We start from the raw sequence: 143513 nt of genomic DNA, 5'->3' as shown, positions 1-143513 counted from the left end.
ACATGATACGATATGCTTGCTCTTGGAAACTGAATTTGCTCAATACATTGCAAAATGAACACACTTGTGATATTCCTGCTTTTTCAATTTAGGCAGCCCATGCTCCCACCGCACAGCGTGTCTTTCAATTCACTATTACCTTAGGGTTCTTTTGCTAGTTGGAAAGCACTAGATTCTAGTCTTTTTTTTTTTTTTTTTTACATTTATGTATTTTTGAGAGACAGAGTGAGAGACAGAGCATGAGAGGGGGAGGGGCAGAGAGAGAAGGAGACACAGAATCTGAAGCAGACTCCAGGCTCTGAGCAAGCATTCAGCGCAGAGCCTGACACGGGGCTCGAACCCATGACCTGTGAGATCATGACCTGAGCCGAAGTAGGACACTTAACCGACTGAGTCACCCAGGTGTCCTGTAGATTCTAGTCTTAGATTTATCTTACAAGCCTGTTCAAAAGAACATTACCTGTAACTACCCAAATGTCCATTACTGGATGAGTGGATGAACAAAATGCAAGAGAGGAGACAGAGAGAGAGAGAGAGAACTGAAATATGCTACAATGTAAATGGACATCTAAAACTTCACACTAAGTCAAAGAAGCCAGACATACAACGTTACATATTATATGATTCCATTCATATGAACCACCCAGAATAAGTAAATCCATAGAGACAGAAAGGAGATAGGTGGTCTTCAGGGATGGGGTGGGGGTGGGTATGGGAGTGATTATTTAATGTGTGTGGGGGGCTTCCTTTTGGGGTGATGAAAATGGTGGTACTTGAAATGGGTGGTGGCTGCAGACATCATGAAGGTACTGATGCCACTGAAATTGTCCACCTAAATGGTCAATTTTAAGTTATGTGAATTTCACCCCGCATGAAAAAGAGAGAGCCTTTTGCCTGTGGCACATCAGGTTCAAATATATTGTGAAGTTTTGCACTCAGCTCCCCTCTCCCAGAGCACGTGGGGATGAGTTGATCAGATGCTTCTTCCAGCGGCTCTAACCTCACAGCAGAGGAGGGAAGCTGGACTCTTGTCAGAGAGCAACTCCTGCGGTGGTCTCTGCATTGCTGTCCGCCCGCCACCTGCTTGCAGTGTATTCAATAAACTTCCATCTCCTTTTCTTTCTCTGTAGGGTGAATTCTTGCACTGCCTGCCCTGCTGGCTTCCACCCGATTGGGTCACCCCACATTTGGTGGTTCCCATCCTATTGGGAGACCCCACATCAGTGCCACCGCCCCCCGCCAACATTTGGTGGACCATGCATGGCGAGCCTTTGCCAGCCGGAGCTCTCACTGGATTCTCCGGGAATTTCTCAGGACTTTCTCTCGTGGACCAACTCTGGTAATTCTTGGCGAACTGATGACCTCCCATGGAAGTGACTCCTCAGTGAGGATCTCAAGCGCCAGGAGGATCCAGAGGGACTGCACTTGCCCAAATGGATGAAGGATTTCACCTTTTCTCTTGGGAGGGATCCTTCCCTTCCTCTCCTTTCTCTCTTTTTAATTTAATCATTATTTATTTTTGAGAGAGAGAGAGAGACAGAATGTGAGCATGGGAGGGCAGAGAGAGAGAGGAGACAGAATCCAAAGCAGGCTCCAGGATCTGAGCTGTCATGTCAGCAGAGTCTGACCTGGGGCTTGAACTCACAAACCACGAGATCATGACCTGAGATGAAGTTGGCTGCTCAACCAACTAAGCCACCCAGGCGTCCCCCTTTCTCTTTTTGAGCTCTTTGGCAGACTAACCCTAGTGCTTCACAGACAACTGAAGATCTCTGGCCAGGGCAGCTCCCTGGTGTGGTCTGAAGGTCTGAGAACAAATAAGTCGGACTGTCCACCCCTGTGTGGGTGAAGGATCCCTTTGTTCTGCTTTCTCATTCTATCCCCCAAGGTCCATTCTACAGGTGGGGGGTGGGAGGGTGCAGGCAGTGGTGACTCTACCCTGGAGAATCTGCACACATTCCAGGCTCTGTTGGGACCCTTTCCTGACACTTTCCTTTCCTGACTCTCAGATGCCTTGTATCTTAATCTTAAAAAAAAAAAAAAAAAAAAAAGAACCCTCATACAAGCTAGACTCCTGTGATGAAGGCAGAAGCTGAGGCACATGAGCAGGAAAGAGAAAGAAAAGAAGCGCAAAGAATCTCGGCCACAAATTCTGCATTTTAGAATCAATGAAAGAGAATCAATGGAAAAGTGCTTACATTTCCACACCGGGAAGAAACAGGCTCTGTAAGAGTCCTAGCTATGGGCACAGATTTAATTTAGTCACAAACCAAACAATTTAAGAGGGGTTATATGTGTGCTGATTCCAAATCAGGTACATGTAGTGCCTAAGACTCTGCAGATGGGAAATCCTAGATACACCCACCAGGAAAAGGGCCGCTGAAGACTTTATCTCTGGATCTGAATTTGCCACTGATTTACTGGATGACCTCGGCATTCATTCATTCATGCATTCAACAAGGAGAACTTGAACACCTATTAAGTGCTAATAAGGACTCTTCTAAGTGCTAGGGGTCTAGCAGTGAACAAGACACACAAAGTGTCTGCTTTCATGGAGCCTAGAGTCTAGTATGGACACAGGCAAATGTGCAAAGAAATATTTGTTGAACCCAAATGACATAATATAGTCAGAATATAGTGAATATAGAATATAATGACAGAATATAGTGTCAAGTAGTGATGATGTGCTATGAAAAAAAAAATAGTAAAGCGGGGTGAGAGACAGTGAGAAGGAAGATCTCCAGTGAGAGGAAACATTGCAGCACAAAGACAATGCAATGAGTAGGCTGTGTAAGCAGAAGGTGTTCTGGGCACAGAGAAGAAGGGGGACAGAGGCCCTGGGACATACCCGTTCCAGGCACGGCCAGGAGGAAGGAGCAGCCAAATGGAGAGGCAGGAAGGCCAAGGCCGCAGTGTGTAGGGCCCCTGCAGGCAACGAGAAAGGTGTGTATTTTCAAGGACCATCTGTGTCATAGTATGTATATCCTTCACTCACTGTATTGCCCAACAATATTCCATTGTACGCACATACCACATTTTACTCATCCATTCCTCTGTTGAATATTTGGGTTTTCTCTACGTTCCGGTTACAACAAATTCAAGCTTTTGTATGGACATAGGTTTTGCTTTCTCTTTGGCCAAACACCTTAGAGTGAAATCACTTGGTCATGTAGTAATTCTGTTTAATCTTTAAAAGACCTGCCAGACTGTTTTGTGAGGTGGCCACCCCATTTCACAATCCCACCAGCAAAAAAAATGAAGGTTCTGATTTCTCCACATCTTTTCGAACACTTATTAGGTGTCTCTTTCATTATAGCTCCTAGTGGGTATAGAGTGGAATCTCATTGTGGTGTGAATTTCCTTTCCCTGATGTCTACTGAGCAGCTTTTCATGAGCATCTTGGCCATTCATACATCTTCTTTGGAGGGATGTCTATATGGATCCTTTGCCCCATTTTTAAATTGTGTTATTTGTCTTTTCATTACCTTTGAGGCTCTTGAAAGCTCCCATTTTTCTACCCAATACAACACACACACAAATCCCTCAAGTTCAGAAATTCTGGATTCTAGAACTAGACTCTGGGGCCAACCCAGGACAGAACTAACAGATGACCTTGGGGAAGAAGAGGTGCAATCTCACCCGGTGCTTATTTCCCTCCTGGCTCACAGTGACACTGGATTTGCCTCATTTTAATAATTAGCTTTAAGGTCCAAAGGGCTTTTGTGCACTTCAAGGAACCTACACTAAATTGCTATTTGTTCTTAAATTTAAAACCATTTTTTTTAAGTTTATTTATTTGGGGGGAGAGAGAGAGAAAGAGAGAGAGAGAGAGAGCACGAGTAGAGAAGGGACTGAATGAGAGAGAGAATTCCAAGAAGGCTCCAAGCTGTCAGCGCAGAGCCTGATGTGTGGCTGAAACCCACGAACCGGGAGATCATGACCTGAGCCGAAACCAAGAATTGGACACTTAACCAACTGAGCCACCCAGGCACCCCTGTTATTTGTTTTTAAACAGTTAATGGTTATCTACATATTCACATTCTGCTTAGGTAACTATTATATCGAAAAGTGGGTTTTACAGATTAGAGTTCCCTAAACATCTTAATGGAGATGAAAATTTAATGAATTAAACTCTTCCAAATGAAAACTTGATGAAAATTATAAGCCAAATTATTATAAGCCAATACATTAATTATTTATTATTTAAAATGTTTTAAACATCTTATTAATCTGACACACATGAATACAATGATTACAAAATATTAAGTATAAACCCTAAAAAAACCTTTTTGCAAAAAAAGAATGCCAATGTCATGGGTCTAAATTTGCTTCTTCATTACCTTTGCTCTTATTCTCTCTTATTCATACTGCTTCCCTGGGGTTCTGGAGGCCTTCCATCGCCTCCCCAGAACCACTCTTGCCTCATCTGCTCTGCTCTGTGCTCTGGGAGACTTGTATAAAATACATCAACAGAGTCCTTCACCCCCGTCTTTGCTTGGGTTTTGTCAGTGAGAGGTATCAGCTCGAGATCTGGGGGTGGGGGCACAGTGGGGTGCGTTCCTTGCCTGAAGGAGTCTCCATGAGTTGGCTGTGTCTCTCAACAGGAAATACCCAGTCACTGATCCCAAGTCTCTGTGGGGTGATGATTCCTCCCTTTCTCCTCCAGGTCTGGACCTAATAAGCTCCCCACACTGGCTTCTTGCTATTGTTTTCTTCCTTGTTGGTTTCCCTTAACCCTGCACACCTCTGTATAAATAATTCCTTTATTCCACCCTCCTCAATTACTCCACTATCGTGTATCATCTCTTTTCTGTTAGGTCCTGGACTCACGGACTGGATTAGTTTTATTTGCTTGACTTGGAGCGTCAGAGTGACCTTTGCTGACCAGGTAGGGTGACCAATACAGATTAAGAGTCGAAGGCTTAGAACCAGGAACAGAAGACTTGCATCTGCCGTCCAGAGGATCCTGTTCAAGTAGAATAGGCTCTTCATCTTTTTTTTAGATAGGTTTTGTCCATGACGTGAGGACCTGCCCAAGTGATTTGGCTCTAACCAGTTTTGCTTTGATTTGTGTGTGTGTGTGTGTGTGTGTGTCCTTAGTCTTACAATTCTTTGAAAAATAATGCTGTTCGGATGTCTCATCTTCAAAGGAGAGCCTGATAGGAGACTATGTCTAATTACAAGAGTGTTTGAGATACAACCAACATAAAGGACATTTTATAATTGTTTTTTATTTTCCCCATGGCACTTATTGCAATCTGTCACGTGATATATTCACATATGCTCATTGTCCACTATATTAGTCAGAGTTCTCTAGAAAAGCAGCACCAAGCAGGTTTATGGTAGGAATTATCTCACGTAATTATGGAGGCTGACAAATCTCTCTGCAAACTGGAGCCCCCGGAGAGCTGATGGTGTAAGTTTCCGTTCAAGTGCAGAGGAAGACCGATGCTGCAGCTCACAGTAAATTCTCTCAAAAATTTTGTTTTATTCAGGTCTCCAGCAGATTAGATGAGTGGCTCCCCTCTCCACGGGGGGGTGGGGGGGGCGGAATCTGCCATCCTCAGTCTACAGAAGAAAATGTTAATCTCTTCGAAAAACACCCTCACAGACACACCCAGAATGATGTTTAACCAAATATCTGAGCACACCCTGTGCCAGTCATGTTGACACACAAAATTAACGATCACGTCTTTTTCCCTTTACTGAAATATAAGTCCCATGAAGCAGGAACTCTGCCATATTCATCCTCTGTTGTATTCCTGGCATTTAGAACCTCACCTGGCACCAAATAGTTGTTGAGTGAGTGAATGAAACTAGCCCATCTGTCACTGAATTGATGAGAAACTTGAGGCCTAGGATGGTGCATGGCCAGTGGGTTCATGGCTAAGTTGGGACTCCATCTCAGAAGGCTGTATCAGTTATCTATTGCTGCATAACAAATAACCCCACACTTACTAGCTCAAAATAACATTTATTATCTCATAGTTTCTGTGGATCAGAATTCAGGCACAGCTTAGCTGGCTTCTCTGTTCAAGGTCTTCCAAGGTGTCACTCAGGGCTACAGTCCACTGGGGAAGAGCCCATTTTTAAGCTCACATGGTTGTTGGAAGAACTCAGTTTCTCTAAAAAAAATTATTTTTAAAGATTTTTATTTATTTATTTACAGAAGGAGAGGGGAAAAAAACACAAATGGGGGAGGGGGAAAGAGAGAGGGAGACGCAGAATCAGAAGCAGGCTCTAGACACCGAGCTCTCAGCACAGAGCCCAGTGTGAGGCTCAAACCCACAAACTGTGAGATCATGACCTGAGCTGAAGGTGGATGTTCAACAAGTTGAGCCACCCAGGCACCCCAAACTCATTCCTTTAGGGTTGTTGGACTGAGGACCTCAAGTCTTTGGTGACTGGAGGCACCTACAGTTCCTTGCCCCGTAGGCCTTTTGGCCTGGCTGCTTCCTTCTTCAATGTGTGTAAGCCAAGAAGGCAACAGAAAGAGTCTCCTAGCAAAACGGAAGTTACCATCATCTGTAACTTAAATACAGAAGCGGTGTCCCTTTAACCTTGTCACATGCTATTGCGTGATAGGTACCATCCATACTCAAGAGGAAGGGGTTACTCAGAGGTGGGAATATCGGGAGATGGGGATCACGGTGGCCTCTTAGCCTGCCTCTCACAGGTGGGTATGAGCGCAGACGCTGGAGCCAGACCACCTAGGTTCAGATCCCGACTCTGTCACTTCTTCCCCGTGTGATCTTAGGTAAGTTACTCAGTCTCTCTCTCTCTCTCTCTCTCTCTCTCTGTTTCACTTTCAACCTTTGAACAATGAAGGCAAATAATAGTAACCGCTTCATAGGATTGTTGTGGGAATTAAATAAACACGTGAAAATAAACATGCTTAGAACTGGGCCTACACCTAGAGATTGCTGAATAGGGCTTGGCTGTTATCCCACTTCATCTGGGCATGGGTGCAATGCGGGTCCCCAAAGAAGGGGGGTGTCATAGCTACCCTGCATTTCCTGGTTGTGTAGAACTGTTGGATCCAATCTAGAATCTGTCCTTATCATGATTTCTCCGGCTCAGAGACTTTACTCTCATTGTTTAGCCTTCTGGGTGTATTTTTGGTCACAAACCAAGGGCTCATAAAATGCTAGCCCACTAGTAGGTGTTCTGATGGGTGGGGAGACAGAGGCACTGCTACGGGGCTGCATGGTCCAGGCAGGGGCAGTGAAGCAGCCAGAAGACAGATGTGAACTTGACTCAGGAAGAAAATCACATGAAGTCTCCATCGGTTGAGACAGAATTTTTTTTTTCCTTTTGGTTTTCAAGGAAGTGGCTTGGCTTGAATTAGAGAACTCAGGATTTGAGACAGCTTGCGGAAGTCTGTGGCTTAGGAAAGGGTGGTATCAAGTTCCCATACAAGGAACTGGCACCTTCTATTCTCACTCCTTCCCATTTTAACCACTAAGAAGGGGTTATACCTGGTCAGCCTTTCATTACGAGGTTAGTTTCCTGTGGCTGCCTAAAGAAATCACAGCAAACTGGGGCGCCGGGGTGGCTCAGTCAGTTGAGTGTCCCACTCTTAATCTCAGCTCAGGTCACGATCTCACGGTTTGTTGGATCAAGCTCCATGTACTTATAGCATGGAGCCTCCGTGGAATTCTCTCTGTCATTCTTTCCCTCTTTCTCAAAATAATTAAAAAACAGTAAAAAAAAAAAAAAGAAATTACAGCAAATCAAGTGGTTTAAAAAGACAGAAACTTATTTTCTCATGGTTCTGGAGTGTAGAAGTCTGAAATCAAGATGTGGCAGGGCTGTGCTCCTTCTAAATGTTCTGAGCAGGATCATTCCTTGCCTCTTCTTAGTTTCTGATGATCGCCCACAATCATTGGCGTTTCTTGGCTTGTAGAATATTGCTCCAGTCTCTGCTTCCATGGTCACATGAGCTTCTTCCCATGTGTGTCCCTTCTTAGAAGGACATCAGGCCAAATAAAAAAAGAATTAAAAAAAAAATGGGGCACCTGGGTGGCTCAGTCCGTTAAGCGTCAGACTTCGGCTCAGGTCATGATCTCACAGTTCGTGGGTTCAAGCCCTGTGTCTGGCTTTGTGCTGACAGCTCAGATCCTGGAGCCTGCTTTGGATTCTGTGTCTCCCTCTCTCTCTGCCCCTTCCCTCATTCATGCTCTGTCTTTCTCAATCTCTCAATAATAAATAAAAGTTAAAAAAAAATTTAAAAAGAGAAGGATATCAGGCAATGTAGTAGAGTCTACCCCAATCTACTATGACCTCGTCTTAAATTAATTGATCATATCTGCCAGACACTATTTTCAAATAAGGCCACATTCTGAGGTTTTGGGTGGACATGAATTTTGGAGGGGCTTTATTCAACCCCCAGCACAGTTGCCCATCATTTTAATATATTCATCTTCACTAGCTACTAATCATTTCTCATTATGGCTCTGAGGTCCTCTGGAATCTAGAGCCATGGACAGTTTATTGTATTCTAATTCTAAGATTCATTCTCTCTCCTGTCCATTATTATTTTTTAATTGATGTGTAGTTGACCTACAGTTATTGTATCAGTTTCAAGTGTTCTGCAATTCTATGCATTATGCTCATCATGATAAGTGTAGTTACCATCTGTCAACATACAATGTTATCACAATGTTATTGACTATATTCTCAGTGCTGTACTTTTCGTCCCCATGACTTACATATTTTATAACTGGAAGACTGTATCTCTTAATCTCCTTCACCTGTTTCAGCCATTCACCCAATCCCCTCCCCTCTGGCAATCATCAGTTTGTTCTCTGTATTTATGATTTTGTTTCTGTTTTTTATTTGTTCATTTGTTTTCCTTTTGGATTCTACATATAAATGGAATCATATTTTATTTGTCTTTCTCTATCTGAATTACTTCACTTAACAGCATACCCTCTAGGTCCATCCATGCTGTCCCAAATGGCAAGATCTCATTCTTTTTTATAGCTTAGTAATATTCCATTGCACAGATATGTACCTCATTTTCTTTATCCATTCATCTATTGATGGACACTTAAGTTGCTTCCATAACTTGGTTATTATAAATAATACTACAATAAACATAGACATACACATATCTTTTCAAATTAGTATTTTTATGTTTTTAAAAAATTCTGAGAGAGAGAGCACATGAGCTGAAGTGATGGGCTGAGGGAGAGAGAGAGATCTCAAGCAGGCTCCATGTGGATCCAGGCTCGGGGCTCGATTCCACAACCCCGAGATCACAAACTGAGCCAAAACCAAGAGTTGGATGCTCAACAGATTGAACCATTTAGGCCCAGTGTTTTCATTTTCTTTGGGTAAATACCCAGTAGTGGAATTTCTGGAATTACCAGATCGTATGGTAATTCTATTTTTAATATTTTGAGGAACCTCCATACTGTTTCCACAGTGGCTGCACCAGTTTGCATTTCTACCAACAATGCACGAGGGTTCCTCTTTCTCCACATCTTCACCAACACTTGTTACTTCTCGTCTTTTTGATACTAGCCAATCTGACAGGTTGTGAGGTGGTATCTCATTGTGGTTTTGATTTGCATTTCTCTCCTGATTAGTGATGTTGAGCATCTTCTCATGTGTTTGTTGGCCATTTGTTTGTCTTCTTTGGAAAAATGCTTATTCAGGTCCTCTGCCCATTTTTTTAAACAAATTTTTTTTAATGTTTTATTTATTTCTAGGAGAGAGAGAGAGAGACAGCGTGAACAGGGGAGGGTCAGAGAGAGAGGGAGTCACAGACTGAAACAGGCCCCAGGCTCTGAGCTGGCAGTCAGCACAGAGCCTGACGCGGGGCTCAAACCCACGAACCGCGAGATCATGACCTAAGCGAAAGTCGGACGCTTAACCGACTAAGCCATCCAGGTGCCCCTCCTCTGCCCATTTTTAATCAGTTATTTATTTTACTGGTGTTGAGTTGTAGAAATCATTTATATATTTTGGATATTAGCCCTCTAGGATTAATTCTTGATTAGGACAAAACTATGGGATAAAGTGAGCCTGTCTATGAGCAAATAACCAGTGACTGTGAATCTTGAGATGGGCCATCTGCAACTCTGCCTCCTCTGAGCATTTAAAATAGCCTTATAGACACGCACCGAGTGACAGTGTCATACCTAAGGCTCCTCAGACATCATAGCATCCAGCTCAAACTGCAATCCAGTTCATCTCTGACTGATCACCTTCATGCTGGAAGGAGACCATCACCTGCTGAGGTGGCTTGTTACCTCTAAGACCAAAGGGATGGACTGATGGTCTTCCTTACAGAAGCTGACGTCTGCCTCCTCAAGCCCAGCTGCACTGTTCTGCCTTCTCATTAATCCTTCACAAGACAGCCGAAGAAAGGTCAGCCCCTGTCATACCTCTGCTTCCTTTAAAAAAATCCCTATTCTGCGACTCTTTCCATTTTTTTTTAACACTTATTCATTTTAGAGGGACAGAGAGAGACAGAGCATGAGCAGGGGAGGAGCAAAGAGAGAGGGAGACACAGAATCTGAAGCAGGTTCCAGGCTCTGAGCTGTCAGCACAGAGCCGGACATGGGGCTCGAACCCACAAACTGCGAGATCATGACCTGAGCCGAAGCCAGACACTTAACCAACTGAGCCACCCAGGTGCCCCAACTGCTACCCTTCCCACAGTGTGTGGCAGGGTTTCACGGTGGTACCAGGACCAAAATATAATTTTCCATCTACAACCTGACAAAAGCCCTGTTCACCTGGTGTCTCTCTCTCTCTCTCTCTCTCTCTCTTTCTTTTTTTGTTCAAATTTTTATTTTGAAACAATTTGAAACTGATAGAGAGAAAAAGAACTCCTTTACATCTTTAACCCAGGTGCACTGGTTAATGTTTCTCTAGAAAAGAGGATGGGTCAATGTCAATGCTCTGGAGGGCTCAGCAGGTGGTCATGTCACCTGCACACGGGATTCAGACAATGTGAGAACAGGTTCCCTAAGCTTTCTAGGAGACACATCATCCACAGTTACCACAGGATGAGTTTGACGTCAAATACATTCCCCAGCTCACTTTCAATTCTTGCTTTCTTTGTGGCACTCAGCCATGAGAAACTTTAATTCAGGGGCACCTTGTGGCTCAGTTGGTTAAGTATCTTGCTCTTGATTTTCGCTCAGGGCATGATCTTGCAGTTTGTGAGTTCGAGCCCCGCACCGGGCTTTGTGTTGACAGCTCAGAGCCTAGAGCCCGCTTTGGATTCTGTGTCTTTCTCTCTCTCTGCCCTTTCCCTGCTCACCCTTGTCTCTGTCTCTCTCAAAAATAAATAAACATTAAAAAAGAAAAAGAAACCTCAATTCAATGAATAACCCCTGGTAAGGATACCTTGTTGGTTTCAGTCTACCACTGATTGTCAATGTCTTGTTGAATATCTCATTTGACACGCCCATTGCTCACCTCGGCTTTGTCTTATCTGCACATTTGAAAGGAATGGCTTCCAGGACGTTTGTTGATGCTTCATGCTGTGTGAAGTCAACAGCTATTTGCTTTGTTGACCACAATTCCTTCTAATTATATTACCGCCTCGGCTATCTTTCCTCTCATTTTCCACATGGTTCTCACTAACACGTCGTTACATGACCTGCTGAAATCCAGATATATAGTATCAATTGTAGTCAATCTATGTTCCAGTCTATGATCCTTGATGGGCACCTGTATTTATGAGTCTTCTTCCAAATAAGGATCTTATCATGAAATGTTTAAAAATGATCTGTGCCTTATTCCCCCTCTGGGAAAGCGCCCTGCATGTATAAGCATACTGTATGCTCTGAAGAATCCAGCAATAATAATACGTTTTCAAACTCATTTTGTTTAACCCAGTGGTTCCCCAATTCCTCAATAATCAATCCCCTTGTTTATTACCATTTTAAGGAACACTAGTGTTCTGAGAGACCTTGTGAAGGAGAAGCTGTAAGACTTCATTAATTCACTGTACAAGTCACCCCATCCGTGGAGAGAAATGAGGCTACGTTGACCGTGTTCAAACCATCCATTCAATAATTCGTCGTAGATATTAACTTTTTTTTTTCCTGGTGAATCAGACTTAGTCTGAATGGTTTATAGTTTCCTGAACCTTGCTTTCCCCCCCCCTCTTTCTGAAAATGTGGTAACTCGTTGTCTGTATCACCTGTGTTGGTAACTGCTCATGCACTATAATCTCCCCAATCTTGTTGACCAAAAGATGGGTCACGTTGCAAGTTCTGTTAGCCTGGGAGGCAGCGTCCAAGTCCAGACACGCCGTCTTTGCCCTGAAGGGCTCTCCGAGGAACTCTTCTTGGTCTCACATTTCTCGCTGTGTATACAGTAGACTCTTCACATGATCTTCCTTCCACGCTTGTGCAAGACCTTCAGGAATCTGAGCTTGCTGAGCATTAAACAATAAGAAGTTGTGTGGCTACACCTGGGCCAGCAGTTACTTTTTCCTACCGTCTGCCTTAGTTCACCTTAGCTACTACAGCTGAGTCCCAGACTGGGTGGCTCCGACAGCAGACGTTTATTTCTCACAGTTCTGGAGGCTGGAAGTCTGGGATAAAGGAGTTGACAGAGTTGGTCGCTCCTGAGGCTTCTCTCCTAGGCTAGCAGATGACCGTCTTCTCGCTGTGTCGTCACGTGGCCCTTTCTTTCTATGGGCACATCATGGCGTGTCTCTCTGTGTCCTAATCTCCTCTCCTAATCTCATAAGGACACCAGGCACATTGCATGGGGACTCCACCCTAATGATCTCATTTTAACTCAGTCACCTCTTTAAACGGCCCATCTCCAAATACAGTCATATTCTGAGATATTGGGGTTTAGAGCTTCAACATAGGAACTTCTGGGTGGACACAATCCAGCTTGTAACACTATGGGTTTTTTTTTTCTTTCCTTCTTTCTTTCTCGTTTTATTCCTTTCTTGAATCATTTGTGCTTGAATCAGACTTCTGTACCCATCCTGCTTAAGTCAGTAGAATCCCAGATCTTGAACTCATCCGTCTTTCTCTCTAAACAGCCGTCTGCTTTCCTAAAGCCGTGAGTGCATGCCCAATTGCTCTGTGTCCCATCCTTCCCTGATGTTAAATCCAACATAACATGTGATGTGGGGCGAGTCCTGGAGTGCCCTGTGTCTCAGCCGCCTCATCTGAATATAAGGGGAGTAAAACGGTGCCATAGCACACGGGGGTGAGGGCTTGAGAGGACTTAGACCAATGCCACACATCAAAGGGAGCCCTTAACATACAATAGCAATTATTTTATTATTATTATTTAAAGTTTATTAATTTTTTAAAAAAAATTTACATCCAAGTTAGTTAACATATAGTGCAATAGTGATTTTGGGAGTAGAATTCAGTGATTCATCCCCTACGTATAACACCCAGTGCTCATCCCAACAAGTGTCGTCCTTAATGCCCCGCACCCATTTAGCCCATCCCCCCACCCAACACCCCACCAGCAGCCCTCTGTCGGTTCTCTGTATGTAAGAGTCTCTTATGGTTTGTCCCCCTCCCTGTTTTTATCTTATTTTTGCTTCCTTTCCCTTCTGTTCATCTGTATTATTATCATTAACAGGCATTGTCATCGTTACGTTCTATTAAAAGCTCAGGCCGTGAAATGTACCATGAGACATAAAATCTGATCAAAAAGAATGCTTTCCAATTATCTTGTGAATATAGGTTCTCATCACTTAACTGATCAATTCAGTCATTAGTTTTTATTTCAGTAAGAAAAGCCCTTAAAAGAATGATACAGAGTAGATGTTATTTGCTGCACTTCCCACATTTAATCCGTAATGATCGCCAACATGGACATCCTTTTTGTCACCTTCCATGTTACAGAGTAGACAGCTGGAGTGGCTCGATGTTAAGTGTCTTGCCAAGGTCGCTCCACTAGTCACAACAAAGTCAGAATTGGAACACGAGCCAGGCTGCTTCCACAGTCAAGGTAATTTCCCTGTGGGTATGAGTTTCCCATGATTGCGGTAACCCATGTGAAACTCCATACAAGGAAACCTCACTTAGAATGGAGTCAGGCGGCAGGCAGGGGGAGCGCTCACGCTCAGCCCTAATCTTCCATTGCAGACACAGCAGGAGAAGCAGTACCTTGCAAGTTGGTATTACTTACTACCCGGACAGGAGGGGGGAGATTTTTCTCCTCCCACCAGCAACAGTACCGCCAATGGATGTCTTCTTTGGAGAAGTGTCTATTCATGTCTTCTGCCCATTTCTTCACTGGATTATTTGTTTTTTGGGTGTTGAGTTTGATAAATTCTTTATGGATTTTGGATACTAACCCTTTATGAGATATGTCATTTGCAAGTATCTTCTCCCATTCCGTACACTGCCTCTTAGTTTTGTTGATTATTTCCTTTGCTTTTTATCTTGATGAGGTCCCGATAGTTCATTGTGGTTTTTGTTTCCCTTGCCTCTGGTGACGTGTCAGGTAAGAAGTTGCTCTGGCCAAGGTCAGAGAAGTTGCTGCGTGTGTTCTCCTCTAGCATTTTGATGGTTTCCTATCTCACAATTAGGTCTTTAATCCATTTTGAATTCATTTTTGTGGATGGTGTAAGAAAGTGGTCCAGTTTCATTCTTTCATGTTATTGTCCAGTTTTCCCAGCCATTTGTTGAAGAGACTTTTTTCCATTGGATATTCTTTCCTGCCATGTTGGAGACTAGTTGACCATATACTTGTGGGTCTCTTTCTGGGTTTTCTACTCTGTTCTTTGACCTATGTGTCTGTTTTTGTGCAAGCACCATACTATCTTGATGACACAGCTTTATAATATAACTTGAAATCCAGAATTGTGATGCCTCCAGTTTTGTTTTCTTTTTCAGGATTGCTTTGGCTGTTTGGGGTCTTTTGTGATTCCATACTAATTTCAGGATTGTTTGCTCTTAACTCTGCAAAAAATGCTGATGGCATTTTGATAGGGATTGATTTTTTAAAAAATTTCTAATGTTTATTTTTGAGAAAGAGAGAGAGATAGAGCATGAGCAGGGGAGGAGTAGAGAGAGAGGGAGACATAGAATCCAAAACAGGCTCCAGGCTCTTAATTATCAGCACGGAGCCCAATCTGGGGCTCAAATTCACGAACCGTGAGATCATGACCTGAGCTGAAGTTGGACGCTTAACTGACTGAGTCACCCAGGCGCCCGGGTGGTTGATTGCTTTGAGTAGTGTAGACATTTTAATAATGTTTGTTCTTCTAATCCATGAGCATGGAATGCTTCTCCATGTCTTTGTGTCCTCTTCAAGTTCTTTCATCAGTGTTCTATAGTTTTCAGAGTACAGATCTTTTACCTCTTTCGTTAGGTTTATTCCTAGGTATCTAATTGTTTTTGGTACAATTGCAAATGGGATCAATGTCTTGATGACCCTTCCTTCCTTCCTTCCTTCCTTCCTTCCTTCCTTCTTTCTTTCTTTCTTTCTTTCTTTCTTTCTTTCTTTCTTTCTTTCTTTCAAGAAAGAAGAGAGGGAGAGAGCACACAGGGGAAGGGCAGAGAGAGGGAGATAGAGAGAATCCCAGGCATTGACAGCAGAGCCAGACGTGGGTTCTTAAACCCACGAAGTGTGAGATCATGCCCTGAACTGAAACCAAGAGCCGATGCTTAACCAACTGAGCCACCCAGATGTCCCTTGATTTCTTTTTCTGCTGCTTGATAATTGGTGTATAGAAATGCAATAAATTTCTGCACATTGATTTTATATCCTGTGACTTTGCTGAATTTGCATATTCTAGCAATTTTTCGGTGGAGTCTTTAAAGTTTTCTACATTGAGTATAATGCTATATGGCAGTTTTATTTATGTATGTATTTTAAAATTTTTAAATGTTTATTTATTTTTGAGAGAGAGAGACAGAGTGTGAGTGGGGGAAGAGCAGAGGGAGAGAGAGACACAGAATCCAAAGCAGGCTCCAGGCTCTGAGCTGTCAGCACAGAGCCCAACAGGGGGCTTGAACCCACGAACTATGAGATAAGGACCTGAGTCGAATTTGGACTCTCAACTGACTGAGCCACCCAGGCGCCCTTCATCTGGCAGTTTTATTTTTAAGGTTAACACAAAGTACTGCAAACTGTGTTGCTTAAAATGATAGAACGTTCTTCCATCACAGCTTCAGAGGCCAAAAGTAAAATCAGTACCACTGAGCCAAAATCAAGATGTTAGCAAGGCTGCACTCCCTCCAGAGGCTCTGGGAGAGTGTTCCTTTCAGTGTCTGGTGGTGCCAGAGATTCCTTGACTTGTGGCCACATCAATCAAGTCAATCTCTGCCTCTGTGGTCACATGGCCTCCTCCTTTTCTGTCTATGCAATCTCTCTCTGCATCTCTTACAAGGACACCTCTAAGGGCATTTAGGGCCATCTATAATAATCCAGGATAAAGTCTTTATCTCAAGATCCTGAACTTAATCCCATCTGCAAAGACTCTTTTTCCAAAAAAAAAGTTCCAGTTCTCAGGTTTCAGGGATTAGGACCTGGATATCTTTGGGGGCGGGGGCGGGATTTTTTAGCCTACCACAGTATCATTCCCATCCTACTGCTTAATTAATTCAATGGAATTAATGCATGATGCTCTTGTGGGCCAAGGGGAGAAACAGCCTCCATCATGGCCCAGTCATGGAAAAGCCAAGCAGTACAGAAATCATAGACCATAGGAAGGTCAGTTGGAAATGTTTTAAACGAAATTAAGGCTGCCACCAAGGCACAGTGGAGAGGGAGAGACCCTACAAATGGAAATTCTAACTCTACAGTAATATGTGCAGATGAAAGAGAGGTGTTGTAAATAAATACTTACCCAGTAAGTTTTTTTGAGCCGCGACTCAAATCTCTAAAGATTCTAAGTGGACACCCAGCCAAAGGCAATTGTTTCCAAGTGCCCAGAACCTTCTAACAAGAATGTTACTAGACTGCAGTGGGCAGAATGAGCCGAGAGTGTTCTGTGAGCTCTTGAGAGGCAGGAAGAACAAAGAGGGGCAAGCCCTTTCCTCTGGGTAGAAGGTGTTTTTTAAGTGGAGACCCAGGAGGAAGCAAAACTATTCACCTGCTATTTTTGCTTCTGGCTTGTCATCAGAGAAACTATGAGGGCAGATGGGACTACGTGCCGGAAGGCAAATCAAAGCCAGAGATGTGTGGGTATAGTAGAGGGGCTGTTGGAATGAGCCTCTGCTACAAGGCTAGAATAGTCTGCAGAGCCAGCCCCTGTGGTAGCTGAGAAATGGCAAGGCTGGTGGGGGAGGGGTGCTGGAAAAGGGCCACAGGAAACCCAGGAAACTGTAGATCAGGGTCTTCACACCATTAAATCCTCTGGTGTGAGGTATAAGGCCAAGCACCCACTTACCATAGGCCAGAGAATAATTCTGAGTTGAGGGAGACCTGCCGAGGGTGGAGACTTTAAGTTGGAAAAGCACCCATGAAATTTATGAAATACTGGTATATTGGGCCGAGACTCACCAGCCAGCCAGTCTTGTCTCTCAGGGTTTATCCTCTGTCCTTTTCAAGGAGAATCAAGAGTGTGTATCTCTTGAACCCACGGAATTCAATTTTGGGGAACTCCCTCCTACTCTTCCCCCCTCCCATGTTTCTGGAAGCCAGACTGGATCCTCTTTTATGCCCCTCCACCCATCACTTTTCCCCTTTGATGCAAATGAGGGCAATGAAGAAACGGAGCCCGTGAAAGCAAACCCTGGCATCCCTGGACCAGCCAAAGGGCGGGCAGCGGAACGTACACAAGGGAAGAGAATAAGTAAGGAAAAATTAAGGAAGCGGTAACAAGGCGTTAGCTTGTTCCACCTGGAGCAGATGCAGGTAAATCCTTACCAAGAAATGTTTCTCCATCTCACAGTGATGTCAAGGTCATTAGTATACGGAGGAAGATAGGCCTCAAAGAACAGAGAACTTTACATCAGCAGAAGTCTCATCAGACATCTGTTAGCACCTGTTAGAAAGAAAACCACAGGCTCCAGATGGTGTCACTTAGGCCAAGTTCCCAAGCTGGGTCTTCATGCCTAATCTAACTGCAGTTTCAGCCTCCCCCAGAAATGTAGTCTTAACTGGTCAGGAATATTTCCATCCGTGCCAAGGAGTCTGCCGCACCGACACGCTCTGTCCACCAAAGGAAGATGAGGTGATCTGCATGATAAGACCTCTTGCTTCTTCCCAGAAGGGAGATTCTTGCCTGGAAAAATCCTGTTCTTCTGCTAATATCTTTCTTGCCCCTCCTCCAAAAAACCTTCCATTTTGTACACCTCCTTGCACTTCCTCTACTTGCCGGATGGGATGCTGCCTGATTCATGAATCGTTTATTTGTTTGTTTATGGAGGCTTCACGCTCAGGGTGGAGCCCAATGTAGAGCCTGAGACCAGGACCCGAGCTGAGATCAAGGGTAGGACACTTAAACGACTGAGCTCCCCAGCTCCCCACCCCCCATGAATCATGTAATAAAGCCTATTTGATCTTTAAAATCTACTCAGTTGAATTTCTGTTATTTGACACAGCTTTGTAGCTCCAAGTGTCGGGGAGACAAAGATGAGGTCAGAATATGGTCCTGCCGCTCTAATAATGAACAGTGGGGACAGACGCTGTGGAAATGTGGCCCAACTAATGGGAGTTCGCTCATTGGGTGAGTTCCAGGTAGAGACTCACCAAGTGAAGTTGTCATGCAAAGGGCATTTTATCTGCAGCACATAAGGATATCGTGGGGGACCACTTCCAAAGCAGTGACTCCCTGAGAAAAGGTGAGTGGGTTTCTTTTATTTAGGGTTAGGACAAATCTTCAGAAAGTGGGGTTTTGTCATCATAGGTAAAAGCAGATACAAGGTTGCACAGGCTTAGAAAACATGTCTGCACTTGCATCCTATGTTATGTTAAAGAAACTTGTGCTCCTTTTGGGTGGAGACTTTTTTTCCTATTCTATTCTATTCTATTCTATTCTATTCTATTCTATTCTATTCTATTCTATTCTATTCTATTCTATTCCATTCCATTCCATTCCATTCCATTCCATTCCATTCCATTCCATTCCATTCCATTTTATTCTATCCTATCCTATCCTATCCTATCCTATCCTAGAGAGAGCACACATGAGAGAGGGAGAGGGTCAGAGGGAGGGAGAGAGAGAATCCCAAGCAGGTTCCATGCTCAGTGTGGAGCCTGACATGGGGCTCGATCCGACGACCCTGGGATCGTTACTTGAACTGAAATCAAGAGTTGGACGCTTAACTGACTGAGCCACCCAGGTGCCCTTTGGGTGGAGATTTTAACATTATAATGAGGTATTGGTAACTGAGACACTCCATGGTCCCCTGGTGCAGGTGTGAGGCAGTGGTCGAGTTCAAAATAGTCTAGGTCTAGGCTCAAAAAAGAGCTCTTCTTTTCCTCCCCTAAAAGATGGGGTTAACATACGTATGAAGAAGAAGAGGGGTCGGCAGGGGTCTTGCTGGTGACAGGTTTAACCTCATTAACCCCATGCGGCATGGCTTCAGAAAGGCTGTTACAAAATACAAAGCTGCTTTGGAAAACAGTCTGCCAGTTCATCAACCAGCTAAACATAAAATGTTCATATGACTCAGCAATTCCGCTCCCAGGCATCTACCGAAACTGAACTGAAAACACGCATCCATGCAAACACCTGTATGCAAATGCTCATAGAAGCTTTATTCATGGGGATAAAAAAAATGGAAGTGGCCTAAATGCTCATCGACTGGTGAATGGATAAACAAAATGGGGTCTGTCCATACAGTGGAATGACCACCAAGCAGGAAATAGCAATAAAAACAAATGAAGTGTGGCGACACACTTTAGAGCTTGGATGACTCTTGGAAACACTATGCTAAGTGAAAAGAAGCCAGTTACAAAGGATCCCATACTGTATGATTCTACTTATATGAAATGTCCAGAATAAGCAAATCCATTGACATGTAAAGTAGATTAGAGGTTGCCAAGGGCCCAGAGGGGAGGGGCTGCTAATGGGTAGGGGACCTCTTTTTGGGGAGGTGAAAATGTTCTGCAGTGGGTGGTGGTGTTGGCTGCCCAACTTTGCGAATACGCTTGAAACATTTGCACTGTACACTTAATGGGTGCATTGTATAGTACTGAATCACATCTCAGGAAAGCTGTTATTATTGTTATTTTTTAAAGTGCTGAGTTTGCAGTACACACAGGATGCTGAGGCAGGACCAGGGGGGAGCCGACTCCCTTGAGGGTTTACGGAGAACTTCCTGTGTTCTTAGCATTGATATTAGTATTGGGTGTCTGTGTGGCTTTCTGGAGGCCCTTCCAGATTGTGATCGGCCACAAACACTTACTCCAGTTTCCAGTAGGAACCACCTGAATATGAGCATTCCCCGGGTTTATTTGGCAAGTGCAAAACGTTGTCATTTTTTTAAGACTGCATGTTTTAGCCATGGGTTCTACATAGAATTTCTGGAAGGCTAGAACAAGAAAGGGAAAGAGCAGTGATTTTTTTTTTTTTTAGATGTCAAAGAGCAGTGATTTTTGTTTAACTTTTCTTCCACAGTATTTGATCCACCCTAATTATAGCTCTGTTTTTGGTGACAGTGAAGATTTGATAGATTAAATGGCGTTTCCGATGTTTGAGTCTCGAGCAAATGCCTAGTGATGATGGTAGTCTGAGGATTCCATCTTGGGAGAAACTCTCGGAGCCAATCTTTGAGGAGAAAACAAACTTGGGGCCACAGCAACACCCTAATTCTCACATCTGCCTCTAAGAACGATCAGCTCATTAAACGTGGGCTGAGAACAGTTGACTGAACACTGATTCTAGAATAGTCCCTGACACTGGGCTTATCTAAATGGCCAAAGAGCTAAATTTTAAAAGCTCATTCTGAAAAATACTCTATTATTGGTCCTTATGCTTAAGGATGGCTTTTAATATTAAAACAGAATTTGCCATGGGGGGCCTGGGTGGTTCAGTTGGTTAAGCATTGTACTTTGTCTCAGGTCATGAGCTCCTAGTTCATGGGTTCGAGCCCTGCATCCGCCTCTGTGCTGACGACTTGGAGCCTGGAGCCTGCTTCTGATTCTGTGTCTCCCTCTCTCTATGCCCCGACCCTACTCATGCTCTGTCTCTCTCTGTCAAAAATAAATAAACACTGAAAAAAAGCAAACAAACAGAGTTTGCTTTTGAGGGTGTGATTCCTAACAACTCTACTGCTTTTGACTAAAATACAGGCTACATTTTAGCAACGAGAAACAAACAGATTAAAAATGGGGATCGGGAAAAAAATGGGTAATGGAACTGAGATGCGGCAAAATTCTGAGTGACTTCAGATGTGCAGCTGGATGTGAAAAACAACTCGGTTTAAAAGTGGGCAGGGTCACCTTACAGAATATAACCCTTTTCTTTCACCTGGAAAATTCTCACTGCTTTTGTTGCGCTCTTTCATGTGTTTTACGGTTTTGTCTTTAAGGTGAGCGGAGTCAGCTCTGTTTAACCTGCCCGTGTCTAGGACTATATCATCTGCATGTGTCATTGAAACATATTCAAGAAGGCTTCAGTTTACGAGTTTTGATTCGCCATTAATTCCATAAATATTGATTAGTACTAGGCTCTGTGATGGGCGCTGGCCCAGAGACAGCGGCAACAGCGCCAGAACCGCCTCCCACATGACCTGTGGTGAGCAGATCAGAAACCGGAAGTGGTGCTGGCGAGGGGCGGGGGTTGGGGGTGGGGCTAAGGTGTCGGTCGTGAAAGTATTTCCCAGAGATGCTCACGACATCCGATGACTCCGGACCTGCCTACAGAAGCTGGGTGTTAAAAGCAAGAGTAACCCCTTCGAAGGCTAGAGACCAGGAAGGCAAAGGGAGTGCAGTTCAGCAGGTACTCACGACCTACAGTTGAAATAACCAAAACACCAAGTAAATTTGAAGATCTAACCGGTTTCATTAAGTGATTCATGAACGTTGCACCATCCCATCTAGCAAGCAAGAGGGTCACTCTGAGGATGTTATAGAAGGAGGGTGGGGGAAGAAAATTAGCAGAAGCCAAGGACTCTTCTGGGCAAGACTTTCTCTTACAGGGGAAAGCAAGGGTTCTTATCAAGCAGATGACCTCATCGTCCTTCGGGGGATGGAGAGGGCCGGTGGCAAACAACTTGGCACTTGATGGAGGAATTCCTGACTGACCAGTTAAGACTTCATTTCTGGGGGAGGTTGAAACTACAATTAGATTACGTATCAAGCCCCAGCTTGGGGACTTGGCCTAAGGGGCGCCATTTTGGGTCTATGGTTTTTCTTCTGAACAGCAGCATAAATGCTCTAAGGGAGCAACGCTTCTCCATCTTGGTTGCACAGTGGAATAACCCAGAGGGGAGCTTTATAAAATAGTGATGCCCACTCCCACTCCAGAGAGCAGGAATTAGTTGGTCAGGGCAAGGCCTGGGTATTGACATTTCTTTAGAAATGTAGTCTTAATTGGTTAGTCAGGAATTCTCCCATCAGGTGCCAAGGAGCCTGCCACCTGACCCTCTCCATCCCCTGAAGGAAGATGAGGTCATTTGCTTGATAAGAACCCTTGCTTTCCTCACCGAGGGAGTTTTCGCTCCCCAGGGGGCCGGGATGGGGAGCCAGAGAGAGGGGAAGCGATGCCTTGAGGCTAAGGGCAGCAGGGTAGCCGCCCCATGAGGAAGTCTAGTGAGTTCCTTTCCCACAAGGCTGGGCTCCCAGAAAGAGATGGCAAGGGGAGGGATGGGAAGTGGGCTGGGCCAGCTTCCCTCAGGGGGCCTTTCAAACAAAAACAGGACACATATTCCTGCCACAATGTCTTAGTGGGGGCCCACAAGATGATCTGCTAAGTCCCCTCTGGTCTCGGAATTTTTGGACATTTTCCTAAGTCCTGGGGTTCTTCCGTCCTTCCTGGCTGCAAACTTTGCAGCCTCCTGCAGCCTGTTGGCCACATCTGCCTCAGGACAGCTGGGCTCCAGAGCCTCCCCCAGGCAGCAGACCACACCCTGACGACCCGCAGGGCTCAGGCCACAACGTTTTCCGCACATCTGGGAGGAACTCTTTGGGTCACAGAGTTTCAGAGGGTCCTGCTGAAGGCTCACCCGCAAAGAATAGTTGAGAAAATAAATCACAAAGCCTGGCCTGCAGTGAGCACTTCATACACGACAACTTTGTCAATATTATTTCTTATTTTAAAAGAAAAGGAGTTTTAAGTACACTTGAAAGGAAGACGCCTCAAATGGTTCCATCGTGGAGAAAAAGAGATTTGAACTTCTGGGGAGAAAAACCTCTAGGAGCCTGAGCCGACAAAAAGCAAGAATGCCAATAAAAAGTAATCAACCAGGGGGCGCCTGGGTGGCTCATTTGGTTCAGCGCCCGACTGTTGATTTTGGCTCAGGTCACGATCTCATGGTTTGTGAGTTCGAGCCCCACCTTGGGCTTTGTGCTGACAGCAAGGAGTCTTCTTGGGACTCTCTCTCTCCCTCGCTCCCTGCCCCTCCCCTGCTCACTCTCTATCTCTCTCTCTCTCAAAATAAAGAAATAAAACATAGAGAGAAAAAAAAGAAGGGAGTCAACTGGACAGTTAGCTAGGACTGGGCTTGGTTGCCCAAGGTCGATGCCTGTGTCCGCAGGGTGTGGTGTGGATGCGGCGCAGATGTGGTGTAGACGTGGCGTGAATGCCCATTAGCCCTGCTTGCTTTCCTGGGGCTCCACAAGAAAGCCCAGAAGGCTCTTCAGGGACCCCGGCTCAGCCCGTCCCACTGCTCCCCAGTGTGAACCCCTCAAATTGTAGGGTGTGGTGCTCCCTGTTTCTCCCAGGTTTGGGGGCCACCTCTCCCTACAGGCAGGCAGCAGCCCCTCCAGGAAGGCCCCCGGCAACATCCTCCCTGTCAAGCTGCGGAGAAAGCAGACGGGAAAGTACTGGGACAGAGCCATCAATAAGATTAAAGCAGCAAAACAAACGTGAAAATGCCTCCACCGATTTATTATTATTTTTTCTGAGACAAAGACCCATCACCAGCTCATTTTGAGAAAATTCTGTGTACTTTGAACATATGTGGAAATCGAATACTTGTTGGAAGGATGGCTGTTTGTAAGTATTTGTATATTTATTACAATTTTCCCCAACTACTTATTGCGAAAACTTTTAAACCGATAGGGAAAGTTGAATGTCTCGATACCCTGCATTCTGTTAACACTTTGTCACATTTACTTCCTCTCTTTCTCTCTACACACACACACACACATACACACACACTTTTTTGGGTGCACTTATTTATTTTATTTTATTTTTTAAAATAGTTTATTGTCAAGTAGGTTTCCATATAACCAGTGCTCATTCCCCACAAGTGCCCATCTCCATGCCCATCACCCCCCTCCCCCTCCCCCGCCCATCAGCCCTCAGTTTGTTCTCAGCATTCAAGAGTCTCTCATGGTTTGCCTCCCTCCCTCTCCCCAACTATTTTTCCCCTTCTTCTTCCCCACGATCCTCCGTTAAGTTCCTCCTAATCCTCCTATACATGCAAACATATGGTATCTGTCCGTCTCTGCCTGACTTATTTCGCTCAGCATAACATCTTCAAGTTCCATCCATGTTGCTACACATGGCCAGATTTCATTCTTTCTCATTGCCATGTAGTATTCCATTGTATAGATAAACCACATCTTCTTGATCCATTCATCAGTTGATGGACACTTAGGCTCTTTCCATGTTTTGGTTACTGTAGAGAGTGCTGCTATGAACATTGGGGTCCATGTGCCCCTATGCATCAGCACTCCTGTATCCCTTGGGTAAATTCCTAGCACACACTTTTTATTTTTAACATTTATTTATTTATTTGGAGAGAGAGCACATGTACGAGCAGGGGAGGGCCAGTGAGAGAGGGAGAGAGAGAGAATGTCAAGCAGGCTCCTCACTAGCCTGACACAGGGCTTGAACTTACAAACCAGAGATCATGATCTGAGCTGAAATCAAGAGTTGGATGCTTAACTGACTGAGTCATCCAGACGCCTCCCCCCATCCTCTAACTTTTACATTTCAATTATTATATTTTGCGTTCTAGAGGTCTATTTGCACAAAGTCCTCCCCCCACCACTCAAATCTATTTGGCCATTTCTCAGTTTGTAGTAGATTATAATTATTGCTCCCAATTCTCTCCCTTCCTTGTAAGAACACTATATATTCCTGCTTGTTGCTATATGACTCGCAATTCTTCCCTGGGGAGGAGTACTTCCCCAGTCTGTTGACCTTGGCTTTGGTTATGTCTTTTGATCAAAGGGATATGGACAGAAGTGACATGCTCCATGTCCAACCAAAACCTCTAAGAACTGTTGTAAGGGTTGACATTTATTTCTCCATTTAGCACAGTCATCAGCCTAGACCCTAGAATGAAGTCATTAAGATTAGAACAGACTCACAATTGACCTCTGGCCACACATAAAATGAGTGAGAAACAAGTCTTTGCTCTTAAAAGTCAGATGAGATTTGGGATTCATGTGTTACCACAGCAAAGCTGAATGGTCCAGCCTCTTGTGCATCCCAAATATTATCAATGCCCTCTTACTTGTTTTTAACTATTCTGGAATATTCCCTGCTATATATTCTCTGTTTATATGATGTCCTGAAGCCTTTGTGGGTCTGGCTTAATTGCTTGCTGTTCCTTCTGGCTCTTGCTCATGATACTTTCCTTTTGGGTTTCGCTATTTCTAAGTTAGCCCTGAAATTTTACTTGACCATCCAGATAATGTGATTTGGGGCTGTAAACCTTTGGTTTGAGATGATAACTTTTCAGGAAAGATATATTTTGCCCCTTCACTCAGAAAACACAACCAAGACCAAAAAGGTTCTTTTGTAATTCCTTGTAGGAGTGTGTGGTAGGCTGAATGATAACCCCCAAAGATGCCAGGTCTGACACCTGTGAATGTGGCTTTTTTTGGAAATAGGGTGTTTGTAGAGGTGCTTAAATTAAGGTCCTTGAGATGGGGAAATTATCCTGGATTATTTGCATGGGGCTTGAATGCAAACACAAGTGTTCTCATAAGAGAGAGGCAGAGGGGGACGTCTGGGTGGCTCAGTTGGTTAAGTGTCCACTCTTGGTTTTGGCTCAGGCCATGATCTCATGGTTCTGTGAGTTCGAGCCCCACTTTAGGCTCTGCGCTGCTGGTGAGAAGCCTGTTTGGGATTCTCTCTCTGTCCCTCCCCTACTCTCTCTCTCTCAAAATAAATAAACTTAAAACAAGAGGGGAGGAGTGAGGAAGACACCCACAGAAGGGGAGAAGTTCATGTGAACACGGAGGCAGAGACTGGAGTAAGGCTGCCACGAACCAACGGTCACTGGCATTTGCAAGAAGAAGGAATGGATTGTCCCCCAAAACTCTGAAGACTTTTCAACACCTTGAGTTCCGCCTAGTGATACTAATTTTGAGTGTTTGACCTCCGGAGCTATGAGAGAATGTGTTTTCATTAAGTCACTGAGTTTGTGGTACTTTGTCAGGGCAACCCCAGGAAACCAACATGCATTGCGTTGGGATTCATTTATTCCTAGTCACCCTTACACAGAAGGGCTGGCTCTCTGGGATTTCAGATTTAGGGGGAGGGTTCCTTTAAACTCTACCCTGAGCAAGCCCTGATCTTTGTCTTCTGTCCCCTGAGCCTTTGTGAGGGGCTGATACCTATAGGGTTTGTCAAATGTCCTCAAAGGGAAAGGTGGCACTGGGCCACTTTGGTGGGTTTTGGTCTCTGAATATTCCTTCCTTGAAACATTTTTAAAAAACATTACATCCAGGGGCACGTAGGTGGCGCAGTTGGTCAAGTGTCTGACTCTTGATTTCGGCTCAGTTCATCATCTCACAGTTCATGAGTTCAAGCTCTGTGCTGGCAGCTCGAAGCCTGCTTGGGATTCTCTCTTCCTCTCTCTCTGCCCCTCCCACGCTCTCTCCTGCCCTCTCTCTAAAATAATCTTTAAAGGAATTAAAAAAATAAACAAAATATATTAAAAATACCTATTACATCCAGCATTTCAGTTGATTTCATCTGAGGGTCAGGGACATTGGTTCATCAGCCATATTGCAGGAAATGGAAGTCTAAATGGGCTATTCCTTATCACCAAGGTTGCCAAAGGATAGTTATGTCCCCTATTTACTATTGCAGAGACGTGAGCCGATTGCATCATTAAAGAGATGGTCAAGAGATAAACGGAGTGCTAGGGGGATGGGCACTATGTGGGAGGGCTTTTCAGCACCAACCAAATATCCATCAGCAGTGGGGGTGGGGCGTGTGCGTAGGGTGAGAGGAGCAGACAACAGTGCGTTTCTCAGAGTGCTTAGAGTCCTCAGTCACAGAGATGCCTCGGGTTCCACCCCCACCTCACAAAATACCGGGGAGGGGGTGCCTTCGCCAGCAGCATGGGGCAGAGGCTCCCCTATCAGCTCCTGGCCCAGAAGGACCCATGCTTTGCTCTCCTTTCCTCTTCCCTCCCTGTGTCTCTCTCCCATTCTAGGTAGGAGTCTGGTTAGGGGGCCCTGACCCCAGCTAGCCAATCTTGGGCTTCAGCTCCTTCCCTTGAAGCCCTTCAGGACCTCCCACCTCTAAAGAGAAACTGTTATGTCAGTCCCCTCTGCTGGGAAACCAGGCAGAGATACCTCATTCTCGCCTTCCTCCTGCGCCTGCTCGGTGCATTTTTGGGACTGGGAAATCCGCATCCACTCCATTTCACTCTTGGAGGCCCATTCAGGGTTTTAGAGGCAAACATTAGAAACCTATTCTGGCTGATACAAGAAGAAAAGGAGTTTCTCAATATGATCAGAGGAGCTCACAGAGTCTCCGGAAGACTTGGGGGAAATAGACTTAGTGGGGACCCAGGCAGAAACAGTGTCCAAAGCAGACGCAGTCTGATGGGCACGTTGCTGCTGCTGGTGGTGAGTTCCCCTGGCCGCCGGCTACTTCTCCCAGGATCCTTACCTCCTGCTGCCGCCCATTTTCTAAGTCAAAGCTGGGCTGGAGCCTGGCTTGTGTGCCTGTAGCCCAGTGGTGAGGGAACTAGGAATTTGGAGCGCCAAGCAGAGAGGAAGGGTTCACATTTCCAAGGTGAGGGAGAGTCACGTACCAGGTGGGCATAAAAGTGCAAGTGTCCAAAGCAAGGGAGGGTGCGCAGTGGGGTGTCCCATTTCTTCTCTCCTGAGCCAGATGCCTCCACACGTGCAGAACTTGGAAGCCCCCCCCCCCCCCAACCCGTGGATGTGTCAGGATGAAGGACTCAACTGGGGAAGAGAATCAGTGTCTCCCCTGTCATGAGACTCGCCCCACACCAGAGGAAGGTCTTTGGGGGCACTGAGAACTGATAATATGGTGGTGGCTCCTTCACAATGCTATTGAAAACAATGAAAAAAGACTGACATATAAAATGAGTGCAAGGAAGGTCAACAATCCTCTGATCTTCCTCTGCCTCCCCATTCCCACCCACATCCATGATGTTTCATTTTAAAAATGTCAAGTTATTTGAAGAAGTGTTTTTCTTATCTTTGTGACCTTCAATGCATCTGTTTATTGGGCAGTCTGGCATGGAGGAAGGGACATTTGTTGCTGACCTAAGTTTGTGGAGTTAAAGTCATACCCAGCTACCATTTCCTGAGTACCTACTATGTGTGGGCATCGGGAGCAGTACTTTTTATGGGGGATGACTAATCCTTAGATCTTTTTAAAAAATTATTTATTCTTGAGAGAGAAAGAGAGAGAGAGAAGGGGAGGGGCAAAGAGAGAGGGGGAACAGAGGATCTGAAGCAGGCTCTGGACCCTGATAGCAGACAGCCTGATGCGGGGCTCGAACTCACGAATCGTGAGATCATGACCTGAGCCAAGGTCAGACGCTCAACCGACTGAGCCGCCCAGGAGCACCCCTTAGGTCTTTTCATCTCCACATACGGATGAGGAAACTGAGGGGTCACAGGTGAGAGGGTGCCTGAGGTAGAATTTAAAGCTTCCTAGACTGATAGCTCCCAGATGCTATTAGACCCTCACCTGGTGTGGCGCCTGGGTGACAGGAGGAAGGGACTAAGGAATACCTGTCAAATGAATGGACACCAAAAATGGCAGATGAGAGCCTCATTCAAAATCTGATGACTGCCCAAATGTAGTAACATTAATGCACACAGAAAAATAGAGAATAAAACTTTAATAGAGAACCAGCATTATATACAACATCTACAGTAGAAAAATAAATCCAGGCCAAGTATCCCTGAGAATCCGGAGTTTGCTGACCACTTTTGAGTTGAGGCTGTTTTTTGGATCAGTCTATTGACAGTCTGGTTGGATTTTACAGCACCTGTTTTTATTCCTCATTTTAAATATCTTTGTTTCTTATAATTAAAACGTATTCTGTATATTAGTGAGCGTAAGAGGCTGGAAATTATACTCCCAGTGGTCAACATTTTTTTTTCTTTTTTTAAAGTCATTAAAGCCTGTATAAAGCAGCAAATTCCCAACATGGAGTTATTTTTGCCAAGTGAGTCTTTAAAATGCAGCCTTTTGGTTGTTATGTGTTGTCTCGGAATCTTTGAGATCCAGATTTGGGGTTTGCCCAGGTGGTTTCCCGCTCTGTTTACCCTCAGACGCAGGTGAGAGAACCAGGGGGGTGCTGTACTCAGCTGGGCGCACTTCCTCCTCAGGGAGCAGCCCGGAGAGTCCCTGCCCGGACAGGGTCCCCAGGGTACAGCCATCACCAGGATTCTGCGTGTTGCTTCCGGAGACTTGTGTAATGACACTCAGTTTGTCAAAGACTTCATTCTCATCAGAGGGCGGGAAGGAGAAAAACAAAAGCGTATTCTGATGAGGGTGGCCCAAAAACTGCAGGAGGGAAAAAAAAAAGCCAGTTAATGATCAAATTTTCCCTTTTCTTTTTCTGGGCTTACATAGATTTTATATAGAACTCCTGGCTGGAGAATGCGAGTTTAAAGGATGTGAAAATTACAGAGTGAGAGTTCCTCAAAAAAATTAATAATAGAATCACTATATGATGCAGCAATTTCACTTCTGAATACATACCCAGAAGAACGGAAAGCAGGGTCTTAAAGAAATATCTGTATACCCATGTTCACAGCAATGTCATTCACGGGAGCCAGGGGTAGAAGCAGCCCAAGTGCCCGTCAATGGTGGAACGGATAAGAGGCGCTCTATCCATACACTGGAAAATTGTTCAGCCTTTAACAGGAATGTGTTTCTGACACATGCTACGTGGTTGAACCCGGAGGACATGATGGTCGGTGGAAGAGGCCAGGCACAAAAGGACAAATGTTGTATGGTTCTGCTTATGTGAGCTCTCTAGAATAGTCAAGATCATGGACAGAAAGCAGGATGGGGGTGCCAGGGGCTGGGGAGGGGGGCTGGGGAGTTCTTGCTTAATAGGGGTAGCGTTTCTGTTTGGGATCATGAAAAAGTTCTGGTGATGGACGGTGGTGATGGCTGTCCAACAATGTGACCCAGTGTGAATGTACTTAACACCACTGAACTCTGAACTTAAAAATGGTCAAGATGGCAAATTGAGCTGGGGAGGGTGAGAGAGCGAGAGAGAGGGAGAAGGACAGGGAAGGAGAAGGAGGGAGAGAGAGGGAGAGAGAGAGAGAGGGAGAGAGAGAGAGAGAGGGAGAGAGGAGACAGAGAGAGAGAGAGAGGGAGAGAGAGAGGGAGGGAGGAGACAGAGAGAGAGGGAGGGAGAGAGAGAGGGAGGGAGAGAGATGGAGGGAGAGAGAGAGGGAGGGAGAGAGATGGAGGGAGAGAGAGGGAGGGGGAGAGAGGGAGGGAGAGAGAGAGGAGAGAGAGAGGAGAGAGAAGGGGGGAGAGGTGGGGGGGAGAGGCGGGGGGGGAGGGAGAGAGAGAGAGAGAGAGAAAGAGAGAGAAAATCCCAAGCAGGCTCGCAGAACCTGACTCGGGTCTTGAACTCACAAACCGTGAGATTGTGGCCTGAGCCAAAACTAAGAGTTGGCCGCTTAACCGACTGAGCCACCCAGGTGCCGCTGATGGTTCTTTTAAACTGGGAGGGAGATTTTTAGACCGATCATGACGATGTGGCACTAACACAGCCTGAGTGTCATTTTCTCTAGGAAGCAGGATGTCGCAGGCACAGGATGAATGTGTCTTAGAATAATGAACAGAATCTCCCATTCATCTTCAGGTTGAGTTAGGGGCTCTCTTTGGCACTTACCAGTACCTGATGTGCCCCTAGCCCTCAGCCCTCAGCCCTGAACTGCCTGGCAGCCACAACCTGCATGTGGCTTCTGACCACCTGAAATGTGGCAAATCAACATGTGCTGTGAGAAATGCCTTATTTTGAAGACTCTATGAAAAAAGAATGCGAATATTTCCAAAGTTAAAAAGAATACTGGTTGTATGTTGAAGTGATATTTTGTAAATACCGGGTTACATAAATATATTGTCAATGTTAATTTCATCTGCCCTTTTTTATTTAAGGGAAAAAAACCCCAACAAAGAGGCTACTTGTCAATTTCAAATACACATGCCTTGTGCTGTTTCTATCTAGCACATTTAACGCACATGGCCTTGTTTTTTTGTCTCTTTTAGGGGATGGGGCTAGTTACGGGCAGGAACCCTAGTCTAACCATCTGGGTCTTTCCCGCCCTTTGAACGATGAAAGGTGTTTTCTACAATATCTGCCAACTTCACGTTTGCCATTTTTCCTCTTGGTAGGTCCACCGATGCTCTTCAGAATGAGGTGGAGACGGTCTCGAAGCTCTGCAGTTTCCCTCTCCCGGCCACTGTTTACTTGCGGCTTCACTTCTGACAGTCTGCTCCCTTCTTAATGTGATATCCACACACACTCAACCCTCTGATGGGGCTTGGTTCAATGCCACAGGATTTCCACCTCCCACCGGACAGCAGGGAGGGGACGGGCGAGAGGAATTACATCCAGATCTCAACTGCGCAAAGGAAGACACCGTGGGGAGTAACTTCCCCAAACTCTCGGATCCAGTGGGTTTGTAAGAATGGACTAGGACCCCTCTTGATTCTCCTGGGAAAGGGGACATGGAAAAACAGATGGAGATGTGCTGGATCTCAGGAGAGCAAGGGTCAGGCTGGTGTCCAGGTGGGACACGTCCAGAAACTCAACAGATGAACCTCCCTATGGCTCCAACTCAAAGTCCCCGTCCCCGCTAAGTCTCCCAAAACCCAGATTGTTCCCTGGGCCACGGTCAGCGAACCTTTACATCACGCGCCAGGCTGGAGCCTCTCACGATGCAATGATCCCACTCTTCGCAGTTTCCTGGTGCTTCCTCCGTGCTCCCCACTCTGGCCCCCTTCTCCAGCCCCCGTGCCCACATTCCTCAGCCATTCCAGGGGCTGCCTCTGCAGGCCGGGGGGGAAAGTCTTCTAGTCTTGGAGCAGAGGCTCCTCCCAACAGCTCTGGCTTTGATTTGCCCTGCGGCACGGGCTCCAGCTGTCCTTTCCTGTCCGGCCAGTCTCTGTGATGACAAGCCAGAAGCAAAAACAGCAGGTGAATAGTCTTGCTTCCTCCTGGGTCTCCAAACACCTTCTGCCCAGAACAAAGGGCCTGCTGCCCCTCTTTGTTCTTCCTGCTTCTCAGGAGCTCACAGACGCCTCTTGGCTCTTTCTGGCCGCTGTAGTCTTGGTTGACACTCTTGACAGAAGGTTCTAACTGCTCGGAAACTCTTGCCTGTGGTCAGGTGTCTCACCTTCCCTTCACCACGGATGCTGTGTGGCCCAGACCAGCCCTCACGGACCTTGTTCCACAGCTTCTGGAAACACTGAGGCTGGCCTGGCTCATGGCAGAGTCCAGAAGCTGCCCTATACAGAAGCGCAGGGGACCCCAGGGACTCTGTCCTTCCCCGGGGCAGTTGCTACCAACTGACTGGGTGGTGTGGGGACAAGGCCTGACACCAGCTATCACGATGAAACGGTAACAGGACCAGAAGAGAAAGACGGGGCAAGGCCTTGGTAACACACAAGCGTCTCAGGGCTCGGGAAACTCACTGCGTGAACATTCAGGGAGCCGCCATATCGGCGAACCTTTAGGGGGCCCCTGGAGGAGGACCCGCCGGACGCCCTCTCTAAAGTGAAGGACCAATGATGGTATCTCACCTCTCCCGCTGCTCAGAACTCGCATTCTTGCTGAGTGAGCCTCTGTGGGTCTGGGGGTGGCACGTTCCACACCAAGGAACACAACTCCAGTGGGTTTGTAGAGCGACACGGGCAGCTGCCGAGGGCAGGAGAGGGCCCCGCAGGAGGTACGCACTATGGGGCAAGCTGCCCTGGCACATCTCATGACTGGCTGAGGCAGGGGCATGAAGGCCTGGCGTCATCTACCAATGACGACGTGGTGACTGAACCCAATGATACGAAGTGCGTGTGGCCTGGCCGATCCGTGGGGGCCTGCGGTGGGCGGCCACGCCGGGTGGAGTGCACGGCAGGCCCTAAGAGGAGAATCACCATGCAGATGACAGCAACTCTGGGACCAGGCCAGGCCACCTGCAGCAGAGAGTTATGCCCTGGTGGTAAAACAGCTCCGGTACATCACAGGAACCCAGTAGAGTCACAGCCTCTACTGTGGCCAGAAGTGAGGTCCAAGGGTGCACGTGCACGGACCCCAGTCTCCCACGCCGCCCACCCCTGCCACGCCAGCGTGTCTGCCTCTGTCCACACGAGCTGAAGGAGGAGGAAAAAGCCAACCGTGGTCCACAGGGGGGCTGGCGTGGCACGTGGGCACAAACCCAAAGCAGCCCATGGTAGCACTACAGCCCGAAGCGGGGGGCCCTGCATGGCCGTGGAGAGGGGAAAGCCCTCCACCGTGCAGAGCGGCGGGCCGGGGATCTGGTCATTCCCTTGTGGTGAAAGAAAAGTGGCCCCAGGACCAGGCTCCCTGTGGCCTCACAGGCAGAGGCTAATGGCTAGGCTGGTGGTCAGGGAGGGTCAGGGGTGAGGAAGTCTGGGGGAGAGGCGTGTGAATGGACCAGGGGAGCGGCTCCAAGGCTCTCCGTGTCATACAAGGACTCCGAGGCCACCACGGGACCCCGTGCCAATGGAGCCACCACTCTGTCAGACGTCAGCAGCGCTGACCCAGGCCCTGTCGGACAGGATGGCAAATCGTTCCTCAGACAAGTGTCAACGAAAGTCAAGTGCTTTGCCGCCCCTTCCGATGTCACTACCACAGAATGTGACCTGATTTGGAGATGGGGTCTTTACAGGGGTTATCAAGTTAGAAAGGCCTCCTTAGGGCGGGCCTCTAATCCATACGACCGGGGTCTTTATAAGAAGAGCAAACGTGGACACGAGCACACACGTGAAGGACGCCATGGGACGATGAGGGCAGAGGTTGGGGGACGATGCATCTACCAGCGAAGGGATGGTAAAGATGGCCGGAAACCACCAGAAGCCAGAGCAGAGCTGGGAACAGACTCCCTCATAGCCTCAGAAGGAAGCTACCGGTCACACCTCTGGCTCCCACAACTGAGAGACAATAAACTTCCATTGTATAAGCCACGTGGTCTGTGGGACGTTGTGACGGAAGCCCCGGCAAGTTAATATGGCCCCACCTGGTATCATGTTAGACCGGGGGCCCACTGATGGCAAGAGAGGCTGGAGTGGGCATGTGTCTAAGGGACCCACCAGTGACACCACACAGAGCACCACCCAGCAGCGGCCAGCTTGGCGGGCCAGCGGACTTTGACCAGCTGAAGGTGCAGGTGACGAGCCAGTTAGGAAACGGTGCCCTGCGAGAGCGGGTATCAACCCTTGGCACCCAGAGTGCGCCCAGAAGCAAGGGCTGTTACGTGACGCTGCGTCTTCAACAGACAGAGTACAAGAGGTCAGGAACCAAGGGGGAGAGACCGCCGTGGCCGCACTTACCCTCACTCCCTGGGCCCACCTACGGTGCTCAATCAATTTTAGGCTCTTGTGAGTCTGGAGCAGGGTCAGCAAACTATGGTGAAGCCCAGGAATTCAGAATGGTTTCGGGGGGTGCCTGGGTGGTCAGTCAGCTAAGCATCGAACTCTTGATTTCAGTTTGGGTCATGATCTCACGGTTTGCGAGTTCTGACCCCATACTGGGCTCTGGGCTGAAAGCATGGAGCCTGCTTGGGGTTCTTTCTCTCTCTCTCTCTCTCCCTCTCTCTCTGCCCCTTCCCTGCTTGTGTGTGTGTGTGCTCTCTCTCAAAAATAAATAAACATTAAAAAAAAAAAAAAAGAATGGTTTAAAAGTTTTAAACAACTACATGTAAGTGGTTATATAAATACCCGCATAATATCTTGATTTTGCCTCCTGGCCTACAAGGCCTGAAGTATTTGCTTATCTAGTTCTTAAGGAAGTTTGCCGACCTTTGGTCTAGAGGGCTCTCACAGGGGGAGCCTTTTTACCAGGGGCCACAGGAGGAGAGTCCTGTAACCTCTTCATGCAGGAGCCCAGCTGGCACAGGAACGAGTCACCAGATGTCTCAGGGTGTCCCCTGTGCAGTTTTTTTTTTTTTTTAATGCTTATTTATTTTTGAGAGAGACAGAGTGCGAGCAGGGGAGGGGCAGGGAGACAGGGAGACACAGAATCCGAAGCAGGCTCCAGCGATCAGCACAGAGCCTGACGCAGGGCTCGAACCCACGAACCGTGAGCCAAAGTCGGACGCTTAGCTGACTGAGCCACCCGGGCGCCCCATCCCCTGTGCAGTTCTACTGGCTGACTGTGAGTCATCAGCTGTCTCAGGGTGTCCCCTGTGCTGTTCTGATGGCAGGTGGACAAGCACAGTGGCCCAAGCCTGAGGCTCCCCAAGACTAGAGACTTGTAATTTCTCGGGGCTGAGGGCCTGGGGCGTGCAACGTGATGAGTGGCAATCATGGCAGGGGAGCGGGGAGCAGGGCCAACAGGGGGCAGCAGAGCCATGAGACCACGTCACCCGTGCTCCTGAGACGGGCCCCAGCAGTGGTGCTGGCACTGGCTCCGCTAACCTTCCTCCTGTAACTTCTCCCAGGAAGAGAGTGACTCAAACCCTGGAGGTGCCACTCCGGTGGGTCCCTGGGGTATAAGGGGTGAACTGCAGTGGACGCTGAGGTGTATTCCCCAGGTCTCCTTCTGGAAGGAGACCCTTGCTGCCCTGGCCATCAGGAACACCGCTGGCGGGTGTCTCACGGCTGAGTGCCCCCCTGACGACTTGGGGCTTCAGGCAGGGAACGTCGCAGAAGGAACGGCGTCCAGCTTGGAGGGAGGGCTTGGCCTCCTCCCCGTGGGCTGTTCCGTGACCACAGACTTCCCTGAAGTGGTGTCATTCTCCGGGACAGCCCACTGCATGGGATTAGCCGGCCCTGACTTAAAAGGAGGTCCCCTTCGGGGCACCTGGGTGGCTCAGTCGGTTAAGCGTCTGACTCCTGATCTCGGCTCGAGTCGCGATCTTATGGTTCGAGAGTCCGAGCCTCACGTCGGGCTCTGCGCTGACAGCACACAGCCTGCTAGGATTCTCTGTGTCCCTCTCTCTGCCCCTCCCCTGCTTGCTATCTCAAAAATAAACATTAAAAAGAGAAAAAGGAGGTCCCTTCCAATCAGGCCGCCTCGCAGGCCTACCTCTTTCAGGTGCTGAGGCAGACAGGTCCCAGGGGAGAAGGCGCGCTTGGTCTTCTTGTACAGGCACCACAGCAGGGAACAGCAGCCGAGGAGCAGGAAGGCCACACACACGGAGGCAGCCAGGACGACGGCCACAGTCCAGGACGGGGCGGCCTCTGCGGGGACGGGACAGCGGGCTACGTTACCTGCTGCTCAAGGACGCACGGGTCACGTGACCGCGACACCATTCCACCGCCACAGTCTGGCAGAGACCTCCGAGAACAGGGCCGGCCGCTCATCTCGGGTGGGGTGAGGAGGCGGTGCCACGGGAAACCTGCTCAAGAGTCCAGGCGTCTCCAGCAGGCGTCACCCCTTCCTATGGGTTTCCCAGGTCTGGTTTCCAGCAGGACTGCGGACACGCACGGGAAGAACCCTGAGCGGTGGGCCTGCCCGTTCTGGAGACACCTCATCTGCCTTGACACAGAAAATGGGGCTCCCTGGGGTGCTCTGTACTGAGAACAGCAAAAGGTCTTGGCGTGACGTCTCCATCCAAGTCTCTGCGCCCAGAGACGCGCCCGAACTCCAGCGGGTCTCCTAGCGGCCGGAGGCCAGGCTGCAGGGCCGGCCCAGCGCCTGCCTTGGGTTTCTGTCTGGGGAAGCTCAAGGCTGCCAACGCCCGGCCTTCTTTTCTGAGAGCCTTCACCATAAAAGCTTAGGACTGTGAGTCCTTCCTCTGCCCCTCCGAGATGCGTGTGTATCTCCTACAACCCAGGGGTGTCTTTCGCAAGGACCTGCGAGCCATTCCTCTAAACTGCAGCCATCACGAAGGAGGGTCGCTGTTCCCCAGCCTCAGAAGGAAGGGAGGAGCTGACCCGTTAATGGCAGTTAGCAAAAGACACTGATGGCCTAACTGCATTGACACCGATCGACCCTCTCACCTGCGTTTTGTAATTTTTCTCTCCCTGATTCTCTCTTCTCTTCCCCTCCCTTGTTTTCTTTAAAATTTTTTTTAAATGTTTATTTTTTGAGAGAGAGAGTGTGTGAGCAGGGGAGGGGGAGAGAGAAAGGGAGACACAGAACCCAAAGCAGGCTCCAGGCTCTGAGCTGTCATCATAGAGCTCGAGGGGGGCTCGAACCCAGGAACCGTGAGATCATGACCTGAGCTGAAGTCCGACTGAACCACCCAGGTGCCTCCCTCCTTGTTTTCCTTAAAATGACCAAGTAGCTCCAGGCGCCTGGGTGACTCAGTCAGTTGACCGTTTGACCTTTGATTTAGACTCAGGTCACGATCTCACGGTTTGTGAGTTCGAACCCCGCATTCAGCTCTATGCTGACATCATGAAGCCTGCTTGCAATTCTCTCTCTCTGCCCTTCCCCTGATCACTCTCTCTCAAAAACAAACAAAAAAGATCAAACAAAGAAACAAAACACCCCAGCCCAGGCAGCTCTCTCTCTCCTGCAGTCCTCACTGAATACCAGCTTTATCTCTGACCTGGGTATTTGTAGTCCGGCTCCCTTCATTCAGCACCAGGAACCTTCTCCTATCACCTGGCACCACCTACCCACCCAGTGCCCAATGCCTGGCAATTGGCACCACCCTGCAATCAAACCCAAAGCATCCGGTGCTGAGAGGAAAGCAGGTGAGCCCTGCCCTTCAAGAGCAAGCCATTTCATTTATTTATTTTTATTTTTTAAGGTTTTTTGGTTTATTTATTCTTGAGAGAAAGAGAGAGACAGAGCGCAAGCAGGAGAGGGGAAGAAAGAGAGGGAGACACAGAATCTGAAGCAGGCTCCAGGCTCTGAGCTATCAGTACAGAGCCCAAGGCTTGGCTTGAACTCATAAACTGTGAGATCATAACCTGAGCTGAAGTCGGATGCTTAACCCACTGAGTCACCCAGGCACCCCAAGAGCAAGTCATTTTAAAGGGAGTCATTTTATTTGTTGAGAATATGTCAATTCCTGCTTGCAGGGGGCAGTCCCAAGCACGTGGGAGCCTCACCGGCTGCTACCCACCCCCCAGCCCCAGCACTTAGCAGCACGCGGCCCACAGGCCACATCAGATTATCTGCCCCCATGTGGTGTCTGCAGGGGGCACAGGGGCGGGCGAGCCTGCCTTCCTCCCTCGTCTCCCTGTGTTTTCATGCAGGACAGTGGCCTCATCCACTTTCCAGCCTGAAGAGAACTCCTCCCAGAATCCCCTGTGAATTCTTAACTTCATTTGCTAGAATCGCAGGGTGGTGCCGTCTAGCCCACAGCTGCAGCACTCACACAAGCGCTTTCTCGGTGGCTGCAGGGTGGCGTGGTGAGCGAGCCGGCCGGGGCGGTCCCCTGGGGGAGGACCTCGCCCAACAACAGAAGGCCCACCTGGGATCTTAGGGAAGCCTCAGGCTCCCCATCGTCCATCTGTCTCTCCACCCGGCAGTTCTCTGTGTGGCGCGGGGCCAGATCGCTCACTGAACATGGACTGAACACGGTGGGTCTCGCCCCCAGACCCTGTGCCGTCAATGACACTTTGCTTAGCGCCCCTGAGGGCAGCACCTGGGCTCCTTGCGATCCAGCCAGGATGTGCCGGCATCTTATTTAAGGATGGTCCATGAACACACCTGGTTGGTGGTGACAAAATTCAAAGGATGCTGTTGTGACTCACCCGGAGCGAGAAGGGGTAAGGACAGGTCACTGCTTTACACGGGCTGAGTTAGGAGGATCTGTGAGTCAAAGCTCTCTGCTCTCTGACCTGCCTCAGGTCCACCTGACCATGGGGTCTGGCAGGCCGACTACCTTTCTGTATGTTACCTGCAGGGAAGTCATGCCTGCGCTTGCTCCGGAATTCATCCGTAGGCAGTAAATTACAGGAAAGTTAACCTGCTCCGTCCCTGGTCATTCACTGGCTGAGTGACTGTGGGCAAGTTCCCTCACCTCTCCGAACCTTGATTTTCCAGTCTGTAAAAGGGGCAGAGCCCAAAGCTCTCATTAAAAATCTGTTGTGAGGTTTAAAAGAGAAAACTGTTTTGGGGCACCTGGGTGGCTCAGTCACTTAAGCATCTGACTTCGGCCCAGGTCATGATCTTGCGGTTCATAAGTTTGAGCCCCACATCGAGCTCACTGCTGTCAGTGGCAGAACCCGCTTCGGATCCTCTGTCCCCCTCTCTCTGCCCTACCCACCCCTGCTTGCACTCTAACCTTCTCTCTCAAAAATAAACATTAAAAAAAAGAGATAACTGTGTTTAAACAAATCTAAGATGATGCTGGGCAAAAGCAGGTTTTCAGTGGGTTATACTTTTATAAAATGTTTGGACTCAGTTTGTGGGTAATCATTTATAGTCACAAAATATTTTAAATATTTCTCTTGGTCAATTCGTAGGACTCACACAGTGTCTCGTGACATAAACCCTTAGGAACACTTGACAATGTGATTTTAAAAACGTCAATAGTGTAACCGTAATACCTCCTGTATTAAGGCCTCGCTTTGTGCCAGGCACTGTTCGAGTCCCTGAAGCCCCGCGTGTGATGGCGCCACGGAGCTCTCCTTGCAGATGAGATGGTGGAGGCACAGGGCAGTCAGGGACTCGGCCCACGGCCCCTGTCACGTTAGTGGGGGAAGGACGGGACACCAGGTGATCCCGAAATGTACTCAAGGTTTGGGGAAAGCACATGACAGGCGTTCAGAGCAAAGGATGATCCCCAGAGCAGGGATTCTAGTGATTCAAGCAGGATGGGGGCTCCCAAGGTACAGAATTCTGATTCAAGTAAAAATGATTCAAGAGAGGAATAAAATGAGAAAAAGAATCAAGAAGGTCTGTAGAAATAACGCATAGCCTAGAAAATAACTCGTAGCTCACGGACAGGAGGCTTTTATTATTGAAAGGCACTGAGGAGAGGCTCAGCCAGCTCAGACCATGGAAGCAGGGACACAGCCAGGTGGACTTGGGCATTGACCTTGGGCCTACAGATGCGAGGCACTGGACTGGGGGCTAGAGAAAACGAGAGTGGCAGAGAATGCCCTCCAGGGAGACAGCAAGACTTTCATTCTCTCTGTGGCTCTGCAGCCCTGAGAAAACTTGCTAACACAATCACAGAAGACTTTTGGATGACAACGCAAAGATCATGTACCTGGAAGATGTGAAAGAATCTTGGATTCAGGCAGGGGGCACCTGGGTGGCTCAGTCGGTTGAGCAGCCAACTCTTGATTTTGGTTCAGGTCATGATCTCATGGTTCGTGAGTTCGAGCCCCACATCGGGCTCAGTGCTCACAGCTCGGAGCCTGCTTCAGATTCTCTGTCTCCCTCTTTCCTACCCTTCCTCACTTGTGCGCACGCTCTGTGTCTCTCAAAAACAAACAAATGTTGGGGCGCCTGGGCGGCTCAGCCGGTTAAGCATCCGACTTCAGCTCAGGTCATGATTTCACAGTTTTTGGGCTCAAGCCCCGTGTCGGGCTCTGTGCTGACTGCCAGCTCAGAGCCTGGAGCCTGTTTCAGATTCTGTGTCTCCCTCTCTCTCTGACCCTCCCCTGCTCATGCTGTATCTCCCTCTCTCTCAGAAATAAAGAAAACATTAAAAAATAAATAAACGTTAAAAAAATTTTTTTAAAGAATTCTGAATCCAGGGGCGCCTGGGTGGCCTAGTCGGTTAAGCGTCCGACTTTCACTTAGGTCATGATCTCGTGGTTCATGGGTTCGAGCCCCGCGTCGGGCTCTGTGCTGACTGCCAGCTCAGAGCCTGGAGCCTGTTTCGGTCTGTGACTCCCTCTCTCTCTGACCCTCCCCTGCTCACGCTGTCTCTCTCTCTCTCTCCTAGAAATAAATAAAACATTTAAAAAAAAAAAAAAGAATTCTGAATCCAGGCAAACAATTTGTGCATTTACAAAACAAAGAGAACAACAACAATAATAAGATTCAAGAAACTATAGGCCAGCAGGCTTGATGCCGGATCTCCAGAAAAAAGTAACAAGCATTCCGGAATGGGAAATTAAGTGGTTAATTACCAAACACTTAAAAAGGATAAGGATGATAACTGAAAACAACATTAGGGCACCAAGAAGCAATTAGCTCAAAATGGCCTTTCCTTTTTTGGGCAGGGTGATTTGTTGGAAAAGTACGGCATATGATGGGCTAGTTTTTCCCAGGCTCTGTTCCTTGGAATGCTAATCCTCAAAAAAAAAAAAAGGTGGTGAAAGGTCAAATATGCTAAAAGTCCTAATAGACAGGGGTGACTTTTCTGAGAGGGCAAGGCAGCGCCCCATCGCTTCTAAGCACACCTGATTACAGGGCTCTTGTTCTGAGAAACACCCACTAATAGTCCTAGAACACAGTTGAGGCAGCTCGGCCGTGAGGCCTGGGGGTCCGTTTCAGCTGGTTATTTACCAGTTTATCACAATGACCTCATGGACAAAAAAAAAAGGGGGGGGCGCCTGGGTGGCTTAGTCGGTTAAGCGTCCGACTTTCGCTTAGGTCATGATCTCGCGGTTCGTGGGTTCGAGCCCCACGTCGGGCTCTGTGCTGACTGCCAGCTCAGAGCCTGGAGCCTATTTCGGAGTCTGTGCCTCCCTCTCTCTCTGACCCTCCCCTGCTCACGCTGTCTCTCTCTTTCTCCTAGAAATAAATAAAAATATAAAAACAAAACAAAACAAAAAACCCAAAGCAGCTTATAGAATAGACCGCTCTTTCCCAACAGCTCAGTGATCAGCAAGCAAGCAGTTAAGCGGTTTCATGGAAGGTGTATCCCGGGTCCACCAACAGTGCGAGCAACACGTGGGTAAAGAAGTTCTTTCTGGCAAATTAGAGGAGACAAGGCAAAATTGGGCGAGAAATATGCTCAGTGACAAAAAGCAACGCTCAGGAACTGGATGAGCAGAGATGATGAATCAATGAGATGGTCGCATTGCAGGGAACTCTTTCCGACTCTCCTTTGGATTTCTGTAGCCCTCAGACCAGTGTCTCGCTTCCAGGAGGGCCTCAGTAAATGAAAACGGCCAGGAGTGGACCTGCCTGTATTCATTCATCCTTCTGTGATCTGAGCAGGCTGAGCTTCTCCTCGATGTCTTTGAATAATAAAAAGGGCTGCCGTTTGGTGCAGATATGCATGACCCCGAATGCAATGTGTCTGCATATGAATGATCACAAAGTCCAGGCCCATGGGACTCTCTCCTCTCCTTCTCTTCCTCTTTCCCAATCTCTCTCTCTCTCTCTCTTTTTTTTTAATAAACAGGGAGCTTGGAGGCACTGTGAGGGGCTGTGTTGACATCCTGGTAGCCAAGACAAGTAGCCCTTGCCAGAGACAGTGATAAAAGTCTCCAAATTCCCCCTCATGTGTCTGAAGGGACTGGAGGCGCACAGCCTGGGAAGGGAGGGCACCTGGGGGGTCAGGCTTGACCTTGGGTGGTCTTGGGGGGCTGATGAGACTCGCAGCAGGAGGCCTGAGGGCACAGGATGGACACGGTGCTGGTGGGCACCAAGGGGCAGAGCCCAGTGTGCATCCATCCCTTCGGTCTAAGAGAGAACGAGCTGCCTCAGAAGGTGGTGGTCTCCCCCCAGCAGGAAGCCGATCAGGCAGGGCTGACCTGGGTTGCAGTTTGAGGTGGACGCCTTCCTGTCTAAGGAACTTTCCAATGCTAACGCTCGGGGGGCGTCTGTAAAGCTATTTCAGAGGCTCAGAGGAGGCAGATTTACAGATGGTGATTCTCAAGACTCACCGTCATTGGTCGTTGGCTCACAGACGGGCTCGCTCCATTCCCCAGTTTTGTTCCGATCCGGAAGAAACCCTCGAACTTGAACACAGTAAGTTGTCCATGGCTCAAGATCTCGGAGGACCTCAAAGTCATATTGACAAGTCATCAGCCACTAGGAATGAAGACAAAAATAAAAAAAACCATGTCTTCGTAGTGAAAGGACGCCAGCTTTTTTTCCTCCCCTATTTACCAGTTCTGATCTTTACTTTGGGCTCAGAACAAGAAGATGAAGGAAGCAGGTGTTCCTCCCAGTTCACGTCAGGGACCCGAGAGCATTGTTAAGGCATGGGGAAAGCATTGACTGCGGTGCTGATTCCTGATGAACCACTTCATTCCTGAGTTCTCTAGTTTAAATGCCACCTAAACCATCCGACTCCTTTTTAAAAAAGAATTAAGCTGTATGGGCTGAATGCGTGTAACCCACACATTCATGTGCTGAAGTGCTAAGCTTTAGTACCTTGGAAAGTGACTTAGTTGGAGACAGGGTCTTTCCAGAGGTAATTCAGTTAAAAAGCGCTCATTAGGATGGGCCCTAATCCAATATGACCAGCGTCCTTATAACGAGAGGAAATTTGGACAAGGATGTGCACATGTCACGTAAGGATGGGTTGCTACTTCTACAGGAGAAGGACCCGAAGCTAGCCAGCAATCCGGAAGCTGGGAGAGTGGCACGGAACAGATTCTACCTCCGTGCCCTCAGTCTACCACTGCCGACACCTTGACCTCAGATGTCTGGCCTCCAGAACCTTGAGACAACAGCTTCCTGTTTAATCTGTGGTACGTCGGTCCCAGGATGGATGACACCCGTCATTTACAGGAAGACTCCATGTGGTTTTCCTTCTAAGTCAAGAGCAGATTTCGGACCCTGGCTGCCCACATTCTCCTTGGGCTCGCTTCTCTACCTGAGCCCCTGGGCTGCTCTCGTCCAGTGGCGCCTTCCTCCCCAGCAGGGCACACGTCACAGCCTGCCTCTGGTGGGACACCCCCGGCCCAGCCTAGTTTGAATAAAAAATATCATAATTGATATATTCCTGAATTTGGGAAACCAAGTCAGTTTCCGGCAAAATAGAGGAAACAGAAAGAGCACCTGCCCCCCCCCGCCCCCACGTTTCCATCACGGTTATCATTTCTGGATAGAAGGGTCCTACTTAAAATGTGTTACACGAATAGGAACTTCAACAGAAAGTGAGCACAGGCTCGTCTTTTACTTTAGTGACTGGTTATTTTTCTGTTACGGTTGGGTTTGTCGAAAACCTGTCTCTATTCCTTTATTGTACGAGAAAGCTAAGCTCATTGAGGACAAGAACCGGATTATACCACTGACGACACGAAGAATACGGTGTAACTTCCAATAATTAAAAATTTAAGGAAAAAACCCCGGTTTTCATTTCTAGAAATCCCGTACCCCTAAAACCTTACAGTGCTATTTTTTTCAAAGACTAAACTCGGGGCTGACTCACAGCAGCAGGCAGGGAAGGGCAGACTGGGAGGGGCCTGCTCAAGTCCCCTCTGCCCGCTTTTTCCAGTTGTCTTTCACACCTGGGCAACTTCGCATGTTATCTGCCCGCTCTCTCCAGGAAAAAATAGAATTTCCCGAAGCCTTTCATGCGATTAGTTTGGGGATCTAACGTGGTGCCTTCTAACACTGCGTTCTAGAAGGGAACCATATTGTCTTATTCCTTGCAGGCTGCTGTAACAGGACAGGTGACTTATAAACAAGAAACACTTATTTCTCACAGTTCTCGAGGCTGAGGAGTCCCAGGTCTGGTGTCTGGGTAGGGCTGCTTCCCGATTCACGGCCAGCCACCTGCACGCTGAGTCTCACATTTCAGTGGGGGAGGGGGTGGGGAGGGGGGGAGCTCTCCGAGGTCTCTTTTACAAGGGCGTGAGTCCCATGCCTCCTAAAGACTCTGCCTCCTAATGCCTTCACTTTGGGGGTTAGGTTTCAACCCAGGAGTCTGGTGGGGGACACAAACACTGAGTCTACAGCCTGTATAAACCAGTAATGGCGACATGGCAGACACCAGTGAGGGAGGAAGTGGGGAGCAGGCGGCCTCTCTGACACTGGGCATGTCACACCAAAGGCTTCCACGCACTAGGCAGAAATGACAAGACAAATGTGCAACCAGATGCCTATTCTGCGGGCACATCCTGGATAAGAAGCTAAAGACAAACAGGGTGTTGCATTTCATGCTTGGTGTGGGCGGCACTCAGGCACAACAGCTGTGGAAATTGATCCTTGATAAACATGTGCTAAGTCCTGTATTATCTTTGCATCCCAGAGCCTAACAGACACACTGGCACTTGATGAGCGGCTATAAAACTCTATAAAACTCATTATTCCGGAGGGGCTTGGGTGGTTCCCTCGGTTAAGCGCCCAAATCTTGGTTTTGGCTCAGGATGTGATCTCCCAGTTGGTAGGATCGAGCCCTACACTGGGCTCTGTGCTGATAGCACGGAGCCTGCTTGGGATTCTCTCTCTCTCTCTCTCTCTCTCTCTCTCTCTCTCTCTCTGCTGCTCCCTTGTTTGTGTATGCTTCTTTTTTTTTTTTTTCTTCTTTCTCTCTCAAAATAAATAACCTTAAAAAAATACCCCTTATTATTCTGTATTGCTTTCTAGGCACACATTTCTTGGGGTCTTGACTATAAGCAAAATCATCTATTCTGCGAAGAAGGCTAATATCCTGCATCATTTAATGGAGCACTTTTTGGGGGGAAAATTAACTTGAGATCTTGGGGAACTGAGCAGTATGTACCTATAAATTTAATTACACAATTCCTAAAACAATACACATAGGTGATTCTTTCCTCCTAAACCCTTGAGAGTTAAGTGATAGAAGCAACATTTAGTATAGAGGAGATAATATACCCGTAACATAACTTATATGACATAAACGTAAGTCAGTTTAGAACCACAGATGGCATTCAGCTTGGAAGCACTAAGTACAAGGATAAAACCTGACCAAGGATGCATGAAAATAGCCTTAACAGGTCGACTGAAGGGGAAGGGAACACTATGTATCGATCATATACATTGTTCAGGTAATGGGACAAGTTTATTTTTCATCATGTCATTAAACTCCCCCGAGTCCTGTGAAGGAGGTTATTAGTCCCACTGTATTAATGACGTGGATTATCATGCCCATTCTGCAGACAGACACGAAGGAGCTGAGGTACAGAATGTGACTGGAGTCACAATGGCAGGAGCAATATCCAATGAGGTCAAACTCCTAGCTCATTTTTTTTTAATGTTTATTTTAATTTTGAGAGAGAGAGAGCACACAAACAGGGGTGGGGCAGAGAGAGAGAGGAGGAGACACAGAATCCAAAGCAGGCTCCAGGCTCTGATCTGAGCTGTCAGCACAGAGCCCAATGTAGGGCTCGAACCCACAAACTATGAGATCATGACCTGAGCTGAAGTTGGACGTTTAACTGACTGAGCCCCCCAGGTGCCCCATCCTAGCTCATGTTTTTAAAGGAACCATCCCCTGGAGAGGAGGAGAGTGACGGGGAAAAGTGGGGTCGGATGGATAAAATGTGACACTCTTCATCCAGCATCCAGGGGTGCAGCTGCCATGACCACGCACTTGACTGCTCTGTGGTGTACATGGAACACAGGGGTTCATACCATGGAACAGCAGTTATGCAGCATGTCACCTGACTCAGCTGACCCCAGATTGTGCCAGGTGACTGCGGAGTCAGCTCTACCTATCTTTTCCTGCAACTTCCCTTCAGGGAGAGAAGGCTTGCTCTCACGGTGCTAGGACCCGGCAGCGTCACACATTTCCCTTGGGGCCTGAGAGGCATGAGCAGATTCTAGGCATCCTTCAGACTGGGAAGCTTCTGGCATTCAGAGGACCTGGCTTTAAACCCTCTGGACCATAAGGTGCTACCACTTTGCAAGACCTGGACCGAAGGGCCTCCTAGTCCCCTTTCTCCATAGTCATGGCCTTAGACTAACACTAGGCAAAGAGGGGAGCCTACATCTGAAATGCATATGATTTGCTGAGCTTACCTTTTCATCAGAGCCATTTTTCCAATACTGCACATTATAAGCCCATGAGTTATAAATATTCCTCATGGTCCATGTTTCAGGTTCATTCTCAATTTTGGGGGCTAAGAAACGCATATGTAAAGAATTGGCAAGTGCTTCTACTTGCATTCCAGGTGGTCCAATCATGGCTAGGTAAGAGAACAAAGCAAAATGACAGTCAAAAATCACATTTAAAAACGTAAACACTGGGGTACCTGGGTGGCTTAGTCGGTTAAGCCTTTGACTTCAGCTCAGGTCATGATCTCACGCTTCGTGAGTTCAAGCCCTGCATCGGGCTCTGTGCTCACAGCTCACAGCCTAGAGCCTTCTTCGGGTTCTGTGTTTCCATCTCTCTCTGCCCCTCCCTCCCCTGCTCATGCTCTGTCTCTCTCAAAAATAAATAAACGTTAAAAAAAAAATAAAAATGTAAACATCTATTTTTCATAGCCGTGCAGACCAATGGTCGACTGAAGGACTCTGCTCTTGGATGTAAGATTGCTGTGACATTGACTGGAGTGCCCAAGGAGGGCAGTTGGAGTTTGTTTCTTAAAAAAATCTGATAGCCTTTTGTTTTATTAAACCAAGTTTAGTCCATTTATGTTTATTGAGATTTCTGATAGATTTGTAACTATCCCAACTATATCGTTTTCTGTAAAGACTTTCTGTCATTGTTTGTTCCTCTCCTCTTTTTTTCTTTCTGATGGGTTGAATTTTCTTTATTTCCTTTGCTGGGCTGAAGGCTACTATTTTTAGTGCCTAACATACATAATTGATCATATACATTTTCCAACAAAGTCTGAGCTGTTCTTGCCTAAATACTCTTTTACTGAACATTCACGTGGCCAGTCCCTGCACTTCCTTTGGGTCTTGGTTCAAATGTCACCGCCTCAGAGAGACTATCTTTTACCACCCTACGTAACTAGCAGCTCCCAACTCATTCTGCCCCAGTGCCTTGCTTTATTTTCTTGAGAGCCACATTCAGATCTGTTATAAAATATGTATCTATTTATTATCTGTCTTCCCTCATTAGAGTGTATGCTCCGCGAGGGCAGGGATTTTGTCTTGTTAACTGTTATAGCTTCTGCACTAAGAATGTGCCTGACACCTAGTAGGTGCCCAAAACCAACTGTACAATGAGTCATAAATGTCTCTGAGTGACTGTGCTATTTGAGTCACATCCTGTATTTTTCTCTGGCTGCTCTTACTTCTTTTGAGGCTGTTAGTGGGCCTGCTTCCAGCATTATACTCTTGTTTTTAATCTGCTGGTAGCTGAAAACCAGATAAGAACATTTATTAGATTTTTTTTTTCAAAGCAAAATGTATAAATGGATTCGATGTGACATCGTACAGCACCTTCCTGTCATATAAACTTCAAGAGGCAAATACCCAGAGCAGGGCAGTTGTTGCTAAGAGCATGGACCTAGCAGCCTGGTGCTCAATCCTTGCTGGGCCACTCCTTACTTGCATGACCTTTGGGCAAGCTGCTCAGCTACTGTGTGTCTGTTTCTGAAGGGAATTTCCACAGATGGGTCCCCAAATAGGAAGTGGAACCAGTCAGGACCCGGTCAGTCACATAGTAATTATAGGAGCAGAAGCCTATACTATATTTTGAAAACATGACTACTCTTAAGCTGCTTGTTATTTTTTTTCAAGTTTATTTATTTATTTTGAGAGAGAGAGAGAGAGAGAGAGAGATGAGTAAGGAAGAGACTGAGAAGGGAGAGAGAGAATCCCAAGCAGGGCTCCATGCTGTCAGCACGAGCCCAATTCGGGGCTCAGTCTCACAGACCGCGAGATCATGACCTGAGCTGAAATCAAGAGGTGGCCACTTAACCGACCGAGCCACCCAGGCGCCCCAAGCTGCTTGTATTTCTTAATGTTTATTTTTCACAACTTTTATAAGGATGGCCTTTAGAAGAGATAATGTAACTTTGATAAGTTCTGACTCCAGAACCAAAGAGTTCTGTGGTGCAAGCGTGGGACAGAACCGGGGAAGAGCGGAAGGGTATCCTAGCTGCATTCTTCACCAGGGAGGGTGAAGTTGTGGGAGCCCCGGGGGCCCAGAGCGGGGAGCAGAATCAAGACCCCGCCCCGCATGGAGACAATCCTTCTAATGCTTTCTCTCCAGCTACTCCCTGGAAGACTGAACTTGAGTCTCATTAGTGACGGTGCCTGTCACCCCTTACCCTCTTACTCTCTCAATTGCTGTAAGGTGGTTTAATTAGTTTTCAGTTCCTGATGTTCCAATTCTTCATCTCGTGACCTCTGGTGAGTCCCCACGACCCCCCACATCTAACCTGGGAACATTCTTTATGATGCTTACCAGCCAGCCTGACTCAGCGTACCAGACATTCACCGAATCCGTTGCTCTGTCCTTCACTCCGGGCAAGCCGGCTGTCTGCATCTGGTCAGCCTGTCTCCACACCTGCCTTGAATAACCTTTATTCTTCTGCCGGTCACGTCACATTTCCTTACACCCGAACTCCGGACTGACCTCCTCCCAGAAAATTTACTACATCCATCCTTCCAGTTCTTCTCCTTAACAACACTGGCCTCAACTCCTTCTTTACCCACAAGCCTTCACGTTCTTAGATTTATATTTAATTATCGTATTAAGTTTGTGACTAGCCCTTCCTGTCTCTCTCACAAACCTCTTTACAACCATAGCCCTTCTGATATTCCCGAAGCTCCCTGTGCAAGGCCACGCACTTTGTGGGAGCTCAAAGAATCCTTGCCGGTGAGCTACCCCACGGGGAAAAAAAAAAAAAAAGAAACCCCAGGGCCTGATGACGGCATTATAACGAAATGGAAAACAAAGTGACTTACTGTCATCCACAGGACAGAAGGTGATGTTCACCCAGTCGGAGTGCTCATCTGCAAACTCAGCCCTGACTCTCAACGTGTGATCGCCATACTTGGAAAGATTTGAGAAATCACATTCCGTCAAGGCAGTACTTATGCACATATCTTGGAATTTCTTATAACTGTAAAATCAGAAAATCATGAAAGTTCTCACTCCGGTCTCTCTGAGGCTGCCTGGTAGTTTATTAATCCCCGCTACCAAAGGATACTGGAAGATATTGTGAGAAAAATAAACCAAATTCTGAATCATCCGTCTTGATGCAACATTTATGCGAGTGTTTCCCAAACTGTACTGCATGGGACTTGTGTGATCCTTGAGATATCATAAGTTGTTTCAAAAATAATCTGTCTCATAATCAAACAATCTGGGGCAGAAACTGGGTTAAACGTAAAGAGACGTTTGTCTTCAGAACACAACTTCTCAGTGACCTTCATATCTTAATGAGCACGTGCCTCTCCAAACTAGGTTGAGTGTTCAATACGTTTGATCAAGAAAGCTTCCCTCCTTGATTATGTAGGACAGTTTGTGAATACTGATATACACAGAGTGGCCAGGATAAGTATATTACAGCAATTTCAAACAATGTCCTATAAATGACTAATGGTTGCGAATACTCTGGAAAAACTATAAAACAGTTCATTTTTATATAGATGTGTTTTTTTTTTAATATTTTTATTTATTTCTAGGAGAGAGAGAGAGAGACAGCGTGAGCAGGGGAGGGTCAGAGAGAGAGGGAGACAAAGACTGAAACAGCCTCCAGGCTCTGAGCTGGCAGTCAGCACAGAGCCGGACGCGGGGCTCGAACCCACGAACCGCGAGATCACGACCTAAGCGAAAGTCGGACGCTTAACCGACTAAGCCACCCAGGTGCCCCTATATAGATGTGTCTTAAATAATTTGTTTAAAACAGAGCTCGAGCCCCAGCACCCATCACTGAAGGGAGGGTGGCAGAAACGTGAAGTCAAGACGGAAAACAACGTCTGGGAAAAGTGACCAGGTGTGTGTAACTTGACCTCACAACAGCCTGAGCAGGTTGAATCAGCTTCACCTGACCCAAGGAAACCCAGGCTCCTGGCTTGCAAAAAGTGAGGATTTGAACCAGTCTGACTAGTTTCCCAGTGGACCAGTGGGCCTCCCTCAGTCTTGGTCTCAAAGCCAATCTGGCTGTCCTTGGAGGTGACAATGATGGTTGATGATGATAAGAAATAATAACAGCCCACTTGTCAATCCACGGCAGGCTCCAGGCCCCAAGCCATCAGCACAGAGCCCGACGCAGGGTTCGAACTCATGAACTGCGAGATCACACCTTGAGCCTAACTCGAACGCTTAACTGACTGAGCCACCAGGTGCCCCTCTCTTATTTTATAGATGAGGCACGGGATGGAGGACCTAAGAAACTCACCCCATGGAACTCAGATCTGTTTGACTTCAGAGCTCACAGTCTTAGGCACCACACCACACCTCGCCATATTCTTGGCGATGCCCAGAACAATTTCTTGCTAAAAGTAGGTAGGGATCATTGGGATCGTACTATCCTACAATCTGCTCTTTTCACTTAATATACCACAAACCTTTTGTTAATCGACATCCCACCATTTGGAAACTCCCAGGGTCACTGCATTAAGGGGCCTTTCTCACATGTGGCCACTTCCTTCACTTAAACTAATGCATCGGGACGCCTGGCTGGCTCAATCAGTTAAGCATCTGACTCCTGATTTCAGCTCAGGTCACGATCTCACGGTCTATGAGCTGGAGCCCTACATCGGGCTCCGCACTGACAGCTTGGAGACCCCTTCAGATTCTCCTTCTCTCCCTCTCTCTCTCTGCCTTTCCTTTCTTCATGCTATCTCTCCCCACCCCCTCAAAATAAATATATAAACTTTTAAAAATATTGAAAAAATAAACTAATGCATCAACTGGCTGGAACACGAGGTATTTCAAAAGTTGTTCCGTAACAATTTTCTTCTTCACAGGCCATTTTATTGCAGTTAAAGATACTTTTCTGGGACACCTGGGTGGCTCAGTTGGTTAAGCGTCCGACTTCGGCTCAGGTCACTCTCTCACAGTTCGCGAGTTCAAGCCCCACGTCAGGCTCTGTGCTGACATCTCAGAGCCTGGAGCCTTCTTCAGATTCTGTGTCTCCCTCTCTCCCTCTGCCCCTCCCCTACCTGTACTCTCTCTTTCTCTCCCTCAAAATAAATAAGCATTAAAAAAGTAAAAAAAAAAAAAATTTTCTTCCTGTTAAATAGGTAATATGACCCATTCCCCATAATTACATCTAGTTTTCAAAGATGATTCCATATTTGAATCACCAACACATCCTCTGAAAGCGCCTCTCCTCTGGTCACCCCCCCACCCAGTGCACACATATTAAGAGAGTCTGTGCTATCTAACCTCTCAGGTTATGTTCAGACACGCCTTTCACAAGCCACGCAACAGTAATCAGATTTTTCAGGATCAAATCTCTTCCCAAGGGCACCCCCAGCACCTGTTGTGTCTTCCTCAGCACATCCCATGCTCAGTCTACACTTCCATGCTATGGACACGTGGAACCCAGGGACTGACCCCTGGTTACTGGGAAGCCACTGGGAACTCGCACCTAAAAGAGAAACATCTAAACCAAACACCTCTATCACAAAGACACAGAATGGAATGCCAAAGAATAAACGCGAGGGGAGAGGGAGGTTGATTTTCCACAGTGAAATCTCTAGAGCCGTCATGACTACAGAACAGACATGAAATTATCACACCAATCAGTGGGAGACAATACCCAGCAGGGAAAAAGGAGTCACAGAATGACCCTTCCTAAATCCCTGAGAAAACGGACACAGCTGAACTACGTACGGACTGGAGGTCAGAGGAAAGTGCCGTACCAGCAGTACAGCTGCCGACCTTGACGGCAGTACCGCGGTGATGTCAAGGATTATCTTTGCTCTCAGGAAGTTCAGAGTGAAAGATTAAGGGGCAAAAGGGCATGATGTAGGACGGGGGTGGGGGTGGGGGGGAAATCTTCAAGGAAGGAGAGCCTTAAACGGTGAATCTGGATGTAAGCTATTTGGAAGTCTTTTGTTATTGAACTTGAAATCTTAAAATGTTCTGTTAGGGGCGCCTGGGTGGTTCAGTCGGTTAAGCAGCCGACTTCGGCTCAGGTCATGATCTCACAGTTTGTGGGTTCGAGCCCTGCGTCGGGCTCTGTGCTGACAGCCAGCTCAGAGCCTGGAGCCTGTTTTGGATTCTGTGTCTCCCTCTCTCTCTCTGACCCTCCCCTGCTCATGCTCTCTCTCTCTCTCAGAAATAAATTAAAAAAAAAAAAAAAGTTCTGTTAGCCGAGAATTACTTGGAATTAAAAAGCTACCAAACAAATAAAGACTATTTTATTTATCTCCCTACTTCTCTGGCCTGACAGGCCTGGGGTATGTCTGCAAACCAGAGCCGGATGAGAAGTGTGGGATTAATGGGATCTGGGACCCGTGTCCCCTCCTGCTTTATGCAAGGTATGGTCTATCTCCGTAAGATTCTGAGTCACACTGGAGACAGGTGTGTCGGCTCATCACCCTTTGGCCTCCCGCTGTTGTTTGCACTTGACTTAAAAGGTGCGTCACTTGTGGTCCGCCCTGCAGTGCGGTGCGTGAAGGCGGGCTGCCGAGGGAGGGCTGGCTGGGCAGGTGTTGGGAAGTCAGAGCGCCACCGAGATAATTGCCTTGGTGACACCCACCCTTTCTCCGTAACCCTCGGTGCTGTTTCCAAGGCCAGAGCTTTTTTTTTTTTTTTTTAATATTTTTATTTATTTCTAGGAGAGAGAGAGAGAGATAGCGTGAGCAGGGAAGGGTCAGAGAGAGAGGGAGATACAGACTCTGAAATAGGCTCCAGGCTCTGAGCTGGCAGTCAGCACAGAGCTCGACGCAGGGCTCGAACCCACGAACAGCGAGATCATGATTTCAGCGAAAGTCGGACGCTCAACCGACTCAGCCACCCAGGCACCCCCGAGGCCAGAGCTTTTAATGGCCAGTAGCTGGCTTACCTTCGATTTTGGGACACGGCCACAGAGTAACTGAGCACGCACTACGCAAATTATCTGCACCCCCTAGCACTGGGGGGTTCTGATATAATCTGTTGGGGGGGTTGGGCGGTAAGATGGCCGGGGCCTTCCTGTTCTGCGTACCTCACTTTTCCTGGGGGGCTTTGCTTGCAAATTGTTGACTTTTAGCAATACTACTCTAATAACTGGAGATGCTATCAGTGACATTTTTCTCTCAAAAAACATCAATCGTGACAAACCTGACATATTTGCATTGCAACAGGTGGCACTATGGCCAGTGACATCCAAAGCCACATGATAGAAGGTTGGCATCTCCCCGTGGCCCTGCGATTGTCAAGCTATGGATCAACATGACAAGAAAAAGTAAAAAAGACTTTACTTGTCCTTTTTCAGAGAACAGAACTTTCACTAAGAATTTCCCGGACAGATGGGGCGCCTGGGTGGCTTAGTCGGTTAAGCGTCCGACTTTCGCTTAGGTCATGATCTCACGGTTCGTGGGTTCGAGCCCTGTGTCGGGCTCTGTGCTGACTGCCAGCTCAAGAGCCTGGAGCCTGTTTCAGAGACTGTGACTCCCTCTCTCTCTGATCCTCCCCTGCTCACGCTGTCTCTCTCTCTCTCCTAGAAATAAATAAAACATTAAAAAAAAAAAAAAAAAGAATTTCCCGGACAGAAAGAAGGGCAGCCGGGAGGCTCCCTGTGGGAGGTCATGGTCGCCAGTGACAGCAGTAAGACTCTCTCCAGCGGTCGGGACCGGTGAGCAGCTCAGGGCCTTCCTGCCCAAGAACATCCTAGACTCACCTTTGGTACTGAGCTGTGAAAGTCAGATTCCCTTTGGGAAAAGCAGGCACCTCCCACTGTAGAACGTTCTTGAAATTCACTGACTTCATTCGGACGTTTTCAGGAGGTGGCACCATTCCTAAGGCTGTAAAAATAAAAGGAAAATGTTTGCAGCTTTGTTCCTCCAAAGAGTTGCACAAGTAAATGACCATACTCCAACACTCAGGTCTGCCTTATAGCTCCACGTCTTCCAAGGGGCTCACAGGTGAGGGAAGAAGAGACACACTGTTAGCTGTGCTGGAGAGTCTGGATTTTATCTGGGAAGTTGAGGGCGGTGGTGGTGGTGGTGGTGGGAAGTGGGGCAGAGAGTGAGAGTGAAAAGGGGCTTTTGGATTGGGTGGTGGGATTCAGATATATTTCCAGAGGTACACACTGGAGACTTTCTGATGCATTTGGTGTGGAGACATTAATATTCATTCTTGGCTTAAGCACCTGATGCCCTAAATGGGGCTGGAGAGCAAGGACATCAAGAGTCCCAATTTAGCTGCCTTAGGTTTGAGATGCTGGATACATTCAAGCAGGGATGGCCACCAGGAGGAAGCAGTCTGGGGCACAGTGGAGAGATCTGGGCTAGAGACAGAAATCATTTCTAGGGGTGCCTGGGTGGCTCAGCCGGCTGAGAGGCCACCCTTGATCATGATCCCTGGGTCGTGGGATTGGGGTCCGCACTGCGGGTGGAGCCTACTTAAGATTCTCTCCCTCTCTCTTGCTCTGCCCCTCTCCACCCTACCCCTCAAAAAAAATAAAGAAGCCATTTTTAAACTTTTAATGCAAACTATTAAACATACACAAAAGCAGAGGGAAAGGTATGATAAACCACCGACGGCCCATCACACTTCTGGTGCCAACGCGTTTGCATCACAGGCACGTAGCTGGTACCGAATGCCAGGCTTCTGCTGGTATCCCCGACCGGGACAGTGTGGGGCAGGGGGGTGGAAGGGCTGGCTAAGAACTCGACCATACAGGGATCCGGCAGAGGTGGAGGATCCTAGGTTGGAAACAGCCTGAGAGGTAGGAGGAGAACCGGGAGAGTGGGGTTTCCAGGAAGGCCGGCGATGAGTTCATCAGAAAGGAAGGAGGCGTCCATAGTTGTCTCAACCCGGGCAAGAAATGTACAGGAGGGCAGACGAGGTTTCGGTGGATTCAAAACTCAGAAGCCACACAGCTGTGGAGGTGAGGGGGAGAGCTCAGGTGCGGGGGGTGCTGAGGACTGAATGGGAGGCCCTGGCGTCCGCACCGGGCACTCGGTCACTTCCAGGGAGCCTACGGGGTCCGCTCAGGGTTGGCCCCGGGGCCGCCGCTGCCCGCGGTGTAGCCCGGCCTCAGGTTCCCCAGCGCGCGTCGGACGCGCGGCGGCCCGTAGCCCCGGAGGACCAGCCCGCGCCCCGGAGACCGCCCGGCGCCCCCTCCCCGCGGACCCCTCACCTGACACCAGGAGGCAGCCGCCCAGCCAGCTCCGCAGGCCCCGCGCCATGGCCGCGCCGGGAGCCGGGAGGGCGTCCGAGGGGGGGCCCGCGGCAGCCGCCGGGCCAGCGCCCCGCAGCGCCCGCGAGTCGAGTCCTCCCCCGCCCGGCCGCGGCTGCTTCCGGGGACTGGCGGGGCGGGGCCATCCTAGGCCCCGCCCCCGCCCAGGTCTCCGCCCCCCGCCGGGTCCCTGCTCACCCAAGCGCCGGGGGCACAGGGATGTATTGGATGGGGGGGGCGGGGGGGGATTGGCCATGTGAGACGCGGAGGGAAGGGGCCTTGCTTGCCCCAACGGGTGGGCGGAAAACACGGGTAGTAAAATGCTTCCAAAACAGTACGTTCAGTACCTCGATTAGGGGGGACACCCCGCAGACATTAAATGCGTGCTTTTCCAAGTTAGATAAGTAGCTTACAACTCCCACCTAGAGGTTGGTGCTATCTGGGGTTAGGGATGGTAGTGGGTTTTCTTGACACCATTCATATTCCCCAAGTTTTCTCCAGTGAAAACTGCTTCCGAGGTTTCTCTAGAGCCCCCTTTCCCTGCAAATAAGCTGATTTTAAAGCACTCTGTTAGCAAAGACATTTTTTTTTCTAAAATTTTTAATGTTTTATTTATTTCTGAGAGAGAGAGAGAGAGACAGCATGAGTAAGGGAGGGTCAGAGAGAGAGGGAGACACAGAATGGGAAACAGGCTCCAGGCTCTGCGCTGGCTGTCAGCACAGAGCCCCATGCGGGTCTCAAACCCACGGAACAGTGAGGTCATGACCTGAGCTGAAGTCAGATGCCCAACCAATTGAGCCACCCAGGCGCCCCAGCAGACAGTTTGAAAGGGTCTACTTTACACAGAACCAAGTTATTTATTGGGCAAAAACTTGTTTCTCTCGCAAGATTGCTGAGAGAGGTTTAATTTCCTCTTTAAAGGTTTGGGCAGTGGTGAGATTGGAAAATCCAGAGGAGGGTAAAGTACTGGGTGATGTAAGGCACTGCTTGACGCGGGACGCTGGAATGATCCACCAGGGTCCCGCTGGAACGCTCCCGTGGCCCCTACAGGCCACCACACATAGAGGAACTTTGGTGCAACCCTAGAGATGCCAGCAGAGCCACAAATCAGCTGTGTATTTACCCCCTCTAAAGAGAAATAACTCTGAAGGTATTACCAAGTTTGTATTAAAAAGTATTTATTATCCTTCACCAACTTGTGACAATTATACAAAATTGAGACACACACACATACGTTAACACAGCTGTAAAAAGTTTATCCCCAAAGATCGCTCTGGAAGTCTTTGAAAACATGATAGATCCTTTAAGAGGGTGGAGAAATGGATACCTTCCATGATAACGTTCCTTTCCTATGTTATTTCATTAGGTTATTAAATAACCCCTTCCCCTCTCACATCCCTCTCCTTTGAGTTACTTTTGTTTTTGAGAGAGAGAGAGAGAGAACACATGAAAGAAGGGGAGGGGCAGAGAGAGAGGGAGAGAGAATTCTAAGCAGGCTCCCTGGCCAGCAATGGAGCCGGACACCGGGCTCTATCCCCCAAAACAGGAGATGATGACCTGAGCCAAAATCAAGAGTCAGGCGCTTAACTGATCAGGCTCCCCTCTGAGTTACTTTTGAACAGTTATAAAAATAATCTTTTCAAAGTCCTTGAACTAGAACTTATAATTACTGCTTGCCCCCTTTTGAATGGAGCTAACAGATCTGAGAAGCCTGCTCTTGGGGTGAGCAGAGTGAGATAGGAGATCTCGCACGATTCACTGGCCCTGGGGGCCACTCAGGGTTGCAGCCCCTTCACCGGAGTCTTCAATTCCTATGTATTTTCTAAATTTTATTTTAGTGTTTATTTATTTTTGAGAGAGAGAATGAGAATGAACAGGGGAAGGGCAGAGAGAGAAAGGGAGACACAGAATCCGAGGCAGGCTCTAGGCTCTGAGTTGTCAGCACAGAGCCCAATGTGGGCGGGATCATGACCCGAGCCAAAGTCCAACGTCCAACGTCCAATCTGAGCCACCCCAGGCACCCCAATTCCTGTGTATTTTCTAGTATTTCTCCTAGTACCACAAGATCTTGGAGATTACCTAGTCCAATCTCCTTATTTCCTAAATGAAGAAACTGAGGCTCAGAGAGGCTAAGCAAAGTACCTGTGGTCACACAGTGAAATAGCAGCAGAGTCAGACCTCTGAGTCCTAGTTCTTTTTTAAAAAAATTTTTTAATGTTTTATTTATTTTTGAGAGACAGCATGAGCAGGGGAGGGTCAGCGAGAGAGGCAGACACAGAATCCAAAGACAGGCTTCAGGCTCTGAGCTGTCAGCACAGAGAGCCTGACGTGGGACTCGAACCCACGAACCGTGACGTCATGACCTGAGCCGAAGTCGGACACTTAACCAACTGAGCCACCCAGGCGCCCCTGAGTCCTAGTTCTTGTACTGTTTGCTACATGACATTCTAGAACTCCCCTTCCCCTGCCCCTCCTCCCCAGCGCCCCCATCCACAGGAATTGTGGTCACACATAGGACAGCTGGAATCAGCACACGCAGCTCTTCTTAAATTGATAATTAAGACCTCCAGGGATTTTCTACCTTATTTCCTCTGAGGACCTTGTAACAATTTTGCATTTGTTCTCTCGCTTTTTTTTTCTTTAACCTTAAAATTTGGCACTGAGATTCTATCCCTCTCCCTCATGCAAAGGATTCCGATTAGTCATCTGCCTGACAATAGACTTATTTCTGTGTCCGAATTTGTCTTCCTCATTCAAACTGAGGAGGGCTGGACAAGCAGCCAAGTTGAATTCTCTGAGTGTAGGTGACAGGATTCGACATCAAGGAGGAGCCCAAGACTAGGCTCTACCTTCCCCACTTCCGACTTGGAACCTGTGCTTGTTTCTTTGTGGGTCCCCTTTCTTTCCTTCTGGGGGCCTTCCCTTCCTGCCGGCCCCTTCCTTAAGCCTGCTGGACTCACCATTGCTGACTGTTGCTGCTATGAACCTTGCTGAGTGTCTTCCTTTACACTCTCCGCTCCCACCCTGGCTAATGCCATTAACTTGCAGGGTCCTGGACCACCCAGGAAAGCCGCAGGGGACCCTGCTCCTTACTCTGGGAGACGGGATGCAGAAACATTATAAATGTGGAGGGTGAAGGGAACGGACAGGGCTCTTTCCCTTCAAAGTGCATCACTTGGGACATGTAAACAATACACTGCAGAGGACAGGAGGGTCCCATGTGGCCATCCTGGGAATCCGCATGGATGACGTCACCAGGGATCACCAAGCCGACTGCAGTCTCCAGCACCTTCCCTCTAAGAGAGCTGGCTGGGCTGGCCCAGAAGGGGCCGAGGATGGTACACGGAGGGAGAACTCTGGAAGTACTCATCCTCAGTCCACGTTAATGAACTATTCTTGGGTTCATCTCATTATATAACCATCCCCGATGTCCGCATCTGACTCGGAACCGTCACTTTCGTTAGAAAGGGCATCTTCAGGCCACGGGCACTCTGCAGAGGGGCTGGCGAAGGGTGGCTGTGTCCCTTCCCCACTGGCCGCCAGAAAGCTTACTTCCGTTTCACCTGAATCCTCTAGGTTGGCGGTCTCTTCTAGTAAAGGAGGTAACGTCGGGGGGACTTCTGAGTCTTCATCGAGGACCCTCACAAACACAGAGTTTAAATTTACGTTGAAGGTAATTTTGTCCCCAGGCTCCTCGGTGGGGCTGCTGTCATCCTCGGTGAAGGGGTCCTGCAGCAGCCTCCCTCCTCCCTCGTAGGGCCCCCTTGAGCAGCATTCCGGCCACCCGGGGCTGGGCACAGCTGCCATCAGGGGCTCGGTGGTGTCAGCCTCAGGTTCGGACTGATCAGGGTCCTCGGCGTCCGACTTGGTGCTGTCTTCCAAGGTGGCCGAGGAGGCGGAGGCCAGACCCAGAAGCCTGCCTGTCAGTCCATGCATAGTATAACCACCTCCGCTTGCTGGACGGGCCGCTTCGTCATTGCTGTCGCTCTCATCGTCGTAATTATAATCCCACACTTTCTTCTTCCTGTTAATGTGAATCACCTCCACGAAAGCCACTGTTTCCAAGGGTGGCTTCTGGAGAAATTCCCAGGCTGACAGGTTATGAAAATTCTTAAAAGAGAGAGAGAGAGAGAGAGAGAGAATATCAATTCTGAGTGTTTGTCTTTTATTTTTGACATAATAAAACTCCATGAGATTACGTGTTCAGTGATGAGGATGAGCATGGTGATGTCCAACGGCAACCACAACAATAGCTAAGTTTCCTAGGGTTTCCTATCTGCTGGGCACTGGTCTTTGTGCTCTACTCGCCTTATCATTCATTTTACCCTCGCGGCCATGTGGTGAGGCAGGCTTACTGTTCTTATCCCCATTTCACAGATGAGAAGATGAGGCAGAGAGGTTAAGACGCTTGCCCAAGGTGCATGAACAGGGAGTGGCCGAAGGCTGCCTACAGCAGGGACTGTGTTCCGGCTTCCACTCCCTCCTATTGGGCTCCCCTCACTGCTTCTGGCCTCTCAGGGGAATCTGTCCATTTAGATTCTGGATTGCCAGGATGTTCCTAAGGGGTGTCAGGGAACTGTGGGGGAGGAGAGACTCTAGAGAGCCGATTGCATCCGGGTCACAGCCCCCTGGACTGGAGGACCTTAAAGCGTCAGGAGGGTTAGAAGAATGGCAAGACCAGAGTGCACTCTATTCGAGCTCTTGGAAGAAGGCACCACCAAGACACAGCTGCGCAGGGAGCTGTGGAGAACACTAGGCAGGCGGAGTCTTGCCCTGTTGCTGGGTTCTAGCTCAAGGTTAACTACAGTGGGGCGAATGGCGAGGAGGTGGTCAAGAGGCTCCTTTCATAGACCTGGAATCGTCATCAACATCATCTTCCTCTCTATTCTACACCTACTCGGGCTGCCCAATTTGGCAAACCCGCTCTTCCCCTACTCTACCCGACCCAGGCTTGGGGAGAATTTTTCTACTGGGTTGTTCATCTTTTTTTCTTATTGATTCAGAGGAGCTCTTTATACAGTCTGGATGCTAATTCTTTTTTTTTTTTTTTTTTTTATTTATTTCTAGGAGAGAGAGAGAGAGACAGCGTGAGCAGGGGAGGGTCAGAGAGAGAGGGAGTCACAGACTGAAACAGGCTCCAGNGAGAGGGAGTCACAGACTGAAACAGGCTCCAGGCTCTGAGCTGGCAGTCAGCACAGAGCCCGACGCGGGGCTCGAACCCACGAACCGTGAGATCATGACCTAAGCGAAAGTCGGACGCTTAACCGACTAAGCCACCCAGGCGCCCCTGTCTGGATGCTAATTCTTTTTCGATTATTTATGTTACATATATTTTCCCCTAGCCTGTGGTTTATTATTTTACTCTCTTTGTGATGACATTCGATGAAAAGAATTTCTTCATTTTAATGTAAGAAAAGGTATCGATGTTGCTCCTTTATGGTTTCTGCTTTTTTGTGTCTGAGAGAATCTTCCGTACCCCAAGGTTAAATAGAATCTTCTATGGTGCCTTTCACACGACAGTCTTTAATATAGCTGGAACTGATATTTGTGTGTGGTGTGAGGTAGAGATCCAATTGCATTTTCTCCCATATAGATACATTTATTGACGAGCCAATCCTGTCCCCATGGCAATATCTACTCATCATTAATCACATTCCTGTAGGTGTGGGTCTGTTTCTGGGCTCCCTATTTGACCAAATCTTTGTTAATGTCTTTCAATAAGACGTTTTCTCCACAAATGAGCTATAACATCCTATATTAGACTTATTCTTTAATGTTTTAAAAATATTTTTTTATTATGGGGCGCCCGGGTGGCTCAGTTGGTTAAGCGTCTGACTTCGGCTCAGGTCGTGATCTCAGGTTTTTGAGTTCAAGCCCCGAGTCCGGCTCTGAAGCAGAGCCTGGAGCCTGCTTCAAATTCTGTGTCTCCTTCTCTCTCTGCTCCTCCCACGCTCACACTCTTTCTCTCAAAAATTATAAATGAAGATTAAAAAATTTTTTGGAAAATTTTTATTACTATCAAAGTGGTATTAAAAAAAAACCTGTATGATTCTACTGAACTGTATGATTTCAAGTTCAAAACCAGATAAAACTAATCCATGCTGTTAGTAATCAGGATAGTGGTTACCCTTGGTGGGGCTTAGTTACCGGAAGGGGGCAGGAGAAGGACTTCCGGGGGGGCTGGTTATGTTCTTTTTCTTGATTTAGGCATGAATTACATGGGTGCATTGAGTTTGTGAAACTTCACAGAGCTCTACGCTACGGCTTGTACACTTACTTAATTTCTTGGATGTTGAAAAGCAGCTTCCTGTTTATTTTCTACGTATTGCGAGTATATAAAAATGCAAGCGTTTTTCATATTGATTGTTTTGTAGGTAACAACTTTGCTAACCTTATTAATCCTAATGATCCATCTCTAGATTCATGTGAAGTTTTTACTTTTCCAGTCACATCCTCTATAAATGATCACTGTCTCTACCCTTACTCCCCAGACATTTTTGTTTGTTTTGTTCCCTACCAGCACCTAGAACATGTAAACACATGATAGGTACTCAGTAAATATTTGTTAAATGCAAAAAAAAAAAAAAGAAAGGAACAAGAAAAGAAAGAAAAGAAAACTTTAACATCTGTTCTTGATTAAACACATATACACACAAATACACAAGGCCTAGAGTGTTCTGTGTTGCCATTCCTAGAGTTTTTATTTAAACACAGAGCAGCAATTTTTAATGGAGAAGTACTACAAAGACACAAAATAACATCACTTCTTCTCAGTACTCGGGGTCATGCGTCTTTAGGGCCAGGAGGAACGCCTGTGAGACCTGGGGAGGGATTAGTAATCAGTGTAGGTAAGTCAGGCAGAGAAACTATGTAGGAGGGAGTGGGTGTGGTGATAAAGGCCTTTATATCTCCAGGCTACAGTGAGACATACTGGAGTCGAGTTTGTCTAAGAACTCAAGGCCAAAGGAATAAATACTTGGTAGACAGGAAGCAGTGGATTAAGGCCGAGATAAGGCCGCATCTGACTGCTACCATAAAAGACTGAAAGATGCGTTACAGTGAAGGATCAAAACTCCATTTCTCGAAAGACAAGGATCACTGTGTGGATGAAACCCAACACAGAGTCATCTAAGGCAGGGCCAAAAGCCTGCTGGGTTCAAATACGAACTGTAATTAAAATCCCCCGAAGACAAAGAAAAACACCAAGAAAAAGAAGAGTACAATTTTATCAACGGGCAGAGGAGTATCTAAATGTGCGGCTGGTTAAAAAATGAGAAGAAAAAGATGAAATGAGTTTAGAGAAAAAGAAGATACTTCTGAATGAAAACTGATAAAACGAATACAGAAAGACAGCGATGGGAGAGAGAAATGACAAATGATTTTTGTACCCAAACTACCCAAAGTAGTTGAGTCAAAAGACATGAGGTTTTAGAAGTAAGATCAATACCCAGGCCTGTCTGGGCAAAAAGCACCTGCCTTAGGAAGCACAGGGGAAAAAACGAGGACCAGCAAAGTGTCTGGTTTCACTAATAATTAAAGCAACACAAACGAGAGCCACTAGGGGTGACCGTCACACGCGTGATAAATATACAAAGGTAGTAAAAATGACTAATCAATGTCATCAGAGCTTTGGAGAATTGTACACACTTACGTGCTGGTACCGGCATTATAAATTAATTCTTTACCTTTAAAAAAAAATTTTTTTTAAACTGCTTATTTATTTTTGAGAGACAGACAGAGTGTGAGTGGGAGAGGAGCCGAGAGAGAGGGAAACCCAGAATCCGAAGCAGGCTCCAGACCCTGAGCTGTCAGCACAGAGCCCAACGCAGGGCTCGAACTCAGGAACCGTGAGATCATGACCTAAGCCGAAGTTGGACACTTAACTGACTGAGCCACCCAGGCGCCCCCACCTTAGTATTTTTAGTAAATGTTTTTTTCTTCTGTGAAAATATTTAAGAATATAATAAAAATTCTTAAGTTATAAAATAAAGATAGAAATTTAAAAAAAACTACATACCAAAACTTTGGGGAACTCATTTCTTAAGCATATATAACCAACCCGTTTCAGTATTATTATGGCACTTATGAAGACAGCTGCTATTAAAAACATCGTAATGATTCCTCCTATTTTGGCAGATTCTGATGGCTCTGTTGATGAAAAATGAAATGACTTTATTTCGAAACAAATTCAATGAATTATCGCAGATGAGGGGAATGAGATATCAAAGAGCAAACTTTGGAAAAATGATTGTCAAAGACAAAAGAATCGAAGTAAATCCAAGTATACCTAGTTTTAAATGATAAAAATGCCAGATTTAATTTTTAGAAGTGAAAATTCTTCCAGTTTAGAATGATGTTCTATCACTGCACTTACCCCGTACAGGAGCCATCAGCCACATGGGACTACTTAAATTTAAATCATCAAAATTGAAAAAAAACCAAACAAAACAAAACCTCACTTTCCCATTCGTACTAGCCATATCTCAAAGGCTCAATACCCACCTGTTAGTATGGTTAAAAAGAAAACTCAAGGCCCCAAAAGGAGTCCTTTTAAGCCCGGCCCACATCACCAAACTTAGTCATTTTGGAATTTCCCACTCAGCACAATGAGGTAATCCACCTAATAGAATAAGACTCTTCGGTCCCTCACAGGGAGGTGACCTCACCTGAAAATAATCCTATTTTTCGTTTGACTTCTTGTTTTGCCTTTACAAACATTTTTCTTTCTGAAGCCCGTTGGGGCTCCTTTCTGCTTCCTAGATGGGATGCTGCCCAATGCACAAATCGTTCAATGAAGCTAATTAGACCTTCCAAATGGACTCAGTTGAAAGTCTGTTATTCAACAGTAGACATGGCAAGCAGAAAGAAGTGGAAAAGGCAAGTTTGTCTGAAAAACAACAACTGGGTCATTCGCAGGCTGGACTCTGGCCACGCCAGGGCTCTGCAGAGCCCACTTCTGCCCTACTCAGTGCCCCTTTCTTGTCAAAAGTCCAACCTTCTGACTGCAAGTACCTTTATAAATTTTGTTTTTCTTTCTCTCTATTGCATCGTAAGCTCTGCATGGTCAGGAAGTGTTAGTTCTATTTGTTTTGTTCCCTGTCGTATCCCCAGCGTCTATAAGAGAATCCAGCAGACAGTGGGTTCTCAATAAATATTTGTCAAATGGATGGGCACAGCTTTCCCTCAGGGCCTTAGCGAAAGAGCCAACGGGGTAATTTTGGACTCGACCAAAGGGGAGACATTTCTGTCGATCTCTGGACTGAACTCCCCCCATGCAAGTCATGCCTGTGCTCACCGCAGAGTCTGGGGAAGATCACACTGGTCCCAAGTTATTTTTCAAGACCTCTCCGCCGTCTCCCACCATCCTAACCTGTCTGGTTCCCAAGTTGGCCTAGCTGAAGTTAGTTCCCATGGCAAGTCTGGACAGTCAGGAAGTCCACATTATGTGAACCTCCTTGGTTCCTGAGTTTCAGACAGTAAGAATTGAGACCTCAAATATTCGGATAGTGAGGGATGCCTGTTCTTTAACTGTCAAGGGCCATGATATAAGAAGAGAGGTTGACTTCATGCGCAAAATGATGTGTTTACACCGAGTGAAGATGAAACGATGTGACAACATGCAATTATTGCACGACTATTTCTTAGCAGGGGAAACAGGAAAGGCAGGGCAAAAACTGAGTCATCACAGCGCATGTCAGCCTCCAAAGAACACGTGCCTTTGGTCAGTCTTGACATTCATCTTCCAAGTGGGGACTGAGTTTTAGCAAACCCTCGTCTGTCAGGTCATATTTCTAATTTGAGTTTTTATTGGTGATATTGTGATTTACGATAAAAAAAAAATCTATCGTTGGTCTCTGTCCCCACTTCCTGCAGGGTATGGAGTTCATTTCCTCAGTGATGAGAGCAAAGAAAATGAAAGGGGTGTCTTGTTCATAACCAAGCCCTTTCAAGCACACTTGAGTTTATGCTAATGAGGTGACTTTTGGAAAGTTCCTAAGGATACTGGCTGGTTGCCAGGGGAACCGGCACATGACTAGAACTTTCAGTCTCACCCCTGGACCTCTGGGGACCACAGAGGGGCTGGAGGGTGAATTAACTGCCAGTGGCAAAGGATTTAATTGGTCCTGCCTTTGTAATGAAGTGTGCATAAAATCTCCAGAGGACAGCTTCTGGGTTGGGCAACTGGGCGAACGCTGAGCTCCCTGCCCTCCCCTCATACCTTGCCACATGGAGCTTTCCACCTATGCTGTTCCTGGGTTGTGCCCTTTTATAATAAACCAGGAATCCAGGAAAGACACGGTTTTCCTGAGTTCTGTGAGCCATTCTAGCAAATTATCAAACCCGAGGAGGGGGCTGTGAGAATCTCTGATTTATAGCCAGTCGGTCTGACACCCGCTGACGACTTTGACCTGCAATTGGCATTTAGGTGGGGGAGGGGCAGTCCTGTGGAACTGAGCCCCTAACTCCAGGTAGGAGCATCAGACTTGAGTTAAATTGTAGGACACTGAGTTGGTGTGGGCGAATTGCGTGGGAGGGGGGAAACCCCCTCACACAGGGAAGTACAGAAGTGTTCTGTGAGTAGAAGGGGAAATAGCTCTCCATTCAGTTGGTTTGCAATTTCGTTTGTCTATAAGATCATGGTATAATAATGATAATGATAATAAAAAATAGTAATGACAATAATAAAAATACAATAATAATAATAATAAAAATCTGGTCTTTGCCCCTGGTTCTTGGCACAGACCATCAAAAACCCTTAGAATTTCCTCAGTGATAGGAGTGTCTTTTAGGGACCATATCTGAGTTTACGCTAATGAGGTGACTCAAGGGAGGGCGCTGGATGGGGGGGAGCTGGTCACCAGAAAACCCAGCCTGGTGTTTAGAGTGGGAACTTCTGGCCCCTGACCTTTGGGGGTGGGTGGGTGAGGGGCTGGAGAAAGAGTTCAATCACTACTGGATGATGATTTCATTAATCCTGCCTACGTAACAAAACCCAGTATAAACTCTAGACAGCAAGGCTGGGGGAGATTCCGGGTCCGGGAACACCCGGATGTATGGGCAGAGTGGTGCACCCTGACTCCATGGGAACAGAAGCTCCCGGGACCCCCCCAGACTGTGCCTCTTCATCTGGCAGTTCACTGTATTCTTGTGATAAAACAGTAATCCTGGGGCACCTGGGTGGCTCTCAGTCAGTTAAGCGTCAGACCGGCTCAGGTTATGATCTCACGGCTTGTGAGTTCAAGCCCTGCATCAGGCTGTCTGCTGTCAACGTGGAGCCTGCTTGGGATTCTCTCTCTCTCTCTCTCTCTCTCTCTCTCTCTCTCCCCCCCTCCCCCCATGCTCTCTCTCTCTTTCTCCCCTTTCCCGTGCTCGCTCTCTCTTTCTCTCAAAAATAAACATTAAAAAAAATTAAGGGCACCTGGGTGGCTCAGTCAGTTAAGCCTCTGACTTCAGCTCACATCACAATCTCAAGGTTTGTGAGTTCAAGCCTCCTTTGGGCTGACAGCTCAGAGCCAGGAGCCTGCTTCAGATTCTGTGTCTCCCCCTCTCTCTGCTCACGCTGGGTCTCTCTTTCTCTCAAAAATAAATACACATTAAAACAACAAAAAAAAGTAATCCTAAGATAGTGCTTCCTGAGTTCCATGAATCCTGGTGAGTTATTAAATGTGAGGGGAGATCGTGGGACCCTCTGAATTTGTAGCCAGATTGCAGAGATGTGTGGATGGTCATACTGGCAGCTGGCACCTGAAGAGGGGACAGTCTCGAGGGACGGAGCCCCTAAACCTGCAGGGCCTACTCACTCCAGAGAGTGTCAGAAATGAACTGAATCACTGGACACCCGGTTGGCGTTGGAGAATTGGTATTAGGACACAAACATGTACATTTGTTTGGGGTTCACATTTTTGTAAGAGCTTCAGGCATAAGGAATTTGTATGCAAGTTTAGGTTGGCCCACACCTAACTGACACTACAATAATGATTTAAGCTAACGCCTTTTTCCTTGAAAGATACTTTAAAGGAGATACTTTTTCCTTTAAAATCACTCTGTGCATCGTTCGACCCTACGTAACGCTGGAGAGTAGAATCGCACTAAGCATCCCCACAAGCCAGGCGGCAGGCACTGGGGGGTGTAGTTCCTCTTAGTCCACAAAGAAGCCATACCGTTACAGCTGCTTCCTTCTGTCGCCAACCCCCCCCCCCCCCCCCCCCCCCCCCCCCCCCCCCCCCCCCGCATTTTGTCAGTACTCTGGGAAATCAGACCATTAAAGAAACTCTCGTCGGGGCTGGGAAATTCAGAAAGGCTCCTTTGGTGGAGATGTTCACGTTTGGCAAAACGATTAGGGACTGTGTTACTTCCCAGGCAAGTCATCAGCAGTGAATGTCCCTAAGCCTGACTGTTCTCATTGCAGATTTCTCCACTCGGAGGAAGGTTCGGGGACTGTGCTATTGACTGTTCTGATGCCTCTGTAACAAAAGGACTTTTGAGTCTTCATCGGGGACTATGTCATACACACTGGTCGGGTTCCCTTCCATCTACAAGCTACAGCCAACCTTCCTGCAAGCTGGCACGCCAGGGAGCCCCACCCAGCCTCCGCAGTTTGACCCTCTTGACACCTCTGCATGCAACTCGTCCCTTGCCTCCTCCAGCAGCTGGCTTGAATAATGGCCAAACCCGGGGCACCCAGAACTGAATTTAATCCCGACTCCCCGAGCTAAAAGCGTTTGCACTTCAGGAGGATTTGACTGGACAAAGGTAGATACCTGATTGTCCCTCTGGTGACTTCGCCGCATCGCAGCGACTGACCAATAGAGAGCATCTCTGATGTGATTTTACGGGAAGGAGTAGCTTAGGGCTCCATGACTTTCAGATTCTGTTCTTTAGCTAGGTTTTCCCTCCGCATAAAAGCAAAATATGAACTTTAAAAAACTTATACCTGTATCCCGTCCAGGTTGAAGGAAGGTACATTTTACTGGAGATCTATTTATTCCTCCCATATCTCTAGACTTAAAATAAACAGATACACAGTAGTTTGTATTTGGAATTAACTTGTCGATGACGTAAGTGAAATTTCCACTGATGTTTCCATTTAGCTTGGGGTAGTGCTGAAAAAGGAAGCAAAAAATCAGGAACACTTTGAGTGAGAATTTCATTTGGAGCCAGACCCGATGAGTCCCCTGGGGGATTTGTTTTCATATCTTAAATGGGGATAGAAAGATCTTAGGCTTGAAAAGAAAAAGAAGTTATTTGGGGCCAGCAATTTAGCACAAAGCTAGATGTACATGGGTACCATCACGTTTTTAAACCATGAAATCTAGTCTAGCAATGGAATTTTATAATGAGTAGAAAAAGTTTCAATGAGGAATAGAAGTTTGCATGATGTTGGGGCGCCTGGGGGGCTCAGTTGGTTAAAGCATTGAGGGATCTGCACTGAGCATGGAGTCTCTTTGAGATTCTCTCTCTCTCTCTCTCTCTCTCTCCCTCTGCCCCTCTCTCCCACGTGTGCTCTCTCTCTTTCTCAGCTAAATAAAATGAAACAAAAAAGAAAACGAAAAAAGTTTCCATGATGTCATTTTTATAAGATTATTTGGTCTTGCATTAAGATAATCTTGCAAAAACAAGAAAATAAAAATAAGGTTATCTTTTTTCATTAATGAGATGTGTCTCCCCTTCAGAAAGTACCTTCACACATATTAATGAATGTGATTACGAAAACAGTCCGCAAAGTTGAAATTATTCCCGTTCTCCAGATGAGGAAACCCCCACTCAGAGGGGTTAGGTAACGTTCGAAGGCCACACAGCTTGGTTGCGGCAGAACTGCGGCTAAAGTCTAATTCCTCATCTTCTCCCTTTGGACACCTTGCCTCTTCTGTTCCCAAGGAGTTCTGTTCCATTTTGGAATTAAAGAGATGATACGAAGTTTCTTTCAAGAAAAACAACTTCTGCATCACGTTTTCTAGTTTTCAAAATACTAGCAGTTCTATGAATCAGGATTTCCAGCTGTTCACATACTACCTTCTGTAATAATGTTTTTCTGTAAATTTCTGCTTGGAAGAAGGAAGCATTAAAAAGAAAAGAAAAGAAAAATCCCTAATAAGCTAAACTCTCACACATCGCCAATAAGCAACGACGGAGAAAAAGGGGACAGAAGTGGAAACAGTATCGTGGAGGGAGGGCTCTCACCTCCAAGAGAAACAGCCAATAGCAGCGGGGAGTCAGACTATCTGGGTTTCACACCTGGTGCTGTGGTTGTGTGATCTTGGTGAAGTCGGCCATACTTGCTTCCTGTTTCACCAAGCAAACAGAAGCTCGCCTGAGTGTCCTGCCTCCCCTACTTGCCTTGGATGCACAGTCCCTGCTCTGTGCCAAGGCCAACTCCTTCTTGTGCGCATGAGATTCCGTCCATCCTCGTTTCCTCAAGCACAATGGCTCCAGCAATCCTTTGGAGCATCCCATATGCATAAGAACGTGCTGTAACTTCTCCCATTTTATTTTATTTTATTTTGAGAGAGAGAGAGAATCTTAAGTAGGCTCCTCACCCAGTGCGGGGCCCAATATGGCGCTCAAACTCATGACTGTGAGATCATAACCTGGGCCGATATCAAGAGTCGGACACTCAACCAACTGAGCCACCCAGGCGCACCATAACTTCTTCCATTTTATTTTATTTTTTAATTTTTTAAAAAAAATATTTTTATTTATTTCTAGGAGAGAGAGAGAGAGAGAGAGCATGAGCAGGGGAGGGTCAGAGAGAGAGGGAGTCACAGACTGAAACAGGCTCCAGGCTCTGAGCTNGGAGTCACAGACTGAAACAGGCTCCAGGCTCTGAGCTGGCAGTCAGCACAGAGCCCGACGGGGGGCTCGAACCCACGAACCGCGAGATCATGACCTAAGCGAAAGTCGGACGCTTAACTGACTAAGCCACCCAGGCACCCCAACTTGTTTCATTTTAAAATGTCCCTCCCATGGGGCACCCGGGTTGGTTGGCAACTCAGTTGGTTAAGTGTCTGACTCTTGATCTCGGCTCAGGTCATGATCTCATGGTTCATGATCCAGCCCCGAGTCAGGTTTTGTGTGCTGATAGCGTGGAGCCTGCTTGGGATTCTCTCTTTCCCTTGCTCTCTGCCTCTCCCTTGTTCTCTCTCTTTCTCTCTCTCTCTCAAAATGAAATAAACTTAAAAATAAAATAAAATCTCTCTCTCTCTTGACCCCACTTACTCCTATAGCCACCACAGAGTATCTCTCCTCTTTACAGAAAAGCTCCTTAGAAGGATTAGTTCTCCTCACTGTCTCCAATTTCTCTCTTCTCTTTCTGGAATCCACTCTTACTAGGTCCTCACCCCATCACTCCACTGAAATCACTCTTATCAAGGTCACCAGGCCTTCCATGCTGCTAAATCCAATACTCAACCCATAGTCCTCACCTAACATGTCCCATTGATAGCATTTGATCCAGTAGATCACTTTCTCCTTCTGGAACTTTCTTCTCTCAGCAACCAGGACATCGCTTTCACCTAGTTCTCTTCCTACCATGCTGGTTGCTCCTTCCCAGGCTCTCTCTTTTTTTTTTTAGGATGTTATTTTTAAGTAACCTCCACACTCAACGTGGGGGTTGAAGTCACGACCCCGAGATCAAGAGTTGTATGCTCTACCGACCGAGCCAGCCAGGCAACCCTCTAGTCTCGTTTACTGTTTCCTCATTTCCTAGATCTCTATATTCTGGGCTTCTGGGGCTCTGACTTTGGACGTCTTCTCTTCCCTCTGCATATCCACTTCCAGGTGATCTCACCTTGTCTCAAGGGATCAATACACACCGAGAAGCCAACAATTCCCCGGGACGTCTCTCCAGTGAGGGGCTCTCCCTTGAGCTCCAGACTCAGAGCGTCCAACTCCTGCTCAGTATCTCCTCCTGGATGCCTTATAGGTGCCTCAAACTTAACATATCTAGATCCAAGCTGCTGATATCCAACCATCCACCTCTTCCATCTGTAATCTTCCCCATTTAAATTAAAAAAAAATTTTTTTTAAATTTAGTTTTGAGAGAGAAAGAGACAGAGTGTGCCCCTCCCGAGAGGGGCAGAGGGAGAAGACACAGATCCAAAGCAGGCGCCAGGCTTTGAGCTGTCAGCACAGAACCCGACTCGGAGCTTGAACTCATGAACCGCGAGATCATGACCTGAGCTGAAGTTGGACACTCAACCGAGCCACGCAGGTGCCTCTGTAATCTTCTCCATTTTAATTAATGGAAACTCCATCTTTCCAGATGCTCTTGGCTCTTTCTTCACCACATGGCACATCCAATCCATCCAAAAATACAGTCAGCTCCACTTGCCAGATATATGCAGAATTTAACCACTTCTCATTACTGCCAAGTGGTCCAAGCCACCACCATCTGTCACCTGCATGACACCAGTAGCCTCTTCTTTTTTTCTTGCTAATTTAATCTAAAGATTACTTTTCTTTAATGAAGAAGATGCATATGAACCATCATTTTCCTCTTAAGGTATTGTCAATATCCTAATAATCATAGCTCTCTTATTTTAGAAATAATCATCTCAAACAGAGTTTGCAACCCATGGGTTGACTACAAATTAGATGTGACTGGATTATGATATTTAAAGAGATTTGATGCAGTCTCTGAGCTACATAAGTTTCTTTTTTCCCTTTGTTATCTTTGTTTCCTTTTCCTAATCAAAGGATTAGGGTGTTGATTATACCCAGGTAGATATTACAGCAAAAATTATAATTATATAATTTGCTATTTCTTACTAAGTAATTACCATCTCCACAGCCTCTTAACTGGTCTCCCAACTTCTACCTTTGGCTCCTATGGTTTATTCTCAATACACCAGCCAGGATGCACTGTTAAAACCTCAGGTCCTCTAGCAGCTTCCTGATACTTCAAAGCCTCGGACCCTCGAAGCCCAAAAAGATTGAGACCCACCGCCTCGCTGACCTCGCCTCCTTCTTTTCTCCTGTCTCGGTTAATCCATTCCGGCTCCCTGCCATGGTTCTTGAATCTACTGGGTCCATTCCAGCCTCAGGACCTCTGCTCCCTGTGCCCTTTGCCTGAAATGCCCCTGCCCCTTATGGGCTGGTACTTGCAAGAGTTTATAATTGGCCAAGGGCTATGCACATGGAAGCTGCTGTGCCAGCCAGGGCCCACTTCCACTCATTCCGGCATTCTGGAATTTCGCTCCAGTGTGCTGAAGCTAGCCTGTTCCCTTCGTCCACACCACATTCCTTTCTCGGTCCTGTGTGTCCCTTGATGTCGTGCATGTGACTTATTCTTTGGAAGAAGACAACACTACTAGGCTAAGTCAACATATTTCCACAATGAATGAACTATGGAGACTTCTTTCTTAACGTCACGGATTCAGACCCTTTAGGCTTCATTGCTCAAATCATTACACGTCTTTTTTCTTTTTAAGAAGACAGTCAAATACATTCACTGTCAGCTCAGAACTGTTTTAGCCACTTACCTTCTTCACAATCTTCCCTGACTGTTCTTCGATGACGAGAGGTAGGTAAAACTGTAAGATTTCCCCATCGAGTATCTTGGGAATGACGGGTGGAAATTTCACTATGACATTGATGTGGTCCGTAAAGCCAACAATATCAAACTCCGGCGTTTCCAAAGACACTGTTTAGAAAACGAAATCGGAATCAAACCCCAGTGATGTCAGCCAACGACTGCATAACAGTAACAATCCCATGGCTGTAATACACCCTGACTTCTCGACAACCACTTTGTCTTTAACCTGCTTATGGTCCTAGTTGAGGCATGGGTTGTGTTTGTTTTTTACTGGTGAAACGCTGACGACAAAAAAGTGACGTGATTCACTCAAAATGACCACAAGTCATGGGGGACGGACTCCAGGATGGAAGTCAGTACTTTCTGGATTTTCAGATTGTCTTCCAAACATAAAAGTAAAAATGACTTCTTACCATATTATAATAACGATACCCCACTGTTGCAGAAATATCAGGAAACACAGGAGGCAATTGTCCTTGAATGTGGTTAGTCATTTTTTGTCTACAGTAGATCAGTGTAAACATATATACACACGTATACAAACTGAACTAGTGTGTATATACACGTACACATATCTCACTTAAAATTAAGTCATTCTTACCTACAATTTTGCATGGTATATATTTCACTTAACTCATTTCAAAAGCATACTAATGCATATTTATCTACATCAAGGGGTGGAAAATGGACCTATGGCCTGGATTTTTGAACTACTATGAACAGTCTGCCAGTTCATAGTAGTTCTTATTTTTCAAAGGGTTGGAGGGCACGTGGGTGGCTTCGTTGCTTAAGCCTCTGACTCTTGATTTCAGCTCAGGTCATGATCTCATGATTCTTGAGTTTGGGAGCCCTGCATCTGGCTCCATGCTGACAGCATGGAGCCTACTTGGGATTCTCTCTCTCTCCCTTTCTCTCTTTCCCTCCCCGTTTGCTCTCTCTCTCTCTCTCAAAATAAATAAATAAACTTTAAAAACATAAAAGGGTTGTAAAACAACTGAAGAAGGGTAGGTGACATGGTGCATGATATGTGGCCCATAAAGTCTAAAGTATTTCTTCTCTGGCCTTTACAGAAAGTTGGCTGACCCTGGATCTTCATTATAACTTTTTATGGTTGATTCTATTCCACTAAGTGTCTGGCTTTACTATCATTTAACTGATTTGCTGTTTTGAACATTTAGATTGTCTCTACATTTTCTTTTCTTTCTTTAAAAAAGTTTGTGTTAAAGTATATTTATTTTTGAGAGAGAGACAGAGTGGGAGAAGGGAAGGGGCAGAGAGAGAGAGGGAGACACAGAATCCGAAGCAGGCTCCAGGCTCCACGCTGTCAGCACAGAGCTCGATGTGGGGATTGAGCCCAGAACCGTGAGATCGTGACCTGAGCCGACCTTGGATGCTTAACTGACTGGGCCACCCAGGTGCCCCTGTCTCTACATTTTCTGAATAGAACCGCTGTGCCAATGAGCATTCTTGGAGCTAAATCATTACATTTGTCCATAACTGTGTCTTTGGGACAAAGTATTAAGGAGGAATTCTAGATTAGAGCAGGGGCACGTTAAGGTTTTAATACATCCTGCTACATATTTTCAGAAAGATGGTGCCAAAGTACACTCCGTGCATTTCCTCTAAACCTGGTGGTTTACATATGTTTAACATTTACCATTTTGAGTCTTGAAAAATGACATCGCATTCTTACTTTACTATATTTCCTGTAACAGTCTGAACACCATGATCTGTAATTTGCGCTTTTCTTTCTTTTCTTTTCTGGATACACATAAACATACACACACAAACATACACACACACATCCAGTGACTGGTAAGCATCTGAGTTGTCTGCGACAGTGGGACTCGGTTATCGTCACTTTGCTAAGCATGTATGTTGAACGCGCATCCACACAGCCTTTAACAGGAGTGGAAACCGAATCTCTTGGAAACAGATTGAAAATTAGGACGTAGAAGAAGTGCTGGAGTCTGGCTGAGGGCCACCGGCAACCGCCCTGGGAGCTGTTTAACACAAGTGCCACACGGAGCCGACTCCAGCTGCAGGGAAAGAAGGAGAGGCAGGCCCACTCTTGGGCTCCAGTCTCCTCCAAGTCTGTGCCCCGGGTGCACACATGCCTTGGGACTGACATAGACAAGAACTACTGGGTTCTGATCTGGGGGAGCGGGGACAGTATAAAGGAAAACATTGGCCCAAAGAGTTGGGACAGCTCAGGTACAGGCCTTCTGGACCTCACAACCTACTTCCTGTCAGGTTGTGCAATGAACAAACCAACCATTGCTGCCGGAATTGCCTGCCTTAGACAGGCAGTGAGGAATCGTCTGCAAAGTACAGATTATCGTCCCATTTTTTGGATAAGAAAACTAAGGCTCAGGGAAGCAAACATTTTATAGTTCCAGAGCTAGGAAGTGGCAAGGCCAGCCGGTGAACGTAGCCCTGAGTTTCAGACCCCTCTGCAGACCTGCCTATGTCACGGCAAAGCAAATAATGATGACCTTGATAATGATGATGATGAAAATGAGAAGCAGAGACGAACTCACCATGTGCTCCCAGGAAGAAATCACTGATACAGCTGACCACCATTTTGTTTCCTCTGAATCCATCAACTTTGGGGATGTATGTCTCAGACAGGACTTCCCATTCATCAGTGAGGTCACAAAATGACGCTGTGATATTTGAACAGTGCTCAACAATCTTCATATCATCTGGTTTACTTTGAAAGGGAGAGAAATGAGAAAAGGCAAACTTTAGCATTTATGTGATGGAGAATCCCATGCCCAACTTCCTTAACTCTTTATGGCTCTGCTCAAGAATCACTGTATCAAGTCACCTGCCCTAACCACCTTATTTAAAATGGAACACCTTGGGGCACCTGGGTGGCTCAATCGGTTAAGCATTCGACTTCTGCTCAGGTCATGATCTCACAGTTCATGGGTTCAAGCCCCGTGTCCGGCTCTGTGCTGACAGCTTGGAGCCCGGAGCCTGCTTCTGATTCTGTGTCTCCCTCTCTCTCTGCTCCTCCCCTGCTTATGCTCTCTCTCTCTCAAAAATAAATAAACATTAAATAAAATAAAATAAAGTAAAGTAAAATATTTTTAAAATAAAATAAAATGGAATACCATCGGGCACCTGGATAGCTCAGTCAGTTGAGTATCTGACTTCTGGTTTCAGCTCAACTCATAATCTCATAGTTCGTGAGTCTGAGCCCTGCATCAGGCTCTGCACTGATGGCACTGAGCCTGCTTGCGATTCTCTCTCTCTCCTCTCTCTGCCCTTCCCCAGCTTGTGCTTGCTCACTCTCTCAAAAATAAATAAACTTAAAAAAAAAAAAAAGGAACACCTTACCCCATCATGTCCACCCTCTCTCTCTTAATCCCTCTTGCTCATCTTTATGTTTCTGCATTCCATTTACCACCACCTACTACATTATATCTTTATTTGCTTTTTTGATATGTCTGCCTACTTTCAGAATGCCTGCTCTAGGGTCCAGGAAGTCAAGGGCTTTGGTTCAGGGTAGGCCCCTGGCAATGTAGTAGGTGCTCAGTAAATATCTGCTGGATGAAAGAATGAGCAAATCTTATACTTTCATGGCAGAGCCCCAGACCTCCCTGCCCTTACGGGACCCTCATGAGTGGCCTCCCTGAGACATACTCTCTCTCCAGCTGAGGATCACACCGTTCAGGCCTAAGTCAGCTTGTTCTGTATGGGGATGACACAGATGTCTGATTTCTTGAGCCTCAGAAAGGTAAGTAGGTGATACGTGTGACCACCTAACGCAGAGAGAAACTAAGACTTTGGCAGAGAAACTCACGAGAGGCCTCCCGTGGGTCAGTCAGGGGTAGTAACAGCTCTTATTAGCCACATAAACAGCAAACAATAGAGCGCAGCTACTAGATCAAAGTAACAACTTATAAGGGTGATGTCAGTCGGTGGAAAAACAGAGGCATAGAAGTTTCTATCCATTAAGTCATTACTCTCTGCAGCAACCTCTAAGCAGGACGCTGAGCTCAGAGAAGCTGAACTCTGTGCCTGAAGGTCACGGCTGATTAGTGATCAAGCCAGACCTCAGATCTGAGCCTCTCCTGGTCTGGGCCAGGCAGCTCTCTGATGTGCCACACGCCTCCCTGAGCAAAGAAAAGTAAATAGGACATAGCATGGTCACCAGATCTTTGGACTCCCAACCTCAGAAAACAGGGTTTTTAAACATTCAGACTTCCTGAGTCAGAGAAATAATTATGGAAACCACACACGGTATTTATTTTGCTTTCATGAGGCTCTGACCTGTAGAAATGGTTATAAATACAACTTTTGTTAGAAATAGTTTTGGATTGTTAAAGTATTCAGCTTAATTAAAAACAGACTTGTGTCTTGTTCTTGGACTTTTAAAGCTCTGAACACAAAACAGAGAGAGAAGGGGACAGAAGCTTCATCACAAGTAAGATTACGACTCTTCTCCACTCCCCAATTAGTAACAAGATAATATACTTAGCAAGAAAAAAATAAAACGTCAAACCAACCTCATGATGGTATACCACAACGTATAGTGAGTCGGTGCAATCGAATGGTTTTTTAATTCCCATGATAAGATTAGCCGGAAATTGGGAAATGTCACCTTTAAAGTGCAAGATTCATCAGACGAATCTAAAGGAAGCAGAAGGAAAAAAACAAGACTGAAATCTGGAACCCAGGGTGTTGCTTAGCTAGTCTCTGTCCTTCTGTCCCTTGGGATTTGGAGCCCACGCTCCCAGCACAGAAACCCCGGGGGCCTGGGGAACACAGGAAGGAGATGGTTCTGGTGGGCACGAGGAATGAAGGAATACAACTAACTGACGCACAACAAACTATGAGGGCGGGCAAGCTTAGGATACAGGAACTCGGCCCTGTGAAAACAGAATTCGGGCTCACGCTAATGATCAGGGACTCTCAGTGGCTTACTGAATCAAAATGATCTATGTCATTCTGTCCTGGGCCACCTCATTCTCTCAACTCCACTCTAAGTCCTTCTGCAGTGCTCGAAACAGCCCAGCCCTTTGCCTGCCTTCCCTCCACTGCACTTATGCCCTAGTCATGGCAGGAAGGGACAGATAATGTATGCCCAGACTGGCCCTTTCCAGGCATTTAATCTGGGCGGCAATGCTGAAATAGGTGCTCTTAACAGACCCATTCTACAGATTGTGAAACTGAGAAGTTGGCTTATACAGTATTACGCAGCTGGGAAGAGGCAGCGGCAAATGAGACAGACTCTGAAGCTATACCTGTGGGGCACCTGGGTGGTTCAGTCGGTTAAGTGCCCAACTTTGGCTCAGGTCAAGATCTCACAGTTTGTGAGTTCGAGCCCCACATCGGGCTCTCTGCTGACAGTGACCGCTTTGGATCCTCTGTCCCTCCTCACCCTCTCACCCACCTCCACTCCCGCCTGTATACTCTCTGTCTCTCAAAAATAAATAAAAACATTAAAAAAATTTAAAGCTATAGTTGTCAAATCCTGTTCAAATGCAAGTCTCTCTTTCTCTCTCTCTTTTTCTTTTCCCCCCAAAATTCACTTTTTGTGATTCTCGAAGCTTCCTGTACTTAGAACCTAGGACAGACCTTTGCTTCTTGACTGCAAACTCCTCATCCCCTGTGCTCATCACAAGGTTGGACATATAGTTAAAGCATAGTGAGATTATGGGGACAGATTTATATATGTAGGCAAGGTGTTTAGTTTAAAAAAAGTTATTTTCCTTTACCTGGCACCAGAAAACGGGTGTAGGAATGCAAATTAAAGGGAAATCATTTCTGGATTGTTTTTTGTTTGACCTAGTCTTTATCTCCTCAATCCTAGATTAAGAGTTTTTAAATGGAAAATTCCTTTAAAGGATTTTATTTTTAAGTAAACTATACACCCAACACGGGGCTCAAACTCACAACCCTGAGATCCAGAGTCACACGCTCTACTGACTGAGCTAGCCAGGACCCCTGAAAATTCTTTCAAAGAGTTTTAAAATGATCTCTGGTGTGGGGCACCTGGGCGGCTCAGTCCGTTAAGTGTCCGACTCTTGATATCGGCTCAGGTCATGATCTCCTGGGTCGTGATCTCATGATTCCTGGGTTTGAGCCCTGAGTGGGGCTCTGCGCTCACAGGGTGGAGCCTGCTTGGGATTCTCTCTCTCTCTCCCTCTCTTTCTGCCCCTCCCCTGCTCACAGGCACACACACACTCTTTCTCTCAAAATAAATGAATAGACATTAAAAAAATAGTCTTTGGTATTAATATTTTATAAGAGTTTTGAGAGACAAATGTGAAAATGTGGCTACTTTTGGCTTCTTTGACAGAGAAAAGAAGAGTATTTGAGAAAACCTGAGAGAAAGGATTCAGACAAAAATGGGCAACAGATCTGGCATCAGAAATCAAACTCCCTGCATTTTAGATTTCTCTAAATGGTCACCCCACCCAGTGGTCACCCCAATCCTCTGTCCCTGACACAAAACTCAGCCAAGCCAAGAAAAATCTCTTACCAGGCCACGCAGATACCACACCAACCATGAGGCTGACATACACTAGGAAGAAGAAAAAAAATTAGACAAGCAAAAATACTCGCTCCAGGCTCAAGTTGTAATTATGGCTCTGCGTCTGGCATTCTTTTATACACTTGGCATTCTTTTATACACTTGGCATTCTTTTGTACACTTGGCATTCTTTTGTATACTTGGCCTAACGTTGGACTGAGACGTCCTTGTGTTAAAAAAAAAAAAAAAAAAGTTCAAGTACAGGGTTCTTAGAGGGTATCGGCAGCACATGGTCCAAGGCTTTCAACCTGAGTGAATCCAGCATAAGATCTGTTTGGGAGTTGATGCTGATACCAGGGCTGGTTGCTTTAGAGAATGTCCCGAGAAGCATTTGCCTGTCTGGAAAAAGTCTCAGAATATGAATACACATGCATGTTGCTCTCTAAGAAACTTTAAAGGTAAAGGTATTTGCTAGGGGTGGCGCAGGGGGTGTAGGAAGAAAACTGATGGGAATTGGGGACCCTCATTTGTTTTCCGGATGGCCCGGTGACTTGGGAGGGGAGGACGTGCAGGCATTTTTAGTACGCGGAGGCCAAGGAGGTGACGGACCCCTGGTGACGGTGGTGATGGTGCCTGGGCGGTCCTGCGCAGGGGAGAAGTGTCCCGCTCACGGATCCCCTACCTATGAGCTATGGAACAGATGATGCGGCGATATGGAAACAGAATCAAAAGGAAGGTAGAGAAAAAGTGGGCCAGGACTTCAGAAGAAAAAAAATCAATAATAAACGAAGCCAAGAAGCCAAAGTTCAGGGATGACTTTTCAGTCTGGTGACACGGTAAGAGATACGGGGTTTGGCCTCTTTGTAAGCATGGGAGTAGAGTGATTGACTCCTCCCTGGATTAGAAGGAGAGTATTAAGAGAAATTACTCTTCAGATTGCTTACGAGGATATTCTCCATCACTGTGGAGCCGCGCGTCATTCTTAGTTGTTTGTTTTCCTAAAATTAATAGTTGGACAGAAACTCATAATAAATCCAGAGCATCAATCGGCATAGGTTTCCTGTCTACATTCCATTTGGCCCTTGGCATTGGACGGGCCCCTCATCAGGGAAAGCCATTTGCTTCCTCCACCAGGGGATCTGGGTGGGGGTGACTTTGCTAGTTTGCTCCTAAGAGCACTGTGACAAAAGTGACACTTACCCATGGGATACAAATTACGTGGTCTAATCCAGGAAGTATTCTGGCTCCAAAGCATCTTTGTTATTAAGTCTTTTCTTTACTTTCACATCTGAAAGGAAAGCATTATCAGGTGATCCAGATGCTAAAGTGTTTACTTAAATTACAAAGATAACAAAGGACAAACACAGGACAATGAGGCAGGAACAGGAATTTTCTCATTCCAAGTTTCCTCTGCCTTCCCGGGAGCTGGGCCTGGGGAGCTGGGCCTGGGGCCAGTTCTTATCTAGTCCACCCCAGGCCCAGCTCGCATCTAGTCCGGAAGAAGTTTTCAATTTAACTTTTGAACAGAACAGGCGACAGAGTTATTTGTTTCCAAAAATACACAAAAGCAAATAGCCTAAGGTCTTGATTCCTTCAGAAAAGGACTTTTACTCATTTTTTGCTGAGTCCTTCACAACATCTTTACGCATAGGCAAAACCAAATATATATTATTTCTCCTCCTTTTTCAAAAATATTTATTTTTGAAAGAGAGAGAAACAGAGCGCGAGAAGAGGAGGGGCAGAGAGAGAGGGAGACACAGAATCTGAGGCAGGCTCTAGGCTCTGAGTTGTCAGACAGAGAGAGCGAGCAGGAGAGGGGCAGAGAAAGAAGGAGAGAGAATCCCAAGCAGGTTCCAGGCTCTCAGCACGAAGCCTGATGTGGGGCTCGAACTCACGAACCCTGAGATCCTGAGCTAAGTGGAAATCAAGATTCGGATGCTTAACCAATGGAGCCACCCAGATGTCCTATTCATGCTGGATTTAAAAAAAAAAAAAAGGTGTTTTTTTTTAATGCATTAGTTTCTGAGTTGTAGGTTTTCAGATTTAAAGGTATTTCCTTTCTTGGCATCTGCATTTTGAGTCCTAGTGAGTAAGTTTTCTCACTCCAAGGTGAGAAATTCGTTGCAAATTTTACAGAGACCCCCTGGAGCTTGTTCCTTCTCTGCCTCAGGGCTTTTGTCTCCATCCAAGCAACTGGGGCCTATAGATTCTGGGTGTTCTGTCCCCCCAACACTGTGGCAGCATCAAGCCCCAAGCTGAAACTGACAAAGGACCACAAACGGCAGACTTGAGTTCAGGCTCAAAACAAATGAAACAATCCTCTTGACCGTGAGAGTAACAGGTGCCATCCAGGGTATTCTCCTAGAGGAGTCGAAGGGCTCCCAGGTCAAAACTGTCATCCCTAGGGGCACCCGGGTGGCTCAGTCAGTTAAGCGTCCGACTTCAGCTCAGGTCATGATCTCACAGTTCGTGGGTTCAAGCCCCGCATCGGGCTCTGTGCTGACAGCTCAGAGCCTGGAGCCTGCTTCAGATTTTGTGTCTCCCTCTCTCTCTGACCCTCCTCTGCTCATGCTGTCGTCTCTCTCTCTCTCTCAAAAATAAATAAAACATTAAAAAAATTTTAAAAACCAACAACCTGTCATTCCTGCTACAGACTCCGCCACCCCTGAGCTATCCAGGCTCCTCTGCTTACAACCCATCCCACAATACTGCACCCACTTAGAATATCTACAGAGATCTTTGAGACACGTGACATCATCTCCCACCATTACTCCCCAAGGAGGGCCTGCATGGTTGTAGACATTCCCTAGATGCTGATTGCGGCTAGAGTGTAGAATGCCACATGGGGTGTGACTCCCTTACCCTTGAACATCTACCTTGTGGCCTCTCAACCCTCTGTCTTTTCCTGACTGTACATCTTCACATTTGTTCTACATCTATAGAACAATTATAAGTCCCTCACCCCCTGGGGACCAGGGGACGTCTCCTCCCCTTTGTTCCTGATGACCCACACTCTACTTCCAACCCCATGACTAGTAACTAGATTCCTGCTTGCTTGGAAAATCTAATTTCCTGCTTGGCGTCCTGCCTGGTGTTGTTAATGAGGCTCCTTAAAACTCTCCCTGACTACAAATCAGCCTGCCTAAAGCAAAGCTGCTGTTACTAGTAAGGGCTGGCTTCGCTCTTCCCCAACCTCCGCGCTGGGGTCCCGCCCGAAGAAGGGTTCTACCTCAGTTTACTGCTGGCCTATGGCTGTCTTGACATTCTTAACAAATTTATCTTTGAACTTGTGTTTTGGTAGTGAAGGCTGCTGGACACACGGCGAGCTTGTGGCCACATGGGGGGGCGTGAGCATCTAGGGCGGTCTTGATCAGGTACCTAGCATGTCCGGGGGCAGAGGTTTAAAGACCCTTGGGCATGGCCAGTGAGCTGTGGGTTGAAATAGCAGGTCCTGGAGGCGAGATGCAGGGCTGGACTTCCCCGGAGCCCACCCCAGGCTGGAGTGCAAGGCGGCGAGCAGGAGAGCGACCCTGGCATCCTGCAGGCCCAAGTGCACGTGCACCCAGAGCCGCAAGGGGCAGAGTGGCATCGGGCACCTGTGAGGAGCCGCACTGGCCCCGACGGCAGCCCAGGAAACGCTGCTTGGGCTGTGTGCCCGGAGGGGACCTCTCTTCCCTTGGCCGCCCTCCTTGGTTTGGCTTCAGTTTGCTTCTCCTGGCTAGTTCGAGGCACCTCTCAACATGCGCTATGAGACGCCAATTATGTAATTCGGTGACTCCCACACGAATTTAAGGCACTTCCATCTGCATTTAGAGCTGTGCGTTTGCACAGTAAAGCAGAAAGGTTGAAACTCCTGCTAATAGTTTCAAATTTCTTTCTTTTTTTTACTCAGGACATTTCAAAGGCAAATATCAAAGTGATCAGCTGAGAGACAGACAGTGGAAGAAAGGAAAAAGCTTTATATTTTAATGCCTTCAGTGATACTTCTTGCTTTTTAAACATGTGGGCCCTGCATTTTTATTTTGCTCTGGCCCCTGCAAATACTGTGGCCAGCCCTGTCTGTAGCTCACTGTCACCTAACAGGGCATCAGGCACACACGGTAGGTTGAATTCAAGGCTGTCATCAGCCTTTCTGGGTTTCCCTGGAGTCACTGTCCCAAACGAGCTCTGGGTGTCGCTCACCGGGAGCGACCCTCGCCTCTGATCTGTCAACAAACACAGCTGATTTCCAGGGCCCTGCACGAATGCACACCACAGGGTGAAGTGATCCTTCTCTGAATTCTAACTCCTCCTTAAGCAGACAGACAGACAGACAATCCCTCACGGCACTTGCGGTCTCTAGTCTCCTGGTGGAGGACATAACAGTCTCTTCTTCTATCTGGCCTGATGCCTGGCGTATCATTGGTTGTCAGGGAGTCAGTCATGAATGAACTGGATTCAGAAATACTACACAAACACAATTACATAATTTTTTCCTGGAAATTAGAAAAAAAAAGCATAAAGAAGAAAGTAACAATCATCGTTACTTCTACCAATCAGGATCAACCGCTGTTAGCATCTTGGCATGTTTGTTGGTTTCCAGTCTCTTTTTCAAAGGTCTTTCTTGTTTCTGTGAAACTTTGTGTGCTCATTAAAAAAAATTAAAAATACTGGATGAAAGTGCAAATTCCAGCATCCAGATATTTCCATCATTAACATGAGGTGAACATAATCCCAGAGATCTTTCTATGCGTGTGTGCGTGTGTGTGCACACACACACGTACACACACACACACCACTTTTGTCTAACTTTAATTGTACATGGAACAAAACTGAAGGGAAGACCAAAGAGACTGTTGACATTTAAATTATTTTTATCTATAAGAAAGAGTAACTTCCTAAAATATTCCTCTAATGTTTAGGGAAAAAAAAGGTTATGGAAGACATTAGGAAGTTACATGTTCCCAGCACCACTTACTATTTAAAAAAATTATTTTAAACCTTTATTCATTTTCGAGAGAGATAAAGAGGATGAGCAAGGGAGGGGCAGAGAGAGGAAGGCACAGAATCTGAACCGGTCCAGGCTCTGACCTGTCAGCACAGAGCCCGATTCAGGGCTTGAATTCACAAACCGTGAGATCATGACCTGAACTGAAGTCAGATGCTTAACCGACTGAGCCACTCAGGCGCCCTGGCACTGTTTACTATTAAACCATATTTATTGATCCATGCTTTCAAAGATGAGAACCTTACTACACTCCTTTTTCCTCTCATCTCCCTCCCCTATTTCCTTAATATTATTATTATTGCTTTATTGTTTTTTGTGCCTGGATTTATAGAGCAATCACATTTTTTTCCTACCTACAACTTCCAAAGATATCTGGTACTCATCTACACTTAGATAAATACTCACCAACAGTCCTTTTGAGTGTGAGATCTCTACACCTGGGGTCTTTATTTTGATTTATCCATTAACTTGCCATTTGCTGGATTTTTCTAATCCAGTAATTTTTTCCCCCAAAGAGCTCACTGGGTCTTGAATTCCCTCTGCTCTTTCATATTTGAGAGGGCCTGCCTATTGACTTTTACCTCGAGTGACATTTAAGCTGGACAAAATACCCTCTTGGGAACACTGTCCTCCCCTTAAAACATTTCTCTGAGAACCATCATGTTCTAGAATTTAGCACTAGAATGTCTGAGGCCAGCTTGCTTTGGCTTGCCCCTCTTTTATCTCCTTTTTCTTCCGGGATTCCTAAAACCTTTTTCTTTTAAAAAAAAAAAAATTATTTATTTATTAAAATTTTTTTTCTTTTAATGTTTACTTATTATTGAGACAGAGAGAAACAGAGCATGAGTGGAGGTGGGGCAAAGAGAGAGGGAGACACAGAATCCAAGCAGGCTCCAGGCTCTGAGCTGTCAGTACAGAGCCTGACATGGAGCTCGAACCCACAATCCGTGAGATCATGACCTGAGCCAAAGTCGGATGCTTAACTGACTGAGCCACCCAGGTGCCCCTAAAAAACTTTAAATCACCAAAGGTATCTTGGTGCTCAGCATTCCCATACGAATATTTGGAAAATGGCAATTTCCTGAAACATGTTCCTTTGGCCTCCAGGCCGTTTTTCTTCAAGAAAATTTCTTTATCTTACTTTTATTTGCATTTTCTGTCCCATGTGTTGCTTTCTGGATGACAGGGATCCCAATTATGCTAATGCTTGACTGTGCTTTCTTTATTTCCACATGAGATTCTTCCTAATTGACTTGATCTTTTTTTTCTGTTCATTTGCATTCATTGGGCTTAAATCAAACCTTCCCTCTGTTAAAAATGTCTTTATTTTCAAAAGTATCCTCTTTTTTATGTCTTCTGCAGTTATGTTTCAAGGGTGCTCAAATTATCTTGTCTGCAATCTCCCTCTCCATCACAATTTAAAATATCCCAACCTTTGAGTTTATTTTATTGAAGTCGTATTTTTACCAAGTTGTAGACTATAAGGCTAATGTAAAAATTTTTCTACTAGTCTGGCAGTAATATTTTTTAGTAGGACTCCTTGCAAGCTGTATGGTCGTTTTTTTTCCCTTTCTTTTTCTTCGCCTGCCACTCCCAGCTTCTGTCCACCTTACTGGTGCTTAGATGGCTTTGTCATCCATCACCGTGATAGAGTGGAGTGAAATCTTAACCTCCTTGCCTTCCACACCAGATTCCAGGTTGTTCTGTAAAGCCTGGGCAGTTTCTGGAGCCCCAAGGCCTGACGCTGGGATGGGGGAGCTCAGTGAAGGGAGAGACAGGTGACAGGAACCCTACGCCCAGCTTTCTCCTGGAAGATTTTGTCTGTGTGCAGGTGTTCAATGCCTCTAGTGGGGAGGTGAGGTAGGGCCAGCCACTCCTACCTACTCCGGGGGTAGGGCCTCTACCCTCGGAGTGATTCAGCTTCTGGTGCTGGCTTTCTCCCCGCCTCCCTCCTCCAGCTGACTTTCCCCATCTCACTGCCTCTGACTGCTGCCCCTTTGTCCGAACGCCCTGTTTTCTTCTTTCCTGTTATTAGAGAGCCTTTTTAAGATGGTTGTTCACTTACCAGAAAAGTTTCTGGTGGATGGGCACACTTAAGTTTAAAAAAAAATTTTTTTTTAAAACTCATAATTAGAATGAGAATAATGCTTAAGAGTATCTCTCCTATGCACCCTGGCTTATGCGGAAACTAAGTGGCCTCATTTTACTGCTGGCTCCAGAGACCATGTTCAACTGCTCTCAACTACTCCCCATTCTACATTTCTCTCTCTCTGTCTCTGTCTTTTTCTCTTCTTTCGACTTCTCAGGACTGTTATTAAAGCCCACCTGTTCTCCCAAGGAACTACTGTTCTCTTATTCTTCCTGGATCCCACGCCAATCAATTTCATTCTCGGAAGGAATGAAGTGACCGCAGGGAAAGTACTGTCAGGCTCTGCTTTGCTCCAATTACCTTTTACAGATTATAAAACATGCATTTCTTTCCGACATCCAAACATCTCCGAAATCAGAATGCACATTTTTTTTTCTTACTTGGTTACATAAAAGTGCATCTCATACTCAGTAGCATTTGGTTTTGGTAAAATAGGGTGACTGGTAGTCAAGAATATATAGGCCGCTGATTCTTTAATAGATCGAAGGTTGATCAATGTAACGGGAAAATGACTTCAATAAGGCTCTGTGTGCAAGCAGGAGGGATGAGATATATTTTAATAAAAGTTTCATTTCTAGGGGTGCCTGGGTGGTTAAGCCCAATCTCGGCTCAGGTCATGATCTCATGGTTGGTGAGTTCAAGCCCCATGTGGGGCTCTGTGCCGACAGCTAGGAGCCTGGAGCCTGCTTTGGATTCTGTGTGTCTCTCTCTCTGCCCCTCCCCCACGTGTGTGTGTGTGTGTGTGTGTGTGTGTGTGTGTGTGTGTTATCTCAAAAGAAGCAGACTTTTTTTTTTAAAGTTTCGTTTCTAAGACTACTTCTGGGGCTGCGATTCTTCTAAAATGTTTTTAGATAACCTAACAGGAACCAAATTTCAGGCAGATTTCACCTGTTAAATAAACACATGAGGAAATTGGGAGGAAACACAGCTAAGACTAACAGAGTCATGCAGGTTTCTGATCATTTAAGATGGAAAACCAGCTCGTACACTATAGAACTTAAACGTTCAAGCCATTTCCTGGACAAACGGGTCAAACCTTATCAACATGCCCATATTCCTAGGAAAGTTTAAAAGATGTTTTCTTTAGACCAGATTTTGGTGTGGCTTCCCTTTCCACCCCTCTGCTCCCCAAATCTGAACGGTACGTGGGAGGAGGGGCGGGTGCTTAGGAAGCTCGCCTTGGTGTAGGGCAGGGGGGCGGCCTGAGGGTCTTAGCCCCCAAGGGTCGGTCAGTAGGTCGCCTAGGGAGCGTGGACGCCCTCCAGGGCCCCGGAGCCCGCCTCGCACCTCCCGGCCGGCTTGTCCGGCTCGGATCTGAGCCTCTGGCACGTTATACTAGCTTCTAAGACCACTTGCCAAACTAAAGCAAGGACATCAAACAAATAGTAAAAGAAAAAAAAAATGAGGCGGGGTATCGAGAGTTTCTCAACAACGCCGCCGATAACCTCCCGAGTGTGTTGATGAACCCAACTCCAAACGCAACGAACTGGCCGTCTCCGGGTTGAACTCCAGCATCAATTCGCACCGGGCTCCCCCTCTCCCCGGCCCCCGGAGCGGGGCGCTCCTCGGTCTCCCCGCCCTCTCCTCCCTCCCACCTTGCAAGCGGTGAGTCTGGAAGGGCGCGGGCCTCGCCAGCCCCCGTCGCCCCTCGGTGACCCTCGCCCGCTAGGCCGCAAAGGCTGGTTAATTCCAGGTGTTCCCTTGGGGGGTGCGGTGGGGGGGGGAGGGCGGATCTCGAGGCCCGAGCGGGTAACCCCGTAGTGCAAGGCCGAATGGATCTTGAGGCGTGTGACCCTCGCACTTCACAACGGCTCCCATTCCGCAGCCGCAAGTGCCAGGGTGTCCCGGGCATCGGTGGGAAAGTGGGGCGCAGGGCCGCGGGCAAAGAAAGGGGGTCCCGGGGGGGGCGAGGAACAAAGGACGCGGGAGACAGCAGCCTGGGCCTGGCACCAGCGCGGCGGCGGCAGGAGGCGGAGGCGGGGAGCTGGGCGGGAGGAGGAGGAGTCCAGGGCAGGCGAGAAGCGTGCGGGGGATTCCGGGAAGCGGCTGCAGGGCGGCGGCGTTTGCCGGGGGGTCAGGCGCACCGGCGGCCCCCATCCCCCGACCCCGCCAGCCCGTTTACCTCGCCTGGGTCGCCTCGCCGCTCCCCGAAGGGGGGCCAGCCTCGGAGCCACCCCCTGCAATTGGCGCGCCCGCACCTCCGGATCGGGCTCGGGAGCCCCGCGGCCCCGATGCGCGCTGCGGGCGGCCCGGGCGGCAGCGACCGCGGGCGCCGGCGGGCCGAGCGGGGCGGGAGGCTGCCCGCAGACTCCGCAGCGGGAGGACACCGGGTCGACCCGCGGGACTTCCTTCCCGCGGGGCGGCGAGCGTGCCGGCTGTGGGTGCGCGCGCCGAGCGCCGGCCTCCGGGCAGCCGGGGGAGGTCGGGCGCGCGGGCCGGGGGCGGAGCCCGGGATCGGCCCCTCGCCTGACGTCCTCTGAGTCGCCTCCTACCACTCCCCCAGCACCCTCCCCTCGTGAGCGGCGTGGGGCCGGGGGGAAGGGGTCTGGGCGTTTTGTTTACTGAGGAAAGGGGCTAGAACACTGATCGGCTATTGGAACAAAGCCTCGCCAGCACCTTTTATTTACTCCATAAAAATCGAATGAATGAATGAATGAATGAATGAGTGAATGGGTTCTCTCCTGACTCTCCCACTCACCAGTTCTATAAGCCACTCCGATCACAATGCTCCAATCAGTAAGACGGGGATAAAAAATAACCACCATCGAGTTGCAAAGGCTTGATGTGGTTCCAGGTTGGGGCAGGCCTTGACCAATATTGTAACTTCACTTCCCTCCTTCTCTGTGAGTCTTCCCCCTTGTGCTCCTGTTTTCCCGGCCCCCCGCGGACCAAAGTGCTCAGGGTAGGAGGAGAGGAAAGAGAGAGAGTTCCTCATTCTTTTGCTTATCTGTGGTTTATATTGTCAGTTTTCAAAATAAAATACGAGGTGCCTTTCAGAAAATGTATGTATATTTGAAAAGCTACTAATACGGAAATGTCAAAAATCCTCTTGAACGAGAAGGAAAAGAAATACAGGGACCCCTTGAGTTCTTCTAATTGGATGCGCAATGAGAAGCATTTCGGCTTTCTGGCTTCTGAGAACAGGGGGAGAAGGATGTTTCCTAGTTTTTGTAGCTGAAAAAGGGGACATTTGCACCCATTCAGCTAACTGATATTTGCTGATCCTTCCCCCTATAGTAGACACCGAGGTGATCCATCTGCTTCTTCCCTGACCCTCAGTCTTCAAGAGGATGAGAATTGTCACCAGCCCCATAAGACCTGAAGGGAACTCGTCACCGGGTCTGGGTCCCCACAAAAGACATTTAACATTGGAAATATTTTCAGTAGCAGTTTTTTTAAAAAATATTTTTATTTATTTCTAGGAGACAGAGAGAGAGAGAGACAGCGTGAGCAGGGGAGGGTCAGAGAGAGAGAGAGTCACAGACTGAAGCAGGCTCCAGGCTCTGAGCTGGCAGTCAGCACAGAGCCCGACGCGGGGCTCGAACCCACGAACCGCGAGATCATGACCTAAGTGAAAGTCGGACGCTTAACCGACTAAGCCACCCAGGCGCCCCTCAGTAGCAGTTTTAGAGAGGCTTCAGAAATAGTCCCTGACAGTGGAGGAAAGACAATACAAAACTCCCCACGCGGTATACATCCTTTTATAAGGACATAATTATGACTATAAATCCACCCACAAATAGAAAAACAACAAATAGAAATGTATAAAAATGTCAATTGATTAGTTGCAGACTGGGTGACTCGAGGTGATTTTTAGGTTCTTCTTTTCACTTTCTAAATTTCTAAATAAATATTTTTACTTACATAATCAAGAAAAAGATTTTATTAAAAATTTTTAATGTTTATTTTATTATTTTTGAGAGAGAGAGACAGAGCATGAGCAAGGAAGAGGCAGAGAGCAAGAGTGAGACAGAGTCTGAAGCAGGCTCCAGGCTCTGGGCTGTCAGCACAGGCCCGGATGCAGGGCTCAAATCCACAAACTGTGAGATCATGACTTGAACCTAAGTTGGACACATAACCGACTGAGCCACCCAGGAAACAGATTTTAAAAAACAAACACAGCCTGTTCCAATATGTAAAGTGCTTAGAAACTGTCACTCCACATCTCACAAGAGAAAAGCTGAGCTGACTGGAAATCTCTTCTTAGATTAGGTAGTGAATGGAGAGAATGGAGAGAATCAGCGTGCAGGGAGTAGGAGTTAAACTGCACTTGACTCCTGCTGTTTCTGAGTTGTAGCCTTTACAATAAGCCAGCAATGGTAAGGAACTCACTTGGGTGAGTTCTGTGAGTCAGTATGGCAAATTATCAGACCTGACGGAGTGGACATGGAAACCCCTGACTCTGTAGTCAAGTCAGAGAGAAGCGTGGGTGATCCGGAAACCCCAAACCTGTGACTGATCACCTGAAGTGAGGGCAGTCTTACGGACCTGAGCTTTACACCTGTGAAGTCTGATGCTAATTCTGAGTACTTAGTGTTGTCATTGAACTGAATTCTAGGACACCAGCTGGTGTTAGAGCTGGTTGGTGTCAGGAGGAAAAATACATTTTCAGGTTCTAATGGAGAAGTGGACAACAAGAAAGAACAGATGAGTAATGTCAGTAGACAGGTGAAAATTCTAAGAAAGAATCAAAAGGAAATGCCAGAAACTTAAACAAAACAAAACAAAACACTGTAACAGAAGTGAAGAATACTTTTGATGGACTTAACAGTAGACTGGACACAGCCAAGGAAAGAATCAGTGAGTGTGAAGATATGTGGATAGAAACTTCCCAAACCAGGGGCGCCTGGGTGACTCAGTCAGTTAAGTGTCCAACTCTGGATTGTGGTTCAGGTTGTGATCTCACGGTTCCTAAGTTTGAACCCTGCATCAAGCTCTGTACTGACAGCTTGGGATTTTCTCTGTCTCCTTCTCTCTGCCCCTCCCCCTGCTCATGCGCGCTCTCTCTCACTCTCTCTCTCTTTCTCTTTCTTTCTCAAAATAAATAAATAAATAAATAAATAAGACTTTAAAAAAATTAGAAACTTCCCAAACTAAAAAGTAAAACTCAATAGATAAATAAGAAGGAAGAGAATGTCCAAGAACTATGGAATAACTACAAAGGCATCACATACGTAGTAGGAATATCAGAAAGAGAAGAAAGAGAGAGAAAAGAGTAGAAGTATTTGAAATGATAATGGCTGAGAATTTTCTAAAATTAGTGACAGACACCAAATCATAGACCTAGGAAGCTCGGAGAAGACTAAGAATAAATACCGAAAAATCTACTTGTTGGCATTTCATATTCAAACTATAGGAAACCAAAGACAAAAAGAAAACCTTGAAAGAATCCAGAGGAAGGAAACATCTTACCGTACAGAGGAGCAAGGCTAAGAATTTCATCTTTTTTTTCTTCAGAAACGGCAAGCAAGAAGAGAGTGATGTAAAATAAAATACTCCCCCAGCAACATGAAATTCTATATCCAGCAAAAACATCCTTCAAACAATAAAGGAGAAATAAAGATTTTCTCAGGCAAACAAAAATGGAAGGGTTTTGTTGCCAGTATACCTGCTTTGCAAGGAATGTTAAAATAAATTCTTCAGAAAGAAAAAAAAATAATTAGGTTAGAAACTTTTCCTACATAAAAATGGAAAGACAGCTAGAGAAGGAATAAAGCGAAGTAAAATAAAATATTTTATTTTTCTTGTTCTAAATTGATCTAACCAGAGCATTGAATTGGGTGATTATAGCTTATGGATAAATGAAATGTGTAATAATAAATTTATAAGGGATGGAGAGGAGGAATTGGGAACATATTGTGGATAGGTACCTGCACTACTCATGCAGTGGTGTAGTGTTACCTTAAAGTGGATTTAGATTAGTTGTAAGTGTATATTGAAAAACTCTATCACTGATGATACGTTAAAAAGAAGTATAACAGATCTGCTAACGAAGGAAAGAGAAGGGAATCATATAAATCTAGTTAAACCTAGAGGAGGCAGAAGAGAGTAAAAGATTAAAGGGGCTCCTGGGTGGCTCAGTTGGTTAAGCATCCAACTCTTGGTTTCTCCCCAGGTCATGATCTCACAGTTTTGTGGTTTCGAGCCCTGTGTCTAGCTTTGCACTGGCAGTGAGGAGCCTGCTTGGGATTCTCTCTCTCTCTGCCACTCCCCTGCTCATACTGTCTCTCTCTCAAAAATAAATAAATAAACTTAAAATTTAAAAAAGTAGATAAAAAAGGAAAGAACAAGTATAATGAACAGAAAGCAGCTACAAATATGGTAGACTTTTATCCAACTATATGAATAATAACCTTAAGTGTGAATGATCTAAAAATGCCAATTAAAAGACAGAGACTGACAGAGGGTATAAAAAAATAAGACCCAACGACATGTTATCTGCAAGAAATCTACTTTAAATATAAGGCACAGATGGATGAAATGCAAAGAGATGGGGAAATAGATGACATGCTAACATTAATCAAAGGAAAGCTGGAGTAGCTATGTCAATTTCAGAGTAACAGATTTCTGAACAAAGAAAATTATCAGGGATAAATAGGGCATTACACGATGATAAAGGGATCAATTCTTCAAGAAAGCGTAACAATCTTTAAGGAGTGGACGTCTAACAACAAAGTGTTAAAATATGTGAGGCAAAATTTGATAGAATGACAATGAGAAATAGATGAGGCTTCACGATCCCTTTATCAGTAATTGACAGACCCAGTAAGCATAGAGTTGAGCTGACCAACACCACGAATCAACTGGCTCTAACTGACATTTTTAGAATATTTCATCTAAAACAGCAGACTGTAACATTATTCTTTATGTCACATGGAACATTTGCCAAAATAGACCATGTTCAGGGCTGTAAAATACACCTTAACAAATCTGAAAAAAATAGAAATCACACAAAGCATGCTGTCAGGTCACAGTGGAATTAAACCAGAAATCACTAATAGGAAGATAACTAGATAACCTTCAAATATATGAAGGGTAAACAACACCCTTCTAAATAACAAATGGGCCAAAGAAGAAGTCTTAGAAGAAATTAGAAAACATTTGGACTAAATGAAAGTGAAAATACAACTTATCGAAATTTGTGGGAAATACTGTAAGTAGTGCTTAGAGGAAGATTTATAGCATTAAATACATACATTAAAAAAGACAAAGGATATGGGGCGCCTGGGTGGCTTAGTCGGTTAAGCGTCCGACTTTCGCTTAAGTCATGATCTCGCGGTTCGTGGGTTCGAGCCCCGTGTCGGGCTCTGTGCTGACTACCAGCTCAGAGCCTGGAGCCTGTTTCACAGTCTGTGTCTCCCTCTCTCTCTGACCCTCCCCTGCTCACGCTGTCTCTCTCTCTCTCCTAGAAATAAATAAAAATATTTAAAAAAAAAAAAAAGACAAAGGATATTAAATCAATAAGCTTCCACCTTAGGAAACTAGAGAAAGAAGAAAAGAACGAGCCACTATGGGGACAAAAATCAATGAAATTGAAAACAGGAAATCAATAGAGGAAATCAACACAACCAAAGGTTCCTTGAAAAGATAAAGGGGCGCCTGGGTGGCTCAGTCAGTTAAGCATCCAACTTTGGCTCAGGTCATGATCTCACGGATTGTGGGTTCGAGCCCCGCATCTGGCTCTGTGTTGACAGCTTAGAGCCTGAAGCCTGCTTCGGAGGATTCTGTATCTCCCTCTCTCTCTGCCCCTCCCCTGCTCGAGCTCTGTCTCTGCCTCTCAAAAATGATCTCATGGTTTGTCGGTTCGAGCCCTGCATTGGGCTTGCACTCTCTCTCTCTCAGATAAAAAAGAAAAAAAAACCATTAAAAATTTTTAAAAAGAACATAACTTAAAAATTTTTTAAAAACCCAATGTATTTAAAAAAAAAAAGGCACAGTACCACTTACATTGTCACCCCCAAAGTAAAATACTTTTATAAGCCTAACAAAATATGTAGAAGATGTATATAAGGAAAACTATAGAATTGTGAAGTCAGAAATTTAAAAAAATATAAATAAAGAGATTTCTATATTCACAGGTAAGAAGAATCTATATTGTTAAAATGTTAGTTCTTCCCAACTGGATTTGCATTCAGTGCAATCTCAATCAAAATGTCAGCAGATTGTTTTGTGGATATCAAGAAAATGATTCTCAAGTTTATGTGCAAAAGCAAAAGACCCAGATAGCCTACTCATGGCTGAAAAACAAAGTCGGAAGACTGAAGCTAGCTGACTTCAAGACATACCATAAACTACAATAATCAAGACAGTGTGATATTGGTGAAAGAACAGACAACTAGATCAATGAAACAGAATAAAGAGTCCAGAGAAAGACCTACACAAATACAGTCACTTAATCTTTGCCAAAGCTGCAGAGACAGTTCAATGGAGAAAGGATAGGCTATCCAACAGATAGTACGGAAACAGCTCAATATACAACAAACAAACAAACAAACAGAAACAAAAAAAAGAAAAAGAAAGAAAAAAGAAAAGAAAAAAGAAGCTAAATATAGACCTTACACTTTTCACAAAAATTAACTTAAAGTAGATCATAGACCTATATATGTGAAATGTAAAACTCTAAAACTTTTATAAGATAACATAGGAGAAAATTAGAGGACCCTAGGATTGGCAATGAATTTTAGATACAACACCAAAGAGACAATCTACAAAAGAAAAAGTTGGTAAGTTGGGCTTCATTCAAATTAAAAACTTCTGCTCTGTGAAAGACACTATTAAGATCATGAAAAGACCAGGTGCAGGCTGGGAGTAAATATTTGCAAAATTTATCTAATAAAGGACTTGTATTCAAATGTACAAAGAACTCTTAAAACATGATAATAAGAAAACAACCAAATTAAAAGGCAGGCAAAAGATCTGAACACACACCTCACCAAAAAGATATGAAGATGACAAGTAAGCATATAAAATTCTCAAAATCATATGTTATCAATGAATTGCAAATTAAGACAACAATGAGGTACCACTATACACCTATTAGAATGGTGAAAATTCGAAACACTAGCGACATGGAATGCTGGTATGGATGTGGAGGAGTAGAAAGAGTCATTCCTTGTTTGGTGGAAATGCGACATAGTAGAATCACTTTGGAAGATAGTTTGGGAGTTCTTACAAAGCTAAACATACTCTTACATCATATAATCCAGCAAACACGAACTTACTACGAGAGTTGAAATCTTGTATTCACACAATAATCTACAACAGCTTTATTCTGGAAGCAACCAAGATTTCCTTCTACAAGTTAATGTATTAACAAACTGTGGCACATCCATACAATTAAATATTATTCAGTAATAAAATGAAATAAATTATCAAGACAGAAAGTTATGGAAGGATCTAAATTTTAAAAAAATGTCGGTCTGGAAAAGCTATGTGCTATATGATTCCAATGCCCTGACATTCTGGAAAAGGCAAAACTATAGACACAGCAAAAGATCAGTGGTTTCTAGCATTTTGGTATGAAGAGGGTAGAGAAGAAAAAGTGGATTGCAGGGAGTTTTGGGGGTGCTGTAACTAACCTATGTGATACTGTAATGGTGGCTATATGGCATACATTTGTCAAACCCCATAGAATTGGGGAACACAGAGTGAATCCCAATGTAAGCTATAATTTAGTTATAGTTTAGTTAATAATAATGTTTCAATACTGGCTCATCAATTGTAACAGATGTATCACATTAATGCAAGATGTTAACAGAAAGGGAAACTATATGGAGCAGAAGGGTTATATGGGAAATCTCTGTACCATATGCTCCATTTTTCTGTAAATAAAGTCTACTGCATTCTAAAAAATGCACATTTGTTTATGCCTCAGAAATAGACCTTGGGCCCCCACCCATGTCAAGTATTGTTGTGTGTTTTGGAGATAGCACAGTATATGACACAGCCCAAGTTCTGTTCTCTGGTGAGGTTTATATAACTAGTGGGTGGGAATGGAGGTGCAGACACAGACCATAGGCAAACAATATAATTTCAGAGTGACATGAAGACAAAGCATCAGGTGGTAAGCTGGAGGGTGCCTGGGGCAGCTACTTGGGACAAGCTGGTCTGGGAAGGGCCCTCCTCAGCTAAGAACATCTGGAATGAGACCTGAACAACGGGAAGTCTGAGATCTAGAGCTCCTAGAGGGCCAGGCTGGAAGAAGAGCTAAGTCTAAAAGCCCCTGGAGCAGGAGCCAGCCGAAGAAGGAAAGGGAAGAACCAGTCTAGTGTAGGACCATATCAAGGGCTGGAGTAATGGGCTGGCTACTGGATTCATGAATTGACATGGGAAAGACTGGGAGAAAAATGGTGTAAGGGTAGAGGATGGAAACTTAACATTCTGTTTTGTCGTGTTAAGTTTGAGAGGCCTACTGATGCTAAGGCAGAGAGTCCTGAAGTTGCCAGGTGGGACAGAGCAAGACAGGGGCCATGCTGGCGAGCGATGGCGGAGCTGTGGAAACCCATCGAGGGGAGAAGGGGGGCATCCATGAGAGCAACCTTGTGTGAAGCATGCCGAGACTGAGGGTTGTATCCACACTGGAGTAGGGGGCAGGGTGAGGCGCCAAAGGGGTGAGAAAGGAATTCTCATGGGGACAGCCTAGGTGGGTTGAGGAGGGCATTCATGCTGAGAAAGGGGTGGCAGGGGGGATTAGAGCTTGGTTACATACAGAGGGGATCAGTCATACTATAAATCTATTAAGGTTAATAGGAGCTAAGGTTCTGTTGGAGCAAGAAGTTATAAGTATTGAGAGGGACAGACTAGAAGCAATTCTGTGGTGTTGGATTGAATTGGAGGTGCTGATGTGAACTCATGGTTTTCCCTAGATGGATAGATAGATCCATATAAAGATAGATATAGATATAAAATATAATATATACAATAGAATATATATAAAATATTTATAATATATATAAGAGATCATATATACAATACAGATATAAATGTGTACATGTGAATCTAAATATTTACATGTAATATGTGTGTGGCTATATATTTTCATATATAATATATATAATTATAATATATATGTGTATTTCCCTAACTCTGCCCTCTGAGGCATAAATGCATGCATGTATGTGTATTCTGCGCCCTCCCCTCCCCCCAGCTCTGCCCTCTGAGGACCTGGTGACATTCCAGTAGTGATAGACATATATCGTTCCTAGATCTTTGATTTGAAATATAATTACCCAGTAAAACAAACTGGTTCCTTAGAGATTGCAGGGTAGGGGCAGGGAAACCACGAGGCAGGTCTAGAACACCTTATGCAGGAAAGCAAGGGTGCTCTCAAAGAATGATGGGGCATGCCAAAAGGAGTGGCCCAGGGGCACCCGGGTGGCTTAGTCGGTTAAGTGTCCGACTTTCGCTCAGGTCATGATCCCGTGGTTCGTGGGTTCGAGTCCCGCGTCGGGCTCTGTGCTGACTGCCAGCTCGGAGCCTGGAGCCTGTTTCAGTCTGTGACTCCCTCTCTCTCTGACCCTCCCCTGCTTACGCTGTCTCTCTCTCTGCTAGAAATAAATAAAACATTAAAAAAAAAAAAAAAGGAGTGGCCCAAACAAGGACAATAGGAGTATCAAAATATACAATGCAAGTAATGGATTATAACCCACTGAATGAAAAGGGACATCATGAGTCCACACTGGTAGTTTCCTTGTTTTGTATTGAATAAATTGAAAGTTTAATGAAGAGTAGGATATTTACGTAGTTTCAAAGCATCTCCCCACAAAAGTACTTATTAATTACAAAGGTAAAAAGACTAACTTTACAGCGGCCAACGTTGGCAGAGTTCATTTTAAATTTTTGTTATGTTTTATTTATTTCTGAGAGAGAGAGAGAGCATGAGCAAGAGAGGGTCAGAGAGAGAGGGAGATACAGGCTCTGAAACAGGCTCCAGGCTCTGAGCTAGCTGTCAGCACAGAGCCCGATGCGGGGCTCAAACCTACAGAACAGCGAGATCATGACCTGGGCGGAAGTTGGACTCTTCACTGATTGAGCCACCCAGGCTCATTTAATCAGATGTTCATTTTAATCAGATGATGTAATTGAACACCATCAATGTTGGGACAGCAGTGCATACAGCTCAATAGGGAGCAATGGGAAGAAGACCACAGGACCACATCTGTGACGTTCCTGCCAAAGTTGTATAACCAAATATAGTGAGATTCTAGAAGATAATTGGCCAGTAGTCTTCCAGAGTCATGAAGGTCAAGGTCATGAAGATCAAAGTCTAAGGAAACCTTAAAGACTGAAGGAGATTAAAAAGACATGACAACTAAAAGCAATTTGTGACTGAAATGGATCCTTTTACTGAGAGGACATGACTGATGACCCTTGAAGGAAGAGTCTGGGGATTAGATGATATTAACTCATCAGTGTTAATTTCCTTATTGTGAATGTTGTATTGTAGTTATGTGGAAGATTGTCCTTGCTCGTAGGAAGTAAACATGAAAGTATTTAGGGGTGATGGGGCACCAGGAAATGACTCAGAAAAAAAGTTCTTTGTATCACAGTTCAACTTTTCTGTAAGTCTGTGATTGTTTAAAAGTAAAAATGTATTGAAGACACACAAAGAAGGTAGTGAGATATACGGTTTTTGGCTTCAGTGGAAAGGTATTGGCTAGAATTACAAATTTGCACATTATCAGCATAGAGCTGGGATGTTAAATCATCAGATGTGTTGGGTTACCTAGAGAATAGATGGAGGAGAGGGCTGAGGACTGGCCCTGAGTCTCGCCAATGTCTGACACTCAGGAGATAAATGAGGCAAGGGAACTGCCATGCATGGTCAGTTGGATGGTAGAAAAGCCAAGAGATTGGGTGTCACGGAAGTAGAGGGAAGAGAATTTCTCAGTCAGCTCTCTTGAACGTGACTGATAGATTGAGCAAGATGAAGAAGTGATCATTGGGCTTTGTAAACTCAGAGGCTGCCAGGAACCTCCTGATAAGAGCTATCTGAGTTGGAGTCCAGTCAGAGTGTGGCAGGCTGAAGAATGGTCCCCCGCAACCCAAAGACATCCATCTTTTGATCTCCAGAATCTCTGACTATGTGGCCTTAGAGAGTAAAAAGGATTTTGCAGATGTGATTAAGGATCTTGAGATGGACAGATTATCCTGGATTATTTGCATGAGCCCAAGGTGATCACAAGATCCACAAAAGAGATGCAGGAGGCTCAGAATCAGAAGAGAAAGACTTAAGTACAGAGGGAGGTGCCAGACATTGGTAAATGCTACACTGCTGTCTTTGAGACAGAGGGTAGTGCATGTAGGTGGCCTTCAGAAGCTAGAAAAGTCAAGGACATGGATTTTCTGCTACAGTCCAGAAGGAAGGGAGCTCTGTCCTTGATTTTAGACCTTTTGACCTCCCAAGCAGTAAACTAATACATTTATGTTGTGTTAAACCACTAAGATAATTTCTTCTTGCAGCAACAGGAAACTGAGAGAGGATATATATATCTAGAAAGAGATATAGGGTTGGGAACAAACATGGAAGGTAAGAAAGCAGCTATGAAAAAGTTTTGGTGGAAAGTGAGCAGAGAAATGAGGTGGGAGCCAGAGTGGCCCATGGGGACAAAGGTGAATAGTTTTATTTTTACTCTTCAAAATGACTACATTTATTTTTTAGAGCAACTTTAGATTCACAGAGCAATTGAGTGGAAAGTGGAGCCTCCCCATATGACTCCTTCCCAGAGTTTCCCCTGTTAACATCTCGCATTAGGGAGGTACATTTGTTACAATGGAGCTGTATTGATACGTGATTATCAACTGAAGTCCACCCTTTACATTAAGGTTCACTCTTAGTGTTACACATTCATGAGTTTTGTCAAATGAATAAAGACATGTTTCCACCATTGCAGCATCTAGCAGAGTATGACGCCCTGTCCTCCATGTGTTCACCCTTCTTTATCTCCTCTTGAACTTTGGCAACTATTACTCTTTTTACTGTCTCCACAATTTTGCTTTATCCATATGACATATAGTTGGAATCATCCAGCACATAGCCCTTTCATACTGGCTTCTTTCCTTTAAAAATTTTTTTAAGTTTATTTATTTATTTTGAGAGAGAGAGAGAGTGCAGGGGAGGGGTGGAGAGAGGGAGAGGGAGGATCCCAAGAATGCTCTGACAGAGCCCCACGTGGGGCTTGAACTCATGAACCTTGATATCATGACCCTGAGCTGAAACCAAGAGTCAGATGCTTAACCGACTGAGCCATCCAGGCAGCCAGGCTTCTTTCTCTTGACAGTTTTCTCTAAGTTTTCTCTGTTTCTTTTGGTGGCTTGATAGCTCCTTTCTTTTTAGTGCCAAATAATATTCCATTGTAGGCATGGAGCACAGTTTGTTCATCCATTCACCTATCGAAGGACTTCTTAGTTGCTTCCAAGTTTCGGCAATTAAGAATAAAGCCTCTGTAAACATCTGTGTGCAGGTTTTTGTGTGGCCATGTTTAAACTCATTTGGGTATGTATCAAGGAGTGCAATTGCCAGGTCATATTTTAAGAGTGTGTTTAGTTTTGTAAGAAACTGCCAAACTGTCTTCCAAAGTAGGTGTACCAATATTGCATTCCTGCCAGCAGTGAATGAAGGCTCCGTGTCCTAGTGAGCATTTGGTGGTGTCAGTTTTTGAATTTTTGTCATTCCGATAGGTGTGTAGTGGTATCTTGCTGTTGTTTTAAGGGCTGGGTATTTTTTTCTTTAAGTTTCTTATTAAAATTCCAGTTGGCTAACATAGAGTGTGATGTTAGTTTCAGGTACACAATGTAGTGATTCAACACTTCCACACAGCCCCCCGTGCTCACCATAACAAGTGCCGTTCTTGATCCCCATCACTTATTTCACCCATCCCCACCCCCACTCCCTGTCTCTCTGGTAAAAGGGTGGGAGATTACCAGGTATGTTCATAATCTATTGAGGATGATCCTATAGAGTGACCTATTGATAATGGGAAAACGAGGAGATAGAGGCAAGAGTGAAGTTGTTCGGATGGGAGGGGAATCCAGAACACGGAAGGGGCTGGGTTTGGGTAGAAGCAGGGAACTTTTGTCTTTGGCAACTGTACAAAGGAAGGCAGAAAGAGTGGGTAGATTTAACAGCAGAAGGTAAGAGTGTATCTGACAGCTTCTGCTCTCTGCAGGAAGTATGTGGCAAATTTTTCTGGTGATGAGGTGAACAGAAAGGGGCTTGAAGGAGCAGAGAAGGAACATTCTAGATGTGAAATACCCTTGTAGATCAAAGTCTTCATGATGGGAGGCAACCCAGTGAAGGCATTTCTCTGGGCTGGACAGAGTACTAGTGAATTTGATCCTTCCCTTCATAAATCCAGACTCCTAGACCTTTCAAATCTTCCAGGTATCAATGGAGAGAAAGCCAAATCAGGAGCCTGGAGAACAGAATCTGGTCTCAACTGTGGCATGAACAATGTCATCAGTCAAGTTTACTTCTGAGGTGAAATGTTCAGCTCTAGCTTCTTCTTGGAAGCTCCTGGCTCAGGTTGTAGATGGCTGTGGATGGCTGTAGATGGCTGTAGATGGCTGTGCCCATTCTTTTTTTTTTTTTTTTTTAATATTTTTATTTATTTCTAGGAGAGAGAGAGAGAGAGACAGTATGAGCAGGGGAGGGTCAGAGAGAGAGGGAGACACAGACTCTGAAACAGGCTCCAGGCTCGGAGCTGGCAGTCAGCACAGAGCCCGACATGGGGCTCGAACCCACGAAACGCGAGATCATGACCTAAGCGAAAGTCGAACGCTTAACCGACTAAGCCACCCAGGTGCCCCTGGCTGTGCCCATTCTAAGCCATGAGCTCTTTCTCAAACTTGCACGTGTGAGGATGTTGTGGGTCAATTCCCCCATCCTCAATCCCCTGAGTCTTGAACCATAGTCCAACCGCACCGAGTTTCTCTCTCTCTCTGCAGCTGTCTTCCGTGACCCAGGCAGGTGGAAGGAAATGAGCCATGACTGCTTCTTCCGGCTCAGTTGCAAAATGCCTCTGATAATAGTTCAGGGTGTTGCAGCCTTGGCATTTTGGCATGTTCTGGCCCTGTGTGACAACAAGGCCCTGCCTCTGTCACACCCAACCTCAACTCAGAAACTAAGCCATATACACATGACCTTCATCCCCCTCTCTGATTCTCAGAATTAGTCATTTCCTTCCTCTTCAACTCTCTTCTTAGGTTAGCATCATTCTCTAGGAACTGGCTCTGTTCATGCACTCATCCTACTAGGGTCGTTATGAGTAAGGCATCAGGGTCCTGATCTGACCCTGACAATCCTATGGAGCCCAGATCATCCCCCAAGATTTCTTGAGAAATGGGTGTCACCGGGGCTTGAAGGGAAAGGAAAAAGGGGCTTGAAGGGTAACGAGATCTGAGACAACTTTCTTATCCAAAACATGCTGATTGGCCAAGTGATTCCTAAAGTCTCTTGAGCCAATACATGGCGATGAGTTTGTTTTGCCTATATGTTATTGAATCTTATCTAGTGACTTACTGTGGAAATGTGGATTCATTTTTTAAAATCTCTAAACCACACTGTTTTCTCATGTATCTTGACTTTCCCAGTGTTGCTGTCAATGCAGAGCTTGATGCAGGGCTCTGTCTCACAAATGGTGAGATCATGACTGGAGCTGAAATCACGAGTCGGGGGCAAGAGCCTATCAAACTGCCTTGACTGGATACTAGGTCCTGGTAAATGTTGGGGAGCAACAGTGTCTCTGAGTTATGGCAGCATTCCAACTCCCCTGATCTCACTGGAGAGGATTTAGTCAATGTCCCCCAGAGTGAAAGCTATAAGGAACTCTAAGGTGAATGCTATGGAGCCCTCATGATGGCATCAGTGCCCTTATAAGGAAGAGTCCCACTGGGTACCAATTGGCCAGCACATTGATCTTGGACTTCAAGCCTACACAGCCATGAGAAATAAACACCTGTTGTCTCAGCCATCGAGTCTAGGGTCTTTTATAGCAGCCCAAGCAGACTGAGGCAGTATGGTTTTAATACAACCGAGTTTTCTGGGCTTGTCACTGCTGTGTAAATAGACGGTATTCTGTTTTATTCCAAATGTTACCACCAGTTCTTCATTCTAGAAAAATTATATACCAGTAACAACACTCCTGGTAGCTGAGTCAACGACAGATCATGCCTATATCAGACCATGTGGCAGATGTGGCCTTCATGGTGAGTCTGGAGCAAAAAATCATCACAGCCCAATTTACAGATTAGCAGATTCACTCTTCACTAGTGAAGGTGAGACCGGAGGGGCAGAGTGCAGGGCCGAGGCTCCTGTGGTAGCTCAGATGAGTTGGGGCCCTGGACCAGGACATCTATGGCAGGAATGGGTCAGAAACGTGTGAGAAGATGAATAAGTAGGACTCGGTGCTAGGCTGGCTGTGTGGAGTTAGAGTCATATAAGGAGTCAGGGCAAATTCCCAGGATCAGATGAAGCTTCGATTAGATAGTGGTACCATTTTCCAAGATGGTATGTGTGATAGATGATTTCCTCTGTCAACTTGGCTAGGCCATGGTACCTGGGTTTTGGCAAAATGCCAGTCTAGATGTTTTTATGAAGGTACCTGTTAGATGTGATCAGCGTCTACATCAGTAGACTTTGAGTAAAGCTGCTCACCCTCCGTACTGTGGGTGGGCCTTGTCCAGTCATTTGAAGGTGGTAAGAAAAGAGACTGAGGTGCCTTGAGGAAGAAGTTGTGCCTCCAGACTGCCTCCAGACTTAAGCTGCAACAACAACTCTTCCCTAGATTTCCTGCTTGCCGGCCTCCACAATCTATTGAACTAGTTCCTTAAAATAAATCTGTCTCTCTCTGCATATCCCATTGGCTCTGTTTCTCTGGACAGCCCTGCCAATATAGTATATCTCAAGGCAGGAGCAGACGTTGGGGGATGGAGGAAATGGGGAGCTCAGTTTGGGGCACAGAGAGTTCTAGATAACAAGGGTTTCGAGTGGCTAGTTGGTACTATGCACCCAGGGTGAAGAAAGTTTAGTGCAGGGGAGGATTTGGAGACCAGCGGTGCACAATTTAGTAACAGCCCCTTGACATATAGGGGACAGTGGGGGGAAATGAGCCTGCAGATGAGACAGAAAAGGAGCAGGCAGGGGGTGACAGAAAAACTACAGCTTCTAAGGGAAAAGGTTCATGAAGGAAGTGGTTGACAGTGTCAAAGAGTGCCAAAAGGCCAGGAAATTTAAATGACAGCAGTGGCGGGTGACTCGGTGGAATGCAGGTTTTGTGCAATGGAGAGTATGAAAGCCAGGTGGCCATCGGTGGCCTGAGGACCGAGACTCAGATTGTAGAGGACTTGTTTGCAACAGCTTTTGCTAGGGAAGTGTGGGAGGAGGCAGTGCTGCTGCTGGAAGGGGTTTGGGGAAGAGCCGGCTTGCTTCATTTCCTCCCCTGCCCCTCCCCCCTCCTCATGGAGAGCGTTGGGTGCGTTTAAATGCTGGGGCCCAGGAGCCTGCCCACTGGGGAGGAGAGGAAATAGAAAACGGGTAAGAGAGTTCAAGGTCTGAGTGGGGGAGAGTGGTATCCGATCACTGCAAATATTTTCATACAAGGCTTTTCTAACAAATGGGAATTTCTACTTAGATTTTGGAAGTTTTCCAGGGTGGTGAGTTTGCCGTAAAGAAATAAATCACTACCTCTTTGGTGCTATCTGGAACCCAACTGCTTCCCCAGCCACTGAGGGAACATACACACTTTTTTTTTTAATGTTTATTTATTTTTGAGGGGGGGGAAGGGCAGAGAGAGATAGGGAGACAGAGGATCCAAAGTGGGCTCTGTACTGACAGCAGAGAGCCTGATGTGGGGTTTGAACTCAAGAACCGTGAGATCATGACCTGAGCTGAGATCAAAAGACGGAGGCTTAACCAACTGAGCCACCCAGGGGTCCCTCCTGCTGTAATTCTTAATAATGCCTTTTATTCTCAAAGATATGCTGCTTTAGACAATAAATTATATATGGTTATTCTAATCTTATATGATAGTAATATTGTTATATACAAACTGTCTCTTGGCTAGCATTTGCCTGGTATGTCTTTTCCATGTTTTTACTTTCAATTTTTGTATGGTCTTACGTTGCAAATGTATTCAGATATTACAAGACAGCATACATCTTGATTTTTTCCCCACTCAGCCATCAATCTATATCTTTCAGTTGGTGCATTTTGTTAATTACATTTATTGCAGTTATTGCTATATTTGGAACATTTCTGATGTCTTAGGCAGGGCCGGGACTAGTGTGAGGCAAGTGTGCTTCCCAGGCACAAAATTCAAGGAGGCACTCACTCGGGATCAGACAGGTTCAAGGTCAGCACTTGACAGCGAGTGCTTCTTTAAACTTTGTGCCCTGGGAACCAATCTACTCCCAGTTCGGCTCTTAATTTATTACTCATTTTGTCCCACTTTCGGAATGTTTTTAAATATTAGAATTTGTTTCCTCCCTCAGATAAGACAAATACTAAGCACACTCTCATAGATCTTGGTGCCCTCCATTCCCAACACCATCTATCTTACTGATACTTAGAGCAGCACTGTCCAGTATAGCAGCCACTCGGTACATGTGGCTTCTGAGCATTTGAATTGACACATGCTCTGAGTGTGAAATATATACTGGAATTTGAAGAGTTAGAATGTGACAAGGTAAAGGATCTCATGAACAGTTTTTAAAAATTAATTATATGTTAAGGGCGCCTGGATGGCTCAGTTGGTCATGCATCTGACTTAGGCTCAGGTCATGATCTCACAGTTCATGGGTTCGAGCCCTGCATCAGGTGCTGTGCTGACAGCTCAAAGCCTGGAGCTTGCTTCTAGTTCTGTGTCTCCCTCTCTCTCTGCCTCTCCCCCGCTCATGCTCTGTCTCTCAAAAATAAATAAATGTTAAAAAAATTAAAAATTACTTGTGTATTGAAATTATATTATTTTGACATAATGGGTTCAATAGATACATAATTAAAATTGATTTCACCTGTTTCTAATTTTTTACTGTGGTTTCAGTTGAAAATGACCTATGTGGCTCCCATATGGCATTTCTGTTGGACAGTGTTGATCTAGACTTTATTTTCTTTATTTATTTTTTAATTTTTTTTAATGTTTTTATTTCTAGGAGAGAGAGAGAGACAGCATGAGCAGGGGAGGGTCAGAGAGAGAGGGAGTCACAGACTGAAACAGGCTCCAGGCTCTGAGCTGGCAGTCAGCACAGAGCCCGACGCGGGGCCTGAACCCACGAACCGCGAGATTATGACCGAAGCGAAAGTCGGATGCTTAACCGACTAAGCCACCCAGGTGCCCCAATCTAGACTTTAATTGCGGGTAATTATAAACATGTTTTTTCTTGTTCTTAGGCTAAGACAATAACTGACTTTTCTAAGGTATTTGGTCACTTTTATTTCTATGTTTCTTGCAACAACTTCTTGATTTGTTTCTTATACAAGTGTTGATATCTTGTATAACTGAGAGCATTTATTTCATGCCCTGATATTAAATGCCTGTTTGGCTGGATATATATTTCTACATTCTAAGATCATTTCTTTTAGTACTTTTTTAAGTATTGAAATGTATGCTCCATTGTCTTCACGCATCTGCGGTGCTCTAGGGCAATCTGGTGTCCATTTGATTTTTTTTCTTTTATATAAAATGCTTTATGCCTCTAGAAGTTTTCAGAAGTTTCTTTGTCATATTTTATTTTATTTTATTTTATTTTTTTTTTGAACATAAAATGTCTATTTTTTTTTTTTTTTACAAATAGTTTATTGTCAAATTAGTTTCTACATAACACTCAGTGCTCATCCCCAAAGTGCCCTCCTTCATGCCCATCCCCCCCTCCCCCCCACATCCATCAGTCCTCAGTTTTTGTCAGCATTCAAGAGTCTCTCATGGTTTGCCTCTCTCCCTTTCCCCCACCATTTCCGCCCTTCTTCTCCCCCTTGGTCCTCCGTCAAGTTCCTCCTAATCCTCCTATACGTGCAAACATATGGTATTTGTCCTTCTCTGCCTGACTTATTTCGCTCAGCATAACACCCTCAAGGTCCATCCATGTTGCTACACATGGCCAGATTTCATTGTTTCTCATTGCCATGTAGTATTCCATGGTATAGATAAACCACATCTTCTTGATCCATTCATCTGTTGATGGACACTTAGGCTCTTTCCATGTTTTAGCTATTGTGGAGAGTGCTGCTATGAACATTGGGGTACATGTGCTCCTATGCCTCAGCATTTCTGTATCCCTTGGGTAAATTCCTAGCAGTGCTATTGCTGGGTCATAAGGGAGTTCTATTGTTAGTTTCCTGAGGAACCTCCACACTGTTTTCCAGAGGGGCTGTACCAGTTTACATTCCCACCAACAGTGTAGGAGGGTGCCCGTTTCTCCACATCCTCGCCAGCATCTAGAGTTCTCTGATTTGCTCATTTTAGCCACTCTGACTGGCGTGAGGTGGTATCTCAGTGTGGTTTTGATTTGTATTTCCCTGATGAGGAGGGATGCTGAGCATCGTTTCATGTGTCTGTTGGCCATCTGGATGTCCTCTTTGGAGAAGTGTCTGTTCATGTCTTCTGCCCATTTCTTCACTGGGTTGTTTGTTTTTCGGGCGTGTAGTTTGGTGAGTTCCTTATAGATTCTGGATATTAACCCTTTATCTGATATGTCATTTGCAACTATCTTTTCCCATTCCGTTGGTTGCCTATTAATTTTCTGGGTTGTTTCCTTGGCTGTGCAGAAGCTTTTAATCTTGATGAGGTCCCAACAGTTTATTTTTGCTCTTGATTCCCTTGCTTTTGGGGATGTGTCAAGTAAGAAGTTGCTGCGGTGGAGGTCAAGGAGGTTGTTTCCTGCTTTCTCCTCTAGGGTGTTGATAGTTTCCTGTCTCACGTTCAGGTCCTTTATCCATTTTGAGTTGATTTTTGTGCATGGTGTGAGAAAATGATCTAGTTTCATTCTTCTGCATGTTGCTGTCCAGTTCTCCCAACACCATCTGTTAAAAAGGCTGTCTTTTTTCCATCGGATATTCTTTCCTGCTTTGTCAAAGATCAGTTGGCTGTATACTTTTGGGTCCACTTCTGAGTTCTCAATTCTGTTCCATTGGTCTATGGGTCTGTTTTTGTGCCAATATTTTATTTTATTTTTAAAAAAATATTTATTTATTCATTTTTAGGGATGGGCAGAGAGAGAGGGAAGCAGAGAATCCTAAGCAGGCTCTAAGCTGTCAGCACAGAGCCAGATGCGGGGCTCAAGCTCACAAACCATGAGATCATGACCTGAGCCAAAATCAAGAGTCGGATGCTCAACTGACCAAGCCACCCAGGCGCCCTAGAGTTGCATATTTTAAAATGTATGCATGTATTTATTTATAAAGAGAGAGAGAACCAGTTGGGGAGGGACAGAGGGGGTTAGGGAGAGAGAATCCAAAGCAGATTCTGTGCTGACAGCAGAGAGCCTGATGTGGGGCTCGAACTTATGAACCATGTGATAGTGACCTGAGCTGAAGTCGGATGCTTACCAACTGAGCCACCCAAGCGCCCCTTAAAATGTTATTCTTTCTATTAAATCTCAACTCTTGGTGCTTTTTAGAAATATAATTAATATACAGGGTTATATTCATTCAGGTATACAATATAATGATTTAACAATTCTATACTTAGTGCTCATCATGATTAGTGTACTCTTAATTCCTTTTATCTATTTCACCCATCCTGGCATGCATTTCCCCTCTGGCAATCACCAGCTTTTTTCTCTATTTTTAAGTTTTGTTTTGTATTGTGTTTTCCTTTCTCCCCTTTTTTCTTTGTTTCTTAAATTGAGCATATGAGTGGGATCACGTGGTATTTTGTCTTTCCCTATCTATTTCACTTAGCATTATACCCCCCTAGGTCCATCCATGTTGCTACAAATGGCGAGAGGTCATTCCTTTTTGTAGCTGAGTAATATTCTATTATATATCACATATATGATTTATCTATTCATCTATCAATGGACACGGGTTGGTTTCATATTTTGATTGTAAATAATGCTGCAGTGAACATAGGGTTGCATATAGCTTTTCAAATTAGTGTTTTTGTTTTCTTTGGGCAAATACCCAATAGTGGAATTACTGGATCATATGGTAGTTCTAGTTTTAATATTTTGAGGAACCTTCATACTGTTTTCTTCAGTGGCTACATCAGTTTGCATTTCTACCAACAATGCACAAGGGTTCCTTTTTCTTCACATCCTCACCAACACTGTTATGTTATGTCTTATCTTTTTTATTTTAGCCATTATGCCAGGTGTGAGGTGATATTTCATTATGGTTTTGATTTACATTCCCCTGATGATGAGTGATTTTGAGCATCGTTTCATGTGTCTGTTGGCCATTTGTCTGTGCTCTTTGGAAAAATGCCTATTCAGGTCCTCTGGCCATTTTTTAATTGGATTATATATATTTTTGGTGTTGGGTTGTATAAATTCTTTATATATTTTGGATATTAACCCCTTGGATATCTCATTTTCAAATATCTTCTCCCATTCAGTAGGGTGTCTAGTTGTTTTGTTGATGGTTTCCTTCACTGTGCAAAAGCTTTTTATTTTGGTATAATCCCAATAGTTTAGTTTTGCTTTTGTTTCCATGCCTCAGGAGACATATCTATAAAAATATTTCTGTGGCTGATGTCTAAGAAATTGCTGACTATGGGGTGACTGGGTGGCTCCGTTGAGTCACGTTGAGTCCGTTGAGCGTCCAACTTCAGCTCAGGTCATGATCTTGTGGTTCATGAGTTCGATCCCCGCTTCAGGCTCTGTGCTGACAGCTCAGAGCCTAGAGGCTGCTTTGGTTTCTGTGTCTCCCTCTCTCTCTGCCCCTCCCCTACTCGTGCTCTGTCTCTGTCTCTCAAGAATAAATAAATGTTAAAAAAATCTAAAAAAAGAGAGAAATTACTGCCTATGTTTTCTTTTATGAGTTTTATGATTTAAGTCTTTAATTCCCTTTGAGTTTATTTTTGTGTCTGGTATAAGAAAGTGGTCCAGTTTCACTCTTTTGCATGCAGCTGTCCAGTTCTCCCAATACAATTTGTGGAAAAGACTCATTTTCCCATTGCAAATTCTTGCTTTCTCTGCTGTAGATTCGTTGACCATGTAAGAATCAGTTGATTTCAGGGGGCTGTATTCTATTCCATTGAGCTATGTGTTTATTTTTGCATCAGTACCATACAGTTTTGAGGACTTTGTAGTATATCTTGAAATCGGGGATTATGATTCCTCCATGTTTATTCTTCTTTCTCAATATTGCTTTGGCAAAAAAATCAGGGTTTTTTTTTTGGGTGGTTTCATACAAATTTTAGGATTGTTCTAGTTCTGGGAAAAATATTGTTCATATTTTGATAGGGATTGCATTGAATCTGGAGATTGGGGGTAGCAAAACAGTTTTGGTTCTCCCAATCCATGAACATGGGATATTTTTCCATTTGTTTGTGTTCAATTTCTTTCATCAGTGTTTTATAGTTTTCAAAGTACAGGCCTTTCACCTCCTTGGGTAAGTTTATTCCTAGGTATTTTATTCTTTTTGGTGCAGTTGTAAATGGAATTATTTTCTTAATTTGTCTTTCTGCCACTTCATTATTAGTGTAAATAATTGCAACGGATTTATGTATATTAATTTTGTATCCTATAATTTTATTGAATTCATTTATTAGCTCTGGTAGTTTTTGGTGGAGTCTTTAGGGGTTTCTAAATATAGTATCATGTCATCTGCAAATAGTGAAAAGTTTTACTTATTTCGCATCAGGATGCCTTTTATTTCTTTTTCTTGTCTGATTGCTCTGGATAGGACTTCTAGTACTGTGTTGAATAGAAGTGGTGAGAGTGGAAATCCCTGTCACGCTCTTGAGTTTAGAGGAAAAGCTCTCCATGTTTTCACCATTGAGAATGATGTTAGCTGTGGGTTTTTGATAAATGGCTTTTAATGATGGTTACCTGTTTTATTATAAAGTGCCTAGGTGTGATTCGCTCCCTTTTTTCCTCTTTCTCATTAAGTAGACTCTTTCATCTCAGATATTTCATTTTAAAAAAATTTTTAAATTAGGAAATCTAGTGCCATTATTCCTTCATTTCTTCCTTTTCACTTTATTCTTCTGCTTTTCTGAGTTTCATTATTGGGATATTAGTACTTACACATAAATCATCATATTTCTTTGCTTTCTTCTAACGTTTTCTAATTTCTTTTTTTGCTCCTTCTTTTAAAGAAGTTACTCAGGCTGGATTTCCAATTCACCAACTTGTTCTTGAATTGCATCCAGTCTACTATTCACTTCCATCAATGTGTTCTTTACTTCAACTGTTTATGTATTTTCATTTCCTGGGCTCAGTTCCTTTTTTATGTTGTATTATTATTGTTTCAATTCCCCTTCTTTATTTCTTTTTTTTCTTTTAAAGATTTTTAAAGTTTATTTCTTTATTTTGAGAGAGAGAGAGAGAGAGAGTGGGGGAGGGGCAGAGAGAGAGGGAGAGACAGAGAGAAAGAGAATCCCAAGCAGGCCCCATTCTGTCAGCCCAGAGCACAATGAGGGGCTCAGTCTCATCAATTGTGAGATCATGACCTGAGCCAAAGTGAAGAGTGAGACGCTTAACCGACTGAGTCACCCAGGCGCCCCTCTTCTATTTCTTCATGGCTTATCAGGCTAATTTTAACATCTTGGACTTACACGTCATTTCTGCTTCTGCTGGACTCTGCAACCCAGTTTTTGTTGTTATTTCCTTGCTTGTTTGTTTTGAAAATGGTTATGCTTCTCTAATGCTTTTTACTATTTTGACCTGTGAGTTCACTTTCCATGGTGGGGCCGCAGGGCACCCGTGTCTCTCTCAGACAATACCTATGAAGGCTGGACTCTAGGCTATCACTGTCCCAGGGTGATAGGTGGGGAGAGGCCAGTCCCTGCAGTCACTCCATACTCAGCAAGACAAACTCCTCAGGTTAGCTCTCCAACCTTTGCCCTAGGGAGAAACAGTGTAGGAAGAGTTTTAGATTGTGATTCCTTTGGCATGGAGGTTTGAAAAGGGAGCTGTCAAGAGACAGGAATCAACTGTGTGTGTGTGTGTGTGTGTGTGTGTGCATGTCCCCACTTGTTTTTCTTAACTCCTCACAAGCACAGAACTGCTGAGATGCTTGGATTTTTCTCCTGGGGACGACTGGTCCCCAGGTCTGGGTTAGCATGGGTCTAGGGGAAGTCGCTGTTTGCCCCTGACATTGGCTGGGGAGGAACAAGCAAGGAGCCCATGGTTTCTGTTCTGTATCTGAGCCTGTCCATAGGCAGCCTACCAACTCCTGCCTCTGGCCAAAGGCCCCCCATCCCCATCCTTTCACAACTATGTTCCCTCAGGGCTTTCTCATAATTTTATCAGTTTTCTCCTGGGTTTATCTTGGGAACATCGGCACTCTTGCTGAGTCAGCATCTGGAACGAGAACTGGAATCCACATATTGGCTATGTCCTGAGTGTCTGCTCTGCTACGCACTGCACGGGGAGCCGCAGGACCCTCACTGAAGGAGGCTGGCTTGTTCCTCATCCCACAGAGCTGCTCCCAGAGCAGCAAAGAAAGACATTCAATAAAGAACGGCACAACCAAGTAATTCAGAACAATTATGATCAGTTCTGGAAAGGGACAGACTACGAACCATGAGAATGTATGGGGGTGCTCATCTTAGGGAAGGCCTCCTGGAAGATGTGACATTTGAGCCGACACTAGGATACTAGGGAAATAGCATTAGCCACTGCGGGCAGGGGGGAGGGAGGGGGGAGAAAAAAGAAGGAGCATTTGTTAAGGTGGGGGTATCTTAGGTTGTTGGGTTGTTTTTTTTTTTTGGCTTGTGTGATTAAAATTTAAATTAACTGCTTGTGTAATTATGGAGTAAAGATTTGATTAACAGAATAAAATGTTCTTTGTTACAAAATAGGGATTAGAGGGGCTCCTGGGTGGCTCAGTCACTTGAGTGTCTGACTTTGGCTCAGGTCATGATCTCAGGGTTCTTGAGTCTGAGCCCTGTGTCGGGCTCTGTGCTGACAGCTCAGAGCCTGGAGCCTGCTTCGGATTCTGTGTCTCCCTCTCTCTCTGCCCCTCCTCTGCTCGTGTGCGCACGCACTCTCTCTCTCTCTCAAAAATAAATAATAAAGCATTAAAAAGACTTAAAAAGTAGTGACTAGATAGTTTATTTATTTCATGATTAGAAGCAGTAACTTCTTAATTGACAAGTGAAAAAATGTTTCCTGTCACCAAAATTGGTATTTTAAGTGATACAAGAGTTACCATAGTAGCTAGCATGCAGGGCGCCATGAAGGGCTGGCAGCAGGCAGCTCAGGTAACGCAACATGGGAGAGAGAGGCTGGAGACGCAGGTAGGGTCTGCCTCACCTGTGCTGGTGACGCTTTGGGGCCACATCCTGAGAGGGAAGCCATCGGCCACTTGGAGGGGGAGCGTGGGAGGCCGGGAGCTGCTGTTTTAGAAGATGACTCCGGTTGCTAAGGACGCGGACGCGGAAACAGAGGAGGCCACCGCACAGTCCTGGCAGAGAGAACGCGGGTCGGGGTGGATGCTGGCTGTGGGCGCGGACAGGTGTAGGTGGGTTCTGCGGATCCTCGGGAGCTGCGTTAGCGCATGGTGAGTGGATTGGGTGGAGAAGGCCAGATGGGGATCCCAGGGTGTGAGGAAGGTCATCCTGGAGGAAATGCAACTTTGAGGGGAAGATGTGGAATTGACTTTAGGGGCGCTTGGGTGGCTCAGTCAGTTAAGCATCGACTTCGGCTCAGGTCACCATCTCTCCTCTGTGAGTTTGAGCCCCAGGTGGGCAGGGCTCCGTGCTGAGAGCTCAGAGCTTGGAGCCTGCTTCCGATTCTGTGTCTCCCTCTCTCTCTGCCCCTCCCCCACTTGCACTCTGTCTCTCTCTCAAAAATAAACATAAGAAAAGAAAAAAGGAGTTGACTTTGGTCATATTGCCTTTGATATGCCGTTAGACACACACACCACTCAGCACACAGCCATACTCCCCCAGCTCACTAAACATACACATATACACCTACACCCCGCACCACATACACATGCCCACACCCCCCCACTCACTACATATACACACACACCCACACCCTCAGCACTCAATACACACACACATCCCACACACGCATCGCTCACTAATATACACATACCACTCACTACACACCCACACTACTCACTCACACACACACACTCACACACACACACACACCACACCACCACCACTCACTGCACAGCCCCCCCCCACATTCACCACTCATTGTACATACACCCCCCCGACACCGTTGACCACGTACATACACATGCACACACATACCCATATCATGTGGCGTGTGTGTGTCTAAAAGAAACACCAGAGCTCGGGGGAGAGTTCTGGCTGGGGAGTCGTTGACCTGCGGACAGTGACTGAATCCATGGGTTGGATGTGGCTGCGGTGCTTCTTGGGAAGAGGGGTGAGTGGTGGACTTGCGGGTGGACAATTCTTTGGTAATATTGCCTTCTGTTTGGCTTCTGGCCCCCCGCCCACCAAATGCTGCTAACGCAGCCTCCGCTCCATCACCAGTCTCTCCTCACACATTTCCCACGCCACCTCCCCATGATAGCTTGTTGCTCAGATAGAATATACAGAACAAAAAGAGAAAAGGACCTTGGACAGAATGTGCACATTGAGGTTTTGTAGAGGAAGAGGAGCCGGTGAAGGGAGCTGAAAGGTGGCCAGAAAGATGAAAGAAATACCCAGAGTGTGTGGTGTCAGGGGGAAGCTGAGAGAAGCGAGTGCTTCTAGAAGAAGAGGGAAAGAGATTGTACTGAATGCTGTCAAGGTGTCAAGCAGAGAACCGAAGCCTGTCTGTTGGGTTTTAGAGCCTGGAGATCAGTGAGGATCTTAGCAATGCTGGGTCAGAGGATTGTGGGCCAGAGGTGCAGGCCGGGGGGGTGGGGTGGAGAAGTGAGGGGTGGGAACAGCAAGGGGTCTCTGTGTGCATTTCTCTGCGTGTGCTCATGCATATGTCCATATGATATGGCTCCACATTCCGGATTTCTCTAGCGTAGCACCGTTTAAGAAATGTCATTCTTTCTCACAAAGATAATTCACAAAAAACACACTTAGGTGAGGGGCGCCTGGGTGGCTTAGTCGGTTAAGCGTCCGACTTTCGCTTAGGTCATGATCTCTCGGTTCGTTGGTTCGAGCCCCGCGTCTGGCTCTGTGCTGACTGCCAGCTCAGAGCCTGGAGCCTGTTTCAGAGTCTGTCACTCCCTCTCTCTCTGACCCTCCCCTGCTCACGCTGTCTCTCTCTCTCCTAGAAATAAATAAAAATATTAAAAAAAAAACACACACACTTAGGTGGACTCTAACTTTGTAATTTTCATATAAGTCAGAAAAATTATCAAATTAAGACTCCTTGTCATGGTTTTTAGTTGAGAAAGTGTTGTTTTTTTCTTTTATTTTTAAGACACAAATCCAACTAGTGCTGACCAGTCCAGTAATGCTGCTATTTCTCCAGAAACTACTAATGCACCGGGGACCGAGCTGCAACTTTGTGGGAAATTCCTGATGTGGTTTCCCACACATTTTGAGCACTGGCTCATGGCTGGCAGCAGCATCTGAGTGGAAAAGCAAAGAATGATCTTGGCCTGAGGTTTCTGAGGTGACTTGTAAGAGGGTGAGTCATTCCAGAACGGGAGGCCCCTTCCTCCCTGGGCCTCTGGAAGCAGGGAGAGAAGGATTGAACATTCATGAGGAAAAAAAGTTGGCCAAGGGAGGAAACGGCTCAGCTCTCACTGAGTCATCAGCTGGCAGAGTCAGGCACTATCTGTGGGTGCGGGATCTTTTCTGTATTTTTCAGTCTGGAGTTTCTTGAGTTGCTCCATTATGTAGATTTCTGTGTCTGAGTCACTGGACATGATTGATTTTCTCTGCCCTGCATTTACAGGTTTGCTTATTTAATGGCTGGTTTGAAGTGAAAGTTACACACAATGCACGCTTGCGCACGTACACACACACACCAAATAAGTCAGTACTTATCCTTACCAAGTGCTCTGCCTATTCTATTCTATTCTGTTCTTTCTATTCTATTCTATTCTATTCTACTCTACTCTATTCCGTTCTATTCTTTCTATTCTATTTCATTCTTTCTATTCTATTGTATTCTATTCTTTCTTTTCCAATCTTTCCATTCTACTCGTTCTTTCTATTCTATTCTGTTCTTTCTATTCTATTCTATTTTTTCTATTCTATTTTATTCTTTCCACTCTATTCTATTCTTTCTACTTTATTCTTTCTATTCTGTTCCATTCTTCCTAATCCATTCCATTCCATTCCTTCTTTCTCTTTAATGCTGTATGAGACTCACTAAAGTGATTTCATGACCCACCAATATGCTCCAATCTGCAGTTGGGAAAACACTGATTTGGAGGGAGGCACAGGAAACCCAAGGCCACTGTAAGCAGAAGGGTGATTCAAAACTAAATCTTCTTAGGGTCAGATTAGCCGTGCAGTGAGGGGCCCTTTCCTTCTGGCTGCCCTGGTGGGCTGCGAGGCCCTGCACCCCCACATTCCTACATGGGGATGTGGCCGTGTGTCTGAGCCGCAGCCCAGGCTGGGGTGACGCCTGTGCCCAGAGCACACCCTCCCTGTGGCCTGCGCTTCTTTGAAGCCCTGTTTCACAGCAGCCTGGGGGCCCCCTGTGCCTCCCTCTAAGCCAGTGTCTTCCAAAGTGCAGCGTGGGACTTACTTGTGGGTCATGAAATCACTTAAGTGAGTCTCAGGTAGCCTTAGGAGACATGGAATGAAATGGAATAGAAGAAAAAAAGTAGAATAGAAAATAGCACAGCACATAGTACATAATAATGATAAATCATGGCTTGTTTCAAGTGTGTGTATTGCATATGGTGTGTGTGTGTGTGTGTGTGTGTAGTGTGTGTATGTATGTGTAGTGAATAATATTGGTGTGTGTTTATGTGTGGTGTAGTGAGTATTGTGTGTAGTGAATGGTGTGTATGGTGTGTGTGTGTATATGTGTATGGTATGTGTGGCATAGTATGTGTGTGGTGGATGGTGTGTGTAGTATGTGGTATATGTGTGGTATGTGTGTGTATGTAGTATGTGTATGCATGTGGTGTGTGGTGTGTGTGTGTGTGTGTGTGTGTGTGTGGTGTGGGTATACTGGGTTGTACTCAGACGTGGCTTTATCCCAGGGCTAATAAAGCTTGAATCTCGGGGCCGCCAGCTGCTTGCAAAGCCCTGCCCCTATTTTGGTATTTGTAATGCTGTATCGTGTTATTTTTCTTTTTTTAAAAAAATGTTTATTTGTTATTGAGACAGAGAGAAATGCAGCACGAGTGGGGGAGGGGCAGAGAGAGAGGGAGACACAGAATCCGAAGCAGGCTCCAGGCTCTGAGCGGTCAGCACAGAGCCCTACATGGGGCTGGAACCTATGAACTGTGAGATCATGACCTGAGTCAAAGTCGGCCACTCAACCAACTGAGCCACCCAGGCGCCCCAATCGTGTTATTTTTCTTAAAGACGAAGATGGTTGTGGTGCCACTTTGCTCCCTGTGGATCACAGGCAAACATGACAAGTACAAAACCCCACGCTCTCACTCACTTTCCACACGGCAGCCAGCACCATTTTGCTAAAATGCAGACGCCAGCCCTCTGCTCCCTTGCTGGAGGCTTGGGGCTCCCATCATCCCCAGAACGAAATGCAGACTCCTCCGTGGGGCCAGTGGGACCTGTTCTTGCCCCTGCTTCCTGCTCCAGTCTTTGGGCCACTCCTCATCCCGCTCTCTGCCCTGCTGGGCTAGGCTAAATTAGTGTCCGCCCTTGACCTGTTTTCCCTCCTCCCTGTGGGAGTGTGCATGCAAATGCTGTTCCCTGTCCCCCAAAGACTCACCAACTTCCTCTTTCCTGGCTACTCCTTCCCTTCTTGGACTCTGCTTAGCTGTCCCTTCCGCCAGGAAGCATTCTGCTCCCCAAATGTGGGCCAGGTGATGCCCCTGCAATGCCCACAGCACCCTGCACTTCCGCCATCCGAGCACTATGAGGCGCTGAGGGTTTGCTTGCCCTGGTCTGCTCTCCTGGCTCATGGCGCGCCCACCACGCAGCCTCCTGCATCTCCTCCTCCATGCTGGCGCTGCTGCCTGCCCCCTACGTACTGAGTCATGTGCTCACGCCAACCCCGAGGGGCAGGGTTAGCACCTTCCCCCATTTTATAGGTGAGAAAACAGGCCTAGAGAGGACAAGCGACTTGCTCAAAGTCACCTAGTAAGTGTGAATCCAGGATTCTAACTTTGGGGTCTGGCTCCAGAGCCCTCTCTGTGACCATGTTGTGGAAGGCATTCAGTTAGAATAGCTTAAATTGATTGTTAAGAAAACAGAAAACAGAAAAGATATCGGCCACTCAAGGATGCTTTTGTTCATCCTTGAGACAGCCCTTCAGATTGGGTAGACCACATGTGAAGACTGTTGGGTGCGATATGTGGTGATTCTAGGGGCCAGTTAGCCTGACCCTTCAAGACATCTCTAACTGCCCTTGTCCGGCTCTGAGGCTCCAAGTCAGGGGTGTATTAGAGTAGGGTCTGTGCCTGGGGAGCAGGGAGCACTTCGCGGTCAGACTACTGCTGTCCAACTGAAGGACCGACCCGCATACCAGGCCCAGGAGGTTTCCCTGTGCAACTCCAGGCTGGCCAAGAAGCAGAACTGTTCCAGCCTTGAGTGTATGAAGCTGCAGGGAGAGAAGGGGAGGAGAGAGTTTTTTGTTTCCAAGACAGAGGAGAGAGTTTTTGAGACTGGATTTGCCAATGCCTGGGGTAGCTTTTATTATCATGGCCTCATCTGCAACTTCCCATCCCATGCTCAGGGACCTGATGTGGCCTCTGTAGGTGGCGGCCAGCCACCCTGCTTGTGTCCTGGCCTCACTGACTTCCTTCTGTGTCTTTAGATATGTGAACGTGCACAACTTTCCCTAGAGGTGCCTGCGTCTGCGTTGCTCAGATTGACAGAAAGCAACCACTGATGTGTGCCAATATGGCGGCCGACAAAGACTTTTCAACGATGTGTTTTCCATCATGGGAGTTAAAAACTATATAGGTGAGTGAACGTTTAGAAAACCATGGAGAAACACTTCAAAATATATAGCTTTTTAAAAGTTAATAAAGTTGAAAACGGTGGCTGTGATGAAGGGGGCTTAAGGCAAGCTGAGGACAAAGTACTAACGAACAACCCCGCCCCCGCTCCCCCCCCCCCAACAATGGGATCTGTGTGACATTCCTCAGGCACTCCTGGCAGTCGAAGAACAAAGGAAAGTGGAAAACAAATGTTAACAGGACAGAAGTCTCCATTAGTTTACAAATGTCTTTGTAAATTACAAGAAAAAAAAAAGATCTCTTATGAATAGCCTAATCTCCAGAAACCTACATACTCAGTTTCCTGGAGACCCACCATTACCTCTCCCCCCACCCCCCACCCCCGCAATCCCCCATAGTGAGTGGGGGAAAAAGACCAGAAGGAACTGGCAAGTAAAATTAAATTTCTTTATAACCTGCATCCCATTGACAGATACTTGAGGCAAATACAGAGTAGAACATTTCTCCAGGAACTCCCTACTATCTTTTTGTTGTTGTTGCTATTTATTTTTTGAAAGAGAGAGAACAGGGAGGGGCAGAGGGAGAGAGAGAAAGAGAATCCCAAGCAGGCCTTGCACTGTCAGTGCAGAGCCTGATGTGGGGCTAAACACACACTGTGAGATCAGGACCTGAGCCCAAATCGAGGGTGGGATGCTTAACAGACTGAGCCACCCAAGCGCCCCTCCCTACTGTCTCGATGCCACCTTACTTGAGGGAAAACAACCTTAGTTTTCTAAGAATTCTTTCCTGGCCATCAGTTCCAGGCCCCCCCCCCCCCCCACTCCAAAACCCCATCAGCTATTACAGGCTGAATTGTATCCCCTCGCAAATCCATACGTTGAACCCCTAACCCCCAGTATCTCACAATGTGACTGTAATTGACATAGGGCCTTAAAGAGATAATTAAGGTAAAATGAAGCAATTAGGATGGGTCCCAATCCAAAATGACCGGCATCCTTATAAGAAGAGGAAGTTGGGACAGGACACACCGAGGGCGGCTCAGGTGAGATAGAGAGAAGGTGGCCATCTGCAAGCCAAGGAGAGAGGCCTCAGAAGGAATCAACCCTGCTGACACCTGATTTCAGACTTCTGGCTTCCAAACGGTGAGAGACAGTATGTTTCCAGTTCCCATTGTTTAAGCCTCCGAGTCTGTGGCACTTGGTTATGGCGGTCCTAATACAGCGGCCATCTTGTGTTTTGTAGCAACTTTTATGCTAGGACATGGCTCCCTCTGCTGGGTCTTCATGTTACAGGCCAAATGCCCTGAAAACAATGAATTTCCTGTTCCCATGGCACAGAATTAAAAATATACAGCAACTGCTGTGCCAAGCAGGGGAGGCTGGGCTGTGAGGAAGGGGTGGGAGGTCGTGGGGGAGGGGCTGCTTGGCCCAATGGGAGACATAACTGTGCTGGGCAGCAGGCTGAAGATCCCCTCGTAATAATATAAATATAGTTTCTTAATGCCTCCTTATATAACTGCAGATTTTTTTAAACATTTTTTTTAATGTTTTATTTATTTCTAGGAGAGAGAGAGAGAGAGACAGCATGAGCAGGGGAGGGTCAAAGAGAGAGGGAGTCGCAGACTGAAACAGGGTCCAGGCTCTGAGCTGGCAGTCAGCACAGAGCCCTATGCGGGGCTCGAGCCCACGAACTGCGAGATCATGACCTAACGAAGGTCGGACGCTTAACCGACTAAGCCACCCAGGTGCCCCTATAACTGCAGATCTTTAGGGGTCCCTGGGCGGCTCAGTTGGTTGATCCTCTGACTCTTGATTTCGGCTCAGGTCACGATCTCATAGTTTGCGAGTTTGATGCCCACTTTGGGCTCTGTGCTGACAGTATGGAGCCTACTTGGGATTCTATCCCTTCCTCCCTCTGTGTCCCTCCCCCGTGCACTCTCTCTCTCTCTCTCAAAAATAAATGAATAAACTTAAAAAAAAAAAAAAAGACCCTAAAGATCTTTAACCTAGTCTGGTGCTCCCGGAAATAGTCCACAAGCAAGTACCCTTTTGTAAGCAGGAAATCACTGTCCTGTTGTGTTTGTGGTTATTCAACACACATCCTTTGTAAATTGGATTAATGTTATTTATTTTTATTTTTTAAACATTAAAAAAACATTTATGTTATTTTTGAGAGAGAGAGAGAGAGAGAGAGAGAGTGACAGCGTGAGCAGGGGAGGGACAGAGAGAGAGAGGGAGGCACAGAATCCTAAGTAGGCTCCAGGCTCTGAGCTGTCAGCACAGAGCCCGACATGCGGCTTGAACTCACAGACTACGAGATCATGACCTGAGCTAAGTTGGATGCTTTAACCCCTTAAGCTTAACTGACTGAGCCACCCAGGGGGCCAATCAAATTAATGCTATTAACCACACTCTCTATGTTGTGGACCAAGTCTAATGTACTGCAGTTAAGATGTCAGGCTTTCCATCTTTCTTGGCCTGTGAAACAGAAGCCATTGACACATCTTGGGATCCAAAAAGCTCTCTCAAGATTGGGAAAATCAGCGGCTAAGATTGTGCTTGGTGCACCTAGGAGGTACCCCAATAAACGTTTTCCGAATGAGTCAAAGGTGATCAGATACCATGAAATGAAAACACTGGCAGCCGTGTATTCCAAACCTGGGGAGTCCCTCGACTGTTCTAGATGGCCTCTATGGCGTGAGATTTTTCTTCTCTTGTCCAGTCTGGGGAAGCACGTTTTTGTAACGTGCACAAAATGTGTGTCTTATGGATGCAAGTGAGAAAAGTAGGGGTGCAAGCACAGAAGACCCTGGCACATTCTGCCTTAGCTTCCATAAGCTGCTAAGAGGACCCAGCCCGATAGAGGACCCAGCATGTGATACAGGGACTGTCCTGACATGTCGAGGCTACACGCAGCTGGGGGTGGGGTCAAGCCATTCCCTTTAGAAGGATAAGGCAGCTTCTTATGACTCCTACATTGAACCTTCCATTCATTTCATCATGCACGTCTTCCGAAGCATTTGCTGAGTTGTATCGCCCATGTCTGGCATGCACGGGGCTTCCGGCAGTGAGCACGGGGGACACATACCCTCCTCCCTAGGAGCTTACGCAGTCACCAGAGAAAGACAATTCCACAAGCGCTGTGATTGTGATGAGGCTATTTAAGGTGGAGTACGGGGTGATGTGAGAATGGAAAATGAGCACGTTCAGCTGGGAGAGGCCGGGAAGGCTGACCTGAGTCAGCCAACTGTAACGTGAGACTTGTGGTGTGTAGCATTTCAGGAAGACCCAACAGCCCAAGTAAATGCCCAAGGAACCATGCACCAGTGGAACAGGGCGGGTGGGGGGTGGCGGTGCATGGGGGCTCAGGTGCAGCCTGGCATTCCCATGAAGGCATCGTTTTCACGCCACGCCCACAGCTGGGCAGCCCTGGCTCAAAGGATACATCCTTCCTTCCCTTGCCCAAGTGGCCTTATGGGCTGGCAGGTCTTGAAGCCCGGTTCATTTGAGGAACTGAAAGACCTAAAGCCTCTTTGCCAGTCACCAGTTGGTGCCCATTGATACCTGTCCTTCCTCCTCTTCACCCGCTACAAGTACTAGTCTCTCCATTCAGGTACAACCAGTTTCCATCCATTGATTTCACCCTTCTGGGAGATGTCATTGCTTCTCTGTTGGCCTAGCCTCCTGCAGATTAGTTATTGTGAAAAGGAGGCAGGGGTCATTGAAGGTGGGTGGAAAGAAAGAGAAGAGAAGGCTAGCGGGATGAGAAACCTGGATGGCATGGACGGTTGACAATGGATCGTGAATCTAGAATCACTACTGGGTCTGGAGACGGGTCTCACCAGGCTTCAGCCGGGATTAGCTAAGCCGCTGCTCCCGTTCTTGAGGCTCGCTGTACAGTACGTTTTCCAGGAACGCATGCTGTGTAGACATTTCTGCTTTTCTGTTCCTGTTCATGATCGGTGGTTGCCTCTGTGGAGTGACCACCAGCCCTGAGCCAGGCTGGCTTCCTCCTTCTTAGCCTTGGCTTCTGAGACAGTAGGGAATGAACACTGCCAATTCCAGTTCCATGCACAAACTGGGAAGCCAAGGTCAAGCGTTTCTTTCTCAACTTCTAATTAAGCTGCAACTACTTGGTCATCACTCAACCCTGAGAAACACAATTTTCTGAACATGAGAAGATACTGTACTTAAAACTGAAAAATTCCTCGCTTATACAATATATCATTTTTTCATTTTCTGGCATCTGCCTTGTGGTTCAGAGGTCAGATCTTAACTTTTCCTTCCCCAAAGGGTCAAGCCAACTCCTTTTTTTTTTTTTAATGATTTTATTTATTTCTAGGAGAGAGAGAGAGAGACAGCGTGAGGAGGGGAGGGTCAGAGAGAGAGGGAGTCACAGACTGAAACAGGCTCCAGGCTCTGAGCTGGCAGTCAGCACAGAGCCCGACGCGGGGCTCGAACCCACGAACCGCAAGATCATGACCTAAGCGAAAGTCGGACGCTTAACCGACTAAGCCACCCAGGCGCCCCGGGTCAAGCCAACTCTGGTGTCTTCATCCATCTGGGTCTTTTCTGACTTCTACCCAGAATCCAAAATTCATAGACATTCCCTCCTATCCCTCCTGTAGCCAGGCTCTTTCCTTTAGGCTCCATCCTAAAATAACTGAGCTGTCATCTCAAGGACGTCTGATTCCCCCAGCTAATATCATTCCTCTTTTCTTCACGGAGACCATATTCTTTCCCTTAGTGCATCACAAATATTTATGTGCCCAGTATGCTGTTTAGTGGGCCCTACAAAGACTAGAAAATCGATCTTGCCAAGTACAATCATGTAGGCATATGGGAACATAGGGAAGTGTGAGATACGCAGCCCCGAGCACCGTGGCATGGAGCAGTGGCTCTCCACCTCTTTCCTCAGTGATGCCCAGGGCACCTACTTCCAGATATGATGCATTCCCTGGGCTAGCACTTTCTCTGTGCCTTTGCCCAGCCCAGAAAACCCATGGAATCTAGGGGGGTGATGGGATGTTATCCATGGGACAATCTTAAATGTTCTCTACTCTATTTCTCCGAAGTGTCATCATTTCAAAATGGTGATACTTAGTAGCAAATTATTATATCACACCTTCTAGGGACCTCACTCAACAGCGGTTTGGGTCACTGTAGTTGAGGGTGGCTGGCAAAGGTAGGGCCAGTTTCTGCATATGCCTCGCACTTGAAAGAAAGAAATCACGTGCTCAAACTGCCTTGGCTTCCAGTCTGCTGGTTGCAATGGGTCAGAAAACACTGTGCTGAGATATGAGCTCTTGAAAAGGGGCATGTTGACTGAGGTTCATCCCTACACAGGAGGGCTGTGTGAAAACATGTGTGTCTGCATATTCAAGCTTGCAGGCAAGAGCCTTCATTCTGGGCCTCTCTGACTCTCAATTTCCTTGTGTTGAAATATGTGGATCTTAATTCCTGTCTTGGCAAAGGCTATTGTGGGAATTTAATAAAAATACTTCTGTGAGATCCCTCAGCACTGTGTTGGCTTTGAGGACATTGAGCCGTTGGTGGCTCAACAAATATTTGCTGTGTGGAAAAAAAATGTTATTTGCTTAAAGAGTCTGTTCTGTAATTTTCCTTAGCAAAAGTACGCAAGAGCACCTCCCAATGACATCTTACTAAGATCAGAACAGGAGGAAACTGTCTCAAGTGGAATTGTCGAAATGGTTATTGTTTGAGAGGATTCAGTTGGTCTAGTATGTTCCTCATTTCCTTGCCTTCCACCAGAAATTGTTCTGTGGGTGAGCTCTGCTGGCTGGGGGCTATGATGATTAGACCGAGGTCATGCATCTGTCCCCTGTGGGCCAGTTAGCTCAGCTTGGCTCCGTGTCCGTACACATTGATCTTAACCTAGCTGGCAGACTCACAAATGTGTGACCACGTCCCAGAGGACAGGAGGGAGACGGGTTTCTGTTAATCCGGCAAATACCGCTCATCCATTGGAGAAGCAAAGCCCCAACAGCTCTGTTATGGTTATTGTGACCCGAAGGTGGCGCTGTTTCTCAAGGAAGCACAGCCTTGTGGTTGCTGGCACCTTGGTTGAAAGGATGTGAGAAATGATAGACCAACAGTTGGAGAAAATCTTCAAGGTAACTTGGCTCAATTCTCTTTTTTCAAAATGTTTGTTTTTTGAGGGGGGAGATGGAGTGAGAGGGGACAGAGGATCTGAAGCAGGCTCTGCGCTGACAGCATCAAGCCCGACGCGGGGTGCGAACCCACAAACTGCGAACTTATGACCTGAGCTGAAGTTGGACGCTCAACCAACGGAGCCACCCAGGTGCTCCACAGTTCTCTTACTTTCTAGAAGAGGAAACCGAGGCCCAGAGATGGAGGATTCTTTCCTGAAGCCAAACCACACAGGTGAGGCTAGACATGGGTCTCCCAGATTATAAACTTTTTGGTGATATTTCCAAAGAATTAAATTGTCATTGAATTTTAAATGCCTATTATTCCTAATCATAGGCCGGATTTAAGCTATCCATTTATTTTTTATATTTAATTTTTAAAAAATTGTTTGTTTATTTTGAGAGAGAGAGAGAGAGAGAGCGAGAGCGAGAGCACCCTAGTGCATGGGCATGTGCACAAGCAGGGGAGGGGCTGAGAGAAAGGGAGAGAATCCCAAGCAGGCTTCGAGCTATCAGCACAGAGCCCAATGTCAGGGCTCAATCCCACAAACCAGGAGATCATGACCTGAGCCAAAATCAAGTCAGATGCTTAACCCACGGAGCCACCCAGGCACTGTGCCCCCTTTTTTAGAGAAGGGTTGGGAAGGGTGGAGGGAAAGGGAGAGAGTGAATCTGAAGCAGGCTCCATGCTCAGCACAGAGCCTGACATGGAGCTTGATCCCATGACCCTAGGATCATGACCTCAGCTGGAATCCAGAGTTAGAGGCTCAACCAACTGAGCCACCCAGGCGCCCCTGTTTCGGTTTTTATTATAAGAAGCATTTGGATAGACTGTGCTGAACAGGTGATTTCTTTTCCATTTCCGTACTTTAGAAAGAAGAAAAATAGTGGGTATGGGTGGCAATTTATTCTATTCTGACTTTTTTTTTGAAATGACAGTAAGCATGAGTTCTGTTTACATGATCACAATTGAAACGACATGGAAACTTTTAAAAGGGTAGCAGCCTGATCATGAAAATGAGTCTGTGGTAGTTACTTTCAGCCCCTTTCCTAATTCATAGAAAATGGAGCATCTTAGGGAGTGGATGTCACAGGTAGGTTCCCACACACCCACAGGCATGTACAGACTCTGAATTCAATCTTTCAGAAGGTTTCTTCTGAGAAAATAACTTTTTTTTTTAAGTAAGCTTTTGGTTACTTTCTGGGCATAGAAGTGAGGAAGCGTCCCATACTCTCGTGGTGCACACTGCCAGAGTGTGGTCAGTGAGAGCTCTCCAGGTGTTCAGAGACTGAATTCAATACAGAATTCAAGGTCACCAAGAAAAGGCAGGCACCACCTCTGCTCGTGACACCTGTTAACGCTTTTCTTGTGGCCTGATTAAATCATATCCGTGACAACGGTTATTATTCTTGTGTTCGTTTCTTCCCCCCTTCGAGCGAAAGGAGCTTTAATAATAGTTTCTGAAATATGGACCTTCTAGATTCAGGATGACTGGATTTCTAATTTCTGTTTATAAAATACTGTTGATCAAGTAACTTAGATTCCCCACCCCATGGTGCCTTCCTCTGATGACAGAATTGTGGGATCCTCAGGTTGTGATCTCTTTCTTTTTACCTTTATCTGTGCTCTCTTAAATACTCCCTTTGCCATGGGAGCTGGTTAGGGATGTGGGATCTCAAGCCCACATCAGACCTATGGGATCAGCGGGTGAGCATCCGGGGAGCACTGACCGACAGAGCTCCTGGGCGAGCCACGCAGCTGCACGAACCTCTCTGAGTTCAGTCTCTGCTTTCATGTCAGAGCTTTGCTTTTGCCCACGTGGTCAGTGTTAGTCTGCAATTCCACAGAAACCTGCTGAGGCCCGCAGTGTGGTGGGCACTAGTCTGAGGGCTGAGAGTAAAAATGAAAAGTCCTTGGTCTTGTAGAATTCATGGGAAATAGATTTTACCGACTTAAATTTTTTTAATGTTTATTTATTTATTTTTTTTCGAGAGAAGCAGAACATGAGCAGGGGAGGGGCAGAGAGAGAGGGAGACACAGGATCCGAAGCAGGCTCCGGGCTCTGAGCTGTCAGCACAGAGCCCGATGCAGGGCTGGAACCCACAAACTGTGAGAGCATGACTGAGCTGAAGTTAGAGGCTTAACTGACTGAGCCACCCAAGCGCCCCTAAACTTCACTTATTTAGAATACGTGGTATGTCATGCAGTGACAAGCTATGGAAGGGAGTCAGGCAGGCTGAGGGGATGAGAGAGTGGGAAGGGGTGAGGTGGTATATGGATGGTCAGGGAAGGCCTCTCCAGTGGAGGGGCCTCTGAGCAGGGAGGGGTAGGAAGCGGAAGAGGGGTCACTCTTCCATGGGGCCTGGGGCCATCCCACCCCCCTGAAGTCACTGTATGCAAATAAAAATACAAGACACCCTATATATATATTTTAATTTTTAATGTTTTATTTATTTTTGAGAGAGAGAGAGACAGCGTGAGCAGGGGAGGGTCAGAGAGAGAGAGGGAGACACAGAATTAGAAGCAGGCTCCAGGCTCTGAGCTGGCAGTCAGCACAAAGCCCCAAGCGGGGCTCGAACCCATGAGCCCTGAGATCATGACCTGAGCTGAAGTCGGATGCTTAACCGACTGAGCCACCCAGGCACCCCCAACGCACCCTATATTTTTTAATTTGATGTTGCATTTCAGATCAACAATAAATAAGGTTTTGGTATAATAGACTTATGTGTAATTTTGTAAGTATAGGCAATTTAGAATATGTCCTGGAACGCAGTACATGTACTAAATTATAGTACAGCTTTTGGTTTGTTTTTATGTTTACTTTTGAGAGAGCGAGTGAGTGCAAGCGGGGGAGGGGCAGAGAGAGAGAGGGAGACAGAGCATCCGAAGCAGGCCTCACACTGACAGCACAGCAAGAGAGCCCGACGTGGGGCTTGAAATCACAATCACAAGATCATGACCTGAGCCGAAGTCGGACACTTAACTGAGTGAGCCACCCAGGTGCCCCTATAGTATAATGTTTTGATATTTGGGACACATTTATAACTAAAAAATTACATTATTCATCTGAAGTTCAAATTTAACTGGATTTTAATTTACCTGGCGGGTCTCCGGGTCACCATTTGGCACTGAGGCAGGCCATGGCTGGAGATGGCTTTCTCAGCTGAATTGCCATTTCTTTTCTCAGTCAACCTTCATCTGGCTCCCTGGGCCTTGGGCAGGGGCACCGTGACACAGTGGCCATCTGTGGTCTTGTGGCACCTGGATGTAGCTGTCCTGAACCTGTCTTCTGTAAGTCGAGTTAGTCAGGCTAGAATTTCCTGAACTACATACTCCTAAGAAAGTCTTTCGGAGTGGGAAACATCTTAGAACGCACCTGGGTACCTGCTGCACTGCGAACGTTCCATACATCAGCCTCTGGGAAAAAATGCTAATCTGTCCTTTGTCTGTCTCACGTGTCCAGAAGAAACCCATCATTTATGTTTGCAGGCAACCTCAACACCATGCACTGTCTGCAGTTGTCCAAGTGCTGTTTTTGATGTGGGATGGGCAGCCCCTCCCCCTTCTCCCCAGAAGAGTCTCTGGCGGAATGTCTGTGAGACTGTGCAAGCCATTAACCTTCCAAATTTAAATGAGGGGAAATCCTCCTCCCCATCCTCCTCCTCTGTCTTATTTATTTATTTTTAAAAAGCCATACCATTTGGCAGGGATGTGGCTGCCGAAGGAAAAACAGTGTTACATCACTTTTTGGTAATTACCTCTAGGGGAGCCCAGACTTGAACAGAAGGTTCTAGAACTTGAAGCTTTTGTGTTTTCTAATTAGGGAATGGTGACTGCAAACAGACCACCTGACTTAGAGACAATAACCTGAGGGACCACTTTGCCAGTTTCTTTCTCTTCCATTTCCAGACATCTGCTGTTACAAATTAAAATAATCAGTAATACCCAATAAAAACAAACTTCAGCTGCATTTCATGCAAGCAAGTCCCGCCAATGAGGGGTTACAGCTGAGTTTAGGAACAGCCCTTCCTCTTCACATCCTGACTTGGGACCTCCCAGCTCAGCAGGCAGCAGGAAGTCCGTCAGCCTGTCACACGGAGTCTATAGGTCTGGAACCACAAATGTGACATTTTCCTGAGGCTGGTGGTGGGGTGGGGCGGGGGCCCCAAACTACTATAAGACAGCTTCTGCAGAAATATTTTGTACAAATAACACCAACATTGTGAAGTCAGCTTCAAAATAGTTTTAAATACGTTGATTCTCAACTCCCCCCCCGGAGCCAGCAGTTTTTCCCAAGTACTTAGGAATATACTTTACCTTGGTTTCTTATGCTCTATTTTCAAAGTATGAAGAACTGTATGCAAAGAAATTAAGTTGTTATTTCCATTAATTGGTGGCTCCACTGGAGATGTAAGTGAATGTAGACTTTTCTGCTGTTCTCTCAAACAAGCACATTTGCTGGCTTGGTTTGCAGTTAAAAAAAACTGTTCTCCAAATTTGGGATCGTGAAATAAATTGTGCCTACCATGTGTGTGCATGTGTGTTTTGCATTTATTTTTCTCATTCTACAGGCTTTCCTACTCATTAGTTACCACCTGGATTTGTACACCGGGACCCGTTGTTAGAAACGTCAGGATAACAATAAAGTAAAATCCTCAACAAAAATGAGCAGGAAATCCTACCTCCAAAGATCAAATGAAACCGACCAACTGACCAGTAAGTAAATAAAAACAAGAAGGAACAGCTACATTTTCATTACTCGTTGGAATATACCAGGGTGAATTTGAAATCACTTAACATAAAAGCAAGCTTTTGAATATAAAATGTAAGTCGGAAGATTGATGGCAATATTAAATATTTTGTTTATAAATATACTTGTCGCATTGAATGATGTAAAGTGAAATTACATGTAATTTGCACATGAACTACAGACGTGATGCTATTTGTGGCTTTTTTTTAAACAATTGTTCCTTTATTGTCATGATACATAGATGGCGTAGGAAATTGAGGACACAGAGATAAGCAAAAAGAAGACAATTAAAATCACAGGTAATCGCATAGTAGGCGGAGAGGACCTTTGGGAATTTCCGTGTATATATTTCCAGCTTTTCCTCTATACGCATGTGTTTTTAAAAAGCGGGGTTGCTCAGATCATGTAATTTGTGTACGATATGAGGAAGTGAGGGACAACCGAATAGAGAGGAGGGAAGATGAGATCTCCCAACGACTGTGACAATGACATATGAAACAAAGAGCCACTGGGCAAACAGCAAGCAGAGTGCCCCGGTTCTCTGCTGTTCTATGTCATGGTAACAGTCCCTGAAACCCTGAAATTTCCATGCGCGCAGCCATTTATATTTTTCGCTGGGGCTTAAAAGCACATCTCTGCCTGATTTAATAACGAACGAGTAAGATTTCTTTCTTAGCTGTGATTCATCACAGAAACATTTGAAAATTCCATCCTCGTCCTGTTTGACCCTTGCAACTTAGTCCCATGGAATTGGGGGTTAAGATTCTCTGTTTTTCATAGACGAAAGCACCTGCCAGGAAATGTCTCGCTTCCAGCTGCCCGCATTAGAAGCACACACGATCAAGGAGAACTTAACACGGCAGCGGAACACTGACACCCAAGCCAGAGTCCACCAGGAGAGCCTTTCCAGGTGAAAACCCCGCTGAAACAAAACGTGCGGCAAAAGAAAGTGAACAACCCCACGCATTTGCTCGAACCTTGAAAATAAATAGAAAACAAATGTACAGATGCTTCTTCATCAGAGGGATCAGCAGCAGCGTGCACGCAGGCAGACGCCGGCGTTAAAAACAGAACAGAAATAACCATGTGTTTCAGCCGGGTGTGTCACCATATTGTACTCAACATGAGGATATTAATTTCACAGTTTTTGCAGATAAGTTTAAACATAGGAACATGTCACAAATAAGCAGCAAGCTCCGTGAGGCTACATCAGCTGGGATTTCACAGTCTGCCATTTTTAAATTCAGCCGGGTCCCCCAGGACCAATCAATATTGGTGGCAATTATTCTTAGTACACAGTCCAAATGAAATGGGTGTGTTTTTTCTTTTTTATCAAGGTGGGAGACTGTGATATAGAAATAAGCAAATTCCCTGGTGGACGGCAATTGGGCCTCCTAACAGCTGCAGCAAGTTGGCTGTGGTCCTCGGGAATAGCCCCGTAATGACCCGCATTATTTTAACCCTTCAGCGTGAGCTGTGTTTCGTAGTTTAGGCTTGGAAAAGCCTAGCGCGTATCAAACAAAGAGAGGTTGAAAAAAGGAAATAAATAAACAAGCCAGGGGCACCTCCCGAAGCAGCGGTATTACCTTATACACAGGTTTTATTTACACCCCGGTTTCTAAGCCACAACCTCTAGGGGGCCAGTGTTTGGGACACAGGGATGTTTTCATGAAGCAGAGAGCTGTTCACGTTCTATAGGGAAAGACGGTGAAGACCTTTTTTCTTTTTCTTTCGTTCTTTCCTTCTTTTCTTTAAATTTCTAAAAGGCAGATACTGAACTATGCAACTACCTAGATTTTACTCTTTGAAAGTTAGTTTTCTCTTTAAAAAATTTTTGTCTATTCAGGGGTTGCACTGGGGAAGGGTAGCAGCAGAAATGAAGGTGGGGAATGAGAAGCATTCCGAGGAGGAATGGCCCTCAGAATGACAGTTCAAGTTCCTTTTCCTGGGTGGGTGGGGGGTGGGGGTCCAAGTTTGAGTTAGTTGGCACTAACCTGGGGGGGGGTCTGGCTAGCGATACTAACAAAACCAAGTCATCGATGGAGACCAGAGGGGACGGAAAAACACTCTCCTCCGTTGCAACAAATAAGGATTGCGTCTGAATTTCCTAATTCTTGGACAGAGACCCAATCCCCCATAGGGCTTTTCATCCAGTTTGAGTTTTTAGCTAATTAATCACTTAAAATGTCAGGGTGCGAAATCTAAAATTTTTCTAAGGTCACTTTATGTTAGCTGATAAAAACAAAACAAATCAGAACTGTCCCTCCTTGTGCTTTGAAACCACCAGGTCTCCTAAGAAAAATGCCACAGGAAATGAAAAATTCTGGAAAGGAGACCAAGATGCAAGCAGAAGAGGTCCATAATAAAAACAACCCGGTGGTTCTCTTTATAGATCTCCTAGTGCATCAGCTGTCTTAGAATTAGGAATTTTTCTTGTAGAATTTGGTTATTTTTCTCTCCCATTGAAAAGAAAACAGAAATGAATGAAAGGGAAGTTTTAGGAGAGTTTAAGATCATAAAAATTGGGGCACCTGGGTGGCTCAGTCAGTTCAACGTCTGATTCTTGATTTCAGCTCAGGTAATGATCGCATGATTTGTAAGTCTGAGCCCTGCATCGGGCTCTGTGCGGGCATTAGGAAGCCTGCTTGGGATTCTCTCTCCCCTTTCTCTCTCTGCCCCTCCCCTGCTCCGTCTTGCTTGCTCTCTAAAATAAATAAACTTTAAAAAAAGATCATAAAAATCTATTTGTCCTCTGAAAGTTTTGGCCACGTGGATTCTTATCTCTAATTAGGATGAGGGGACTCACAAGGGACGTGGGGGTCAATCTATGAACAGAACGGAGAGCTGTTGAATCTAAGATGGTATTTCATTCTTTCTCGCCTGAAACAAGGGTATGGATGAGGTTTTCATTCACTTATAAATCTCTAGTGCCTTGTCAATCACAATTCTTTCAGTTTCTTAGAGTGGATCAAGGTTGCTCGCAACTGGTGGTTAGAAGTTGGTATTCTAAAGCTCAAACGACTTTGTTTTCTTCTCCTCCCCCACTTCGAAAATGTTTGAGAATAAAGGTTCCTGATTGCGATGGTGATTTGTGGTTAATATCATTAGACTTCTGGTTTGGATTAATGCTGCTAATTAGTTTCTGTCCTTGACTTTTTCCAATTAAAGCATAGAGGCCTTGGTGCTAAACACCTGGGCAGATTAACTAATTAGATGACAGAAACATAGGCAATTGTTCTCAGGTAATTATTTTAACTTTCACTGCTTGTTTGGTATTAAACACATCCATGAAAAGGGCATCCTTTCTACCCTGTGAACCACAAAACATCAGCTCCTGGGGTAGGAAACTGGTACCGCCTTCTAAATAGACGACGTTGAGTTCTTTTTTTGGTAGATATGTGCAGAAGGGACAAATTTGGGTGTTTCCATCCAGACATCGGAGAGCACACACATGCTAGTTGCTCCCACTCTGTTCCCCATGTGGTCCTTTGAGAAGACAATTTCCTTTGAGGAGTCAAGCAGAATGTAAAGTCTTTGGGTACCCTGTGTGCTTGGGCATTGTGGAGAGAATGCTTATCTGTCCCAAAGCTGACTCATGTTTGGGGAACCCCACTGTGCCCTAAAGGTGGGCTATGTTCTCTGTCTTCGAGTTCGGAATTGAAAACCCAGTTTCTACATTCTTAAAAAAACAACAACAAAAGACATAAAGCTACTGGGGTCTTTTCAACCATGAGTGTCGACCCACGGGTCACTCCCAACGCAGGCGAGCTCGAGGGAAGGGTCGGGCCCAGATGCCGCTGAGCAGGGAGCGCCTGCACTGAATCCTCCTGGGACCCAGGGAACAGTTCACCCTCAGAAGCACACACTGAAAGCCTGTTGCAGCCAGACTTTGTCATCTGTCCCCAGCCTTTGTCATCTGCAGACCAGCCCAAGGACACCACTGGCCACCTGGGAAGCAGGCTCTACCTTTCCCTACCTCCGCTTTTGCTCTCACTAATTCCCCCTCTCCAGCCACACCCTCCACCCCACCTACATCTCTTGAGACCCTCCTCCTCCTCCTCCTCCTCGACCCCTCTCCCAGGGTATTGCTCCTCCAAAACCTTTCTGAGAACTCTCAACTGATTTATTCCTCTTTCCTTTAAAAAAATTTTTTTTCAATGTTTATTTGCTTTTGAAAGTCAGAGAGAGACAGAGAGCAAGCAGGGGAGTTGCAGAGAGAGAGAGACACACATACAGAATTCGAAGCAGGCTCCAGGCTCTGAGCTGTCAGCACAGAGCCTGATGCGGGGCTTGAACCCACGAACCGTGAGATCATGACCTGAGTTGAAGTTGGACGCTTAACCAACTGAGCCATTTGAGCGCCCCTATTTCTCTTTCCTTTAAAGCCCTGTGGCTTTGTATACCCTTTCTATGGAGCCTTACTGTATTCTGTTTAGTATTAATGTTGTTCGAGGCCCTCTCTTAGCTCTCTGACATTAGCAGCCTCTGGATTCATTTGCTAAGCAAGTATGTACCGAGACCTTGCTATATGTTAGGTAGACACTCTTCCAGACACTGAAGATTCAGTGACGACAGAACAAATTCCCTGCCCACCATGATCTTGCAGCCCGAGGAGGAAGGAGCACAGGGAACAAACAAGCGAACCCACCTCAGGTGTAATAAGGTCATACAGTGATAACAGCTAGGGAGGAAAGGATATCACTAGATAGGGTGACGAAGGAGCTAATTCAGAAAATAATAACGAACATTCACAGAGCAAGACCTGTTGTCATGATTTCTACCTTTAATTTGTTTGATCCTCACATAAGGCTATGAATTATGTACCACTAGAAATCCCATTCTAGAGAAGAGAAGCCGAGGCCCACAGTAGTCAGGGAGCTTGCCCGAGGTCACACAGGTAGCAGAGCTGTGCCGTCTGGCTTCTGGGTCACAAATCTCAGCCAGCACTGACACTTCCAAGGTCACCCTACTTCCCTCTCCTCGCTGCCACAACCATGCCTAGAGCAGAACCTTGGATGTGGCAGGCCCTTGATGGACACTTGTGTGGGTCACACAGCTGTGGGCTTCTTCCTCTAAAGTGACTCATGCATCTGTCCCTTTCCCCTCCCGTCCCCCCACCCTAGATCAAGTCTGTAAGATCTTGGCTTGGGACACCTGGCCTCTGCCTTTTTCACTCTGGTCTTCCTGGTGTCCTGCATTTGGGCAGCTTCCCAAGGCCTTGGGGGGATCTGGCTCTACTGATGAGATGAAAACTCACAAGATACCCCCCAACCCTTAGGCTGACTCCAGGGAGCCCCAGCAGTGTGTGGGGTCAGAAGGGAGAGAGGCTCTTTAGAGCAGCCTGGGGGCAGTGCAGGGAAGCCCAGCAAAGGCTCCGATGTGGGCAGAAGGCTGCAGGGCCTGTCTTTGCCTGGGAAGCTCAGAGTCTAGGAAGTCTACCACCCAACCGCATGTAATGAGGCTCTGCTGTGTGTCTTAGAGTCCCTGGCTGCCATCTGGGACCCAAGTGCCACCTGACCCCACCTTGTACTACCACTCAATTTCATCCTGCCCCCCTCGCCCCCCCATCGCCTAGATGTCTTGAGCCTTATTTATTTCTGCCATATGGTAACATGGATGGGAAACCCCGAGGACCAGACAAAGGTTGAGGTTCCTCTTGGGCCAGTGATTCGCAAGTCCAAGGCTTTCTTGGTCTGTGAAATAGGCTAAAATAGGGCTCCTATGAAGATTCAACCTGATAACACAAGGTAGAAGTACCAAGCTGAAGGCCGGGTCCCCAGTAGGTGCTCAAGAAATGCTAATTACATCTGCTCCCGGAGTTCTCCACGCTGGGCACGTGCTTGGGCTTCGGGGCCAGTCCTCCGGACACAAGCCCTATTCACCGTCCCCCTCGCTACAAACCCTTTTCTGGCCCCTGAGCACTTGAGAAGATGAAGTGCAAATACTGCCACTGAAGTTTCCCATCAACTGCCTGCGGCCTGAGTGCGGTTTCACTTCTACTACATCAATCGGTTGTCAGCACCTCATTGTTCTGCCAGTTAGTGGTTTGAACTTTGGTCCCATGGCCCGTTCGTGCTGCTCCCCCTGCAATGGCCTATTCACGTTTCCTGCTAGTGGGATGTCACCTGTCTGCAGTACCTACGCTCCAGGGATCTGCATCACCTCCAACCAGCCACCCACCTTTTGGGCCACAGTGCAGCGGGGGAGCTGGTTGGGAAGGGTGGAGTCTCTGCGGATGGGTGACCGTGTGACTCAGGAGGGCCAATCAGATTTGCTTTCCCAGGAATTTGGCCCCTGGGACTGAGTCAGGCACTCAGGGTGGCTGTACCTAAACCTGGTTGTGGCTGCTGTGGACAGTCCTCGCCTGCTGTGGGAGAGGCAAACCCAGCCCAGCACCTGTTCTCTATGCCAGCGGTCTTATTGGCCATGCTGCACCTATGAATGGGGCTCACCGACTTCCGCTCCCCACCACCCCGTGTGGATGGTTGCTCGTTCTTCTCTTAGCACAGCCCTGGACTCAGAGTTGGAAGTCAGCTGTTGAATAAATGCACGAATGAATGTTGGGGAGGGCAGTTCTAATAGTAGCTCAGGGAATCACTTGGAGAGTATGTTAAATGCTGATTCCCTGGCCCCAACTTGATTTTAATAGATCGCAGGCAGGACCTGAGAATCTGCTTCTTAACAAGATGCTGCAAATGTTCTGCCAGGGGTGGTCTGAGAATCACAGAGACTAGTCAGCTGTGGGCTCCTGGGTCTGGTGCTAACACCAGTTCTCATGGAGCATCACATGCAGCCCTCACACCAGGTACCAGGCCTGTGTCCAGGTCCCTGCACACACTGTCTCACCCTGCCTGACGGTCCGGGGAGGTGGCTGCCCTCTGCTTACGCAGTGTTGAATCAAGGGCAGATTAAGTGCTGGTCTGAGCTTCCTGGCACAGAAATCCACAGAAATGCTCTGGTCCTTGGGCTCCTTTGAGCACCCTTTTGTTGTTTGGAGAAGTCTCTGTCTCTTGGCTCTGCTTTCCTCTAGAAGCACCCAGCCATTCGCTTTCCCAAATTTCTTTGCCAATGGGGCACGTTTGTGGGACCCACCAGTCAAACACTCCCACTCAGAGTTTGGTTTAGGGCTGGCAGACACGAGAAAGTGGGATGTGCATGGTGCCCTTGTGGCTGGGGGGTCAGCGGAGCCCTCCGGCTCTCAGGGGACAGCCATGGCAGGAGCTCTAGCACGGAAGCAGGGTCCACACTCCCGGTATGGAGTCTGGGGGTCTCTGCCCGGCCAAAGTGGGCCAGCGTCTTCGCTGCAGCACACCGTGGGTGGTGCTTTTGGCTGCAGAGCTGACGTTCTGGTCATTTGTTGCTATATGAGCAACTGCCCCCAAACCTACAGGCTTCAAACAACGGCAACATTTATTCTGCTTGTGAGTCTGCAATTTGGGCAGGACTCTGTGAAGACGATCGTTTTGCTGCCACTCAGTGTTGGTTAAAGTGACTTGAAGGTGGGGGTCTGGGGCCCTCTCAGACTTGCTCACCTGCACAGCTGGGAGTTGCCGCAGACTTGGGCTGGGCCCTCAGCTGGGGTCACGGCCAGAGCACCTACATGTGGTCTCCCATGTGCCTACCTGGCTTCCTCACAACATGGCAGTGGGTAGAGGGAGAAAGGCAGGCAGAAGCCCCGTCACCTGCTTCAGATGTCATGCAATCACTAAGGCCCACATTCAAGGAGGGGAATTAGACCCCACCTTCGATCAGACAAATATCCAAGAATTCTCAGAGTTTTTAAAACCAGCACAGCTGACATATCTGGTTTCCTACCCTTCCTGAGCTTCCAAGAACTAATATATATATATAATGTAAATAAAATATATATAAGACATAATATATATGTGATATATATACACACACTATATATATATGACATAGTATATATGTGATATATATTATATATACACTATATATGTATACATGTGATATATCATGTAATTATATATAGTATATATTATATGTTTTAATTATTATAATATCTGATAAATTATATATGTTATATACTTATATAACATAATATAACTAATATATCTATATAAATATATATTTAAGCTATCTAAAGTGGTTTCTATTATCTTTGTTCATATAGCTGGTATGGGTGGGGTCAGGCTCCATACCACATCTATCTGATTCCAAAGTTTGCTCTCTGAATCCTACATTGTTAAGCTCCAGGAGGGCACAAGAATGGAGCTCTCCTGGCCAATTAATTCCCCAATGAAAACTGACACATGAAATAAGCACCTCCCATTTATCAATCCCACAGCGAAACACTTCCCTGCATTATGGGCACAGCCCAATGGGAGGTACAAGTACTGGAGCTGTCACAATGCAGTGTGATGAGTGCTAAAATAGGGAAACTTCAGAAACATAACTGATACACCTAAACCAGAGGAACTGGGGAGTGAGGAAGGTGTCCTAGGGAAATGACATCAAATCTGAAACATGAAGATGAGTATGAATGAATTAGTCTAGCGGTGGTGGTGGTCGTGGCAGTGGTAAAAGAAAGCTCCAGCAGAGAGGGCAAGAAGTGCAAAGGCCCTGGGGCAGGAAGAGGCCTGTCCCCCCTTTCCCCTCCCAACTAAGAGGAGTGAAGGGAGTTCTATGTGGCTGGAGCACCGTGGGTGAAGAAGGGAGAAAACAGACATGAAGCTGAAGACATGAGTTGGGAGCAGGTCAGACAAGGCCTTCAGTAACCTGTCCCTAATGTAAGGGCAACCATAATGTTGGACATCAGAAATACTTAAGGAAAAAGTAGAACTATTCGATGATAAAGTCAGGGACCCACATTTAAATTCCACATATTCAAATAGTCATGTCAGAATAGCATTCACAAACTGCCTGAATTGATGCCCATTCATTCATTCCACAAAACATTTATTTGACAGCCTACCACATTCCAGGCCAAACCCAGCTCAGTTTGATAAAAGAATAGCCAGCATGGCAGTGTTTGTTTCTCTGTGACTTCCAAGAGGAATGTTGCTGTCTTCTCAATGGATGCTCCTGTCACCCTGAGGTCGGGAGAAGGTGCCAAATTAATGCCAGCAGTGTGGTGACAAATGCTAACTGGCTAGAGTCACAGATGTGGTACCATCAGGCTACCCAGGCATTACCATCTTGGCTGCAGACTGGCAAAGCCAGCTGGCTGCCTTCTTGTTGTGGAAGCCCCAAAGCATCCGCATCTCTTCATACTGAAAGGGAACAGCAAACAGGCTTTTGGATTGATGGCTGCAAAGAGGCAGATGCACGTGAGAATTGAAGAAGGCCTAATGATGGGTGTAGACAGTTAACCAGACCACCCCCACCATGTCTTCCTGTTTCTAGTTGACTCTGCCATCAGGAGGTTCTCTAAGTTCTCCCAGGCAGGGAACTATGGGAGAAGATGACTGAATTCCTCTTTGCATAGATGTGTGTGCTGGCCCCAGACCATCAGTTTCAGAAATAAGTGAAAATATAAAGCTAAAGCCCCAGAGTCTCATTGCCTGAGATCAACATGGCCAGCAGCTTTGTGTTCATTCAAAACGAAGCAGGACAAGGCTGGTGGGCAGGCTACTGAGGGGCTGGGAAACTGAGGTGTCTTCACCACACAGGAGCTGATAGCCTGTTGTGCCATGTGACCCACTTGAGAGTCTCACGTGGTAATTTCCAGTGTATGCAAAGTGGGAACTTGTATGATACAGCATAATGAAGCAGAAAAATAACAGGCACATCTTAGTCAGCCTAGGCTGCTGTCACACAATACCACAGACGGGGTGACTTAACCAATGGAAATGTATTTCCCATAGTTCTGGAGGCTGGGAAGTCCAAGGTCAAAGTCCAGTCAGGTAGGTCTCTTCCCTTGACTTTAGGTGGCTACTGCCTTGCTGTCTGTCTGCTTACATGACCTCTTCTTTGTGCACTCAAGGAAGGAGAGAGAGCAAGTTCTCTGGAGGCTTTTCCTTTTGGTAGCCATTCCGAGCCCACTAATCGAGAAAACTCCTGGTGAGGTTAAAGCAAGTTTGCACGATCTCTTGCCAATCAGATGACGACCGATATCCACCCCCACTCAATTATTTCTGCTTGAGCACCGACCCTTCAAGGTACCTTGTTGATCAATATTGGGAGTGACTTGTCCCCTTATTCTGGCCCTGGTATGATGATTGCATCTTGTGAAGGAACTTATTGTGGGAACTTCTTCTTTTGATTATGGAAACAGACATCGTGTCTCCGGCAGGTCCTGTTTTCCTCCATACTTTCCCTTGAGCTATGAACAGGCTAATGACCCTTACTCTTAAAAGATTGATCTTTACATGTACAATCCTGTTTCTACTGTTGTGTTAGTCCAAGATGTTCATACAGCTCAACATGTAAATCATCTAACCAAAGATGTCTCTCATGCCCTAGCTATTCAAGGAACCATAAAACTAGACACAAAGGTAAATGCACTCGAAGAGGCTATTCTACGTATTGGAAATGAGCTAAACTCTTTAAAGGTATGGCTGGCTCTCCGGTGCCATAAAGCATGTAACTGGAAAATCAAGTCTTGCCTGGAGACAAAGAGCCTAACTTAGAGAGAAGGAACAGATAAGGGCAGAAGATAAGTTACTACATATACCTTTGCTAACTGGTGATGTATAGCAGCCGCTTCCCTAAGGCCTACTTTCCACAAACACCTTCCCTTACCCTGGCAGCTGTGATGAGGATGGATAAGAGTATCTACAAACCTATGACTTAATCTTAGTGTTATTAAAATGTGAACACCCTGTTATTTTCTTAGTTACTCAACCTCACTATAATTGGGGCAGTTCTGCAAGAAGACTTCTGTAAAATCTGTTTCTGTACATTTTCCAAAAACATCACAGAGAACTATCCATTGTAAAAATTCCATTTTCTGATGTCATGTTAACATTTGACCTATAAATAAAGACACCAAAACTGACAGGATGGAGATGCCTGCCTGGTGATCAGAAAGAATCACTCTCTCCCTCGCTGACACTGTCCATCCTTCAGGGACCCCTGGATCTGCTGGAGCTGGCCTCCAGCATTTCCTCTTCTTCTAAGGGTGACAATCCTATCGTGGAGGCCTCACCTTCATGACCTCGTCTGATCCCAATTACCTCCCAAAGACCTCATGTCCAAATACCATCCCATTGGGAGTTAGGGCTTCAACATATGAACTTGGTGGAGAGGTAGGGTGAAGACACAAACGTTTAGTCCATTACAGCAATGGACATGCAATAAGGTCAACCTGTAGCAATTTTCTTTTCATATTGGATCAATCATCTGAGAATTTGTGAGGATAATGTGGATTGGAGTACATAGTTTTGCTTTACTGAGTCCAAGAAGTTGGGTAGATTCCATAGAATAAGCCTTAGGATCTTTGGTGAAGTGGATGGAATTCAGAGGTTGCAAATACAACGGCAAAAAAAGCAAGCCAATGTTTTAAGTATTACAAGATATCACATAAAATTTTAGATTTATGACTTCTCTTGAAGCATGGCAGGATCTAGCTCAGTCTTGACTTGTGACATTGGCTGGTGGAGCAGCTGCCCACTGCTGGTCATTTTAGCAGCCCAGCCCCCCCTCCCCCGCCCCCCGTTTTGGTGGGGTTCCCTGGGGAGCTGATCTGAGATGGACATTTGCAGTCAGGAGATTTGGGGAGAGTGGTCTCAGGATCATCACTGGTAATGGGGAGGAAGGGGGAAGGATTGGATGGAGAAGCAGAATCATGACAGGAGATCAGTCACAACCAAGGGCTCAGTCTATCCCACAGAAGGTAGGATGGTCTGACTGGGTTGTTC

At 46.1% G+C, this 143513-nt stretch overlaps 2 protein-coding genes and 1 long non-coding RNA gene across 3 annotated transcripts; 1 reads left to right on the top strand and 2 right to left on the bottom strand.

Annotated features, from left to right (window-relative positions):
- Window positions 1–29126: 29126 nt before the first annotated feature.
- IL10RB (interleukin 10 receptor subunit beta) lies at window positions 29127–56580 on the bottom strand. Its single transcript, XM_039228807.1, has 7 exons — window positions 56441–56580; window positions 54977–55100; window positions 50103–50260; window positions 47259–47425; window positions 43208–43355; window positions 36540–36694; window positions 29127–29812 (listed from the first exon to the last, which is right to left on the bottom strand). Exons 1-7 carry the CDS (start codon window positions 56487–56489, stop codon window positions 29480–29482), a joined length of 1134 nt encoding a protein of 377 aa, XP_039084738.1. The 5' UTR covers window positions 56490–56580; the 3' UTR covers window positions 29127–29479.
- Window positions 56581–58818: 2238 nt separating this feature from the next.
- Window positions 58819–90032, bottom strand: IFNAR2 (interferon alpha and beta receptor subunit 2). The gene is made up of 9 exons (XM_039228739.1): window positions 89758–90032; window positions 81700–81787; window positions 80509–80550; window positions 78530–78653; window positions 76553–76725; window positions 73960–74120; window positions 69414–69582; window positions 64497–64627; window positions 58819–60589 (listed from the first exon to the last, which is right to left on the bottom strand). Exons 2-9 carry the CDS (start codon window positions 81752–81754, stop codon window positions 59882–59884), a joined length of 1563 nt encoding a protein of 520 aa, XP_039084670.1. The 5' UTR covers window positions 81755–81787; window positions 89758–90032; the 3' UTR covers window positions 58819–59881.
- Window positions 90033–127104: 37072 nt separating this feature from the next.
- On the top strand, window positions 127105–132814 carry LOC120229983. Its single transcript, XR_005527892.1, has 4 exons — window positions 127105–127175; window positions 131513–131657; window positions 131933–131990; window positions 132472–132814. It is a non-coding gene; the product is annotated as an uncharacterized LOC120229983 (long non-coding RNA).
- The last annotated feature ends 10699 nt before the right edge of the window (window positions 132815–143513 follow it).

The sequence above is a fragment of the Hyaena hyaena genome, unplaced genomic scaffold (assembly GCF_003009895.1).
Source record: "Hyaena hyaena isolate Hyena2069 unplaced genomic scaffold, ASM300989v1 scaffold_2, whole genome shotgun sequence".
Taxonomy (NCBI): Eukaryota; Metazoa; Chordata; class Mammalia; order Carnivora; family Hyaenidae; genus Hyaena; species Hyaena hyaena.
The sequence above is the reverse complement of the archived record's forward strand: the minus strand, read 5'-3'. Positions and strand labels throughout refer to the sequence as shown.

What these genes read in the sequence shown, in the direction of transcription:
- IL10RB (XM_039228807.1), bottom strand. Translation starts at nt 56,489, where the DNA reads ATGGCGCGGGGCCTGCGGAGCTGGCTGGGCGGCTGCCTCCTGGTGTCA. An exon ending in CTTCTGTCCTGTGGATGACA is followed by an intron (nt 47,426 to 50,102) that starts GTAAGTCACTTT and finishes TCTCTTACCTAG; the next exon opens with CCATGATTGGACCACCTGGA. An exon ending in TGCCTCAGCACCTGAAAGAG is followed by an intron (nt 29,813 to 36,539) that starts GTAGGCCTGCGA and finishes TCCCTCCTGCAG; the next exon opens with TTTTTGGGCCACCCTCATCA.
- IFNAR2 (XM_039228739.1), bottom strand. Translation starts at nt 81,754, where the DNA reads ATGCTTTGGAGCCAGAATACTTCCTGGATTAGACCACGTAATTTGTAT. An exon ending in TCAACCTGGACGGGATACAG is followed by an intron (nt 64,628 to 69,413) that starts GTATAAGTTTTT and finishes TTTCATCAACAG; the next exon opens with AGCCATCAGAATCTGCCAAA. An exon ending in ATGAGTTCCCCAAAGTTTTG is followed by an intron (nt 60,590 to 64,496) that starts GTATGTAGTTTT and finishes CTCTCTTTTAAG; the next exon opens with AATTTTCATAACCTGTCAGC.